The 124,666-nt window shown below is 42.8% G+C and overlaps 2 protein-coding genes across 2 annotated transcripts; both read left to right on the top strand.

Annotated features, from left to right (window-relative positions):
* The first annotated feature begins 4,937 nt into the window (after nucleotides 1–4,937).
* On the top strand, nucleotides 4,938–101,332 carry LOC120844401. The gene is made up of 3 exons (XM_042292703.1): nucleotides 4,938–5,396; nucleotides 97,021–97,225; nucleotides 101,181–101,332. The coding sequence occupies exons 1-3, from the start codon at nucleotides 5,376–5,378 to the stop codon at nucleotides 101,330–101,332; spliced, it is 378 nt and encodes a 125-aa protein (XP_042148637.1). The 5' UTR covers nucleotides 4,938–5,375.
* Nucleotides 101,333–106,720: 5,388 nt separating this feature from the next.
* LOC115317596 lies at nucleotides 106,721–120,800 on the top strand. The gene is made up of 7 exons (XM_040216182.2): nucleotides 106,721–106,753; nucleotides 106,988–107,083; nucleotides 108,662–108,766; nucleotides 109,694–109,756; nucleotides 111,985–112,057; nucleotides 112,706–112,796; nucleotides 117,121–120,800. The coding sequence occupies exons 1-7, from the start codon at nucleotides 106,721–106,723 to the stop codon at nucleotides 117,530–117,532; spliced, it is 873 nt and encodes a 290-aa protein (XP_040072116.1). The 3' UTR covers nucleotides 117,533–120,800.
* The last annotated feature ends 3,866 nt before the right edge of the window (nucleotides 120,801–124,666 follow it).

The following is a 124,666-nucleotide window of genomic DNA, read 5'->3' as shown; positions in this document are numbered from 1 at the left end:
TGATTCCCGCTGCTTCCATCTGTTCTAGCCCCAGCTGGAGCGGCTCTCGCAGAGCATGCGGCACGCGCCTTGCAAACTGAATCACTGGCCGTGCAGCTTCCTTGAGAGTCATCTTATGAACTCGATGCGAACATCGTACTCCTTCAACCGACTTAATGAACTCCTTGGCAGTATGCTGTTTCAGTGTCTGTGCAGTGGAGAGCTCATGCACACATGAGACGAGCCCGAAAGCTTCGCTGGCTTGAAGTCTAGAAGAGCTTTGCCTCTTTTGACAGCAAAAATTGAATTATTTCTCGTTTACCTTGCATTCGTAAAAGCAGAGCCGCCATGCCAAAGTGCTGAATGGCTCTTCCGCCATAGTTTGTCAGCTGCATGTTACACGAGCGCAAGATTTTGTTTTGACTGATTTTGGTGAATAAGGAATTCGAAAGGCAAGTTAGCTTGAGCTCCTGTATCAACCTTGAGATGCACAGAGTGCCCTTCCAACATTCTTTTTACAAACCAATCACTCTGACTCGACACCTCTACTATATTGATGTCTCGAATTTGAAAGTAATCTTCTTGTTCTTCCTCGTCTCTTGAACTTTGGTGTTCCACCTCATGAAATGTTGTCTTTTGTTAACAACATGCGGCGACATGATTTTTTTTCATGCAGATTCTGCAGGTTTTACCCCAGCCTGATCATTTTCTTGACTGTTGGGTGCTGTTGCAGAAACCTCATCGACGAATTTGTCTGCGCTTCTCATCGTTGTGTTGTTAGCCTGGTAGTTTCTTGAGAAAAGGGGCCCACCCGGACACTAGGGTTTCCCCAAGCGTTGTTTTGCGTGGCACCGAATTCTGCGGCTTTGCAGAAGTCGATAGCTTTGTCTAAGGTCAGCTCTTTTTCTCAAAGCAGGTGTTCCCGTATTTTGGTGTCTGCAGTTCCATACAAGAGCCGGTCACGAACCGTGAAATCCTTTAGGTCGCCGAAGTCACACGTCTGAGCCTTGAGCACGACGTCGCGAAGAAATTGTCAAAAAGGCTCTCCTTCCTGCTGATGTCGCGCTTGAAACACGCATCGCCCACACGTTTCGTTTTTCTTCGGAGTGCAGTACTCTTCGAACTTACGCACGATCATATCATAGTCTTCGTGGTCACCAGGTGCGAGCTGAAACGTATTGTAGACGTTAATCGCTTTCTGTGCAACGACGTACAGGAAAATTGCAGCCTTCTGAGCTTCCGTCCGCCCACTTGCTGTTGCTGTTTCTTTGGAAGTTGCATCGAAGTAGAGCTTAATAAGTTTGCCAAAATGTTTTCCGATTCTCGGCCGCTATTTCCGAGAGGCTGCAGGTGCTCTGGAGGGGGCGGGTGTTCCATCATGCAGTAGATTTTCACGTTTAGGCTTTCGGCTCGAACACTTCAGACACCATGTTTCACGTATGAGACGTCGCTGACGTGGATTAAAACAACACCGAAGGAATTTTATTGGATTTTTGTCTTTGTCAGCCTGAACCCAGGCGCGTGACTAGGCCACTGCCGATAGACTCTTAAGGCACTAAATACCTACCAGGTTCATCTACGCAACATTACCTCAAAGAAACACGCAATAAATTTTGTGTTATCGTTGCATTTGCCAGAATATCGCAAAAAGAAGATGAAAGGAACGAATTTGTGTTCATTTTTTTTTCGATCTGAAACTTTTAAGGCATCAATTTAGCGTATATACCTAAGATCAGTAAACAACTAATGTGTAATTCGATTTGCTTCTTTTGACTGCGGCTGAGTATGGTATCGCACAGTAGCTCGGAGCTCGGGCTGCGAAAAATCGCACCTCAGAACTCGGGTCCTGGGTTCGAACACCGCTTGCTGCGGATGAGCACCATATTGTTGTGCGTTTATGTATCACAACTCCTTGATAAACTTTATAGGCTCCTGGCTATCGAAGCCGTACTGCCCTTGCTAAATTTCTCATCTACAGCATTACATTAGGCGCCCTAACGGGGCAGTATAATTTCCAGCCATCTAAATTTTCATGCAACCCACTTTACTCTTATTTCCTCTTCCTGTGTGCTCGGTGACGTCTGAAGGGCTAGGGCTAGCTTTGGTCAACTGGACATTTCATTGCGCTTATAGCTCTAGTTTGACTGGAACATTCAGTGTGGATGAAACATTAAAGGGGCGAAGCAACGATTTTGGTATTTTGCGCAAATACCGCTTAGAACGGATCCCTGACGTAAATGACCTGTGAAATACCCGTTCGTTTTTCACCACACGCAATCGAAGTCGCAGAAAAAAATTCAAGAAAAACGAGCAGAGTTAACCCTTCAACTCGCAGCCAGAACAAGCGGCCACGTGATCGGGAGCCGATTATATGGCGCCAGTGTTGATCATAGCCTCGCGCTGGGGTTGGCAAGGCACAAGACACGCGCTGAGTTTTAGACATTGTTATGGTTCGGTTGTTGTCGTCATTGCAGCGATTGGACACCGGACACTACCCGAATGATTCTCGAGCTATCGATTATCACGAGCCCAAATCGAGCGTCCACGCCATGCTCGGGTCCAATCTATGAGCCGCATTCAAATATCGTCACTGGGCGGTACTCCTACCGCCGAGCTACGTCATCAGGTTTTGCGAAGGAGAGATTGAATGAAAACACTCGGTTTTTTCCTCGAAATTACAGCGCAACAAAGAAGTTTCTTGGTCAGTGGCGTTTCGTGCGAGTATCCTTGAGTCCCACTAGTGCCAGTAAGCTCGTGTAAAGTGAAAAATATTCCAATTGAATATCGTTGCACCGTCCCTTTAAGTTCGGCTTTAGTATGTATAACCGGCTAAATAATGTTCATGAAATAGAGCGTCTGAAACAATTAAAGATGCTTTTTTTTCCACACACACAAAAAAAAAAAAGAGCAAAGCAATAGAGGTGTTCTGAATTTTTAAACGACAAGATTCGATAACATGATGCAGTATGGCTGGAGTTTAATAAAACCTCTGACTAAAAAAATTCGTAGCGAAAATAGGTAATCCGAAAATAAATAAAAAGACCGCACAAGTTCCCTAGGTACCTCTCTTGTATCTTTTGTTTGTTTTTCTTTCGCTCAAAATTTACTATTACGATACTTGGGGAACCTAAAATCAGGCTTGCATAACGGATTAGATGCGACGCAGCGTCTGCTCTTGGCAAAATGCGTGTCTGCGATTTTCTTGTTCCTTTTCACGCGACTTCCTCGTAAGTCGGTCTCGGTCAGCGCTCGCATTTGACCGCACGCTTGTCTGATCGTAGACAAACTTTCTTCGAACCCTGTCATTTTGGGACCTCGAATCGCCGCCCACGCAATCACGAGGGCACGCTCCAAATGCAGACGACGTCGCCACAGCAGACGATAAGTAGCGGACGATGCGGAGAAGCAGACGACAGACAACCGTTGGAGATTAGCAGACAACATTGGATCAGTGTCACGGCTTTTCCCTTCGGCAGTGTAGCGTACAGGGTTCGCAATGCGTGACCTTATTCGCGGTTGTATTTGAGCGTTGGTACAATTGCTTCTTGCTTTTCAGTGTTGCAGTTTCAAAAGGCGTGCATGTCAAAGTCTGGCACGACTGATGTTGATTTTGTAAATAGGCTGAAGCTCTGAGATTACGTCAGAGGGTTAATTATGGAGAGTGCTGATTAAGTCTGCTACTATAGTCAGCGACAACGTAAGAAACACTGGGCGCAGCTTTTTATGATCGCATGGTGCGATTTTGCTTTACGATTCGTTCTTGGGCGTCTTTAGCCTGATTCGCATGGTGCAATTTTACTTGCGATTTCGCAATTGCGACATCACTCGTGTGATAAAGAAAAATAAAGAAACCTCAAGGAAGCTGCGGTGCCCGACGTCGCAACTGCGAATTCGCAAGTAAAATCGCACCATGTGAATCGTACTTCTATTGGCTAAAGGAGAAATCTCATTGGCTGCGGATCAATCATGGTAGCTGGGACTCGCTAAAACCCCGCGTTTTTTAAGGTGTCGTGGATTATAAGATTTCACCCAGTAATATTACAATTGTATTACTAACAAAAAAATTTTTTTTTCATATAGTATGGAGATCCACCCTTACAAAAATGATTAAAGAGTAAAAAAAAAACACATTTGAACTGAATGAAACCTAAAAGAATAACCTTTTTTGACATTTGCTGAGCTTCACACGGCTTTCTACCGGTGAATAAATAAACAAAAAATAAAACTCAGACTGTACAATATACAACTGTTTCCGGCTTTCAGTGTAAGCCTTCGAAGTGCTGAAGCCCCTTCGCTATTCGGATTGGTGTACATGACTAGGACGTAATCGCACCGTCCTGGTGGTCATTTCCACTTATCCTTATACGCAAAAGCCCTCCATACCCTCTAAATATACACAGGTAAAGTTATGCTCACCTTTTGCAACCCATTAACCTTCGTCACTAACGCCCAGCATGCACGCATTCCGGATTTAGTCTCACCAACAAAAACCCAAAGAAAGAAAAAAAAAAAAAAAAAAAAAAAGCACAGGAAGCGTTCACCGTGAAGATGAGCCTGCACTGAGAAGGAAGGAAAAAAAAAACTTGAGGTTACGAGTGTCGAAACTTTTTAGAGATAACCGCGACGGCGACACACGAGTGGATCTCTCAGACGCACCGACGAAGCAGACGACGCAAACACCCGAATCGCGAGAACCATCCTATCTCACGACACAGCGCTACGCTTGAGGCGACTCAGGGGCATGTTTTTCTTGGTAGTTCTTTATGTTTATTTTATTCCGGCGAGCTTTTAGTTTTAGCGCGCCGCATTTTGTATGGATACCCGGAGGCTGTGGTTTGAGCCGGTAGAGTCGGGTCACGTGACGGAACGACCTGAAGGAAGGAGAAGGAGCGAAGAAGCCCGACCCAAAGCCGGCTCCTGGGGCAAGCAAAGCGAGCCAAGTCAAGCCTAGCTGAGCCAAGCCGACCGTCTCTCAAAAATGCGGGCGGAAGCCACCGTGGGACCGCTTGAATGCACAACGGCTCTCTGAGAGGCTTCCCTGTGTTTTTTTTCCTTTTTATTTTTCGTGTTTTATAGCTTGAAAGTCGGTTCCGTTACGGATTTTCGCAAGGGTGGTTGTACGGATCGAGCTGCTCGGCAAACCGCACTCTACTTGGTGACTCGAATGAGACAAGCAACGCCCGTCGGCGACGTCTTCGTCTTCTAAAATAGTGCCGGCGACTCCGACTGAAGTTTCGGCCTTCTTCTAACAAGTTCTCGTCGTCTGCTAGAGTATGCTGCTCGCCGCCTTTTGTTGATCGTCTGCTTTTGGCTGTCTGCGCTTGGTCGACTGTTTTGCGGCGTCTAAAGGACACCACATATTCAGTTTGCAAGACTTGGGGACGGATTCCAATGGGATGCATTTCTGGAATTACATTGTGAGTACAATATATTTTTTTTTATGATCGTCCACATCATCGTTCTTTACGTTTAGAAATTGCATAATGCTGCATTGTGATTTTTGTTATGCGTGGCATGGAACGCAAGTTTTTTTTTTTCTCAAAGTACAATATATTTCATTACAGTCGCGTGTAAACAAAATTCGTTGTGAACATAATTTTACATCTAATTTAAATTTCGAGGGTATAAAAATAGACACAGATCGGATAATACGCAACATCTGCGTGAAAGCATTACAATATTACAATAAAACGAGACCCTCTATCATTGAGGTGACAGTGAGTTTGATAGTTGGAGCCAAGCGCATAAATCTTCTTCCATTGAAAGATGTTCTTAATAAATACCCATTTCGCTGTCATTCGATTTACAGTGACTCGGAAACGCTAACAAATTGTGTGGTTCAGAGCCATTTGAATTCGGGTTGCCACGGTAATAGTAAATAACGAGGTAGAAGACATGCCTTAATTTCACCCAAAAACATTTTCATCCCAAATACGTTGTAAAAATTAATTTTAGACGAACAACTGCAGATATCGTGCAATCCAATAGAATAATTTTAGAGGTAATCAACATACTATTTATTATTAAAAATTAGAGTTCCAGGAACGTGTATCTTTTATTCCTAGGTACGATTGTTTCTCCTGGGCTTTGTGGACGACCTCTGTAATATATTGAAGTTTTGCCCACCTTAATGAAGAGCCGTAATAATCCTGAGGATTGGTATAACATCAAACGTAGAGCACGCATCAAAATAAAAAAAAATATTTCTCGTTAAAAAAGTTTATTCTTCAGAAATAAAAAATAAATTCCCCAAGACCTTGCCCACTTCAGCGACTTGGTGTGATAAATAGCTTGGGAACAACAGAAATCTGCCGAATTATTTTTTATGTAATGTCCGAATCCGCTGGAATTATAATAACTGAAGTCTTGAAGCGTGTTGGGTTGGATGTGGTATTATTATTAGGACAGAGGGTACGTACCGATGTCCGATTTCTTTTTGTCGTTTATGCGGTTTAACCTTTTAAATCAGCATGAACCAACTCGCCGAAACACAAGTTTTAATCCAACATGATTCCGATTTTTTTTAATAAACAATATTAAAAATACAGTTTTTTTTACTTTTTGTACGCATTACTCATACAGGTGCAACCGGTGCCCATGAATGTTTTACATAATTATTCAGGAAGTTCATCTTAAATTTAATTAAAGTGCAGAACTGGAAACCGTTTCTACCTATTTTCATGAGAAAGTAAGTCAGGACCACGTTAAAACAAAATTTTAAACTTTGCTGTTTCTACAGAATCCGGAAAGAGAAGGTTCCCGTTTTAATAGCCTTCGCATAATCAAGTGTCAATCCGCGTTATTTGTTCTTTATGTGTGATGAATATACAACAGCTACGGTCTGTTTTTTTTTTTAAAGCGCGTAGTCAAAAATGTTTGTATGTATATCTCCGTTTTATCTAGAAAAAAAAAGAAGAAAACTAGAAACATTGTAAACAGCACTAATCTAAATTCGATGTTGTTTAAGACGTTGAGACCATGTGTCAAATAAATTGAATATACTTGGGGATGCACAGACGTTTTTTCTTGCCGGTGTTACGTTGTCGGAATAAAGTCCGCTCCTCGTAAAGATGGAACTATATATCCTCCATGTTGCATCTCAGTGGTCACGTATCATCTCGTAATTTCGAAGCGTGACTCCACTTCTTCCGAACAAGCGTTTTTTTTTAACGACGCTATTTTCTTTAAACGACACTTCCAAGAAGCAAGAGAAGCAATCTTCTCGTTTTATACAAGCAAAGTCGAACTTTTTCTCTTTTACCAGGTGAAGCCGATTATGCTAACGTTCTGGATTCCCGGAGAATTCCAGGTTGCGCCACAAATTATTTGTCCAAAACATCGTTACCGACAACAAAAAAAAATCTTACTTGCGACATTTTTTTCTCTGTTTCCGTCTTGGGGTAATATGGCATGCCCGTAAATTCTTGCGTGTTTTTTTCTATCTAAATATAGATTTATTTGTTATTTTTCAGTTTTGTCTACATTTGAAGAACTTGACAGCGTCTACGCTTGCCCAAAGCACCCGGAAGAGCCAATTGCAGAAATTTACGAACAATGACGAAGATATATGTTTCGACCTACAAAAAAAAAAAAAAAAAATCAGTCTGCGCTGTGGCCTTAATGTTCAATGTAACAGCGCAGACTTTTTTGTATACCTATATTCCGTTTGACAATAGAACGTTTTAGGGAACCGTTTTTGCACAAATGATACAATACAATCGGCTCTCCGGAATGGGCTGCGAATGCGCGAAATTACTGTTGCCTTACCGTAGTCCAGTGTCCGAACAGTAAGCTGTGATAGTGTGATCGAAGCGGCTGACATCAGAAGCGTCTCGGCTCGTTTAACTGCTGTTTCGCCGTGGGAAGCGGCTTGCCGAAGCATCAATCATGAATGAAAGCATTCGTGGGTGTGCCTGGAAGATATGTCACGGTGGTGGTGAGAAAAATCAAATCGCATTCACGACAAATAGAACAGAAAACGAACGCAATGTGAACAACACACCAACGCTTTCTTAGAATCATATTGTTCGTTTGGCTGAGTTTGCGGTGAAGTGGTGTAGCTCAGTTGGTTGAAGCGTCGCTCTCCCAATTTGATGAAGGCGCCAACGACACAAGTTCAAACCCTGTCCGATGACCTAGCCGGTAGTGGTAGGGTGTCTGTTATTTGCAGCGCGGAGCGAAGATGGGCTACGTCGACTTTGTGAAAGCAAAGTTGGCGTAGCACATGATTCATTCATCGAACGTTCCTGGTCTCGCCGTCAACGATCCCCTCCTTTTTGGGCTAGCGAAGTCAAATAAAATGACTTTTTTTAAGTTTTCTCTCGTTGAATAATGAAAAATTCAATCTCATCGTCAAAACATTCTAGCACCATGACTGCCGCGTAGATCCTCTAGCAGACGAACTGTTCATTCACGGTGGGGACGCCGCCGCGCTCCCATTATAGCAAAGCGAGACAAAATATGGATAGTTCCACAAATTTGACTCTCAAAATGGAAATGTCTTCGCTTGAGTTCTCTGATATTACCAAACACTATTCTGTTTGGTAATTGTTTAATTATTACGTCGATTGTCTTGAAAGACATGGCGAAACCGGATTTTCTTCAAAAGATAAATTTAAAAGTAAAATGACAGGAGATGAAAAAAAAAAAAAACGGAGAATAAAAAAGAGGATTAACCGTCTATAAAAATACTGTAGAACACTAGGAGGATATTCGGATATTTATCTAAAAAAAGATGTTTTATTGCTCGCAGACGTATTCGAGAACTTCCGAGATGTTTGTCTGGAAACATAAATCAAACCCATGTTAGTACTATACAACTGGAGGTGTAGCATAGGACGCGACGTTAAAATTGACTAAAGTTAAATTTAAAAAGAAATTACATATATGGATATGTTCCTTATGATAGAATACGGAATAGGAGGTAGAATGACCGAAGCAACACACAGATATGCGGAAGCAAATAATGAACATCTACCAGATTACAATCCAACCAAACCATCAAACCACCGAATGTACTTGGACGCAAATAACCTATATGGTAACAGTTCCGCGAGCCGCACTGTTACCATATGATTTCATGTTTATAGATCCTTGTGAGCCCTTATAAAAAGAATATGGTTACATCCTTGAAATCGATCTTAAATATACCGAAGAATTGCACGATAAACATAAGGATTTTCCATCGGCCACGATTAAATCATCGGAAAAACTTCTCTTAACCCTAAAAGATAACCATAAATACGTTGTTCATTACGTGACCTTAAATAGATACATTAAACTTCTAATAAAAGTAACCAAAATACATAGAATTCCTAGATTCAAAGAGAAACCTTTTATCAAGATTACATAGACCTAAACACAAGATGCGAAGCAAAGTAAAATTGAATTTGAAAAATATTTTTTTAAGTTAATAAGCAATGTCGTGTACGAAAAAAAAAGATGAATGTCAGAAACCGACAGCTTATATAATTATTTCAAATTGAGAAAAAAACTTTAAACTTGTAGATAAATTAATTTCAAATTCAGAAAAATATTGAAAGAGGATTTGATTTCTATTCATTTGCACAAAACCGAAATAGTTGGTGAAAAGCCAATATATATTGAAATGTCAGTTCTAGATTTGTCAGACATTAATACACGATTTTCACTATAATGCAATGAAAAAGATACAGTGAGGGGTACGTTAAAGACAAATAGTTTAACCTATGACATTCAAACTGGACATCTACAAAGGCATGAAAGAAATGAGTGTTTTGATACCTCTGATTATCCAAGAGATCATTAAATATTTTCCGAAAATAATAAAGTAATTGATAAGCTTAAAGATTTGTTGAATAGAAATGTCCAAATGGAATTTCTAGCACTTAGACCAAAATGTTATTTATATAAATTTGATGGTACAGGAATATCAAAGAAAGCCAAAGGAGTTAAAAATATGCAGCAAAAAGGATCTATTCTATTCTTTGACGATTATAAAAAAGTATTAGAAGATAAAGATGTAGCCGTAAACCAAAATATGGTAAGATCAAAAGATAATAAAATATACCCCGAGACAGTAACCAAGAAAGCCCTAAACTTTCAGGATGATAAAATAGTTCCCTTAGAAGATGGAATAAGTTCGTTAGCATATGGACATTATTTTCTAAAAAGATTACATTTTTCTATTATAAAATACCAATTATTCAGTGTGATGTTGCCACCCATTATCTTAAAATAAAGTTTAACATTATTAAGAGGCTTGTAAACGATAATTCAATAAAGTTGCTGGATTGGCTTAATATAAGTTTATGTAACCAACAACCTAATTCCAACATACCATACGAATTTGTTTCATGTATGTTTTGGAATTATAAGTTTAACATGATATAAACCATGCTGTTTAAGTCTTATATCTTTGTCATCAAGATTCCCCTTAACTGGTTCAAATGGTATTTTTTTCAGACGCTAGCTCACATATATATATACGGTATACACATTTTTAGTTTTTCATAGTTTTAATTTTTAATGGCTTTCGTTTAAATTATTTAAAATTATTTTTCTGGCTTTCATTTAATTTTTATGGTTATTGTTTAAATTCTAAGTAATATTTTTCAATATTTACCTTATTTTTATTCTCCAAGGTTATAAGATAACAACATCGAGGTTTTCACTGGGGATCTTAACACTTATAAAATTTCTCTTTCATATCATAATTCCCTTGATCATCTAATTGAAATTCAATCCCGGGATCTCTTTTGATTTCTGCGATGTTTGTCTTTAAAACCCGGCATCTCGTTCCAGACATTAATTTAAGTAAAATACTTGTTATTGAAATTTATTTTATCTTTTTCTGTTCTTATTTATATTTTGTGCAGCAAAGAGGAGACCTGCATGGTTGTTTTTGAGCACGTAAAATAAATAAGTAAATAAATACATACTTATAGTTCATCTTATCAATCAGTAGAAATATATTTATGTCGTGTTATATGGGTGTAGACCATTTGAATTTCATCTAATGCAAATTCACGTTTAAGTATTGTCATATCCCTTTTATCTTTCGCCTTTTCCGCTATAAGCCTCCGTCAGATTGGATTGCGGGCACCTCGGCCGGGATTGGAACCTGCCATCTGGGGATCCGTAGGCAGGGGCTTTGTTTCGGAGCCACCGAGGCGGCTTTCCTGACATTGTAAACAAGTCTCAGACTTCTCTGAATTTTTTATCTTGGGTATTTCCGAAATCATCAGTAACTATACGATTTTTTTATTCATCCAAATCATTAATGTCTATTATATCATTTCCATCATCACTAAAAAATGCTACTTCTTCACTTGTCTTTTCGCTCAGCTTCTTATAAATATTCTGAAGGAACTCATATTACCATTCACTTAATATTTTTTCATACACACAGCCTGCTATTATAAACATAATTAAACCGTAACTTAAAACATAATTTGTTTTGCCAGATCCACTTTGACCAGATACTATATTCTGAAGTGGCCATACTAGTACACTCCCATTGATATATCTTGGTTTTGGTACAAACTGCGAATAGTTTCTTATTTAGTATTGTGAAATTTTTGAAGTCTACTAAAAATAATTCAAATATAGACAAGAATTATTAACAATGGATCCTCTAAAGTATGTACACATGTTAAGGGGCATTATAAAGAAAGAGAAAGCCATTAAACATCGAGTGATACACAATAAAAAGCGAAGGAATCATTAAGAAATGATATGAAATTAGTCTTTGAACCTGCTACAAAAGAACTTAAATATCAGACTGAGACGATAAAATATTGGTATGCAAAGGTATTTTATTTTGAACAAATATTAGATCAGCCAAGTTTGCCATACATTATTGAATCCACTCCTAGAATTCTTAATATTGACCTAGAGAGACGAAATTAATAAAAAAATTGGTCAGGATTTGGAAGATGCTTTTAGATATTGAGAGAATATAGCTGAACTTGCACAAATATAATGAATGTCCAAGACTCGCAATCATTAGGAAGTAAAAAAAGACAATTAAGCAGGGAAATAAAAAAGACTGGTCATGAACTGTGGAAAAACGGTTAGAAGTACAATGTAGTGTTGTTGATGGGAAAATATAATTTCTTAAAAATTTCAAGGATAGACTCAGAAACATAACTAATGTTGAAACAATCATTGAAAATGGCATTTATGCAAGTTGATGATCTTATTAATATTATATATTTATATTGAACCTCAAAGAGGTGGAAATTCTGAGAGACTTGTAAATGAATCATGTTCTATAATATATATTTTATTAGGGATTTAAAAGAATAAGAACCGGCATAGACGATTATATGATTAAATGTTTCAGTCTAATAGATAATGATATTCTAATTAACAAAACTCTTATAAATGGTGAAGGTACTGTAACATTTCCTGAGATACTGAAGTTAGATCCAAAAATAAAAAATATTTATTGTAACCAAAGAATGTGCAACACCTTACACATGTGATAATATGTCTGCACGATTCAAAAATAACGTTTTACCATACATTTCATATAAAGGGGAAGCAAAACATTTAAGCATTGACGATGGTAATCATGATTGTGATTCTCTGAATTATCCAATGGTTAAATACTTTAAAATACGTAAAGAGGATATTCAAATTTTCTTTGCAGTACCACCAGGTATTACTAATAGAATATCATAACCTTAAAGAAAGAATGGAGGGTGGATTTTAAAAAATATTCATTTGAGAAAAATACTTGGATTTAAACAAGTAATAATGAGGAAACTGAAGTAATTGGGGATTTTCCAGCGAATGTTGAAAGAGATGTCAGGACAATGTTTATTTATTGTAGTTCAATTAAAAATTCTTATTCAGATGATATGAAATTATGATAGAAATGATTTACTTTACACGTTTGTTCAAAAAAAGAACCCGATTCATGGCTATTATTTAGTCCAAACCTAATGAAGAAGTTTGAGGTATAGTATAGTGATATCATGGAGTTTTCTTTTAAGAATTGCAGATCAAAAGAATAGACAAATTGATTATAACACAAAGAAAAATTCCATTGAGTAGAATATTTCTTCTGAACCTCTCGAAATATTTAATGGTAAACGGTTTTACTTACAAATACTCGTCAACACTTTCGTAAGCATTCAAATAATGTCAATTTTGATATGCAAGATAATGGATTTTTAACGAATTTATTGAAATCTCTTGCAAGGCTTTTAGCATCATCTGGTAAGTCAGTTTTGCATTGAGAGAAACCTAAAGTGATTTCAGTTGCTAAAATACGTTTGCAGATGGTAAGCCGAAATTACAAAACGCAGCGTCCAAACTAGTTGAAAATGATTTAAATAATCCAAAACAAATCAAAGCTAAAGAAATTTACAACGAATTTAAAGAGCAGCTAATTTCAATAACACAACGGAATGTACAAATAACATACCATGAACTTTTATACAGAGGGGGGTTACTAGTAAATAAAAAATGGACAAAAAATCAAAATTTCTTTTTAATGATTTTTTTGCACATGAATTTGTTTATCTTATAAATAGACCACTGGAACTTCCGAGCAACACAATGCCTATTCCAACTGATGAACGTCATGAGTTTGAAAGGGTTAGAAATTCAAATGACACTATAAAATCTCAAAACGAAGTAGAACTCTTGTGTTGCAAAACCAGGGAAGCCTTTAGGTTTTCTATAAGTGTACTTCAATGCAGACTAAAGATTGTTAAAAGTTATAATACAAGTCTCAATGATGCTGATATTCTTACCCTCGTTAATATTATTGGTACGAAAGGATTTTTGGAAATTAAACTAAATTTTAATAATAAAGAAATCGAACGTAATCTTTTTCCTGGAATCAGTTCAAAAATCAAAAAATAAATCACCTACTCAGATGATTTTTCAAGATTTACAGTGACGTCCGAGTTTTCGTAGCCAGACGTCTGAGACATATGGACTAAATAAATATAAAGTCATCATAAATGCCCAGAAGACTGTTTCTGGTGTTAAGCAAGCCCATAATACAACAAGGGATTTGCCAAGAGATATGAAATCATCAAAAGCTCAGGTTGTAGAAGTTTGAAATCAACATAAGAAGCTTATGATTTCAGTTCAGGAAGAAGAAGGTAAAATACGAATTGATCCGAAGGCTAATCCCACATATTCTAGATTCTTGCTTACTTCCAAAACACAGTTAAGAAACAAAAAGACTCAAGAAGGTGTTTTTTTTGCCAATCTTTGGGGCCGTAGCAGCCAGAGCCCCGCCACTTGTTATCAAAGGGGCCTTAACAGGAGCCGCAACGGCTGGAGCTGCGAACGCGGTTAAGAAAATTTCTGGCCAGGGTGTTAGGATAATTGGTAAAAAACTAAAAAAAGTAACCACTAAGTTCTACTAATATTATTAAGATATTAAAACAGAAAGCGAGATTTAGTTTCCCGAGAAGTATGTTGCCTAAACAAATAAAAAAGTTTGGTGTGATACATAATGATAATTTTCCATCCTCTGGAATTCATTGGGTTTTCTATTTTAATGGTCCAAAGTATATTCAATTCTTTGATAGTTTTGGTATACCCCCTGCTAAAGAGATATTAAAGTATCTGAAAACAAATAATAAAAATATACTTTATAAAACAAGTAAAAATATACCCTATAATAAACTCCTTTTTATGTGGTCATTATTGTTTTCAGTGTGTTCTAAATCGTCTAGGGGTAAGACACAATATAATATTATCCAAGAGTTTTCATAAGATCCAGAACTTAATGATAGCCACTTGATTAGGTCTTTCTTATCTTACTAATAAATAGAAGAACTTGAGAAGGAAGTATACGTAGTCAGAAGATCCTGTTATTATTATCAGACTTTAAGTGGATTTTTCGCTTTCACTCCGATTGTCTGTCAACAGGTGGATTAACTGCATTTGTTTTCTTCCCTTAGCCGGTTTGGCGTTAACTATTTTACACTTTGATGCAATTGAATAAACTTTGAATGTACATGGAAGAAAGTAATCATACATACTTTTTTACAAGTTTCATAAAGAGCTTCCGAACCTATACAGAACAAATGAAAATTCTGAAGTAGAGGTTAGGAATAGAGAAAATGATTTCATAAAGTCAATCAAATATCTTGCAAAGGAGAAATATATTAAAAAACACAAACTGAATGGGGATAAATTTACTACTAAATAAATCTCCTTAGAGAATATTTATTGTGATCTGGAAAAAGGGTATTCTGGAATAAATTATCTTCAAAGGAAATTCCAACAAGTAAATTAAACAGGTTTATGACTTTCCCGAGAAACAAGTTGTATATGCAAAACTCTAACCAATTAGAAACAAATCTGAAAGACGTTGAGTAATCGTTCAAGGAATAGATGATCAATGGCAAGCTGATCTTGTTGAAGTCAAAGTCAATACCTCCTAACATGTATAAATGTATTTTCTAAATATGCACGGGTAATACCGTTGAAAAAAAATAAAAGAGGTGAACAAATATGTTAGGCATTCCTTGAAATATTTAAGTCGAAGAGAGTACCCAAAACAATTCAAACATATCAAGGACTAGAGTTTACAAGGGTGAGGTACAGAGATTGTTTGAAGATAAAGGAATTAATCGTTTAGTAGTTATTCAGAAGTTAATGCATCTGTTGTCAAAGTTTTCAACAGGACATTAAAAAATTGAGAAAAGGGGCAGAATCCACGGGTTTTAGATAAAGTCGTTAAAAATATTATACATCCTATCATCGATCTATTAAAATGGCTCCGACCGAAGCCTCGTTAAAAAGAATAAAGAGGTTGCACCGAAAAGTAATAAGAAGCCGAAATTGGAAGTAGGGTGGTACTACTGTGAGATTACGAAAATATAAAGGGGTTTTTGAAAAGGGGTGGAAAAAGAAATATACAACCGAAATCCTTCGAATAAAGGTGGTCTTCAGTGATCCGTATTATCATTTAGTTGACATGAAGGGAGAAGATATACGGGAAACGATTTACGAAAAGGACATTGTGAAATATGTTCCTAGAGGGTGATGTTTGTATATTGTTTTCATGTTATTTCTGAAGGTCATGCTTCAGCGTCGGGGGAATGGGGGATGAACCAGATCTCTCAATTTCTATATTGCAACCGATGCTACGATTCAATGCATCTAATCAAGCAGCGACAAAATTGCGTCGTCGCGGCACTCGTCGTCTTCGTGCGTTCACCTGCTATCACCGGCTAAAGCAATTATGCACAGAAGGAAGCGAAAAAACCCGGCGCGTTCACCGTACGTGATTAAAGAGTTCCAGGGAACCGTTTTTGCAGATCCGGTGGGTACGGTGAATCTTCCGGTACGAACTGCGCATGTAGTACACCAGAAGACTCGCACCTACGAAGTTCGTACCGGAGGGCCCATCGTACCGTACGGGATGTACAAAAAGTGTTCCCTAAAACTTTCAAATATCAAAACGGAGTATTCGCGACTCCAGTGAACTATAGGGGGCGCGCTGGTCAGGCAAAATGGCGGACGAAAAAAGGTCGTTTTCGTCGTTCAGCACGCGGACCACCATAATTTTCTTGCACTGCAGCGTAAAATCGTTGTTACATATGAAAGCAAGGCGACTTTCTGCGGTCGAAACCTTCTTCTCGTCAGTGCATAAGGATGACACGGCGGAAGCATAAATATAATTGCTGGAAACGATGTTTGTTTCTAGGCTGCCTACGAGAACCAAGGAGCGATAGCAGACGACAAAGTCGAAACGACCGCCTCTCCTGAGCATCTCGGCGTTGCCGCTACGCGGCCTCGGTTTCGCTGGAGTCACCAATAGCAGCCTCCTCAGCAGTGTTGTACGGAACGGCGTTCCAAGGAACGGCGTTCCTGGAGCGCGTTCCTTTTAGGAGAAACGAAGGAACGCCGCCGTTCCATTTTGCATCGATGAAACTGGAACGGGAACTTGTTACATTTTTACTGGAACAGAAAAAGGACCGGCGTTCCTTTTTTTTATTCCAGTGGGGTAATTTTTATTTTTTTTTCAATATGGTAATTAAAAAAAAATAACTTTAAAAGCAATCTATTTACGAAGAGCAGGATCTTGTGAAGCTTTTTGGTGCTTAATGTTTATTTTGGGCCAAGGCCCCTCGTTTGGTAACAGTAGGGTACAGGAGAGCTAGTGAGCATTGGTTCTCTTTTGAGTGCCCGACAATATGGTAAAGAAATGAAAACATTTAGTCGAAGCAAAAGACAGAAAAAGGGGCGTCTCAATCTCAGCTACTTCCTTTGCTTCCACGAATCTTCATACACCCAGAAATTTAATGCCGACTGCAGCCACCACTGAACTTCTACAAATAAGCCAGTTGCACCAAAAGAACAGGTTACTAGACATCAAACGCACCCTTGCATTCCAGATATTGGGCAGATGCACAAAAATTAATCTTCATTCCCTCTTTTCTTCTCCCATCTTCAAACTAAAGCACGAATCCAACTTTCACGAGGAGGGACTGGTAGTTTTCAAGACTGACATTCCAAATGCCCTACCTTCTTCTCTTCTTGCTCGTCTTGCGGACACCAGCATCAAGAAGCAACTGTTGTTAAGTTGGAACACGGGACTTTGTTAGATTAAAACGTGTGAGGTTGTTGTAAAACGCTCGTGCAATACATTTGGCTCGTCTGCATAACCCACCACAAACTTGAATATGGCGAAACACTGAGATTTTTAAAAGTGAATATATCAACAAATGAAACTTGCTTCCGCTTGTTTTCTTCTACCGGTGTCCTTTCATCACGGCTTTCAAATTCGTATGTTGCTATTTGGTGCGATAGATAAAAAAAAAGAAAACTTGGTGTGATCTAACTGAATATGGTAATTAGCAAAATACAAATGTAACGTTTATGTAACGATACGTTCCTTTTTTTAACTGTAACGGGAGCGAGTTCCTTTCTCGCAGATGGAACTTGTAACGGGAACGCGTTCCAAAAATCAAGAGGAACGAGGTTCCGTTCCTCTTCTTGAGGAGCGTGTACAACAGTACTCCGCAGTTTGCAGCCATTGGCTCTTCCTCTTGCTTTGCGGGATGTTGTTATGACCGTGACCTATGGATATAGCTTTTTTTTTGTCTTTGGTGTTTATTTTAGAAAGCCTTATTCATAATGTAAGCCGGCTTTTAGCTTACTGAGATCATGAATTACGCCTGGGTCTGGCCTGCGCGTTTAGAGACCTTCAGAATGAACTTTTTTAAAGGGTCGGCGAATCAGTGCACGCCGATAAGCTCAAAACGCGAGTTAATTCGCCGATTCTTTAAAGGAGTTCGTTCTGAATGCCTTTAATGTGCTCGTCTGACCCAGGTATTAGCCAGGTTTTCTGAATCTGCAATTTGTCTGGACGTGGACCCGAAGCACGAAATCAGTGAAGACAATAATCACATATAATCACATAAAAGTGCAAATGGAGGCAAAAAAAAATCAAACAAGTAAAAAATAAGACGAGAAGTTCGGTCGCTTGAGATTTTTTGATCGCACATCATCAGAGTCAGCTAGACTAATACCAGATCTACTACGGTCCACGACCTCTGGATCGTCTACTCTCCCGCCGAACACGGACTTCTATCGGAGGCTAAAGAATGGGATTTTTATCGGGCTGGAGAAAAGAGGCCAAGTTGAGGCTGTCAAGGAAGGAGCAATAAGTCATTTTTGGGTCTCTTGGTGATCGTAGCACGGGGATATCAGCAGCAAACGAGATTAGTCTATCCAGAGGCGTATTATATACGGTTACACCCTGTCTCGATCTTCCTTGTTATCTAGCAGGGAAGCCTTGAACGTGAAACGTGTCTCCAAACTTGTTCTTGAATTCAGAAGAAACTAACCTACAGAAGAAAAAGTCCGGGCTTTTAGTATTACTTTGTTGCTTCCAGTCGACTTGAGAAGCCACGGGCGAGAAAAAATCAGATCTTGATAATGCAGATGTACTCTTGCTTTTTTTTTTCTTTTTCTTGTCGGATTGACCTCGGGTTCTCGACCTTCGGTACTACCGCAATGCTGACCTGGTGGAACCTTTAGGCGACTGCTTCGCGTTACGACTTCGTGGAGTTGTGTGTAGAGCTTTTGCGACGGTCTTTTTTACGGTCAATGTCGAACGTTTTATGAAGTCGCCTTGGGCTCTGTGCGCTCTAGTAGCAACTTGCCATATGTGCTAAGGATTCCCAGAATGTCTGCTTTTGTGGGCGTACCTTAGAAAAGGAAAGAACGAGCTTGGCCTTAACAAAAGTTGTTGCAGTTTATGCATGAAGACGTAAAATAGTCCAACATACCAGCAAAATGCGTTGACATAAAGTTTGCTCTCAAAATATCGAACAAAAATTTAATTGTAATACTAACTTTTTGTTCAGACATCTATAAATTAGTTATTTTTGAAACTAATAAAAATAAACTTGCGGAATAATATAATTTTAGACCAGAATGCATGTAATTTAATATAAGATAATTCTGGAATACAAATATAACACAAATGGAATACAAAGGGCAACAAAAATTTAACAGCGGTTTCATTCGTTTGCTACCATTGCGTTTGGATTCTTAGTTTCGATTTCTTAGCGCGAGTTAGCTCGTTAAGACCTTTCCCTGGATTGCTCAAAACGGAATGATAAAAAAATTTAAAGGCTTGAGGACGGGCAGAGTAGCCCTTACAAAAAATCGAAGTTGTCTCCTCTTCTGCTAGCATATTGTCTCGTTAAACAAACAAAAAACAATATTTTATTATTCGTTAGTTTTGAAGTAGTACACGCGAATTGCCCATCGTCAATGAAACGAGTTATGCCAGTATCAAAATCAACAAAATTGCACATTCTCCTCAGGGTGCATTTAAGAAGATTGTTTCCCCCACTTCTGTCTGAATATTGATCGGTCAGAAGTCGCGACGACGAAGTCAAGCAGTCTCGTCTCTTTTTGGTTGAAAACAATTTTGTTTCCGAGCGTTGTTTTCACTTTTCTCCTCAAGAGAATGGGTTAAACCAACCCATTTTCTATAAATAAATTAATTAAAAAAAAAACCTCCGTGCCCTTGTTTTACTGCAGAACGCACGGAAAGTCAATATCTAAAAACTGAAAGAATCTTGGCGAACGAAGAGACAATAAAAGTTTTTTTTTTCTACCTAAAATTTACGTCTCCGTTGTGAAACCCGAGCACGACAGACAGCTAAAACGCCCTTCACACATATGCAACCGAGTACGACCGAGAGAGCCCAAACCGGTTTTTAAGCCTTTTGCGACGTCTTAGGACTGGATGCGCTGCAGCGGAGCTGGTCCTAAGACGTTGCAAGAGGCTTAAGAACTGGTCTGGTCTCTCTCGGTCTTACTCAGTTGCATATGTGTGAACGGCGCTTTATAAGACACAAAGGGTGTGGCTCATTGTGTTCACGCTTCTTGCTTCCTGATTGGCTCGTCGGCCTTCTTATTGGCTAATGTTTCAACCTGATTGGATGATGAGCGATAATGAGATACTCGGGGCTCGCCACACCCCGCATTTCTTAATCTGTCGCTTACTACAGAGTTAAACGAAACACGCGAACTGTGTCCTGTCACGTGTTAGAGATATCCCGGCGGAAGCTGAGCAACGGCTTCACGACTTAGCGTTCCGGGCCGTTCCATTGAGAGCTGTACATCGCGGAGCCTTTGCGCGGCTGGCGACGGGAGTGCGCATTCGTGTTCCGTGTATAAATTCATAGCAAGCACTGTAGGAAATATTTTTTAGATAAACACGTTAAACACTGGAAGCTGGATGCACGCAAGACGTCTGATATTCCACCGGTACGAGTTATGTCGCACAGTCAGAATGCGTTCCACGGCCCATTAGATAAAGATGGCAGCATGCTGAAGTCGGTTACTGGAATATGGTCTACACTGTAGCGACACGGTCGGTGGGAACTGTGTGGACATGTGTGTACAGTATTCCACAAAATGAAAGACCGATTCGCCGAGAGTTTTTATGCTGCCTTGCTATGCACACCTCGGTCAGGGGCACTTTATTTTTAGAGAAATAATAAGAGCAAAATTAATTGATTTCCTGAAGTCAAGTAATGTGGGCATGACAAAAAATATAATTTAGCACAGTCCCCTAAAACTGCCTGAACTAAAGGGTCTTTGAAATTGTTCGAGACTGCACCTGTTCGCAACTCCAGAGGGGGCGACGCCACCCAGTGGCAAAGACGCGAAGGAGAGAAGTGGGGTAGCCATCACCTGTCCAAGTGTGCAGCGGAACTGGCGCGTCCTGGCTGCCGAAATGTGAAACGAAAGAACAGGCATTAAATGCGCGCTTTCGTTGCCACACGAAGGAGTGTACAGAGTGCGACAATGCGAGCTAGACCAGTGGCATTCAGGCTGGGGCGGCACAAAAAACCTAACAAAAAAGCCCTAATACCCCAAACTGTAAAAAAAAAAAAAAAAAAAAAAAAAAAAGATAGGGGTTGGAATGGACTGCCACACTTCCTATTGTGGCAATGTGTCGTACTCCATTTCACTTTAAATCCAATAATAATGAAAAACAAAAACGAGCGCCGTATCGGTGTTTTTTTCTGTTGCTGCTTGATTGGCGCCATCGGATAGTAGCGCCACTTAAGGTCGGACTTAAAGTGAAACAGAGTATAGTCAGTTTCGTATACTTTAACATGTCGGAGGCTTCACGTGCTGCATTTTACCTCTTTTAGCTATAGCAATAAACTGGGACAGTTCATATTGCCCCTGACTCTACCTCATACAAGTTGGCGTACCGCCAACTTTGCATAAGCAAAGGCGCACGAAAAAGTTTTTGAAGTATACACGCATCGAGGCTAAGTCAGTCACGTGCACGAGGACCTTATCGGTGGCTTTTGCATAAATCAGCAACTGTGCCGCTCTGATTTCCGCGTCACTCGAGCGTACACTCCTCATTTTGGGTACGCCGCGGGGAGGGACCCGCAGGGGGGCGTCATCGGCCGCGCTTCTCCGCGCTGCTGCCCTCTTTATTGCTCAGAGCGGACATCTTTTCGTCTGCCGCGATGAAGCGGCCGATAGCGCCGCGCCGTTTAGAAGTGTGGCAGAATAACCCTTTTTCTTTTTTTTACAACTTGAGCGTCATTGTGCCGGCACTGTTTACGAGTCGCATCTCGCCCGAGGACAACATGTAGCTAGAGTCGCTGCATGTTTCACACGGGTTCATATAGCGAATCTCGTTCTCAACCTGTACCCTAAACGAGTCTGTGAGCTCGTTTTTTTTGGAGAACGCGGAGACAGCTAGCCAATCACGGTGAACAATAGCAGGATCTCGGTGAATAACGGAGCTCGAAATGCGAATAGATGAACGAAATGCGATGGGCGCGTGGACGTTGAGCGCGACGTGTCACTTGCTCATTATCGGCATACACTCTCAGAACTTCCACCATGTTACTATTGTGTCGGAACAGCAATGATCACCTTAGCAAAAAACAGCCCAATAAAAACATGCTCTCTACGCTTCTAGTGTGCTAATAAGCCAGTAGAGTACCAGAATTATATTAAAACTACATTAATATAGTATCTAGCGTTCGAAAGCCACTCTGGGATCGAAGTATACTGACTGAGTATACTTATAGCATGCACAATATTAGTGTATACAAATACATTTTCAACGTATGATGCAATGTCAAAATAATTTAAATCTGTCATTAGTATTATTCGGGATTAGATATACTGTAAACTTCCAGTCTATTATATCTAAGTTTTCCCAAGTCGCCTGAATTAAAGCGTAAGGCATATATACCGAGCGTGTAGTTGCGATCCAGAAAAAAAGAGGCGTACTTTAGTCGGGACGGTGGTCGCCAGACAGCGTTAATTCTTACTGTGAGCATACGTTACGTGCAAATGCAAGTTTTCACGGATTAAGGCTCGTTCACACAGTTGCGTTTGACTGCGTTTGACTTCGTCAAGACTGCTTGCGTCGAGCTGTTGCTATGGCGTTCCTTGTGTCAAGCCAATGGGGAGGCGCGACGCTGCACCACGCAACGCAACGCAATGCGGCCGACACAAATGTGTGAACCAGCTCCTAGTTGTATCGTGTCGTCTTCTTTTTTATTATTTCGGTAGCGAACTTTTAGTGAAAGCGTTTGGTTTTCGGTATGCCCGAAATCAATCCAGGACGACGGTTACGCGGTAGAACGTATTCGCGTTCCTCTTCTAATCAGTCTAACACTACAGCCATCGAAAATAGACGAATGATGTGTCCACAATGATTGTACAGTCTCTGTGACCGGGAAAGCCTTCGGCCTTCTTGACTGTTGATGCTGCTTGGTTACTGGAGGACATGATATTGATTGCTGGTTGAATAGGGGTCCTTCAATACGTTGGTTGAACTTGATATACCAGTTAATAATTGAAGTCATGGTATCTCCTGTCCCTTCGTATTTTTAGCTGATCAAAAATGTTCCGAGTGGCACTGCGAACCTAAGCTGAGGCGCAAATTCGAAATACATTGGCTTTTATGGAAATGTCATTAGTAACTCTTTTATGCAAGAGCAAATTTTCCTTCGGACCACCGTGATTGAAAATCGCGCCTGTTTATTGCGTTTAATGCGTTTAATGAGACCACTAATAAGTTTTGTCGTATTATTTACGAGTAAGTTTGTTTACGCCTTTGGTGGGCATTTTTACCGAAGCAGGATTGTTTTGCTCACCCTTGCTGGGACGGCTCTTAGCTGACCGGAGTTTTATTTTGTGTGTTTGTCTCTTTGTGTGTGTGTATGTGTGTGTGTGTGTGTGTGATTTCACCCGAATTTAATGAAGCCCCTCGATAATTAGTCGGCTTCCACAAATAGGTTTCCCCCGGTTTGAACAGAGTCAAATTGATTGTTATTGCGTAGTTAGCTTCGGTAATGACTTTATTAACCTAGAAAAGTCCATCCGGTCAAACAAATATTGGCATTAGGATATTTGAGAGCGTTTATTTATTTCCTTATTTAACCTTTGCAGGGCTACAGAAGGATACATCTATTCGCATTACAAGCAATAATGCACGTAAAGACACACGGAAAAGCTAAAAATTATCTATGGTACAAAAACACGAAAACAAAATTCTATAAGACTACCTGAGAATGATCGAAAATAACAAAAACAAGGTATAAAAACTGATATGCAATATCATTAAAATATAAACTGCGACATTGCGAAGATGAATGCTTACATGCAAGACAGTCCAAATAACTAGACTGGGTTAACGAGCACAAATACTGTAATTAGACCCCCCCTCATTTACGAGCTTTCTACCTTTGGCAATGCTTCGGCGTCTCGCCAGCTTCGAGCGTGCTCGCGCAGCCATGGCACGACGGGAGGAAACGAGAGCATGGCCTGGCATATATCAAAAAGACGCCCCGTCGTTCTCATCTAGTCAGGGACTATCGATTGCTTAAAAAAGCACAAGTGCAGGAAAAACGTTCACTCAAAAATGCGCCAGCTATATTCGGGTACAAAAACTATAAAGCGCTTCAAAATCTCTACCACGGCGGTTTGACCATATTTGACCTGATAAAAGTATACTGAAGGCGATCAAGGGGTCATATATTTTTAGACAGTGGAACCGTGTAGACGACGAGAGCGAAGCACTTTATCTAGAACAGCGATAAAAGCTGACAAGGTTAGTTTAGGGTAATCCATAAAATTGTTAAGACGTTGGTAGAAAAATGCAAACGAAAATCCGCCGTCTGCGCGCTGGCAGAGATGTAGGGAAGATGTAAAAGTCCCAACAACCGCAGTTAAAAAAAAAAAAAAAAAGAAGTAAAAGCCTGTTAAAGTAACGATCGTATACAGAGGAGTCGAACCAACTCCTTTCGTATATTTTCGAGTTGAAATTTGATCGTGTTTTATTCTAGACACCGGGTTAACATCTGTAATACGAAGAGCGCAGCATCTGGCAATTTGCTCTGACACCGTTTCCAACGGAATGCTTTTGTGTGCCGTGGGGATTTGATGGCTCGATCGAGCGTGGCGACCTCACTCACAGTTCCTCGCTCGGTCCTTCTGCCATCCTGAGACCTACCTTGAGGAACCAAACAGAAAACTCGAAACGTACAAAAAGACGTACGCGGAAAGCTGCACGCCGGAAAGGTCAATCGAATTTGTACTTACATTTTTTTTTCCAGCTAGTTAGCCATTTTTTTTTCTTGCTTGCTTTCCTCGTAGGACAGGCGGTATGCGATGAGTTGAGACAAGCTCCCGCCTGATCAGAGCTGTCAGGTGAGGAAACTATGTTGCTATCGCCCCGCATGACGCCCGTGTTCGTAGAGATCTTCCAAGTTCAGACGTGCTCGGTGTTGCACAATTGCTTGCCTTGCGGCATCCGGAAGGGGCAAGTAGAAGGTTTCGTAAACGCGGAAGCCATAGATTTTTTTTTTCTTATCTTCGTGTCCGCAATCGTATATACAGTATACCTTCGGTCCGCGTTTTTGTTTGGATTGCGCTTGCCTTACCAAAATATGTTATATCAGAAAACGAAAAGAGACTGTTCATATTTTTTCTTGGGAACAATAATCAATGAGGGCTCATGCATGATAGGCCATGTTCTGCGTTTCTTCAGCTCAGCGACTATAAATATTCCTTGTGCGCTTCTTAGAACTAGCGATCGACCTTTGGATCGCGGGCTGAGGTGAGGATGTAGGTTTAATTATTAACATGGCGGTGTAGATCCGGGATCGAACAGAAAGATGCAATAATTTTTTTCCAAAGTACTATTCGTTAGTCCTGTTGATTGTCGATGAAAAATTGCATGTGCGGTATTATGGAACTTTATTCGACCACCGGTTTTGATGGTCTTCCTTTCAGAACTATACATCTGTCAGCTAGTGTGGTGGAATGTAATCATTTGGATCACAAACTTCGGTGATCAAAATCTGCCAATATAAGGTCTTAGCAAAATGCTAATAAAAACGCGGATGTTTTGTTCGTGTTAACAGTGTCGCGCATATCGTACATATGTGTTCGGGGATGCAAATGTTTTTATAAAAAAAAAGTTAGGTTATGGTTAATTTTGTTTGATTTGAGGTATAATTAAGCTACAGATACAATCACGTTCTTAAAAATAAAGCGAATGTGTAAATTGATTAAAAAAAAATCTGGGTGATGATTGCTAGCCAAAAGTTTAGTTCCCAACGCGGACAAAGATGTTAGCACATCTTCATTTTTAATTCAAATCCCTGCTTGCTGCAGATTTTTATTATGTGATAGCACGCGTAGCGCTAGTTTTGAAACTTAGAAAATGTGAATGTGTGCATTTTATAACGTATAACTTTCAGAATGAACTGTAATTTAACCAAGCTACGAAATGCTACCATATGTAACCAAGTTTTGTTTGTTTATTTATATAGACTGATAGCCCTTTGGGTCTGTTACAAGAGTGTAAAGGTACACATGAAAAAAAACAACTTCCTAACACGCTGCATAATTTAAAAAAAAAGACAAACTACATTAAAAGCACACATGAGTGTACAACGAAACAAGTGGAGTAAATACACATAAAAACACGTGCTATATAAGGATGACATACCAAACTTGAATTGCAAGTGCCAAACCTCCTCCACAGAGCGGTTGCCGATACACATAAATAATAAATCATAATAACAGGATTTGTTAACTTCCAATGTGCAGTCTGGCTCAAGCACTTTTTCTACACGTCTATATTGACCCTGTTCACTATTTCTGGAGGTAGAGAGTTCCAATCTAATATTGGTCTTGGCAAGAATAAATACTTAAAGGTATCGTTGCTTGGCTTTTTCTAATATAAATTGGCTTGAATGGTATTTTCTCTGGGGCCTATATAACCGGGGTGTCATGTAGCGGTTCGAGTTGATATTAAGCATGCCATTCTTGATCATAAATAATAACTTTAAACGTGCTATCTTACTATTTTTCGGCGTTAAGAAAGAAGTGGAAGTTTCAACTCTGTAAGCATGTCCTGCAATGATTCTGTTCTGAGATAATGTTATAATATAAACCTAGCGGCCATTTTTTGAACCTTTTCAAGTTTGTTCATCTGATACGCTCTGAAAGGATCCCATATGACGGAGGCATACTCTAAATTTGGTTTGTTAGCGTTTCTTAAGCTGCAAGTCTTGTTTGAATTCAACATTGGGCATCAAGTTTTTCCTAAAAGACCATAAGCCTGAAATGCCCCTTCCTGCGGTCATCAATGAGAGAGGGACATGGCAGAAAGTGGTATCAAAGCTTCTGCGAAAGGGGTAGAATTATACATGCTTAAAAATTCATTATCACTTAGAAATCCAAATGAATTGATTGACACTTTGGCGACTCATCATGGAAGGCGTTGTTCAGTGTTATCGATGGACATTAAGGACTTGTATTATTCCCTAGAAAATACCCGGTTAATGCAGAGAGTGAGGGAGGCATTGGAGCTGAATCTCGTTAAGTTCCAATTGGACTCAGGTATATCGGTAGAAAGTTTCTTAACAATTTTAGAGTTTTATCTGAAGTCAACGGTAGTGGAGTACGAAGGAACAAAGTATGTACAAAAAGAAGGTATTTGTATAGGGCCATCAGTCGCACCGATTTTAGCAGATGTTTATTTAAAATCTTTGGCTCGTGCAGTGCACGATAACCTACAGGGGTTGTCCCCGGGTACGGCAATAGTGAGAAGGTATGCGATGACATCTTAATATGCACGTTTACGGAAGATCTAGCAGAAACCATAGAAAAAAAAAACGTGTTGAAGATATTTGCCATTTTACTGGGATCACTGACAGTATGGCTATTATAATTGACGTAATCTACATTTTCTCGTGATGGTGAGAGATGATACCAAAATGGTTGTGGTGATGACTTCATAAATTCAGGCATAAATGTAGAAAAGTATCTTTCTTTTGCATCCTTTAGTTTGTTTTAAGGGTACGCGATTGTTTCTGAATGCGATTTTTGTTCCGGACTTTTTTTCTTGCGGTAGCGGACTATTCTACATTTGGGGTGAATTATTTCCCGGGTCATCTACGGGTTCTGTCTTGCCACGCGCTTCACCCATTTCGGCACAAACCTTTCTAAACAGAAATAAACTACTGCCTTGAATCGACGCCACAATGCATTCAAATCTTCTAAGTCCTCAAGAAATGATAAACTTAATTCTATATAGTCAAGTATACGAACGTCATCAGCTCTGTTAAAATCGTACACCCACGTAGTCAAGTGCAAAACTAACTTACGGTCTGATGGCCCATGTTCAACACTTATTTAGAAATTTATCGCCGGATCCATGAAAAAAATTAAGTCTTTTATTGAACTAGAGTATGGACGAAATGAATTGAACGCATTTAAATATGACCGCATAAATCAGTTTATTAACTTATCGCGCTGGGATTTACTACAGAGGTGCCTGAAGTTTATGAAAGCTTTCGCTAAAACTGGGAAAAGATTGGCTCACCTGATTAAATCAAGAACAATCAGAAACTATATGTTTGCCTATACTTTGCATGTGCACTAAAAATATTGTGTTATTGTGGCGCTTATTTGGGCCAAATTAAGTTAATAATGGGTAAGCCAATTTTATTTTATTTCTATTTCACAAATTGGTTAATCGTACTAAACGCCAGAATAGCCCTCAACGAGTTTCTGGGAATTTTGAGATAAAAGTCTTAGAGATAATTTTTCACAGAAGGGAATCTGTTTTTTTTTTTATTTTGACTAGAAATGTTTTATGTATTTATACTTTCAATTATTGAATGAATCAGCTTCGACCATCTCTGTAATAAATCCCAGCGCGATAAGCTAGAACCCGATTTATGCGGTCAGTTTAAAGTGCGTTTAATTCATTTCGCCCATGCTGTAGATGATCCGCTTCTGTCGTAAATTCTCGAACTACTTGTGTTAGGCCTTTAGAAAACGCAATATCCTGTAAAAATACACCGTTATGAACATCTGGTTTGTTTTTGGTTTTGGCTTTCAAGTACTTGGCTATTATTTCTTCAAGTGTTATCAAAGGTCCTTGGTTTAACTCAACGTCACCAGAAAGTAGCGGTACTAAATTATCCAAACACTGCAAGGCACAGACAACAAACACTCGCAGTCACGGCAGGATTATGATAAATCGGTTGTCGTCTTTGAAATAACTACCACCGTTTCTACTAACCTGTTGGATGACAAACAGAAGGAGCATGTTAGGCGTCTTGTCGTTCGAAGGGTAGCCGTGTCAACCGCCAGAAGCTGATGCGTGCGCTCCTTGTGTGTTCTCATGACCTTATGCAAAGTTACAGAAATAGTCACTAAAAGTTTCATTGTAACCTGGGAACTATTTTTGAATATTAAAATTGAAGGTAATTTCAGCAACCTTAATACTTTTAATCAGTTACTTTGTAACCCTGCATGTTTTGTTTTTTAATTATTTTATGGCAGTTACCGCAAACCTCTTCACCAAACAGGCTGCTGAAGGTTCATCATAACGACGATAACCCCTTGTTATGTATGCAAGCAGTCATATATTGTTTTACGTGTAATTGCAATTTTATTTATTAAGAACCATCGCTGAGCCACTGTTTTAGTGGCACTTCAGCCGGTCTCATTCGAGTGCCGCCAAAGCTTTCAGTCTTTTAATATTGTTAACGTCCTTGTCAGAAATAAATTGCCTAAGGCACACACAAACACACACACACACACACGCACGCACACACGCACACACGCACGCACACACACACACGCGCACACACATACACACACATACACACACAGACACACACAAACACACACAAATTGATTTAGCAGCAACAAACACTGTCCTTCCGCTGTCGGAACTGTCAACTTTCTTTTGGATTGTGCACTTCTTCCTTGGTTGTAAAGGCCGTCCGCCGCCTGAGCCGCCGAGAAACCATGGAGCAAAATTTAGGAGTTGCTGTCTTGGCGAATATTCACGTGACTCTAGACAGTAAAATATAGCATTGTGGAACGCTTTTTTTATTTTATTTTTATAACCTTTCCGTTTGTTTGCGAGGAGTCATGGACATGAACTTTTATTCGTTTCTAAAAATAGCGGACGATCGAAGGATCGACGGTAATAAAATATCTAAATCGCGGCCTTGCATTGAAGAAAGTAAATGTTTAAAACATACAAAAAATATATATCTTGCAAATACTCTTTCAGAGCTTTAGGAATATATTAAATTGACAACTGTCACTACAAATGTGTTTGAAGCCCAAACGGTTTGAACAGTGTCACGCGCAAATGAAGCACCCCAGACTTTGCTTCCTAAAATAGAAGGTAACGGACGGTTGAGTGGACTGAGCAGTAAGAATAAAATACAAATGTCAAGGGCGTCTGAAATGAACGGTGACCTACAAAAATATTTGTCCATAACAAAAGTTTCTACGAAAACGTGACTAGAAAAAAAAACAAAAAAAACTTGCAATTCTTTTTGTTTTTTCTCACGCACGCATGCTACCTTCCTTGTTATTGGGAACCTAGCAGCGAGTCTACATTAATTATTGTTTGCACGTAAAAGCGTGAGAAACGCTTATTTATCGAGGGATCACAAAAAAAAAATATTTAAAAATACATTTTTTGCTCAGGCTGGAGATGTCACCTCTTCTGTCGCGTGATCACCGACTTTAGGTGTTTGTGATAGGTGCCTTCCAAAGGATATCTGTATTCGTCGACAGGGAGGGAAGGGGTAGACGGAGCGATGACGTAGACAGAGCAGAACAAAAAGCGAAAGAATATCAAGTGAGCTTCCACGCCGTAGTCTGACTCGCTGACGTAAGCGGCTGCCTGTGTCCACAAAATGTTGGTTCACAGTAAAGAACCCGCATAGACGTAAAGGATTAGACGTTCCGCTTTGCTCGTGATTTGTTACATTTTTTGGGAAAAAAAAGCCGCTTTATTTTCCTGTGAACGATAATGAGTAAGGTATGTTGACTTCCTGACCGTGTAACGACCGCTTTGACAGAGAACGAGTAGTGTAATTCAGTGGAATTTTGCAGATACAGCATCGATTGGGTTTTAAGTGAAATTTGTGCTTATTTACGCCGTGGTGTTGAAGCCACGTAAAACAAAAATGCGGTTGAATCTACAGGCACCTCCGAAGCTGGAGAGTGCGACCGAGCTGATTGCTGAACACATATCCAGTCCACCCGAGGTTTGCGCCTGGTAAACATGGAAGCAAGTAAAATCGACTGCATTTATGCAGCTAGTGTTCGAGCAAATTGTTATGATTTCGGCTACCGCATTTGCCACCAGCACCCCAACTTCAAAGGTAGCGAGAAAATTAGCGCGTTATGTTAAGGCTGAAGTAACAAAGTAATTTTTAGTCTAGTTAACCAGTAATTCACTACGTTACTATCGGAACGTATAAGGAGTGACGGTACTTATTTGGTTTAAATTTAGTTGTCGGCGTTGAAAATATTTGAAAGACAACGGTTACGATGAGCCAATCAAATTTAGATACTACTAGTACGTGTATATAAGTTTTGCTTCGGGTGTGTAAGATCAACCCTTGTGACCTGATAAAGACGCCAAATTCCGCGTGGAGGATCGGCGACGTTCTAGAACGGAGAAACGCGCCGTGGACAAGGTCGACTCCTCCCTTCTGAAAGCCTCTCCGAGAACGGCGCTCGGCAAAGACGCCGAAACCCACTGGCGGCAATGGCGAAACGGCTTGGCTTCAGGTCATTGCCGGAGCAACGCTTTTCTCTCTCTCTCTTGCAGTGAACACCAGAAGTAATAAAAAAGCCGTTTTACGAGACCTCTTCTTAGCGTCGGAGCGAAATAAAGCGAGAGAGAAGAAAAACAAAACCTGTAACAAAGGTCACGTGGTTCGGTGGGCAAGCGGGCATAAACCTTCTCACCTGTAAGCGCGTGGCGCGTTCAAGAAAACTGCACCTCCTCACCGCCTGCCTTACCTTCTCTTCGCGGCCCTCGCACAAAAAAATGGCGGACAGGAGGAACAACTTCCGCTACCACAGCCGCCGAAACTAGGTCTCCTGGATGCGTGCCTCCTCTTCGGCACGTGGAGACCGTCCTTGCCGGAATTGACTGGGTATCGGCGGACCGGCTGCGTTGCCAGCCCAGTGGACGTGTTCCAGTTGTTCTCAAGCTCGACCGTATAGTTCGTTTGCTCGTCCGCGGCGCGAGCTAGCCATCCGTGTCGTCTGCTACCGTCCGCGACCATCACCGTCTGCAAACGTGTCTCACTCGTCTGTTAGTGCCGTCGTCTGCTAACGTCTGCTTGAGCTGTTGGTGTGGACGCCTGCAAGCTTTCGTCTCGTCTGCTATGTTTATTGTTGTCGGATGACGGGCCTTTTGTGGAACTCTGACCTGTGATGGTGGTCCTCGGTCGTGCTGTGAGACGTGGTGTGGGCCTTTGGTTTTGGTAGAGTTATGCTCCAGCGTCATGCGTCAGCGTCATATCGTAGTGTGAGTGGGACATTGACCGGATTGTTGGAAACGCAGGACAAGAGAAGCGTACCATGATTTCCATGACAAGCTGCAGCGGGTTTACAGACCTGAAGACAGGGACTATAATTGTCTGCCACTACGCAATGGTGAGCTGGTTGTCTGATTATCTAGCTCATAGGAGGCTGCACTCTGCTCAGAAGCGTGGCGGAGATTAACCGATGGCATGCTTACTGAAGTGAAAAGAGAGGCAGGGTTAAAACAATAACGAACGCTGAACTGCGTTGTACATTACAACTCAGCTTAGAAAATGTATATCTTAAACAACACTTTCTAAAGTGTATCTCTTGCTGACAACTCTCATAATTTTGTATATTATAATTTTCTGTTGTCGAGCGCGGTTCATTCGAGTGATTTTTAGCTTTAAAGGGACGACATGACTAAATTTCTCTTCCATCGTCTCCCAGTGATAAACACCGCCTCCAGTACGCCCTCGCTCCAAACATTTCGTATTGTACACATCCCCTGGAGTACCCCCTCTCCCTTCCTCCTTCCCCTCTCTTTTCTCTTGTAAGTATTTGTAAAAATAAACTTGACTTACGGAGACAAGAAGCGTTTTCAACACCATTGTTGTGTTTCTCATGCAAATTGATATGGTAGCAGCTGGTACTTATTAAATGCAATGCCATATGGTAATAAAGAGTAACACCATCTCCTGGAGATATTGCCTAATACAAAACCACGGAGAGTACGAAGTTCGTTCCAGACGCAATTTGCATGCAAAACACAGTTCCTTCGGTGTTGTATCGATGTCCTTCATTAGCAGATGCTTGTTTTTTACCCAGTTTATTCCAGCTTTTTTTCTTTTCTTTTTCTGATAAGTGTGTCACTGGAAATTCTATTTGGTGGCCTGCTACCCTTTCGTGCTTGAGTGCCCACATAATAATAAGATCATTGTATCCTCTTCATCGATGCGCTGGACCATGTCCAAAAAAAAAAAAAAAAAAGCGAGAAAAATACGTCACAGTGTATGAGCAGTTGCCTCTCGTTAATAACGCGACCCTGAAATAGTTTCTTTTTTTAAAATTAAGTATATTATAACTCGTAAACCATTTGACAATATTATAAAATAATGTGAAATATATTTCTCGCTTTAGAGACCAGGTAATGTTGGGGACTTTATTCAGTATGCCAATCAGATACAGCATGCACGAGATATAAAATAACTTATTTTTTATTATAATATTAAAAAAAAATAGATACTGTTGTACCTTGTCGCGCATATATATATCAACCTTTTAATTCGTTTGCAAACTTTTTTTTTTGTGGTCTAGTGGACCAGCCTTGGGAATCTTAGATAACGAACGGTTATTAACAAGCTAAATATTCTGAAAATAATTTTTGGTTGTTAACAAGAAGCAACTGCATTTGGTTACGGACAACATCTTTTATATATTCAATATTCATCGGGATATTTTTTTTGTTATCTGAACGACAGAATAAACACAATTAATGACAATCGCTCGTTTATTTTAAATAACAGTATGAAAAGTTTTATGAGAAAGCTCTCGGTTACTATCATCCGCAGAGGAACCTTCGTAAGAGCAGTGTTTTCGTCATTATAAACAACGGGCCGAACATTCTAAAGAAAAATATCTCGGTTTTACCAACACAAAATCAAAGCATTCCCAAGGGAAATTTGTGGGTTGTGAACAAATGAAATGTTAAAAAACACGCACTGTCCCAGAATCATCGCCACCATGAGTTGCTCAGACAAAATATGTCCGGTCAAACACTCATTTCGAATGATCAATCAGGGAATTTATGACTGTTTGCGTGTCGACACCTGTTTCAGCACTTCCTAAATGACGATCGGTCCAACGGCATTAGAAAAACACTCGCGACGCCAGTATACCCTAAGCCTCCCCCCCCCCCTTTTTCTTTTTCCTTTCTTCAGCGCTCCAGTTTTTTTTTTTTTGTCTTTTTCTTGTTTGTTCGTGACAAGTGTTCGCCCCTGGGCGTGTCGGCACCCCAGGGGGTGCTCATAATCCGCCCCCTGGGAGGGAGGGGGAGGGAAAGGGGGGGGGGGGGGTCGTGTTTTCGCGTCTCTGAGTCAGAAATCATCTCTCTGAGACTCATTTGAGCGCTTATATTCCGTTCTTTCCTAAGCAGACAGTGCAATAGAATCTACTGGGTCCTTGGATCAGTCATACGCCCTTCCTTCGACAGATCACGCTGCCACCCGTGCTTACGCGCAGAGCCGGGGTTCAGGCGATGAAAAAAAAAGACGATTTATTGGCCCGTCGAGGACGTAGCTCCCATCGCACTGTCAGCTTAGGGGCATAGTCATGTGCATGGAGAAGAGTAGCGTGCCCCTGGCAAAAAACAGCGTGTCGAGAAAAGAAACTTTTCCTCCAGCCGTTTGCCTTTCGGTTGCTCGTTGCGCGTTCGCGGCGGGAACGACGGGGAGCACAGCGGCAGGGGGAGTCGTCTCGGCGACTGTGCTTCCCTTATGTTGCTTTCGTGTTCAGCTACGGGCGCTTTGCGGGCGAACGAGGAAGGACCCGCGGCTGCCGAAGAAAAAGGAGCGGTATCAATTTATCTCGTCGCTCAGTGTGCTTCTTTCGCCTTGATTTCCAGAGTCGAACGTGGTATGCGACCAATGACGCGCCGAGGTACCTCGTGTGACTTCGACGTGCACTGCCAGACGACCCAAATTTGAAGTGTGGGCCTCTCGCTGGTCCGGTCGGGAAGAGAGAGCTTTTGCCGCGGCATTTTTGGGAATTGGATTTTGTTGCTGGCGCATTCGGCTTCTCGGAATGCAAATCTGGAAAATCGGCGGATACGTATCGAATCCAAATGTGTCGCACGAGTCTCTGCGCATTTTTGAACGTATGCACCGCCACGCGTGCTTAGTGTTTCAGACGAGACGGGCAGACATAGAGATATAAGACGAGAAATTATAACGTTGTGTCGCGTTTAAAAATGTAAGTGTAGACACACGATCGGGGGTGGTCGCCGATGTGGCCATCCTACAAGCGAGTGTAACAAGCTTCAGACACTGTCTGCACACTGTCTTTTGTATATGACGTATTTGTGGTGGGACCGCAGCTTTACCCTTTCCTTGACGAAGGTTTACTTACGACTCCTCTCTCCAACTTTTGTGTTTTCATATTGAGGGATACGAAGTCTGGCATTTTTTTTGCTCGTCTGTGTTTGACACAAGAGCGCACACACACATGAGAGCAGATCATATAGGAAGTATTCACTAGACGCCATATTTGTGGGTGCTGTTTAGAGCGCATGCTCAGAACGAGCTCACATCAATAAGCTGCTAAGACCGGCAATTTCGGTGGTGCGGAATGCACCGTGCAAAAGAACTGTGGAAGCTCGCCATCAGCACGCGCTCAGCATTCGCGCACACAGCTATGGACTTCCTATACTAGAGACAACGCAAACTAACAACGGCAGCTGTGAACTGCGCTCGTTCCGCGGGCTCTTTCGTATGGATATAGGTGTCAAAATTAGACGCCAGCATCTTCCGACGAGCCTGTTCACTAGTAAAAGGTTACGCGCTGATGTAGGGGAATCGACTACCTAAGTTATATCTTCGAAGAAATTCGACGTAATATTTATGATGCATTATTGAGTGATACGAAAGTGAGACTATTGAAAGAGGGAGGAGACAAAGGGTTTCAACAGGTGATCTGGTTGGCTTTACACATGGTTCTAAATCGGAGACGGACGGACGACAAGCGGACAAACACACGCGTCTCAAGATGACAAACAGGCGTGTGTTTGTCCCCTTGTCGTCCGTTCGTTTCCGGTTTAGAACCACGGTAAAACGTTAAATACAATTTTTGGGTCTTTACATTTTTCCTCGTTCGCTTGTCACTGGGAGCCATTCTAGCTCTTTTATCGTATTACTGACACCCACGGAATGGCCGTACCGCCCAGGACGAAACGAACGGCACTGCTGGGAATTCTCTCGAATACATCCATGTAATCTTTAAATACTGTAGCATTTTTTTTTCAGTCACCTTCCTACTAAGTTAATAAAAGGCTTCCTTTATCTGAGATTCTGGTCGTCACTTCGAAATGCATGTGCACGGGCGGGAGGGTTTCCGCGTATCGCTTGCATGCTCGGGATAACGAGGGGAAAGATATACGTGCCGTTCTCCTCTGCTCACCGCGCTCATGCGCAAGTCGACGGACGAGGCGCTCACTGGATGCGCCGCAGTGTTCCACAATGCCCCTCATGAGTGCTCGATGTACCAAGGAGACACCGGAGGAGGCAGAGAGAGAGAGAGAGAGAGAGAGACAGAGCGACGTTTGACTAGGAACAGAGAAGCAAGGCGATTTCGTTCTGCTATTAAAAGAAGATGTGCGGACATATTTGATACTTAGTTACTCTATTTTGTCGCACCGAATATAGATTTAATAGAAGACAAGCTATGCTCTAAGATTTCGACGTCTAAACTGCAGTGAAGTTCCGCAGGAACGCAACCCCATTTTTAGAAAAGTATAAGTCAGTGCAAGCATACACAAAAACGGCCGTTCATAGGCAAGGTGGGCATATCCACACGATCAGTTTAACTCTGTATTGTTAACAAGAAGAAGAAAAAAAGAAAAAATGCAAAAATACAGGTTGAAATATCATAACACCAGCTGGATAGGTGGCTCTAAGGACTGAGGGGGAAATAAGTACGAACAAAAAGAAAAACGAACAAACATGACACATTCATTCTCACTTCACATAGAGACCCATCCCCTGAGATGGTTCCCACTCTACTCAAGCACGAATCCATCCTCGTTAAACTTCGCCGCTATTTATATCACTTTACCGCGCGGCTTTTCGAAGGATATATAGGTTGGTGGTTTCACTCGCACAAAGTAACAGGGACGTCTCGGCAGCCAGCGAGCCGCTTGCGCGCATGTGCTGACGCCAACCCTCGCAGAAACCCGAATTCGTGATCCTCGTATGGCGGCGTCTTATACCATTGTACTTGGTCTTACGCGCACCTTTTTTTTCATTTCTCCCCTTCACCCTGACCTTGGCGGGTCTTTTAGCCGGCCTTGCGGTCGCCCTAGAAGACGCCGAGGTCTCGAACGTCGTGTCTTCCTCTTAATGACGACACGGGTCACTACGTACATACACGCAGCGCCTCCTAGTTACATATATATCTCTCTCTGGAGGCAGGCGCGTGGGAGGAAGGATTGTTATACCACACCGTGTCTTCGTTTCGCTTTGTCTGCCGCGCTCCGTATTGTTGGCAGACGGAGCGCGGTGAAGCGTTACGCGATCGACCTGGTCTGGCAACATCGGGTGCGAGACGTTTCGCAAGAAGAAATGAACCAGAAAATTTATGAATGCCTAATGCAAGACATACAAGAGCTGCAGGGGCAGCACGAGGTGATTGTGTTGGGGGACTTTAACGGACATCTGGAGGAGCTAGATGGAAAGATGGACGCCAATGGCAGGCGACTGATGAACCTAGCTAGACGAAACAACCTGGTGGTAAGCAACCTGGAGGAGAAATGTGAGGGAACCGTCACATGGACAGCAAGGGATCAATGCTCAAGCATAGACTATGGTCTACTCTCACCTGGAATATATGACAGGCTGACGAGCATGAAAATAGATGAGGATGGCTTGGGCAACCTGGGGAGCGACCACAACCGCCTCAGGTTGATCTTTGAGACACATGTGGACAGAACAGAAAAAGGGAAACAGGAACATAGAACAGGACACCCAACAGAGAGGGAGATAGAGAAGATAGCAACAGCACTGGAGGGCTTGAACTTACCTCTCAAGGGATATGAAGACATGGAAAATGCAATGAAAAAGGCCCTGAAGGAGCAGATCCGGTCACGACCCCGACGGAAGCGAAGACCGAAAGCTTGGTGGAACCACGAGGTGGACACGGCGGTGAAGAGAAGAAGAGAGGCGAGCCGATACCACCGCGGAATCGTAAAGAGGGGCAGGCGAGAGGAAGTCAACAGAGCCTGGGATCTCTTCAGAAGCTGCAAGCAGAAGGCAGCGGCATGTATCCAGGCCAGTATACAACGGTGTGATCGACGATTTATGGAGGAACTTCGAAGAGCGGGAAAGAGTGCACCACAGCGCTTCTGGAGGAGACTACGGTGGGAGGCCAGGTCAACGAGCCATACCCAGATATTGAAACAGCCGGAAACCGGAGCAGAGAGGTTGGGTATACAATGCATCCCCCTCATAGAAGAATGGTATGGGAACATGATCGGGGCAGAAGAACCAATGTCTGTGGAGGGAGATCAGGAAATCCCTGATGTGGACGATAAGGACCAGGGGCCGCCGGCAGAGCTTAGAGTAAGACCCACAGATGGGGAGCTATCAAGAGCGGCACGGAGGATCGACGCAAAGACTGCAATGGGAAGAGACGAAATCCCCATGTCACTTATTCAGGGTCTGGGACCTAGAATGCGAGCCTTGGTGGCAGAAAACCTCACAGAGATCCTCGCGGATGCCCAAATACCGGAGACATGGAAAGAAACAAGAATGAAGCTCTTGTACAAGGGAAAAGGCGAAAAGGCTGATCTCGGTAACTACCGGCCGATTAGCATCACATCAGTGCTTTACAGAATGTGCACTCAGATTATCAGAACGAGACTGCAGAAATGGGCCGAGGAAACGGAAGTGCTGGGAGAGCTGCAAAACGGTTTTCGAACAGGAAGATGCATAGAAGACAACCTATTTGTGGTAACACAATGCATCGAAGTGGCAGTCCAGGAGGGCAGACCACTTTACGCAGCTTTCCTGGACATTTCCAAGGCATATGACACGGTGGACCGGAACATACTCTGGAGTCGACTTCGAGGGCTAGGAATAAACGAGGCAGATGTGAATCTGCTGCAGGCACTGTATGCTGGGGTCTCAGTGCGGATTGAGTGGGAGGGCCACATGACCAGGCGTCTACCAGTACCCAGGGGCCTGAGGCAAGGATGTCCACTATCCCCCTTGCTATTTATGTTGTATGTGGCACCGTTGGAGAAAGCGCTGGAGCAGTCGGGTGTGGGCTTCGACCTATCATACAGAGTGGAGGGAGCCTGGAAGCGGCAGAGAATACCGGCCCTCATTTACGCCGATGATGTGGTGCTCCTTGCCGGCTCGCCTGAGGACCTCCAGGTGCTTCTGGACATATGCGGGGAGCTCGCCACGCATTTTAGACTCCGTTTCAACCAGAGGAAGAGTGCGGTCCTAGCCTGGGGAGACCGAGATGGACCGAATCGGGAACCAGAGGAACAACGGTGGCACCTGCAGGGAGGGAGGTTGACAAGACAAAACACAGTCAAATACTTGGGAGTGACCCTGACTGCGGAGCCCGACTACCTGAAGGTCCATGAACGAGAGAAGAGATTGGGAGCGATAAGGGGGAAAGGAGTCCTGGCGAAGAAGAGCACCTGGACGTTCAACAGGTTCGAAGTGGTGAGGGGTCTATGGAAGATGGCCATCGTTCCGGGACTCACGTACGCAAATGGCGTACTCGTCCTCTCATCGCAAACAAGAGCCTTCCTGGAGAGAAGACAGAGGGATGCGGGAAGAATGGCCTTGGCAGTTTCAAGAACAGCACCCAACGAGGGTGTCCAGGGGGACTTGGGCTGGTCGTCCTTCGAGGCCAGAGAAGCCAGCGCCAAGGCACTGTACGAGAGGAGAGTGCACAGACTCCCGGATGGGAATTGGGCCCACCGCACCCTGCGCTACATGATATACCAGGGAAGAGGCACCAAATGGATGCACCGCCTCCGAAGGCTGCGGGACCGCTATGGTTTCGAACCGATCTGTCTGGAGTCAGCGGGCGAGAGCCGGGAGGGCCCAGCGGCAATCAGAAAGGGCATCCGAGCAGTGGAGACGGAGAGATGGAGAGCGGGAGCGGCGGCGAAGCCGTCCCTCGCGATGTACTGCGCGGAGAAGGAGGCCATAGGGAAAGAGCCCTGGTACGACAACTCGACAGGCAGTGGACTCCTCGCAGAGGCCCGCATGGGCACATTACGGACCCGGGTGTGGAGGGCCAGGTTCACGGAGGGACAGGAGAGGACGTGCACACTCTGCGGGCAGACCGACGAGACGATGGAGCACCTAGTGCTGCAGGGCCGGCACATTGTACCGGTCCCAAGTACAGAGGTGCTACCTGTAGCACTCGGTTTCCGAATCGGTGCAGAACAAGGAGAGGAAGAACAAAAGAACGTTCGATCGGCGGTTGACGTGACGAAGAGGCGGCTGGAGGTCTGGTGGAGGGAGACGCATCGGCGGAGGGAATGCAACCGATCAGCGGAACATCAAGCGGAAGCGGAAGTCGCGGGAGGCGCGACAGGCTAGATCCAGTACTTGTTGCTGTTGATCACCCGATACAAAGGGAAGAGCCGCAGACTCCAATCCAATCCAATCCAAGACCGCTCGAGACCACGCTGGTCTGCTAAGACTGGGACCCGCTGGATGTCAACTTACTTTGCATATCTATTAGCGGCTGTATAGCTACGTCTAGTTGTTTTTATTAAGACGGCGGCGTTGGTTTTAAGCGGAAACGCACAGTCCCAAACAAAATGTTTATGTGTGTAAACGGATTAGCACGCCCGCACCATGTTTTCATTGGACGGATGCAACTAATGACACACTGTTAGTATGGCTCACGCAAGTTACATTGTAAAATATTCGTTAAATATTCACTTTCATGTTATGTTCTAATACATGTGTTTTTCTAGAACTATAGCTTAATTGTTTCGCAATGAACATATCAGTAATCCTGCTAAGAATTATTTGGTCGACACACGTACTGTTAGCAAAGCAGAAGCAAAAAGAAAGATTTGCACGTACACGATATCCGTCCAAAATTTAGTTTCTACATGACGAGGTTTTGACTGACGGATGCAAATGATCACGTAACTCACTTTTCTACTTTGTCTCGCCCACTTTTACACTTTGTCTCAACCTATTTCTAACTGCATTCGGATCCAGTTAGGATTAGCGTACGCGTGTTTTGAGTCTTGACCCAGTGATGCGCACCTCGAAGCAATATACCGCACAATTTACAACTGACTCGTGGTGGGATATATACTCTATTTTACCTTATAATGTACCGCAGGAAAGGCTACAAGCGCAAGCTCCTTGCACTACGGCGGCGCAAGCTCTCGTGCATTAAAGGTGTCATGAAATGAGTTTTGGGCTGATATAAATGATCTTATATTGGATCGTTAGTAATCGCACATCGTTTAGTGGGCTAAGAGAAAGAGGGCAGAAAGTCATAAGCCAGCTTTTCGGTACGAAAGTTTAAAAAATATAGCGGACTATCTTGTACCATCTTTCCTTCGAAAGCTCTCCGCCTTTTCACTACGATACATCTGCGGTACCCAAAACACGTCAGCCGACTCCAGCTCACTCATTGGACACAAAACTACGTCATGATTCGTACGTACGCGCTCGACAACGATCGATACGTCGACGAATATTTGAATTCGCGTTTGTTGCCAATTAGTGCTGTGATGGCACACATCATCGCTTGCGAATGACAAGTTCTATGGTGTGTTTAGAAAGCACGGTGGAAGCTTGGAGTCATCGCACTGGTGCCCGAGCGTGCCACAACGACGTGATTTTTCAATTCGCTTTTGCGTTGAGGATTAAAGCTAAGGATGAATAAGTTGAAAAACTTGTTCATGGCCCCTTTAAAGGAAGCTGCCAACACTATGAGCTCGCACTTCTAGACTTCGCTGCGGTACAATATTGAGTGAAACGGAGTATTGGCCCCGAGACCCAGATTGAAATTAAGGAAACCGTGCTCTTGTTTACTCATGGCTCTCTATTAGCCACGCGGTGATTCCATCTGTCCACAATGTGGGTGGATACAAAGCATCCAGACTAACAGCATTGAGCATGTGCAAAAGTACCGAGCACGAGTTCTTCGCAGTTTATTCCAGTGCGCGAGCGCTGCATTGGCGCCTCCCATGGCTTCGGCCTCGTGTGCGTAGCATTCTTTTGGCGACGCCCTCGTTTGGTTTCCTTTCGGGACGTCATTACCTCGTGAACAACAAGTTCAATGGTGTTTATAATGGGCAGGTGGAAGCCTGAAATCACAGCGCTCTCAAAGCATCACTGCCAACACCGACAAAATTGAAGTTCTTACATTCCTCTTATTTTCGTCGATGAGACATCCTTTGCTGACGTCATAGTCACCATTCGGCCAATTGTGGTGGGTCAATCACAGCCACGCTTTCGATCGCTCACGTCGCCAATACTCTGTTCACCCTTAAGATGAGAATAGAAGCTCCGCCTTTAGCGCGAGCTTTCTGCCCTTGTTAACGCAAGCGTGAACGCGCAGGCACATGCAACCAAAGCACTGCGGAAGCCAGCGAGTACGCGCTGAAGGCGGAGCTTCTAGTCTCAGCTGAAGGGTGAACAAAGCATAATCTCTAGAGCAATCCATAGTATACACATTTCCCACAAGGGCGCAGCCACCTTCAATGTCGTCCCTTCTGCTATGCGGTAAAACATCGTTTTGATCTCTCCTCGCCACTGGAAGGTGTTCAGGACAAATGCGTGATTGTCACACAGTCTTCTTTTGCCTCACCTATATTTTCTCGCATATTCCAGGTCGAAATGTTTTATTATATTTTCGTCCCGTATACTAGATATGAAACCCACGTGACTAAGAACGACAGCAAACAGAATACGTCTATAGACCTTTCCGATAAAGGGCTCCCGGTCGGTTTCATGTTCAGTGTTCGTGCACATGCCGCGTGATTTGCTCGCTTTTCGCAGCGACGAACATGCTCGTGCAGGGCTGAGGGTATCGCACACTGGGCTGCAAGACTTGTAAGCATTGAGATGGTGTACAGATATTTCCAAAAAAGAGTGAGCGGCCGGTGCCATTTTGAGTGCTCGTGCGTATGGCGCGTGCTGTGCTCGCTTTCCGAAGCGACGAACACGCACGTGCTGGGCTATGAAGATCGCACGGAGGGCTGTGATTTTGTAAACATTAGAAAGGTCTGCAGAGTATCTGGCCGCCGCCATGTCTCAGCTGGCGTAGGCAGCACATGCTTGCACGCATGGGGCACTAAAGAGGCGCCATGCTTGCAATAAACCCTTTTCAAAAGTCAGAGTCACATTGAGGCAGTCCATAAAGCTCCACTATTTCCTCTCTAATGGTGGTGATAGGAGATCATGCTCGGCTAAATCAAGCACCCTCGAAATCATGAATCAAAGGGGACGTAAAAGGACCAACACTTTTTCACCTTTCAGGTTTATGCTCTCAAAGACGTTAGCTTTTTCTGGTCTGGAGAAGCTGTGTTGTGACGGCCTTAGAGCGTCGGGTTTTGCTCCGCACAGGGCAGGTAGACTGACTTTCGGAAAGGGTTCATTGTTTATACATATCATCTCAAGCAATGATACATACGACTTAAAATATGTTTCCCTTTTCCTCGGGGCATAAAATAGTTTCGGTCCTTCTGTTCTTTCCTATCAGCGTACAGAGGAATGAAATCAAAATGATTCACGAAGGTAGTTACTGGCGGGAAGAACTCGGGAAGAAACTTCCTCGAAGTTTTGAAGAAGTGACAGTCGACGTTCCGCTAACAAACTTGACACCTGAAGAAGTCTTTTAGCGGAACGCTGGCCGCCCCTCGGTCTCAGAGCTCCTTTTGATGGAAGTATGAAGACGAACCATCCGATAGTGAGAGTCGCGTGCTCTACCGAACTGGCAGGCCGCCTTCAAAAGGCTCACGCGGACACGGCCATCAAAAGACCCGGCTTCGGACGGCTGAATGCGACGACTTAAAGAGATTTTTTTTTTCTTGTTCTTTAGCTTGCGCGTTTGACCAGCTAGAACACTCCAATGAAAGGTTTTGGGGAAAACGCCATTATCAGCTTCCGGACTTATGCTCGCTTTTCAGGGCGACAAACCTGCGTGTGCTCGACTGTAGTCATTGTGCAGTGAGTTGTACCTGGATGACGGTCGATAAATGACTACGTCTCATTGAAACGGTGCGTTGTCTCATTCTCCAAGCAAGTAGCAGCGAGGGAAACCGAAAACTGGCGCCCAGCGTGGGAGCTGATTTCTTTTGGTCACCTCACGGTGGAGATGACCAGATACGATTTAATGTGCGTGCAACCTGGTCAAACAGTTTGTGCCACCAGTGTGCCCACATGCAACAGAAAATTGAAGAACGTATTAGCGAACAGCGTCATTATACTTCGTCTCACCCTACGATGGACTAAAGGCAGAAGCCACGAACCCCCAGATCCAATCACGAGCCACTTAAACATTGTGTGGTATTCCGCTTCGAAGCACGTATCGGTGCCCGCGCGTCGGATCACCGACGGGAACGGACCGACAGTGGTTCGGATCGAGCAATGAGTGACTCAACGATTTTACATTCCAAAGAAAGCCACGGCTTACTGGCTCCTTGCAGTGTCGAAGCTATAAAAATGACGCAGCGTTTTGGGATTCGGAGCATTCTTCGTCCAAATCTAACCAACGCTAAGCGTGTCTTAATTTAGCGTGGAACGTGATTGGAGCTGGCGGCCCGTGGCTTTGCCCTTTAGTCCATCGTAGGATGAGACGAAGTATAGAGCGAATCGACGTTTTAGCCAATAACGGGGGCGCGCGTTAACCCATCCCCCGCGCTGCGCTTACGCCGTTTCGCGGCGACAGTCTGCGGCGGCTCATTACAAAAATGTGAACCCACTTGGCCCACCCGAAAACGCCGCTTCGCGGCGTCCTACTATTCGCTAAAGTGTCATCCGGCGAAACGTGGGCGTTTGCTAAAACGTCATTCGATCAAGTGAGTTCGTCCCTGTGATGTCAGTACCGATAAGACTTTCGTTACATCGCTCTTCCTTGAATTCGTGTGAATAATAATCAATCAATCAATCAATCAATGTTTTTATTGAAGTGCCCAGGAACAACCTTGCGGTCTTAGTACAGGTGCACTCAGGAAACATGGAAATCAACACTACACACAACAAACAAACAGTAAACAATAAAACACTTAAAAAAGATCACATATGTCACATAAACTCGCTAGGCTATACCACCACGATAGCGAAAGGAAAGGAAAGCGAGAGTATAAAAATTGGTTCTGAAGAACTTAATCAGGTGCAAAAAAAAAAAAAAAAAAAAAATGGGAAGTCAAATTTAGGTGAGGAACTTCAGCGCTCTGATGAACTCCGGTGTGTTATTGTTAAATATATCAATAGAGTCTGTAAAAGAGGAATTGTAGGTGTGCCCAATTCTCGACACGGGGTCGTGAAGATTAGTTACGGGAGCATTGTAGAAGGATGCATTTTGCCTTGTAGTTTTTACGGGAATTTTCAAACGCACATTTGATATCAATGATGTGCAGTCAGTGATGCCATGAATAAGTTTGTACAGAAATAGGATGTCGGCATGTTCTCTCCTACGCCGCAGGGTGGGCAATGCCAAGCTATGTTGGACTGGGACTGCTGGATCATCGTTTGAGGTAGACGCATTGCGCGACGAGAAACGATGTCTGTAGATACATAAGAACTTATTCTGAACACGTTCGATTCTAGCCGAGGTTGTCGCGCAGATTCCATTCCATACAACAGAGGCATACTCGACGTGTGGTCGACATAAAGCACTGTACAGTGTGACAAAAGTACTAGGGTTATTAAACTCTTTAGTAATGCGGCACGTGATACCAAGCGTACGTAAAGCTGAGCTCACAATATGGTCAACATGACTCGAAAAGCGTAATGTACTATCAAATACAACTCCAAGGTTTTTGATTTCATTCACGCGTGTCAAAAGAACTGCCTGAATGTCATAAGAGAATATAATATTATGTGTCTTTCGAGTGTAGGACATGACTTTAGTTTTCGAACTATTTAGTTTTAGGGCATTCTGATTGCACCAGTTTTCAAATGCATATACATCATTTTGTAGCAGAACACAGTCGCGTTCGTCTCGTACCTCTATAAACATCTTAATGTCATCTGCATATTGTAGAACGGAAGAGTGACGGATCACAGCCGAAACATCATTCACAAAAACTGAAAACAGAAGGGGGCCAAGAACGGAACCTTGAGGTACACCCGTCGTAGCCTGATAAGCAGCAGACGAATTACCATTCGAGCTGACAAAACACAGTCTATCACGCAAGTAACTTTTGAGCAATAAAAGTAACGACCTGTGGACATCAAGCCTTGACAGCTTTGCCAGCAACATGTCGTGATTTACAAGATCAAACGCTTTGCTTAGATCAAAGTAGATTACATCAAGTTGGCCTCTATTAGAGACGACCTGAGCAGCAGTTGACATGAAACAAGTGAGGTTAGTCGTGGTTGAGCGACCCGCCATAAAACCATGTTGGCTAGGGATGAGAGAATGTTTGAGCTTAAACGACAATATTTTGTGTAAAGCTGTTTCGAAGAGTTTTGAAAATGTACAAAGAAGAGATATAGGCCTGTAATTTGAGACGCTTGTTCTTGAACCGGACTTATGTACGGGTACAACAAGTGCTGTTTTATAATAATATAATAATATAATAATAATAATAATAATAATAATAATAATAATAATAATAATAATAATAATAATAATAATAATAATAATAATAATAATTTTTTATTCAACATTGCAAATATAACCACTTGAGTCTCGGGTCTGGTCAAAGCAGCAGAGGCTTGTGGGACCAGATCCAGCATTTGGTGTGGCAGACCGTATACTCGCACGGACTCACATTGCCGTGAACATAGGGAAAAAACACACACACACAGACACATTCAATGTTTCATCAGAGTACAGGCGAAAAGTCAGAGTTGGTGTTTTAGTCGTGTTTGTATGTAGCATAAAGATGAGTCATAAAAAAAAAGCACTGGATGGCACACACTTTCGCGCACGAAATTACGCAAAAATGCAACAATAAATATCGTATTGGAGACACGAATGTATCTTGCTGAGTCAGGCAAATTCACTCAGGGTGTGTTCACACAAAAAAACAAAATGCATAGGAACAAATAGAAAATTTCACACAATACATCCACTAATCAAGTTGTGTGTCCAAAAAAAAAGTGCTTTAGTAAAAAAGAAAAGAAAAAAGAATTACACAAGGGAATATGCAATATGTAAGGACTAAGAAACAAGAGTTAAAAGCAGTAAAGTTCACTGTCTATACACGTCGGAGATCGAGCTCCTCAGAAATTTCTTTAATGTCTTGTTTGAAGTAAGGAGAAGCAAAGAATCAGGGACTTCATTAAATATTTTTGGGACATAGAATGAGCGAATACTTTCACCATAATGAGTTCTTATCCGTGGAATTTGAAAACGCGGAGCAGATCTCAGATCACGAAGTGGACTTGACGACACTTTGAACTCACTTCCCCAGAAGTGTCGCCAGATAACAGTTTGGAGAAATAGTGAGTGGAAACAAGGTAACTCGAGAGTGGCAAACAAGTTGTCACAGGATAGAAAGTCTTTGCTATATGCGACACTTTTCAAAATTCCTTTTAGAGTACGATAATAATAATAATAATAATAATAATAATAATAATAATAATAATAATAATAATAATAATAATAATAATAATAATAATAATAATAATAATAATAATAATCAATCAATCAATCAATCAATCAATCTTTATTATACAGTGCCCAGGAACAACCCTGAGGTCTTGGTGCTGGTACACTGGTGGATAAAAAAAACAAAAATAAAAAAAACACACTATACACATCTCCGCAGAAAATAAGATACATTTTTAGCATAATACTAGGCAGTGCACGAGTAATTAGTACAATGAAATAAAAACGAGGCAGTAACAGTAGAGACGGAACACAAGACCGAAGGACAACAACTGCACCACCAGAAAACACGACATGGAGATGACGACATTCAGACATAACAAAGCAATTCAGCAATGCTCATCCTGCACGGGCAAGTTTTTAATAGAAAGGACAAACGTCCTGTAGCAAGGGTTGAAAATATCAAGTTTTTCAGAGTAATGATTCAAACGCTGAGCCATTCTCACAATTGGGTTTACCGGACTAAACATTCTAGAAACATAAAAAGATGACAGAAGACGAGTAGGCACACGTGGGACCCTAAGGCACAGTTCAGATAACAGGCTCGGAGAATTGATGAGTCCATGCAGCGTTTTAAACAAAAATAGTAAGTCCGCGTTCTCCCGACGCCGGTGCAAGCTAAGCAAACCAACACGCTCTAACGCAGACTCATATGTTAAACAGTGAACATCCTCCTTTATGTAGCGATGTTTAAAGATAGAAACAAACTTTTTTTGCACACGTTCGATCTCCAAGGAGTGACTTTTAGAAATTCCATTCCAAACAACTGAGGCATATTCTAACTGTGACCTGGATAGCGAGCAGTATAGCGTGATAAAAGCCGTCGGGTTTTTGAACTCCCTGGTTAAGCGAGAGGCAACACCCAACATTCGCAAAGACGAGTTAACCAGTTTACCAACGTGATCAGAGAAACGCAACCCAGAATCAACCATGACTCCGAGATCTTTCATTACACTTACTCGAGACAAAGTCTCTCCTTGAATATTATATGCAAAAGAGATATTGTGAGTTTTCCGAGAGAGCGTCATGACCTTGGTTTTGGACGGGTTCAAGAGAAGGTCATTTTCAGAGCACCATCGGTAGAAAGAACATGCATCTTCCTGGAGCTTAGCACAATCACGTTCAGTAACTATTTCTCGATAAATTTTTATATCGTCAGCATATTGCAGGAATGAAGAATTTAAAACAGCAAAAGAGACGTCATTTACGAAAATTGTGAACAGAAGGGGTCCTAAAACAGATCCCTGAGGAACGCCAGAGCGAGTCCTGTACAACGAAGAGTTCATGTTGTTAACCCGGACATATGCCTCTCTCTCTGACAAGTAGCTTTTTAACCAGTCATGTACTGAGCCACATACTCCATAGGAGGAAAGTTTGGATAAAAGAATAATGTGATTGACTACGTCAAAAGCCTTACTTAAGTCAAAGTAGACAACGTCCAACTGACCTCTGTTACATATTACACGAGATGCAGCAGACATAAAGCTAACGAGATTGGTAGTTGTTGATCTGCCGGTCATAAAACCATGCTGATTGGGAATTGCTAAGTTTCGAAATTTGAAAGACAGGAATTGATGAACTACCATTTCAAAGAGCTTAGAAAATGGAGAGAGAAGAGAAATAGGTCTATAGTTACAAATATCACCTTTTTTTCCCGACTTTAAGACTGGAACAACAGCAGCGACTTTCCACGTTTCAGGAAAGGTTCCCAACCTTAACGAGTTGTTAAATATAGAGCACAGTACCGGCGTGAATATGTCGTGATACGTTTTGAGAATCGCAGAGGGAATGCCGTCGGGCCCTACTGATAATGTTGCTCTCATTTTCTTAATACAGGATCGTACGGACTCTTCATCAACATTAATGCAACTTAACAAGTCACCAAACCCATCTAAGTGAGGCAGCACAGGTGCAGAACGCTGCGTACTATCCCTGTAGACGGACCTAAAATGCTCAGCAAATAACTCAGGCACGGACTTCAAATCGCTCTCGTGATTATCCAGGACAATCTTCGACTCGATATGCCTCCCAGAACGTGAATTAATGTACTTCCAGAATTTCTTCGGATTATTGACAAGATCTGATTCCACTGAGCAACGATGAGCCTGGCGGTCGCGATCCAGGACCGTCTTACATTGCTTTCTGCAGTTCTTGAATTCCAGCTCCCACTTTAAAAGGCCACTTTTCTTAAACTTCCTGTGAAAGAAGTCCTTTCTTTTCAGTAGTGTTTTTAGCTCACTGGAAAACCAGTTAGGAAAGCGAGATTTAGTAACTGTCCTTAACGGAATAAAAGTATCCATGGCCTTCCGAACAGTTTGCGTGAAGAGCATGACCTGGTCATTCACATCAGGCGACTCCAAGATCAATGCCCAATCAAAACTCGTGAGGTAATGATGCATCCCGACATAGTCCCCTGCCGACAGATTATATGTGGTGTGCGGCGGGGAATCACTAGAATGAGCACGAACAGAAGAATTCTCGAAAGAAAGTACTATATCAAGTGCAGGATGATATGTATCCTGAGGAACTAATGGCAGTTCACCCCGTGCTACACGCACACTGTCCATATTTGAGAAGCATAAATCTAGAGCATTAAATTGGTGATTCAAAACATTATTGTGTTGTTTGAGATTTAAGAAAGAAGAAAAGTTTAAGAGCTGGGTGCCTTTCTGCCTGCAGTAAAAGTTGTCCGTAAAAACATCAAGCTGCGGCCAGTTGACTCCAGGAGCATTAAAATCCCCCAAGATTAAGACTTCGCATCCCTGTAAGTCATTCACTGTATTCTCTATGCCAACAAGACAACTATGAAATTCATCTGGCGGTGTCTGGGGAGGGAGGTAAAATAAACCGATTAAAACGCGTACTCCCTTTGCAGCCTCAATCTCGACCCATACGCTCTCGGGAAATGTCTCTTAAGTCTTCGCGTCTCCTAGAGCGGTAGCGCCTGTCGACTGCGACCAACACTCCACCTCCCGTTCTGTTCCGCGGGGTAGAATCACGATCGCGACGGTGCACCTCAAAACAAGGAGGGAAGTAATCGGAGGAGCCGATGCTAGAACACAACCATGTTTCAGTTAAACAAAATATAGAGCAATTGGATAAGGTAACGTTAGAGAAAAAGCAATCGACTTTTGTACGCAGGCCGCGAACGTTTTGGTAAAATAAATCAATGTGACTCATCCTTGGTCTATCCAACGTTCAAAGGGGAGGCGGCTGCCTCGGATGCATGGAGCAGGTCTTCGCGAAGGGCGCCTCGAAAAGCCTTAAAGAGGCATGATTTGGGCCACACGGTAGGATCGGAAAGCTTTTCGAAGTCTTTTGCAGCCACAGACACATGGAAGGAGGCGTAGGAGTCGTAGCGCGTCTTCAGTTTCCGGCACTCCACTTCCTCAACTCCGATGGAAGAGAGGTGAGAACTGATGTCTACGCAGCTGGTGTCCGGGTTCAGCTTGGTGACGAACAGGGCTCTTCGTCGAGTTGATGGAGGCGCAACGATCAACTTGCAGGTTTCCGACGCCCCGAAAAGCGCCGGGGTCCTAGCTTTTGGTCGTGCAGAGTTGATGCCACTGGGAGGGATGTCGTCTTTCGGCGGAGCATTATTCTGGCCATCCGAAGGGAGGGCTGCCGCCACAATTTTCGTAAGAGAAGCTTGGGGGAGAGAGCTGTGTAGAGCGGCAGCATAAGAGTCTTTTCCCAAAGACCCCCCCGCAGCCCCATCCACGGGCTGCCGCCGGCGATCGGGCGCGTCCGGCTTTCGTCGCTGGCCGAGTGCGTCACGCAGACCCCGGACCTCAGTACGTAGTAAGGCCATGGCACCCGCCTGTAGCTCGGCGTCGCGCTTTTGCTCGTGTCGGAGGCGTGCGTTTTCGTCCCTGAGAGCGGCGACCTCGTCAGTCAGGAACGAAATTCCCTCCATAGCATCGAGGAGCAGGCCCCGAAGGGACTCGACGCCGGCGCCAAGGTCAAAGGGAGGAGAGGAGGCGGGTGGCCCCGCGGGAAGTTGTCGAGCCGGAGAGAGGGCCGCAGGGGTACGGGAAGAGTCCGCAGCGCTGCTGTCGTGATTGCCGACGACGCCATCGCTGTTAGGCCTCGCAGCACCGCCGACAATCGCACAGCTCTCACAGAGAAAGGAGCTTACCCCAGACTGAAGGAATGTCTCCACGTTGTCCGGCCAGCACACACACTTTGTGTGCACACGAAGATTGCATTCAGAACATCGGAGAAACTTCTGTCTTCCGTAGAAGACACGGGAGCAGATTGTGCATGCGTCCGTACTAGGCGGCATCTCAGCAGCGAATGCTGCGGAGATGCCGCCTAGTACGCCTAGCCGCCTAGTAATAATAATAATAATAATAAATTTATTTAATAAAACTAGCATGTCCACGTCACAAGTCAGGTTCGTCAAAGCCATCCAGGGCTTGTATGACTGAACCTATCTGCAGTGGCCTCAAAAATAACTATGCCACCTACTAAAAAAAAGTTTGAATCAGTTCCAATAACATTTGTGACACTTATTACACTTAGACTCAAGGGAAAACACGTATACACACACCTACACATATGCACAAACACGCAAGCCGGTCATTGTCACCATTGAAGAAGGTCTTGATAGATGTTATGTTCTTGGTGTTGTGGTTCTTGAAGCAGAGAGACTGGGTGTTGTAGCAGAGAGACTGGGTGTTGTAAGTCGTGTTGATTTGCTCAAGCATAAACCAAATAAAATAAAAATAATAAAATCTGGTGTTCAACATTCTTTATAGAACTGAAAAGGAATTGTGAAATACAATTGTGACGGATTACAGGGCCTCGTTGGTAGATAAAAGATGGCGAAGCGCTTTTTTGAGTTTCTTTTTGGATGTGAAGTCGAAGAATTCTGAAGGTAAAGAATCGAATATCTGAAGGACATAAAAAGATCGCAGGTTCTTGCCATAGCGGGTGTAATATACTGGAACAAGAAACCGTGAAACCGTTCTCAGTTCTCGTGAATTAGGTCGAGGTGCTCTAAAATCCTTTGTCCAATAGTGACTTAGTATAACTGATTCCGAAAACAGTGATTCGAAGGTGGGCATAGATAAGGCCTGAAAAAGATTCACGTTTGAGGTTGAAGGTTTGTTATTAACCTCTCGTACAATACTTTTTAAGATATTATTTACTTTCTTATGCCATAATCCAGAACATTGGCCGAAAACTGTAATGCCATACCGAAGTATACTATATCCTAAAGAGTAGGCTAAGAGCTTGCGAATTCCGAATGGTAAAAACGTCTTAATCGTGTAGAGTAAGCATAGGACGCTTCTTGGTTTTGAACATACTATTGTCAGATGGGAATTCCATGAAAGGTCCGAATCAAAGTGGATGCCTAAGTATTTTACCGTCTCTGAGTAAGGAATTGGACTGCAATGACATCCTACACAGTGTGATGTGTGAAGAAGAAAAGGAACATTTAGAACCACAACTTTTAAAGGATTGCGAAAGCAGACAAGCTTTGTTTTCGAGATATTTATGTTTATAAGATTAATTTCAAACCATTTCATGAGTTTATGTGTACATTCCTGAAGCATTTGTATTGCTGTATGATAAGACCGATGACTTGTTAGTAGGAGTGTATCATCCGCATATTGAAAAAGGGTACAGTTTGATACCATGCTAGACATATCATTCACATATATATTAAATAGAAGAGGAGAAAGAACTGAACCTTGAGGAACACCCGCTTTTAAGAAAACTTTGGCACTGTATACACCGTCGATCGAAACCACTTGGGATCGATCTTGCAGAAAATTTTGTAATAGACACAGGAAGGGTCCCCGGAAACCAACAGAAGAAAGTTTTTGTACCAAAATCGAATGGCTCACAGTGTCGAACGCCTTCGCAACGTCGAGGAACCATGCACAGCTAAACAGGTTGTGTTCAAAACCTAAATTTAGGTTGTCAGAGAGTTTTTCTAGCAGTGCTTGTGTACCCCGTCCTGGAATAAAACCATATTGAGAAGAAGCTATTATGTTATATTTATCAACGAAAGAAGCCATGGTTCTATAAATAAATTTTTCCAATATTTGAACTAGGCATGATAGAATAGATATTGGTCGATAATTTTCTACTTTATCTCGTTGCCCTCCCTTGTAAAGCGGTTTTACAATGGCAGTTTTCATTTCATTTGGAATAGACCCAGTCTCGATTATTTCGTTAAACATAAGAAGAAGTGTGTCCTGTATGTACCTTAAATTTCTGCGAAGATCAATAAGACATATATTATCGTGACCTGGAGCTTTATTAGGTTTAAGCCCTAATATGATCGACTCCAAGTCATTAATGGACATTTTAGGGAGAAATGCGGAGGTTGAATTCGAATTTGGAAAAGATGACGGTGTGGCGTTTGAGCGTGCTCTGGCCGAGAAGGAGGCGAAGAAGTTGTTAAAGATATTGGCCGTAGCTTGCGCACTATGTCCAAGAACACCATTGAAATTGTTTGCTTTTAAACGAGGCGATGTAGCTCCGCGCAATTCGTTAATTAAAGACCAGGTTTTAATTGAGTTGGATCGAGAGTCAGTGAATTGCTTCTGAAAATAGAGCCGCTTCGCAGATCTAATAAGCGCACTCACTCTGTTCCGTAATGTTCTGAAGTCATCACGTAGGCTGGTGTTATGAGGCGAGCGGCGACATCTTTTCCAGGCCAATTCCTTAAGTTTTATAGCAGATAGTATTTCGGTATTTAGCCAGCGGATATATGTTTTCCTTTGCTTTAGCATAACAACCCTTTTTGAAGCTTGCGAGAACTCCTTGATTAGTAGCACAAAGGATGAGTAGATGTCAGATTGAGCTACAGATCGTTGAAAAGTATACCAATCATGTGTAGATATTAAGTGATCGAATTTTTTTTTATCTACAAGTTCAAGACGACGAAGCTTTTTGGGGATTGGTTCTGAAGCGCAAACTGAAAATTCCAAGTGGCAGGCTACAAAGTAATGGTCCGCTAGTTTGTGTGATATAACTGCCGCATTTGTTGTAGTGGATGAAGATCTTACATTGATATGGTCAATTGCCGAAATCACTAACTTATCTCCCAAGATTTCTTCCCTTGTGGGTGCAAGTATCAGAGGTTCAATACCGTGATCGGCCAAAAGAGTAAGATATTCACAAACCAAAGATTTGGAAGGTTTCAAAAGGTCGATGTTAAAATCGCCTACAAGGCAGAGCGATGCATGATTCGGCAAAGTTTGTAGGCCTTTATGCAGGTCAGAGATAAATTCGGAAATTTTCCCAGAAGGCGGTCTATAAAAGGCAAGTAAGTAGATTTCAAAGACAGAAGTAAAGATACGCAGTGCTATTGTCTCCGCTGTGTTGAACGATAACTGTACATCCGAAGAAAACAACGCGTTTTTTAAGAACACCGCAATTCCACCACCGCGTTTCTTGTCTCGTGTGTAGAATATGCTTTTAAAACCAGGCAAGGAGAATTGGTTTACATTTTTGCTGTGAATATTAACTTCCGTAAGGACGAAGACGTCAGCTATGGGAAGTACGGACTTAACAGCGATAAGAAATTCATCCCAGTGCTTATTAATGCTTCGGATATTTACATGAAATAAATTGAAGGAACAACTTGAGTTAGGGTTGAAGATTTCTAAGCAAGATTGAAGGTCTTTAGCTGAAAGAAACTAGTCATCAAAACCTAGTTGATTAGATCCAGTGCATCACTGTCAGCGATGCGAAGGACTGTTGAGCTTTGATTTTGTTTTGCATAAATTTTGCCATGCCGAGTCCATATGTATTTGAAGCCTTTCTCCTTTCCTCTTGTGCGTGCCATCCAGAAGAGCTTCCTATTAGTGTCAGTAAGATTGTCGTTGAAGTATATTCGAGGATGGGACTCCTCAAGGGGGATGGATCTTAAGCTTCCCCGAGTGGACATCCAAGTTTCTTTTAATGGGGCTGAGGAGAAACGAATCAGGATTGGAGGTATTGATCCTGTTTTGGCCGGCAGACGTTGAGCAGACATCATATGTGCAGGTTGAAAATCGATCTTCAACTTTCCTGCCAGGTCAGTCATAATATCTGCAACTTTCTCATTCGACTTTAATGGAATCCCATGTATTTCCAAGTTCGGGAGGCGATTGGCTTGATCTGTGTCATTCTGGTTGGACTTGAGCTGTTGAATTTCCTTTGCTTGCTCTGCCAAGACAGAACGCAATGTACTCATTTCGGTTTGAAGTTCCTTGATGACGTTGTCGTGAGATTTGGATGACTCCACAAGAGAGTCGTATTCTGATGAAAAAAAATTCAGTGACTTGTGCATCTCACTCAGGCTAACTCTCAAAGTATCTACAGTCTGCGTCAAAAGCAGCAGAGTATCGACCTTCGGGAGTAGCTCATGAAGAGCACCAACTGAGTCTTTCCAAGAAAGAAGTAGGTCTAGTTTCTCATTAACTTCTGTGAGCTGTGCTGAGACGGCACTAGTGTTGGTTGGAGTGGATGGAATATCAAGGCTTTCCAAGTTAGCCTTTGACTGCCTTCCGCGGCATGCAGGGCAGCGCCATTTGTCTACCTTCGATGCGCTCATTCCCTTAAATGTGCTTTCAGAGATACCTGAGCATTTTTTTCCTAGGTGGTAGACCTTGGCGCATTCATCGCACTTCAGGTAGCGGCCGTCATTCGGCATGGAGTCTGAGCACAGTGCACAGAGTTCAGAAGTAGCCATGATAGTCGATTTCAGTTGAGGAAAAATGAGGAAGGTTATTGCCACCGAGGTTATGAATAAACAAAAGGAAAGCAGAATGTATAGATCCAGGCTCACCCGTGAAATAAAAGGTGTCAGTTGGCTAAGGCTACGTTAGTTTTGGGCTGATGGTGGCTCTTGAGCGATGATGTACTCGGGCCCGGCACTGAGGAAACCGTGAAAGCTGTAGCGCACGAACAACACCACACCAGATCCAGACGACACCGATGATCTTGTTCGGATGCCAGTAGTGACCAGGTGTTGCCGGCAAGACGCAGCACATGAAGCCACGGAAATGCCGGTGGGAGCAGCCGTGTCGAGGTCTTGGGCTCGTTGTGAAGATGTAGGCGTGTTATAAGCAAGATGGTCGGCGGTTAGGCATAGTGGTGATTGATAAAACCTTCAATGATGTCGGAGTGAGGCAAGCGCAGGCCACAAAAGGGACCCTCACCTCGGGCTCGCGAAGAATCGCCGCTGAGGACAGCCTTCATAAGTCAGATAAAGAATTGTGGGTTTGGGTTTCTTGTTTAAATTCTTGGAGTGAGGCCAACGAACACCTTAAACCCGTGGCTTCTTCTTCTATTATTATTATATTACTATAATAATAATAATAATAATAATAATAATAATAATAATAATAATAATAATAATAATAATAATAATCTTTATTTACGCGTGTAGTTCACTTCATAGTGAGGCGGGTCTGTCAAAGCCAGACAAAAGGCTTGTTGGACAAGACCCTACAGTTTGTGATTAAAAAGCGTCCCCACACACGTAAGCTTCCAAGCTCAACATACATCACAATATAAACGATTATGGTCACACAAACACATGCACATACACAGCACAGTTAAAAACTTGCACTTTTAGATCGGAGCATTTGCTTCAGTTTGTTTAGTGAGTCCACAGTGTAAACATCGTCCGGTAGGCTATTAAATATATAGGGAACATAAAAATTCCGAATTCTTTTTCCGTAGTTTGTCACAACAAAAGGCATTTCATAGCGCTCGGTATGTCGAAGTGATCTAGATACGACATGAGGTACTCTGAAATTATCGCACCAAAAGTGTTTCAATATAACGGTCTGAACCATAATAATATAATATATTATATTATAATAATTATAATAATAATTATTATAAGAATTATAATAATTATTATAAGAATTATTAAGAATTATAATAATAATAACAATAATAATCAATCAATCAATCAATCAATCAATCAATGTTTATTAAAGTGTCCAGGAACAACCAATCGGTCTTAGTGCTGGCACACTAAAAAAAAAAATGAGCAAAAACACACACATACAAACACGCATACACACGAGTGCAGAAGGAGAACGTAGTTCTCCAGTCTGAGAATAAAAATATTAACAAGTATGAAAAACACTCAGATTAACAAGGGAAATCAAAAGCACAAAACAGAGACATCACCAGGTGTGAGAGCAAAAAGCAAATACTACATCAGCGCTTCAACTGATCAGCCCTTTTCCTGCAAGAGGAAGATTTGAACAGCATTTCCGAACTTGCTCCCGCATGAGTTAAAAATATCAATTGTGTCAGAGTAGCGATTATAACACTCCGCCGATCTTTGGATCGGGTTTAGGTTGCTAAAATGTCGAGCTATATAAAAAGATGATTGGAGCCGTGTAGGCACACGTGGAACTCTGAGGCTCACTTCGGACAGAAGGCTGGGAGAGTTAATCGAGCCGTGCAGGGTCTTAAACAAAAACAACAAATCTGCCTTCACCCGACGCTGCTGGAGGCTCAACAAGTTGACAAGTTGCGAGTTACACACACCGTTCAGACAAGGATCACCATTCTCAAGGTAACGATATTTAAAGATAGAAATAAATTTGTTTTGGACTCGCTCGACAGATGAACTGTTAGTTTTGGAAATGCCGTTCCAAACAACCGAGGCGTACTCTAGCTGGGATCTAACTAAGGAACAATACAGCGTAAAAAAAGCGGACGGGCTTTTGAACTCCTTCGTTATGCGAGACACGGCACCTAACGTGCGCAAGGCCGATTGAACCACTTTGATGACGTGAGTGTCAAATCTCAAGGTTGAATCAAAGACAACTCCAAGGTCCCTCAGTTCACTTACACGTGACAGCAGTTCGCCATGATAACTATATGGAAAGAATATATCATGGGTCTTGCGAGAATATGTCATTATTTTTGTTTTAGAATGATTCAAACGGAGGTCATTGTCTAAACACCAACGACCGAAGGAATATGCGTCATTCTGAAGCGCGATGCAATCCTCTAAGGTCGATATTTTTTTGTAAAGTTTTATATCATCAGCGTACTGCAGAAATGAAGAATTTAATATAACTCGAGAGACATCATTTACAAAAATATTAAAAAGGAGGGGGCCCAAGACAGATCCCTGAGGCACTCCAGAGCTTGCCTTGTACAAGGACGAGGTAGTATTGTTGACGCGGACGTAGGCATGCCTATCAGACAAATAGCTTTTTAACAAATTGTATACCGAACCACATACTCCGTACGAAGAAAGCTTGTATAAGAGGATGTTGTGGTTGACTACGTCGAATGCCTTACTCAGGTCGAAATAAAAAACGTCAAGCTGACCTCTATTACAAACTACTTCAGAGGCAGCAGACATAAAAGATACGAGATTGGTGGATGTCGATCTGCCGGACATGAAACCATGCTGATTAGGAATGACTATACTACGAAACTTGAAGGAGAGAAATTGATGGATTACCATTTCAAAGAGTTTGGAAAAAGAAGAGAGAAGAGAAATCGGTCTGTAATTAAGAACATCACCACTATTTCCAGATTTCAGTACCGGAACAACCACTGCCAGTTTCCAGTCGTCAGGGAATATCCCTGACGTCAAGGAGTTATTGAAAATTGTGCACAGTATAGGCGTAAGTAATTCATGATAAGCCTTAACAATTGCAGCGGGTATCCCGTCATGACCTGCAGACAATGTGGGTTTCATTTTCTTAATACATAGCCTAACACATTCCTCATCGACAACCACAGAACCTAATGAGTCGCCAAAAACGTTCGAGTGAGGCAAAATAGATGAGGAGCAGTTATTATTATTAATGTAAACTGACGCAAAGTGATCAGCAAACAACTCAGACATGCCCTTCGCACTGTCGCTATGCTGATTCAAGACGATTTCGGACTCAATATTCTTCCCCAAGCGCGATTTAGCGTACCTCCAAAATTTCTTGGGATTTTTAACAAGATCTGATTCCACCGAGTCAGAATGCGCCTGGCGATCACGGTTTAAAATTTTCTTACATCGCTTTCTGCAAATTTTAAATTCAACTTCCCACTTTGGAAGACCACTTTTCTTAAACCTCCTGTGCAAAAAATCTTTCCGTTTTAAAAGCGTTCTGAGTTCACGAGAGAACCATATAGGGAAGCGAGATTTTTTAGACGTTTTAAGAGGGATATACATGTCCATAGCCTCCTGAACAACAGTTGTGAGGAGATATACTTGGCCGTTGATATCAGACGACTCCAGGATAGAAGCCCAGTCAACACCCGAAAGATGGTGATACATTCCAGTGTAGTCCCCCGCTGAATACTTATATGATGTGTGTGGGGAAGGACCATTAGAGGGACTGAGGACCGGAGGATCAAAAATAGAAAGAACTACATCAAGAGCAGGGTGATAGCTATCCTCAGGAACCATAGAAAGTTCACTTCGAGCCACATGTATACCGTCCGTGTTTGAAAAGCATAAATCTAAAGCATTACCTTGGTCGTTTAGAATGTTATTGTGCTGTCTAAGATCTAAAAAGGAAGTAAAGTTGAGGAGATAGTTGCACTTTTGTTTACAATAAAAGTTGCCAGTAAGGACATTGAATTGTGTCCAGTTAATCCCTGGAGCGTTAAAATCCCCCAAGATTAAGATATTGCTCCCCTGTGAATCATTAATAGTATTTTCAATGTCAGCAAGACATCTTTGGAAATCATCTGGTGTCGTCTGAGGAGGAAGGTAAAACAGACCTATTAAAATACGTTCTCTGCTAGAACACTCAATTTCAACCCACAGAGACTCAGGAAATCTCTCCAGATCCTCACGCCTTCGTGAACTATATTGTTTGTTAACCGCGACCAATACACCGCCTCCTACTCGGCCCCGGGAAGAGAAATCACGATCATGACGGTAGACTTCAAAACAAGGCGGAAAGTAGTCGGAGGAACTAACACTAGGACATAACCAAGTTTCCGTTAAGCAAACAATTGAGTAATTAGATAGAGTAATGTTGGCAAAGAAACATTCAGCTTTCGTCCGCAGGCCACGGACATCCTGGTAAAACACAATAATAATAATAATAATAATAATAATAATAATAATAATAATAATAATAATAATAATAATAATAATAATAATAATAATAATAATAATAATAATAATAATAATAATAATAATAATAATAATAATAATAATAATAATAATAATGCTTCTATTTTCCATCCGAGCGATGTGGGAGGTAGGGGGAAAAAAGCTAAAGAAATAAGCTTAGCGTGCTCCCTCCTCGTGTCAGAAACGAAAAACTTCAAATTCTTTTTTGAGGAAGATTCTAGTTGCATATTTCTATTATGACAGAAATTGGGAAATTCTGGAAGTTTTCGTTTCATCATCTGCTCCTCATAACTCGTTTTACACGAATGAATGTTTCATATGTCAATTCTATGTGTGGGATATGTGATTGTTCTTTAACATAAGCAAGCTAACTGAGTGAGAAAGTTCGTGTTGTTGATTGCTTCTTATTCATAGATTATACTTAAACGAAAAGCATACATGCTATGTTTGTTCATTATGCCATGTTTTTGAAAAAGCGGTGCAGTAGGGTGATCATACGGAACGTTATCTATATTTCTTAGCATTTTCCTCTGCAGTAAGTAAATCTGCAAAATTTCGAGGATCGTGTTTCCCCACACTAGATGATAGTAATTTATATGCGAATAGAATAATGTGTTGTGTACGAGAAGTTTGACTCTAGTAGGTAAAATCTGTCGATGAATATAATTTAACCCGCGATACTCGATAGTTTCGACGCCACGTAGTTTGTATGTTCTTCCCAAGTCATCCGTTCCGTGAAGAATACGCCAAGGTTTTTGAAGGCGCTGACTAATTATATTCTTGAATCGACCAAATTAATATCTTCATAAACGCATATATGTTTTTTCTTTGGGGGGGGGGGGGGGGGGGGCGAAGTAGGACGGCTTTAGCTGTACTTGTATTTATTTTTGCGCGTTACTGATGGTCCATCTTTCCAATTTTGCAAGGGTAGCATTCGCTCAGGAAATTAGTTCAGAGGGACATTTCGCGGAGAACAAAAATGTAGTATCATCTGCTAAAATAACAAATTTCGCAACGTTATCAATATTTACTATATCGTTCAATTCTATGTTGAATGAAAACGGACCCAGGATACTCCTTCCTTGCGGTACACCTGATAAAATTGGTTTTATATCGGAGGAGTGACCATTCAGTTGTACAAACTGCTTTTTACTACGTAGATGCGATGTTAAGAGCGACAAACCGGTTCCGCGAAAACCATAAATCTGCAGCTTTTTTAATAGCAAGTCGTGATTCAAATAATCGAAGGCTTTTGTAAAATCGACAAAAAATTGCAAGCAATGATGTTTTGTCCTCGGAACAATTTATAATGAATTCTTTCTGTTCAAAAATGGCGAGTTCTGTAGGCCGATGTTTTCTGAAACCGAATTGCGCGTGATTCAATATAAAATGCTCATCGTAAAAATGAGACATTTTAGATAAAGTAATATTTCCCAGTCCCTTCGATAAAATAGGAAATATCGATATAGACCGATAGTTCCCCATATCGTTTTTGTTCCCTTTTTTGTACAAGACGGTGACTCTTGCTGTTTGCATTCGTTTAGGAAAGACGCCTTCTATACTTTGTTTCCCCTTAGGTCCGAGCGTGGCCGATATTATGAGCCGAAGGGCCAATCTAACGGCGGAAAAGGCGCACCGTCATGGCGTGCTCTCCGCAGTTGATAGGACAAGCGGTTTTCACCGTCTTTCAGTGCATGCTGCTCCGCCGGCTCGTCCTATCAAGAGCGGAGAACGCCATGACGTTGCGCTTTTTGCGCTCTTTGACTGGACCTTCGGCTCATAACAACGGCCACGCTCGGAATTAAGCTGAAACCAAGTATAGTAGGTAAATGCTAAACATGTAAGCTAGATGTGGCGATACCAAATCTCAAACATATTTTACGGGCCTAACTTTGATACCATCTCCATCTGCATCGCTGCTGCCATTGTTATTTGCTTCTAGAAATACAGATGTCACCCCAGTTTTTTTATAGTGCTTAAAAATAAGGGCTTGCCATTTGTTTCTTTTATATAATTTAAAGCATTAGTGTCTAAATTGCCTCGGTCGAGGTTGACAAAGATGTCCTGGTTAGCGTTTATTAACTCTAAAAGTAAAAAAAAAAGTTGATTTATTTTAATTTTAAATGTTTATAATGAAGCGAAAGAGTGCATATAATTCATGTCCGTTGCTTTTCAGGGAAATGTATTGTGATATCAGTTTTTGATTTCCTTTCCATTTCAACTGTCCCTTCACGCGTACCTCAAATGTGGTTGTTAGGCCTATGTAGCGTGTAAAACCGGACAACTTAATTCAACTTAGTGACAGATGGGAGATGCCAACGAATCTTGGTTTAATGACAGAATTAAGAATGCCAGTGTAACTAGGGTATAACACTGCTCGCATCTACAGTGATGTGACTGACCCGATTAATTTTCTAGCGCTTTTTGGAGCAGCAAAAAGTAAATTATGGAGCAGCAAGAATTACTTTTAGAGCAAAAACACACACTTAAGTTTTGTTCATACCACTGTGAATATTATATGTAAAGATTTGTGCGTCGGCCTATCCAACTAAAAAACGTGCATGCTTTGCCTTCGCACTTCTGGGCAACGGCAGCTTTCATTTTCTTACACACAGAACTAGCCGTTTAGCTGCATATGGAAGCACTAGGCTTGGTAGCAATATGCTGATTGATGAAGGACAGTATGGGCTGCTGCGAATCGTCATTTTAGGTACAAAATGAAATGTAAACCAAATAGTATATTCCACTAAATAATGTTAGAAAGATCTTGAGCACACAAATTCAAGTTTCATTCAACTTCTAAAGGTTGTAATAAAAGATAACTTTTTAATTCAGATTAAAAAAATACTTTTGTCATTAAATAATGAAAATAATAACATTTTGTATTTAGAAGCTCATAATATCAGAGATTTGCTTGTGAACGATATCTATGCCTTCTTAAAACAATCCAGCCTAACTTGTTCAGGTTGTTCCCAAGCTTACTTCTACTGCTTTACCTAATTTACTTTTAGTTTATTTTACTGACGGTACATTCAGCGAAAAAGACATATATAAAGGTGAAAACTAAAAGACGAAGTAAAAATAAATATAAACCTATATAGAGCAGTTCATATAAATTTTCTTGCAAGTACCCTAGCTAAATCACGAATTTGAAAAACAAATTGCTAGGATACTTCAATCTATCTTAAGTAATAGCCACATTATAATTCAGAAATTTGTATTACAACTTAGGGCTGTACATTAATACTCACTGAGTTTCTTTTTTTTTTTTTTAAATGTATCCGATGGTTGCGTGGTTAACCTCGCGCTCTGGGGCAATGCTTTCCCTTTAGCACTCGGGTGCACTGCGGCGAAGCAAGATAAGCAAAATTGCGATGTTTACTTTGCGGTGGTGAGAAGAGCACACAGCAAAGATTCCTTACATGCCGGAGCAGACTAGGAACGTAACAGGTATTGCAAAAATTCTGGGTACTGTCAGTATTCGACACTGATAGAAAGATAAAAAGGATAGCACGTTATTTCTGGTGAAATGTTGGCGGAAGTTCCTCTCATTTGTGCTCAATGTAGCGGGATCATTCGAACCGGCGCGGTTTGGCACAAAGGGCGCAGCAATCACATCACTATATATATTATGAATTCTAAAATATACCTCAATAGAAACTACATTTATGTTTCCCCATCTCCCCCCCCCCCCCCCCCTTCCCCCCTCTTTCGCCCGGAAAGCACAGCAGCTACAACAGAAGCAACAAGCCAACAAAACAAACAACAACAAATATGTTGCCAAGCCGGTGTTGCTGCAGAAGATTTTGTTTGGTAGCGACTCACTTAATTTTTCTTTCGTCGTAGAACAAAAATTGCTATCCGCCGTACCGGTGATGTAGTACATGACAAAAACAACAGAGCTTTGCGCAGAAGTGAAATAGGGATGTCGTGAACCTGAAGTAGTTCAAGAAGTTGAATTTTCAAGTGCGACAAAACTTCTTGTCAAGCGCGGCTCTTGCGTGCACGCGCTTTAGTGAAAAAACAAGCTGCCAATACCTTTTGGAGGGGTGGTGCGGTATTTTTATTAACAAGCTTGATTATTTGAAATCTCACATGTTTGCTTTTATACTGCGTGATACAAAAGCAAGCAACTTTATAAAGCACCTTCTTTTAATATTTTCTATTCTAGCAGTCGGGCAACATTGTCCGAAAAGTCGAACTTGGTCGAACTTTTGCTTAAAGGTCGATGGTTCGCCGAACTAGTCGAAGTTCAGGTTAGAAAAAGTTCGCGGAAAGTCTAAACAGAAGTGTGACCCCTACAAATGCGGCATGCCAGTGAACAGCACGAATTTTGTTTTTGCCTCCGCGAGTTCGAAGCGATCACGGTCAACGCGGGTACGCGACGTCTCTTGAGGTAAAGTGGGTTGTTTCCGTTTCAATCGCGGGTGACGGCAGGTTTCCCGAAATACGTTTTGGCACGTGCTTGCGATGCACGGATCGTATGCAGGGTTCACTGCCCGCGCTGACCGATTATCAGATCGAGAGGGAACGCGTTCGGGCTGGAAGAGGAGTGGGATATTTGGCTTGAATTGGCTTTGTCCTTATGCCCATTATAAGAAAAAAAAAGTGAGAGAGAGAGGAATGAAAAGATGAGGAGATAGAGGGATAAAGAAACATAGAGAGAGGGGGAGAGAGTAAGAGGCGAAGAACAGTGGAGTGAGCCATCTATACTTGAGATCTAAGGGGTCGTATTATTTCCGAATAATTAAAACGCCATGTGAAGTGAAAATGCTACACCTGATTTGAAGAACAAAATCAATATGTTGTCCAAAGTTTTTCAACTTCAAACTATTTCGCTTTTATTTATTTTTTTTACTCCCACAGAGGTCACCGACATTTCTGGTGACAAAATTTATTAGGGAGTAAAGCGCCCAAGTTGTCAGACTTCTAGGTTGTTTATCTCAGAACGTTTATACTAGAAACCGAGGGAGAGGGGGAGACGAGAGATTGGCGGCGACTTCAGAACGCCGAGCTCTGGTTCCGATGATTAGAGGGTAGACCTGAAGCCAGTGTTGTACACGTTCCTCAAAAAAAGGAACGAAAGCTCGTTCCTCGTTCCTTCTGATTTTTGGAACGCGTTCCCGTTACAAGTTCCGTCTGTGAGGAAGGAACTCGTTCCCGTTACAGTTTAAAAAAATGGAACGCGTCGTTCCATATACGTTACATTTCTATTTTTTGCTAATTATCATGTTTAGTTAAATCAAGCAGAGTTTTCTTACTTTTTTTTCTATCCCGTTAATAGTCAACATACGAGTTTGTTTGTCGTGATGGAAGGGCACCCGCAGAAGAAAACACGCGGAAGCAGGGTTTCATTTGTTGATATATTCATGTTAAAAATCTCAGCTATTAACCATGTCCATGCTTGTAGTGCACAATTCAGACGAGCCAAATGTACTTTTACCCAAGATTGCACGAGCGTTTTACAACCTCACACGTTTCATTTAACGACTCCCCTGTTAGAACTTAACAACAGTTGCTTCTCGATGTTGCTGTTTGCAAGACAAGCAAGTAAAGGAGAGGGTAGGGCTTTCGGAAAGTCAGTCTTGAAAGCTACAAATACTTCGTTGTGAAGGTTAGATTTGCTGTTCAGTTTGAAGGTGGGGGACAAGAGAAGGAATAAAGGTTATTTTTTGTTCATCTTTTAAGTGACCAATGTTCGCGATACAAGGGTAAGTCCGATAACTGGCAATCTGTGATCTTGTAATTGTAGGTCTCGTTATTGAACTTCAGAAATTGCTTTAGTCGCAATACGATTTCTGGGTGTATAAGGATTCGTGGAACCAAAGAAAGTAACTGAGTTGAAAACAACCCTCCTTCTTTGTCTTTTCCTACTACTAAAAGTTTTGCGTTTTGTACCGCAGTTTCGGGCACTCAAAAAAGAATCAATGCTCACCAGCTCTCCTGCACCCTTAACTGTTAGCAAGCTAGGACCACACAAAATAATTTATAAGATTAGTAGCCAAAAAGTTAACGAGATCCTGCACTTCGTAAAGATAATGTTTTTGTACTTTCCTACTTTCCCTGTTAGAAATAAAATAAAAATGACCCCACTGGACGAAAAAAAGGAACGCCGTTCCTCTTTCCGTTCCAGTAAAAATGTAACGCGTTCCCGTTCCAGTTCCAGCGATGCAAAATGGAACGGCGGCGTTCCTTCGTTCCTCCTAAAAGGAACGCGTTCCAGGAACGCCGTTCCTTGGAACGCCGTTCCGTACAACACTGCCTGAAGCTAGCTGCTTTGGTCTGCACTACACTCGTCCAACGCGTTAGAACGCGGAACTCCGGCGTCCGGCGTTTGAATCTCGCATTCGAACGCCTTGGACGAGTGCAGTGGAGACAAAGGCAGCTTGCTTTAGGTCTACCCTCTAATCATTCGAATCAGAACTCGGCGTTCTGACGACTCTTCCCCAGTGTCTCCGGCGTATATTTTTCTACACATCATTGGCCCCCAAACATCGTGACGGGTTTAGTGGGAGACTGGTCGTCCGCTGCCCAGCTAAAAATTCAACGCCCACGCACGAAACGTTTTTTCCCGGTCGCCGTGGACAGCAGTCGGTCAGTGCGGCGGAAAGACCCGCCCAGTAGCACTTTTTCCCGTCAGCGACAAACAGCGCGTGACGAAAACGACGTTTCGGACCGGCGAGACGCGTGCGCTTCGCTAGGTTTGTGTTTTCGTCGCCAGACAGAAGTCACTGGGCAGCGGGACGCTCATACACGCTCGCATTGTTCGTTGTTCTCGTAGAAAAAGGTCAGAGAAAAAAAAATAATTTGGGTTGTGTGTCTGTTTGTACAGCCTCAACAGTTTGCCTATATATCAGAAATTCAGCCAGTGTGGTACAACCGCTAGTCTGGGGTCTTTAACGTGCACCACGCAGTAGTGATGCACGACCGCACGCCGGTACGATGCTCATCCAGATCGAAACGGGCAGGGGTGGGGATTGAACTCTGCAACGATATAATCAATGACGCTTTTGTGCGTTCATGGCAATGTTACTAGATTACATCAGTTGTGCAACGTACTCCCGCGGATAGGGAGCCCGCCCTCACGCCCTTCACTCCGCCTCTCGTCGTTTCAAGCGCCATCTATATTTTCGTTTCAAAACTGTGTGCGTCAAAGGCTAGAACTCCTGTATTCGCGACTCTAGCGACCTATAGGGGGCGCCACCGCCAAACAAACATGGCAGCTGGGTCCAGGTCGCGTCGGCTCGGCCGGGCCGCCTGAACGGGTGGCGCATTCAATTTAACAAATTTTCTTTTGTTTAATGCCCAATTTTATGGGCATTTGAACTGAGACGGTTAAGTGTAGCCGGTGCACATAAACTTGCCAAACATAATTTTGTTTTGCCGGTGTTTTTTTTTTTTTTTTTTGTTCTTTTCATGTCAAACTTTCGTTTCGGAGACTTCGTTCAAAACCGAAACTATGGGCTCCGGAGAAACAGTAATAGACTCTAATTAGTTTTTTTCATCTAAGGAAAGCGGCGATGGCTACAGAATTGTTGCACCGAGAGTAATTTTTAGCTAACTCGCAAGCCTCGACCATGCGACTTACATGCCCGAGAAATCGAGCTTTTGTGCTTATCTGCGTTTAAGAAACAGCTCCAGTCGTCTGCTCGGTCAACAACACAGGCTGCAGGAAAATTACGAAAATTAAGCACGCGCTTCTTGAGCCAAGGAGCATGTTAATTCGCTGGCGCTTCACGAAGAAGCTGATACTCGTATTTCAATTCAGGTTTTAGTAGCAATCGAGAAGTCATTTTGACGAGCGGGTTATGTATTTTATTACATACTATGGTCCCACTAAAGCGATATTAGTATATTCTTCGGGCTGAAATATGAACTTAGTTGACTAGCTATCAGGTGACCTGCTGAATAAAAGTATATTTGACAGACAGAGAGATACTATGCTTAAACTTAGCCAAATGGTTCTAGCCGGTAGCACGGAGACGAATGCGGACAAACTGAAGAGAGTCTTCATCGGAGATTCGCTCAGAACCTCTCTGCATTGAACTTGACTTCGAATCCTGAACGAATAAAATTAGTATTTTTTTTTTTTTTTTTTTTTTGTGGCCGGTCAACTTGAGCAACGTAGACGTATATTGCTGTGGCTTCGACGCGGGTATAATATAAATATTGGAGGCGCGATAGATCCTAATGCCATGGCAGCTTCTAGCTTTGCGAAACGGCGTCCCCCACCTTTTGAAAGCAGATACTTTCTTCATTAATCATAGGCAGTGAGCAGGTTTTCCTAAATAAAGTAATTGCGACATTCGCCCAACTCCTTCAGTGTGGTCCAAAGGCTTCTTCGGCGAAAAGCTGGCAAGATGAATGGGCAACGAACCGGCCGGCGTGGGTGGCTTAAACTTGAAGCTAATCGAGCACAACCAAACTTTAGAAAAGCAGCTATTGTACCTTCCCATTCAATTGACTGCAACATTGGTGTTCCCCTCCAATGAAACACCTCGTCTGTCGTCCTTAGTCCACTGTTCTACATCCTTATAAAGAAACCACTTATCAGTTACCAAGTAGTGGTCACTTTGAATGTGATTCAAGACAGACAAGAAATCAAAACGTTTTTCCGTGATTCCTTCCCACCCAAGAAATTGAAAGCACGCGACCGTGTGTTGTGGAGTAAACGGGCTTTCAAACACGTGATGGAAGGAAGCAAACTACTGAGGCTTCACCACACTAATAAACACTAAGAAAACCTTAAAAAGAGAGAAAAAAAATCGGATTTTCGTTAATTTACCTTGTTCGCCACCGCGCCGACAACAGGTGTCCGCGAAAGCCACCAGAGACGCGGAGAGGCGCGGAGCGACCTGGACCGGCTGGTTCCCGGTTTTCCCGCTTGGCGGCGTCCGTTTTGCTGGAGTCGCGAATAAGCTCCCTGTGGGAGCCAGAGTTGCGCGTTCAGCCGATTTGAAACCCTAAGTGATGTGGGGAAGCCACTGCTCGCACGTGTAAGAGCACTGCTCCGTCGGTTATGGCTAGGTCACGTGACTGAGTTCGGCGAATAACGGCTCCGTGTGCGCCGCCGCGCATGAAAAACAGGAAAGGAGGAGAAGGAGGTAAAAACAGGAAAACCTACGCCGGGGCGCGTGCAACGTCGGCCAAGCGACCGTAACGGTAGCTTTCCTGCATGGCATAGGATTCTTTGCTCCTCATCTGATCGATCTTGGCGAATAGCGGCGCGGCGACACGTAGGGAACAGACGCGCAACTTTGGCTCCCGTAGAGAGCCTATACGGGAACTCCATAACAGGGTACGGTGAAACGCCACCGAGACGCTGTCGTTCGAAACATGCGCAAAATACGCTACAGTTATAATATGAGCTGTTCCCCAATAACGGTGGCGCGTGGAACGACGGGAGGCGAGCCGGGGGGGGGGGGGGGGGGGGGGGAGGGGGGGGGATACTGTTTGTGCAAGAAGCGTGCATGGGTAGTTCGGAAAGTTTCTGACAACGACGTGATGCTTTGTTTCCAAGGTGATATCGGTACGATGACATCGGTTGAAACCACCAAGAGCGTTCTTTTGCCGGTATTTAACATTTAATGTGACTTGCTGGCGTCTTGTAACATGGTCTGTTACCCCTGCAGGCTGTTTTCAGCGCAGGTACGTCAACTGACCTCGTTGGACTTTATTCACCGCGCGTTTTGAGTTTGAAACGTTCGATCGTTTTTAGATTATAAAAATGCAGCGTCTTCTTTATTTGCAACTTTCAGCGATGGTGGTACCGCGTTGTGAGACTCGCGCATTCTAGCTCCTGGATGATTGGCCTGATGATAAATGGGCTTGCCTACACCTTCCTGGCGTGAAAAAATAACGTAAGGTTCTAATACTGCTCGTATATAGCAAAACTAGAATTACTTACGCGTCGCAGATTCAGCCTCGTACCGCTGTTCTACGACGATCATCCAGATGACAGCCATTTTGATAGGCACCAGTGCGCCCCCTATAGGTCTTGAAAGTTGCACTTGGTGAGTTAATTTGAATTAGAAAGAGTGCTGAAGATTCGCGATGCATGTCATGCGAATCGATTTCACGTGTGCGCGAAATCACTAATGAATACATCGGCTTCGAAATGCCCCTAAAGCCTGCGCCTTTGACACCTTACAGAACCGACCGCCAGAACTGGGAGAGGGAGAGCGACAGTACATGGCAGCTAGAAAGAGGATGAAGGGGTGTGGCGCCCCTCAGAGATAAGCGGGCACTTCACAAAAGTCTCTATTTTATGCCTTTTATTTTTTGAAACACTAAAAAGTATTTTGTTTTCTGTAAAGAAACGCATTTTTTTTTTTTGTTGGGAAAGACGACGTATACTTAGTTTTCCAGTCCATTACGATGTACCCTCCACTTACGACGTGCCCTCATTTCCCAGTACCTCGGTGCATCCTTGTACTTCCACTAAAAAAAGAAAATACACCGGGAACTTTTTGCTTTTTTTTTTTCTCCCGGAATATACGAAAAAGAAAAGAGGAGTGGTTCGCCTTACAACACCTGTGTGGCGCTGCCTTCGAAATGCTCGCTTGCCGCTCCCCCCCTTTCGTAGCAACATGGCTGTCTTTTGTTCCGGCGCCGGCAACGCAAGCTTTTCCCCTATATAGAAGGTTATGCACTAACATTATACTACGAAATATGAGACGTTTACCATTCTCTGCAATGCAGAATTAGAGCGCTGCTCTTGAGGGGGGAGGAGGGAGGGTACGGGAAGGAGAGTACGCCCCTCGTCCCCCTTCCGTCCTCCTCTTTTGCTCCCCTCCCATGTAGCGGGGAATTTCTTCAGTTAAAATTTTTCTAGCTAAATTTAGCGGGAAGCTTTCCCCGCTAAATTTAGCGGAAAAGTTTCACCACAAAACCTAGCGGGAAAAATTCCCCACTACATTGAGTGGGAAAACATTCCCGCTAAATCTAGCGGGAAAATTTTCTCGCTAAATTTAGCGGGGAAATATTCCCGCTAAATTTAGGCGCTGTGTGACATCATACTCGTGACGTCACACGTGACGTCACGCGTGACGTCATTATGGGAAACATTCTATAATATAACGCGCGGTTACGCCAACGGCGTCGGCGCTCAATTTAGGTGCTGTGTGACATCACATTCGTGACGTCACACGTGACGTCACCTGTGACGTTATTATGGGAAGCATTCCATAATATAACGCGCGGTTACGCCGACGGCAACGGCGATGGCGCTCAAGCCGGAAACGGGCGCCTATAGCTGCCCTCTAAAAAAATTGTTTGGATTATGTGTGGGCTTGGAGGCGTTCAACCTGATCAGTGCTTGATCTGCTGTATCCACTATACTCGTAATCACCTCATGAACCGCAGTAAGAAAAAGTCCGGCACCTCGCGAAACGTTACTGGTTTCCCCTTTTCTGTGTTGAATTAAGATATTTAGGTGCATTTTAGTTTAGTTGTGAAGTTGTCGTTTATTATACGTTATTTCTTGGCACGCTGCTGGTATCGCTGTGCTGATGTTCGGACGTCCTTTTCTTGGTCGTTGACGTGATGACTGTGACTTTTGGGTAAAATAACTCATCCATTATCTCCTCTTCTTGTGGAGTGCCGTTCACTCTCACCCTCTATCCTCGTCTCGTGGATGTGGTTCAGATCACCGTTGTGCAGTAAGCCCGGGTGAAGTTCTCTCGTCACTACATTTTGACATTTTCAGTTGATCGCCCAGCTCTCACGCAAAAGTCACTCACCTCGTCTTCTTCAATACTCCCGAACGCGCCTCGGTACCCCCGCTCGGCCGCCATGTTCATTCCCATGCCCACTGTTTTATGACATTAGGTTTATGTTTTTGTATCAAGTCGAACACGTTTCAAACACCGAAATCATTGCTTTTTCCAAATCTTGTAAGAACTATTTCGGGTAGCGCCAGAATAATGCGCAGAATGTTTTTTTTTTTTTCTTGATCCGACACCGAGTATGATATGCACCATTGCAAAGCTACCTCTGTGCGCATCACGTACGGGCGGTAGCTTTGAAAAGCTCACACCTCGTACGACTACACGAGAGAAGAGAGGCATGAGGGCGACCGGGACGCCGATTGTAAATAAGAGACCTTCTCGCTGATATTTCAGTAGTACATCTGCTAGCCCATGGTTAGCGTCGCGGAGTTCCTTCTGTGCTTAACTGTTTAAAAGGGACCATAAAATACATTTTGGGCTGGAATAAGTCTGTATTTTACTAATCGCAGATCGTTTAGTGCGCCAAAAAGATAACTAGTACACGAGGGTAGAAAGCCAGAAGCCTGCTTCTCGGTGCAAACATTCGAAAATATAGCGAACTATTTCTTCCCTCTTTTCCTCCGCAAGCTCTCCTCCTTTTCGCTGTAATGCATTCGCGGTGCCCAAGTACGTCAGCCGAACTATGGTGACTGCAGCGAGTCTCCGATTGGTGCCTTCCTGTTCCGCCCATACCTCCAAAAGTGGTCCCCAAGTGACGTCACAGAAGCCGAAGTGTTAGGCTGTCGGATGTCGCGATCCTGGCGGTTGCTCGTAGAACTTCTGGCGTAAAGGATGAACGAACGGTGGTGTCGCTGCCGTCGCGGTGTCCCAACTCCTGGTTGCTGAAGCTACAGTAAACTGTCAAACTGGAGATCGTCCTGCAACAGTACAGGCGTCTGTCACAGGAAGTGTCGCGGCGGGCCACCGCTCCAGGTGCCGCAGACCCTAGTGACGCCCCTGGCCAGGCCCACCATCACTGCTGGGACACCGCCAGTATCGCGACCGGCGAGAGCGTGACACTTTTATGACGCGACCAGGCGGAAATCGAGGGACAACTTTTTTGGACGTGGTAAAGAGACCAGTCGGTGGAGCGTTCCAAACACCATAGTTGAACCCAGTTTATGCATTGGACGCGAGCTCTGTGTTACTCGGACGTATGGAGACTTCAACGATCAATTCGTAAGCGAATATTTGGATTCGCTTTCGTGGCCAGTGAGTGCCATGAAGACGCTTATTATCCTTTGCAAATACCAAATTTCACAAACTCTCTGTGAAATTTGGAATCACTCCCAAATAAACTTGCTTTAGTTTTTCTTTCTTGCCTCACTATTTTCTTTCTTTTTGAGGGAACATTTGATTTCAAACCTTATTATCAACAATGAGCGCTGATTGTGTTCAGCTTAGTTGGAATGCACCGTATGTCTTAGGGGAGTGTGCGTTGATTCAATGTGCTCTTGCTTTGTAAAGCGCTGTTTGTTTTGTGTGATGATTTTTCATTTATGTTATGAATTTGTAATATTTCATTGTTTAATTCCTTTGGTGCTTGCTTTGCGACTGCTTGTTTGGGGTGGCTAGGGGCCAGTCAAGCTGCTTTTACAGCTTTTTTGCACCTGTCACCTTTCAACTCTTTGTTGGAAAAATAAATGAATTATTACTATATTATTATAATTATTATAATTATTATTTATTGATATTAAGCAATGGCAGTCGGCGAATAAATTTGATAAATAACAGCATTGTTCATCCCCTCAACATAGACTCAACTTGGAGCCACAACAAGCGGCCACGTGGCCTGGTGCCAATCCTATGCCGCCAACGTTAATCATGGCCACGCGCCGAGGTCGGCACATTAAAAAAAAAGCGTGCTGGGCTCAAGGCATTTTTCGAATTCGGCTATTCTCTCATCTCTGTCGTTGGACAAGAGCCACTACCCAAGTGTCCGCCGAGGCGTTGATTGTTACGAGCTGAAGTCGAGTGCTCGCGCGGTTCTCGTGTCCAATCCATGAGCCGCGCTCGACTGTTGTCAGGCGTGTGGTTTCGATCCCACAATTACGTCATCAAGCTTTGCGAAGGCGAGACTGAAAGAAATAGTTCCTTTTCATCCTTTCACGGTTACCCCGACCAAGAAGCTTCTGAATAAGTGGCGGTCCATGCGAGTATACTTGGGCCAGACTAGGACCCCTACGCGTTTCTAAAGTCATGAACATTTCAACCCGATGTGGTTTCATGACCCATTTAAAGCCTGGAGTCATCGCCCCGGTGCCCAAGCACGTCACGACCACGTGATTTCTCATTTTGTTTTTGAGCTGAGGAGGGAACAGAGGAAGAAGTTGAACAATCATTTCATGGACCCTAGAGCTTCTAAAGAAGCTACGCTTCAGAGTAATGACACTTCAGCCATCTTGGTGGTTAAAATCATGGTTGCCAGTTATTTGAAGCTTTATCTGAAATCGCAGGAAACGTTTTTCCGTCCTCCAGAAATGTTAGAACAGTCCGCGACAAAGCAAAGCAACATCACCTGAGGTTTAAAACACCCTATCTGAAGCTGAGGAAGTAGCATTTTTGAATTGTGGCGATCGAAAGTTGCGTCTGCACTGCACTAAGCATCAAGATGGCGGCGCCCGTTAGCAAATCGAGGAACGGAGTGCCGATGCTATAACCGTAGCTCGTTTACTGGCTCTAATGGCACCCCGAAGAAGCGCAAGGTGTGCAACTTCCGAGCTTCTTCTTATTGTGCCGCGGACAATGAAATTGATTGCGAGATTCTCAGATGAGAACGCTAAAGAAAGAATCACGATGCAAAAGACGTGAACATGAGCCAGCATGTTTGAAGCGAACATGCTTCAAAACATGCTTGAGTCTTGTCCGGAGACACTTCTCTCATCATGGGGTATGTTCGATTCGGTCAGTAAGTTCTGAACTAGTTCTGTCCGAGGTCAGAGGAGTGCAGGAGTTGTGCAGCAGCGGTGCAGAACCAGCGCAGCCACCGCGTTAGGACTGGGGCGCTTTGATCGGCTTCCGGAGCGGAATCGCAGGCTGTCGTCCGAATCTGTTAGCCCTCCTTTTTCACGCCACGTGGTATGCTACATTGAATTATTCGCGGTTTAATGAGCTCGGTGGCGTTTCTTTAGGTTTAAAGTATATAAACAAACTCCTCTCCGTTATGTTTTTTTATTCGATTGCGCTAAACACGTTTTGCACGAAATGCATTTTTGACTGCATTTTTAACTGTTACGGTCACCTTCTTATTGTTTCCATAAGAGTTTGTGTCCTCCAACAGCGTACGCCGCGATAGAATTTACATTTAATTCTAAGATGAAATGTAAATTATATTAATTCCGAGTCTCTTGAGTTTCGCATTTCGACGATGGGTTCGCGGCATTAGGATGATTTCGCGTCGGGAGTTACTGGCGGTAGCGCACGGTAGTGGTGAATTCGAAGACGAATACCTGACGAAAGCGCTGCCTTGGCCAAAACAGTTATCGATCGTCACTTCGATGTCTAAGTGAAAGCGTTTATTTTGATGCTCAACAAAGATCCTCGTGCAACTATCAAGCCAATGCCGATTCTCGGTGTTTTTTCGCAGTCCCGTTAGTGGGCGGCCACAGATACCAGCGGACAAAGCATGCTGTATTATGCTCAGCTACGGGGTGTATGCGAGTGCCAATGCACTAAATCTCAAACCTCTGCAATGCACCGGAGTCGTCAGTCTGCTGCAAAAGCTACTGAAGGCGGAGGCCATCAAGATTGTAATACTTGTGTCTTTTGGGAAGAATAACACGATACTACATCGTAGCATCAGAACGAAACAAAAAATACATCATTCAATCTTTTAACACTTTCTACAGGGAACCGAACTTGCGCGAGAAGGTGCGTAAGACGCATTCAGAAGATCATATTTAAGCTAATTCTTACCCTGCGTTAGGACCTTGCTTCCGTGTCCACCGCTTAAGTGCGAAACACATGTACGACAAAACCTTCCGATCCGACGTGCGGACTGCCGGAATGAGCTTGGGGGGCGAGGGTTTTCGTAGCATCGGAGAGCATTGAAAACCCTCGCTTCCGACCGTCGTATTGCGTGGTCGGACGTCGGATCGGACGGTTTCGTCGTACATGTGTTTCGCGCTTTACGCGACCACATTATTCGCATCACTGAGAGAAAATGTAACCTCCGTGTTGACGTTATTGTTTAACGTGGCAGGCATTTGAGCAAGAGCTCCAAGAAATGGTACCGCGAGCGTCGTCTGCTCTCGTCGTCTGCTTCTGCATGGACGCTGAACTGACTTCTCAACCAGTGCAAGGTTTCGAGGAACTGGGTCTGAACTCGTTCGGAACTGGGATGAATCGATCGCGTCAGTGCAGCGGCCATGCAACTCTCGGTTGAATCGAATGCGCCCGTTCCCGGCACCGCTGAACTAGTTAAGACAGTTCAGGCGAATCGAACATACTTTATGTCCGCCGCGAAAGACATAGGGTCTTCTGTATGGTGTATGAGCAGTGTGACTCAAGCTGTCACCGACTATATCCCACCAATAGATCGTTCAAGGTCCGTTACATCCAGCCACTGTCGGGCCGGTGTGTAAAGAAAGCAGTAGAAAGATAAATCGCCACCGTCGTTCGTTTGCATTTGGCGGGAGCTCGGCCGCGACGTCGTCCGGGAACTCGGAGGATTCGCCCTCGTGATTCCGGACCTGCCGTTCCGCGGCATTCACTGCGCGTCAGGGAACGGCCGGCCTTTCACGGTTAACCGACAATGGTAAGCCCGATTTTCCGACCGGCTGAACTTTACCCAACCAAACTCGTTCCCTGGGCAACTAATTTAGTCGAGAGTTTATCACTAAAAGACTGTCCTAATGGCCCTTGAAAGATTCAAACTTGCAACAGTAGAAGTTAAAAAAGAAGAAAAAAAAAACACAAACACAGGATAGTTTGTAGGTTAGTGTAGGGTGGTTTGATTGGAAACACTGTTTTTTTTTTCTCTCTTGAATTACTCAACATCTTTCTTACTATTGCCACTGACAGTTTAAAAAACAAAAGACGTGGTTTATTATGTTTCCAACTTCTTTATTGGTTCTTTGGCGTTCTTATCGGCTAGTGCCGCAGTCTGATTGGCAGCGTGGCGATAATGAGATTCACGGGACTCGCCACGCCCTCCACTTCTGAGGATGTCAGTGACCATTGTCAAATATATTGAATTCCGTGGCGTTGTAATATACATCGGAAAGTTCTCAGTACAGAGTTGCAATAATGTACGCTAGAGGTTCAAGTGGCGCTACTCTATATGCGACTTCCGGGACGCAAATCGAAGCAGACAGCAACCGGTCCACTTTTGCGGTGCGCGTGTGCATTCCTATGGGAAAACGCGCGTGCATTTTGTCACTTCGCCAGATAATAACGTGGAACACGTTTGTTATTTGGGTCGTACCGAAAAGTATGTACCTTTATTAACATTGTAAAAGTATAATTGCTTTGGTTGGGACATTTTTTCATCAGTGAACGATGTTTAACTTCGCTATATTTCAAGCCAAAACCTGTGTTCCGCAGCAGGTGTGCAAAAAACAAGAACGATTCTATGCAAAATAACAATCAAAAAGCATATAGAGCGTGTTCAAGGTTCGCCAACATTCCGGTGACGCTTGTATATTGCTAATATGCCAGTCATGCCACTTTACAAAAATGACATCGTCTTGCACCTTAACGAGCGGTTAAAACATTCAACACGTAAATAATAAAGTACGTGGGCTATGAAGGGTGTCTCTTTTTATTATTTTCTATGCCGGGCAGCTTTTATCGAATCCCTTAGAAAAGCTCACCGGAGAAAAGCTCACCGGAGAAAAGCTCACGGAGATAAGCTCACCGCAAAACCAGCGGATGCGGAGAAAAGCTCACCGGCCATTGAGCGTATGTGCAGAAAAGCTCACCGATATTTTTTCTTCTTTTTATGTGGAGGCTGTTGGATCGTGCGTAACATATATCAATTTATTATTATTAAAATTCCTCAGCTTTGTAAAAAATAAAATGTCCTCTTTTGTAATATTTGTTAAGCTTAATGGGTATATTGCTTCCAAATTAATAATCGCGGGCCAGTGTTTTTTGTGGCTTACTCTCTAGGCAACGAAAGCTTAACTAAAATCTTTATGAACTTGAAGAACAGGAAAAAGTTAAAGAAAGGTAATGATGACTGCCTAAAACCTAAAAATCAAAGGTGTAAATGGCGAAAATTAAAAAGTGCACGCGATACACCGCGGTGCCTGAAATTCTCTTTGAAGCTGTTGTTAACATTTGAAAACAGGATAAAACAGTCAATTGGATATCGAGGCTTCTTTCTCCCACGGACATGCACGCTTTCTAACCGTTCGTGCTGGTGTTTCCACATGTTCCTTTTGTGTGATAGTGTCCTTCTACGGTGCGCCAGCCATGACCTTCAGAAGTGCACACTGTCTCCGTTGTTATTCGTGAGCTATATAAGAACTAGTCATTTGTAAGGTAGGTAGCGAATTGGGCGAGTTGGTAAACGTATACATGATAAAAACCGCTCAAACGACGACGACGGAGTGAAGACAAAAAACACGACACGACGAAGCTGTTCTCGCAACTAAAGTTTTGTTAGTGAAATTAGCAAAAAGAAAACAGCGTAGCCGACACTGATTACATCCACAGACGCCTACTTATCGATTAGGCACTACACGATATTTGGACCTCAAGCGATTCGCACACCGCTATTCATATTAGCTCGCAAAAAACAAATTTCTTCAGCTGAGAGAGCTACCGACGGCGCACCCTCAGCTGTCAATAAATTGTTGTCTTTTTTACCGGTGTACGATGTTCTCATTTTTTACTTGCGACTTCATTAATTTACAGAATGGGTGATTACTAATTTAGGAGGAATTAGTAAATATGCCCAATGAACCTCGAGAATATTACAAAAACGAGGACATATTTTTAATGAAGTGACGAATGCGAATAGTGTTGAATTGCCACGTTTTACGGAGAATCAAGCTAAGCTAAAAAAATATCGGTGAGCTTTTCTCCGCATCTGCCGGTTTTGCGGTGAGCTTTTCTCCGGTGAGCTTATCTCCGGTGAGCTTTTCTCCAGTGAGCTTTTCTCCGGTGAGCTTTTCTCCGCTGCCCGCTTTGATCAGGCACTTGGTCACAAAGATTTCGAGCGTGATGATGATCTTTTGAACGTAGATCAAGCATCTTTGCACAGAGCAGAAAGAATAAAGCGGTACTTACTTATTGAAAATCGGGCCATATTACGTGTCCTTCAATTTATTTTGATCGTACATGCACGGGGATTTATCGATCCAGTGTTACTGCGTAGTTCTTGCCGTCCTTCTTGGTTTTCCAGATGTACTTCGTTCGCTTGGCACGTATATCCCCCATGCTGAAAAGCGCCGACGCCGTGTTCACGCTAACGGTGCGCGACAGTGCACATAAATACATGAGGAGCCGTTTTAACAATGCATAAATTTGAGGAAAAAAACCGCTGGAACTGATCAATAATTTCGTCTGCCTGACTGAGAAATGTTCCAAGCTACCTAGAATGTACGAATTATTCGGGATATTTGCTCTAATATTCAAGCGCAGGGAGAAAATGCGCTGACTTTTTCCTATAGAAATGCATTACCGGATGTCAGTTTTTGACTCGTTGCTCTCTGCTTCAATTCGCGACAGCACACTAGCGCCGGTTGAACCTCAAGTGCACTATCACGATCAATATGAGTGCGAACACCGCTCCGCGTGGCGCGCGGTACTATCAGTGCCCCTTGGCGATTGCTCTTTGAAGCATCAGTGCACCTTGCGGTCGAGACATATCGTCTTTAGCAATCGCCGCACCACTCTGCACTTCCGGGTCGTCTGCTAGCGAAAAAAAGCAGCGCGAAAAAAACTACGAGGACGTCCCGTGTGGGTCTTCGTCCTCGTAGTTCTTAGCTCTCTGTTTTCTATGATGAAGGGTATCACCCACGTTCGCACCGCGCAAACTTCTTGCCTGTGCGCATTGGTGGTCTTTGCACTCGCAAAACTCACACGAAGTAAATAATAGGCAGTCTTATACCCATGCCATACGGGCAGCTGGAATGCCATTTACAACGAATGACATTTGTGTGATCGGCGAATCAGAGCTCGCAATCTGTCTCGCGTGGAATGCGCCACGCCCGGAGTGTCGCGCGATGATTGGCCGTCCGCTCAAATGCCATTCTTGGCAAATGGCATTCGAGTTGCCCGTGTTGCACGGGTATTAGTTGATCGTTTTGATACCTCCGATAACAATATGATGCATGCTTAAAGGCAACGGCGAAGTATCGGGTATTGTTATCGGAGTCATCAGAATAATCTATTAAAACTTCATAATAAAAAAATGACGCTAAAAATATTTATGCAGGTAATTTCTCCTGGCGCACATTGCTAGCGAAACATGCGCTCCTTCATTGGTGAACATTTTCGTGGTTTCGCCGACCGTTTTTCGCTAGCAGACGACCCGGAAGTGCAGAGTGGTGCGGCGATCGCTAGAGATAATATGCCTTTACCGCAAGGTGCATTTGTTCTTAAAAGTGCAATCGCCAGGTTGCACTGATAGTACCGCGGGCCACGCGGAACGGTGTTCGCACTTATATTGATCGTGATAGTACATCATAATAACTCCATGGTTTTCAGAACAGCGGGTATACGTAAGACTGGTGTCGTGCTTTTAGATTAGCCTCGTGTTTCTTCTTTTTTTTCCCGCGTCATGTAAGCTCGGCTTTCAAACTGTTTGTCACCAGATATTTTTGTCTTTCTTGCTTCCGTTTATGGATTGACTTTGCCGGTGATAAACGTCGGAAGAAATTTGACCCTTTCCAAAACTGTAGTGTAGTGAAAGGTACTTGTTATTAACTGAACGGGGCGGGGGAAATATCAAATGAAGCCACACACACACTCACACACACACACACACACACACACCCACACTCGCACACACACACACACACACACACACACACACACATACATACACACACACGCACGCACACGCGCGCACACACACGCACACATACACACATACACACACATACACACACATACATACACACACACACACGCACACGCACACACGCACACGCACACGCACACGCACACGCACGGTCACACACACACACACACACATATATATAGATTTCGGCCAAGAAAATAAAACCAGTTTTTTTTTTTTTTTTGCACCGGATAAATAAACTACGCATCGTAGGAAGCTGAAACCCCGTGAGAGTGTGACTCTATAGTGGTGATGATAAAATGCAGAAGTTTAAGCACACGGCGTTACCTGAATCAAAAGATACAAGGGAAAATCGAAATTTCTTTATGATCCGACGTCCACCTAAGGCTGATTTTTATCAAATCAATATTTGAAATTTGGGGTGCCTGCAGCTTTATGTCAATAAAAAAAGTCGCCAGCATAAAAAAAAGAGAAAAAGAAAACAAGTGTTTCTTTAAGGGATCAATTTTTTTCACTGAAATAAAGGCTGGAGGCACCCACGATTTCGTTTTTCTTTTGTATCTTTTGATATAGGTAACATCATGTGGTCAAGCTTTCATACTTTATTACCATCGCTCGCGTCATATTATCGCAGAGTTTCAGCTTTCTTTAATAATAATACTCTTTATTTTATGTGTCCTCAAACAGCGCAGGGTCTTTTGTGTGGTGCACAGCAAATGCCGACTAGATAGAAGTATAAGCACTGATAAAACATAGCTAAACAAAGAAAGCAGTCATAAAACAAACGTAGAACACATAGCGACATCTGACAAGCAAGATAAGGTAAAAAAAGAACAGACACTAAAAATAGAAATACAACAACCCTAAAAAAGCCACAGCAAAAAAAGAAAACGCTCAAAATTGCAAATTACTGGGATCATGAAAACAATATACTCTCTATATTACGCCGGAAAGTTGACTTGGCACTGAATATTTCTAGGAGCGAACAATCCAACTTATTAAAATCATGCTGCATTCGTATTAGGGGAGACGTGTGGAAAAACGTGGATGAATGAAAAAAGTTGCGATTATGGCTCGAACGTGGTGGGGCGTGAAAACATACAGCGCCTGACAATACAGGACAGTCGACAAGCCCATTGACAAGTTTGTGTAAAAACAAGATATCCCGCCAACGCCGTCTGTCAAACAGAGTACATAAACCGAGTGTCTTGAATAGCCGATCGTAATTATAATAAAACTTGCGTAAAAAAAAAAAAAGTAAGATCGAAAACGATGCGAATAAAACGTTTCTGTACACGATTGATAGAGCAAGATGTTGTATCATTTATAAAATTCCACACTATAGATGCAAACCCGAGTTTCAGTGAATTAGACAACAGGAATAAACGAACCATATATGCTTAGGAAGAAAACTGTCTTGTGAAATGCGAAACTTTTCCCAATGTTCTAAGTGATGCGTTGCATGCGACCAACACGTGATGGTTAAAATTGAACGCCTTATCTATAAAGACTCTAGGATTACGAGCAACACCCACTCGTTTGATGACGACGCCCTCTAAGACATAATTGAACGCAACGGGCTTTCGCCTTCTACAGAGACCTATAGTCTGTCTTATGCTCATTAAGCAGGAGATTATTATTAAACCACCACCTAGCAATGTTATCCATATCACTTCAAAGAAGTGTACATTCAGAATGCGAACTAACATGACGAAACAACTTTATATCGTCGGAAAATAAGAGCACTTTAGAATTTTTTACTGAAAATGCAATGTCATTTACAAAGAATAAAAACAAAAGTGGACCCAAGTTGCTCCCCTGAGGCACCCGTGACGACAAAATAAAAGTTTTGGACATAAATCCCGATACACGAACACAGCTTGTACGATCGTTAAGGTAGCTCCTAAACCAATTACAAAACATTGAACAGGCCGTAGTCATCTAGTTTACGCAGGAACCGACCATAATTCACTCTGTCGAGCGCCTTCGACGTGTCAAAGTAGATGACGTCTACTTGCTGATGGCCATGAACAAATGGCACAGCCTAATCTAAGAATGTGCACAAATTTGTTTCAACCGACTTTCCCTTCAAGAATCCGTGTTGCTGAGGACAAATTTTTGACGGAAGTATTTGTAAAGACGATTATGCGTGGTTTATTTTTTCGGGCCTGAAAAGCGGGTTTCATATTCTCGGTCTACCTTGGTAGCCTAAAATCCCACTGTCCGCGCAAAAAAAAAAAAAAAAAAAAAAAAAGAAAAGTGCTTCACATGTGTTCTTTAGTGTCTCAAAATCCTTAAAAAATAGTCGTTAGATGAATGAGCCTTTGAAACTCGTCCATCAAACGGCGCACTGTCTTTCTCTTCGTCAATTAGCCTAACAAACAATAAGGTTTTAACGACTACAAAATAAAATCACTTAACTATCACTTTTCTACAAGCATGTTCATTTGTTTTGATTTGTGGTGACATCCAAATATATATATAAAAATGGCCCTAATAGGGTGTATTTTATATCTATGCAATACATGCTTCTGTTTTGTTTTACTATTTGCCTCGAGACCCAAATTGAATGTAGGGGAAGCGTGCTTTTGTTTATCCATGGTTCTCTATGAGCCACGTGGTGATTCCCTCTGTCTACAATACGGATGGAGGCAAAGCATCCATACTAACTGCACAGAGCATGGGCAAGGGTACAGAGCACAAGCTCTTAGCAGTTGATTCCAGTGCTTTCGGCCTCGCGTCCTAGCATTCATGTTGCTCCAAATCTGTGTAAAAGGAAAACAGAGTTCAGCTTTTCACCACATGAGCCGTTCCGATCTAATCTCGAGGTCGGCACAAACACAACCACGTTTTTTACACTCTTGCTCAACTATCCCGTACCCCGGTACTCGATCGGAATTTCGGGGGCAGATAAGCGACTTCCGGCACAATAATACCGAACCCAGTCGACACCGCGACCGTCAACCTGAAGACCGACGTGTGCTGGGTGCAAAGTCGCCGCCGCTATGCCGGTGGTGGTGGCGGCGGGACCGCTGATTGGGCAAGACGGCGCTGGTCCTTTCCTGGACCCAGTTTTCGGCACAGTCCACTGCTCTTGGCCCCCCTTCCTCCGGTCCTCACGGCGTCTGCCACTTCCCCCAAGCGTGAGTGAGGTCGAGCGCGCCGTTCAACCGGTCGACGTACGGACGTTCTCGATCGGTGGCTTCCTTCCCGTTCTCGCTCACGGGCGAGCTGCTGCGTTCCCGGCACGTCAAATAGTCGCGGCTCTCCTGGCTGTCTCGACGACCTTGCCCTAGTCTTCCGGCCTGGATGTTCTTTGCTTGTTTGTCGTCTGTCCGGCCGATTCGGCGTGTCCAGTGTTGGAGCCCTCTGGGGAAGTGAACCGCGGCTGTGGGTGCTAAATAGTGCGGAAGTCGGCCAAGATCTGCTGCTTTTGTTTCCGGTCCACCAGCACGTGATTGCGTCCTCCAGGTGACAGAGCTTTTATCGCGTTCCGTTCATACGACGGATACCACTGACGCTGCTACATTTGATGCTGCTATTATAGATACTTAACTGGTGAGATCTTGTCGCAAAGGAACTGTCTAAGACCTTAAAGTCTTTCATTTATAGCAACTGCTGGCTGACGTGAGAACTTCTCTGGAGCTTCAAGATCATTCACGTGCTGTAACGGCGTTGCCTTTAGAACGCATCAAGATATACCAGTCAAGCTGCAAAATCTTCGACTAATACCAAGGGTGCTCAACGGCCATTTTATATAGGCATCAACGCCAGGCCCGCTAGTCACTGGTTTATTCCTTGAAACCCGTTGGCACTACTGGTTCTCTCCAAGGGTTCACGGAAGCTGCACTATTTCTAACGTACTGACTTTCATCTCCGGAGTGTCATTTCGTGCAAAGTGCCACGTTTTCTGCACATAGCTGACCCATTATTGCCGAGTCTAGCTACACTTCGGGATGTCTTCAGGATACCATCTACAACGTTAATCCACATGTTGCTCTTTGGAGCTCCGGAAGACTATGCTCGAGTTGGTGCCAAATGTTCTAATCACTTGAGCGTCAAAAACAAAGACCGCGACGCTGAGCAGTTTATATTCACAAGCAAGACAACAGCTGTGTTACTTCTTAATTTGGTAATGATTATGACCTGCTTCTATTGACTATAGACGAAATCTACACATACAAATTCGGAAAGAGCCGGCTGGCATTTCATCCTCGAAAGGATAGGGATTGAAAATAAGCCGCTCTGAAGAGGATTCTGCTGACATCTTGATTGCGCTTGGACTTATGCTGGGACTTTGATTTTTCTTCATACAACGATATGGGGAAATTTATTCGGCGTAACAAGCCCACTCGTTGATTTATGATGAATGTTTTAGTCAAACGTTTGTTATTCACTGCGCCGCGCCAAAGTTAATCGGAGTTCATGTCGAGAAGGGGCGTTTGTGCAATCTGCCTTTCAAATTGTCTCTTCCTCGATGTACAAGAATCACAGCGAAGCACCTTCGTCGTCTTGTTTGTCGGTCAGGCCAAACCGAGTTCGTAAAGAACTTGTTCTTCCGGCTTCTCTTGGGGCATAAAGTCGCGGCACCGACAAACGTTTACGTCACAATCAAAGCTCATCTAGACAGTGTCTAATTTTTATACAGTGAAATCTCCCAAGGTCCAAGGCGGATGAACGGTCGGCTATCAAGAATAATGTGGTTGTGAACACGGAGCCATTTTTTTTAAGTACTGGTTCGTGGTGCTTAACAGACACAAACATCAAAATGCCGTGAATTTAGAAGAAAATCCAAGTTGGAGATAGCGAAGGAATAAGCGCTACAAGTTCCAGATGTCCACTTCGTCTTCGAGACAGCAGGAACCACCAGGAGTTTATATTCCACTGGTAAGTACCGCGATGATCAGCAGCTTGATCGTTTAGCGGGTAATAATTATGTAGCGTTAACGTGTTATTTCTGGGGTTGTTGTTTAGGTTGTTTTGACAAAGTTAGAGCTTTTATCGCTGGAAATATGCATGTTTAGGGAGAACGTTTCGTATGCTTTACTAAACCCTTTGCAATGGGCGTAGATGTTTTGGGTTCATGCTTCTTCTCACACCACGCTCGACTATAGTCAAAGCTATGGAAAACCAGGTTCAGTCAGAAGACAATTTGAACACACGTCGTATATGAATCGGGCGCTTGTATCGTAGAAGTAATTTTCCACGTGGTTGGAGGTGATTTTGATTGTAGTCCATTTAAGGATGAGACAAAATATAGACTTACTTCAACTTGAACGGTTTTGAAATCTGAAGTTGACAATTTCTTTTCTTAATATTTTCAATAATGACAGATGTGACCGATGCAAGGGTCTAACATATGGCTAAGTTGAAAATATTACCTGCTTGCCTCCTTTAAATTCTATATGACTTGGTGAAAAGTGAGAACTTTCATTCGTGGAAAGGAAAGACAAAAATGGTGTGTTTTTCTATATGAAAGTATATCATTTTGTGTATCTTTAATTTAGTGAATGGTGAATATTTGCTCAAAATGAGTAATTGAACAATTAAGAAAACACCCTTCATAGTTAAAATAAAATGTGCAATTATTTTTTTCCGCGGAAATGGTCAGCAATTGCAGCACACGTCGACGTAAACGGGTATTTTAAAAGTAATTGGAACGTAACTTTTTGTTTTTGTTTTGCGCGGTTAACTGTAACTAAATGCATTTGCAAAAAAAAAAAAAGGAATTAGATTTCTAACTTAAATACAATCAAGCTCCAAAAACTGTAAAGACATCGTCACAGATACAGAGCAGCACTAATCCAGTGCTAATTCAGCGCTGTGATCAGTGCTGGCCTTAGCGCTGATGAAACACTGCTAATACAGTGCTGAGATAACAGAGGTAAATGCTCTCACTGGCTGTCTCGTGTTTCGTATATAAGAGGTTGCACGGTTTTGTCAGTGTTTACAATTTCTGTGACTGAGCTCCCTTTTGAGATGCAACCCCCGTTCAATGCCGTACGAAAGAAACACCACTAAAACGCCGAGCTTGCCTCAATTCAGCAAAGTTTGTCTTTCGGACAACATGGCATCTCACTCCGCGACAGCAGACTTAATCAAACTCGGCACCAATAACCGCCTCTCGCGGTATTGCGAGTTGTGAAGAAAAAACTTTGGCGGTGAGAGGAGAAAAATACAGCGCTAAAACAGTACCGAACACGCGTCGCTACTAAAACGCAAATTCAGCGATGCGCTGCATGTGCGAATCGTCCTTAACGAAGCAATTAGTTCGTAAGAGTTGCGTTTACGTAGTTCTCTTGATGCCGGTGTAAGTTCTCCCTTATCACCTTTGTGTCTCGGTCGGCTCGAATACACGTACACAGTGCGTTCCAGATACTTGCTGATGTTGTCGCGCGTGCGCGTACCAATCCTGTGGGAACGCGGCACCGACTGAGCCGCGGCGCCTCATCGAAAGAAGCTGCGCACGTTCGTTGTCCCCCTCCGTAAGCCCCCGAGTTCCCATTTGTTTGCGTCTAATCTGCGTCTAAGGGTGCAACCCCCCCCCCCCCCCTCCCCCCTCCCAATCTCGTCTAAGCGCGGTCGGGAAGCTCTAGGTTGCGAGGCCGCGTGGGAAATTTACAACGGGCCAACCCTGCCGCGCTGCCGCACTGCCGAGCAAACAGCAAGAGGAACGCCCTGCCAGACTCTCCTAATCTTTGCGGTCTTTGTTGCGCGTTCCACCTATAGACTTCCGTCCGTGCCGTCTGGGGTTGACACTTTTCGGCGAAAGTTTCCCCCGGGGATGCTGTGCCCGCAATTCGTGGAGACCTTGTGGTGGCGAATCGAACGCCGTCTAGTTTGTCTTTATACGTTGTACGCGCTGGGGTACGCGGTCAGACCAAGCAAAGACAGCACTCTGTTCTGCGTGTGTGTTCGCTCATGTATCTTTTTTTTGCCCAACAAGTTTATGTGCGTTGGCGGTTATCGATGGTCCGCTTTAGGTTCGTTCATCTGACCTGCTTTTTTTTTTTTTTCTGTCAATTTTTATTTATAGTTTTAGCGAAATTTGTCGGCTGAAATGTTTTAACAATTCAGAAATTGCAAATAAGAACCAGTATGTCAGCTCGGCACGCTTCTGTACTTGCAAGAGGAATAGGGGCTGCATTAAGATGGGCTGTTGAGGCTGCGGGTACATTTCAATGATATTAAAGCGCCCTAAAACACGGATATAGGCACGAGGCAAAAAGAAAAAGCGCGTAATAATATTAGAGCGCCTGAGAAAAGAAACACAGAAAGAAGACGAACATAATTAGGTTTGCCTTCTTTCCGTGTCTGTGCTCTAATATTATTAAGCGTTCTGTTCTTCTTTCTGTGTCGGTGTCCCTTGGCCCTTTAAAATTACCGAATACACCCAGGGGTCAAGTTGTTTGCGGTGTCATCGAAAATAAGGGCAAGAAAGTTGCTCTTTAGAACGCTCTTTTATTTTTTTTTGCATGGACATGCACGCAGGTACGCCGATTTCTAAAACTACGCGCATGCTCCTTGTGCCTCTCACACCTCTCTACACATATCTGGCACGTGTTCTAGAGACGTCCCTGTGTGGCTCACGGTAGTCATATGCTAAACAGTTGGAGCATTCATTAGAGTATTAAAAGTGCGATGCAACAATTTTTGTACTTTGCGCAAATACTGCTTAGCACGAATCCCCGACGTTAATAACCTATGAAACACGCGTTCGTTTTTCACCCCACGCAATAAAAGTCACAGCAAAAAGTGAAGAAAAACGAGTAGCGTTCTCTCCCTCAACTAGCAGCCGGAACAGGCGGAAACGTGATCTGGAGCCGATCAGATGCCGGCAGTGTTGATCATTGCAACGCGCTGGGGTTTCCAAAGCAGAGGAGACGCGCTGAGTTCCAGATATTTTTGGGGTTTGGCGATTGTCGTCATTGCAGCGACTGGACACGGGCCACTACCGGAATGCTTGTCGAGCTATTGATTATCACGAGCCCAAGTTGAGTGCTCACGCAGTTCTCGGGTTCAATCTATGAGTTGGGCTGCATTGAAGTATCGTCACTGGGGGTACTGCGACAGCCCAGCTACGACATCATGTCTTGCGAAGGAGAGACTGAAAGAAAAAGCTCGCTTTTTTCCTTGAAATTGGACCGCAACAAAGGAGTTCTTTGGTCAGTGGCGTTCCGTGCGAGTATACTTGGGTCCCACTAATGCTTGTAAGCTCTTGTGAAGTGAAAAAAACATTCCAAGCGAATATTGTTGCACGGCTTCTGTAAGGAAAATGCAACGTCCCTAATACTGTCATTACTTTCCGGTGTGCATGGGGCTAAATCGTCGTATTTATGAATATATTACTGAACGATGATAAGCTCACTATTAAAACTGGTGCATTCTTTCATAACAAATCGAAGATTTTTTTTGTTCAATAAACTCTGCTTAAAAGCCAGCTATATTCACACTAAAACGTTCTACACCCTGAATGTCAGACGCGAAAGACATAAAAAAGCATTCCCAATAGTCTGGAGCATCTTTCTAAGTAGTGTCTGTTAGTGGCCGTCAGAGAGACTTAGAAGCCTTTTTTTTATGGCGGTGATGAAACAAATGAATTACTCAAATTACGCACCCTCAATGCTGTGAACTGAAGATGACGTATATAGTTAGGAACTGGGATTGTGATAGCACCACTGATTTGATCGGTTCAGCTTTGGAATGAATGGATAAAGGGCCTTTCGAGAAAAAAAAAAGTGTCTCACACTTGGTAAAGATAAAAAAGAATATCACCTACATTATGCAGGTAGAGATATACGTATTAGAGAGGTTGGAGAGCTAATTTTGATGTGCACACTTCATTTTCACGAGCCTACGTTTTCAGTTCTAAGACTGGTTCAGATATTTGCGTCCATTGCGTCTGCAGTGATTAAAGCGACAGCAGGAACAGAATCACCAGGACGGCTTGGAATGAGGTATGGCAACCCATGTATATTCTAGATGGGCAGGTCTCATTGGTTTGCGACAGACCAGTTACGGATAAACAATAATAGAAGAGCGCGTGTGCGCTCTTAAATAAATTGTGCGCCTTGGAAGCTAGATGAAGTCACGCGTCACTATAAATTTGACAGTGTTGCACGCTTCGTATGAAACAAGGTATAGATTGGTTGCCATAAGACATATAACGACTTTTTTTTTGTTTTTTTTTCAGTTGCTGGGAACAAAAGCAACGTGTATGCACTAAGAGTCAGTGTCAAGGAGTCTGTTCTCGCGCGCGTATCACACTGCCAAAGATATACATAAAAAAATTGAGACGACGATTACTCAAATCTCTACCGCAACAGCGCAGACGTACCTCAAAAAATGCATTCGAGGAACACGAGTGGTGTGGATTCTCCGCTCACGCGAAAAAAAAAACGACTCCCGGTAACTTTTTCTTTTTTCTTTTTTTTACGCGAGCATCGGTCTAGTTCGTGTTCTTCGTCTCCGTGCTTTCGTGGGCCCGTGATGATATATGAGACGGGCTTCGTGTGGTTTACTGCATTCAGTTACAATACGTGTAGTCTCCGCTGGCGCAGTACAATGAGCACCGCGTGCTCACAACGTTTATTATGACCCTCACCCCCTTTCCTCTTGGTTTGTTGTCTTTCAACAGTTGATGCGATGCATAGAGTGGCAATAAAAGACGCGTTGTAGGTTAGGCGACGAACCATACTAGGTCAGCCACGGTCAACTTATGTGGTAGTTATTTAGGCGCGTCTGAACCACTCCAGAATTATGTTCTTACTTTAATTTGTTTATGTAGTAATTTAAAAAGAAAACTGGTTTGTTCCCGGTTGGTTGTGTACATCTAAACTGAAGAATGTACGGCTCTAAACACCCATATTCACGGATTGCTGGCCAACAGCGATGGAATTATTTTGAAGCCTTTTTTTTTTTAACGTAGATTATGGTATTGTGCTGGATATGTAGGCCAGGACCGACACAAAAAAGCGACGCAAAATTGTGACCGACATGGAAGTAACGTCCCCAGCGTCACGTGACCTGGTCACGTGGTCATGTATTTGGCCCAAAATCTTCAGAAGGTCTTAATGCTTTACTTTTCAATTGATCTGAAATAAAAACAGCCGCGCAGGCATTGTTTTTGAGTGTGATGCGATCCCAGCATAATTGTACAAAGTGTAAAAAAAAAAAAAAACATTTTTTTTTTGTTTTATTGCAAAAATAAACTAGGTATAGCCGAACGCTCATTTTCCGCCCAAAGGTAGCGCTATATGGCCACAAAAAGATGCAAAAGATTCAGCCCGATCCGATACCTTATTCAAAAGTTATGTGACTTTCTTAAAAGTTCAATAAGAAAATGGCGGCCGAATACTTGGGGCTCTATGGGCACCAGAAACCGAAAACGGGCAAAAATGGGCTCCATTTTTCTCATTGAAAGTTTCAGAAAATCACATAACTTTTGAATAAGGTGTCCGTTCGGGCTGAAACTTTGGCATCTGGTTGTGGCCATAGCGCTGCTTTTGGGCGGAGAATAAGCGTTCGGCAATGCCTAACTTATTTTTGCAGTAAAAAAAAAAAATCTTTAATTTTTTTTTGGTGACACCTTTTATTTTATTGTCACAATCTGACTTTGGCCTGCGGTTGGCGTCGCGTTGGATATTGTTCTTCCGGCCTTGTTTCCCCTCGTCTAAACTGTCTCGTTTTGTCGTGTGGTGCAAGTTCATTGCTGTTTGTCCGTTTCACACCAGCGTCTCATGGCTATGTGAAGGTCCCAGCGGGCAAGTTTTTGACACACTCAGTGTGGTCTATGATTTTCGTAAACAGTTTAAAGGCCACACCCTAACCAAAAAAAGGTCTTCTGGGTGGTGCCATCTTTAGAACTCGTACGCATAGAGTTATTACAATAAACGCTAGAGGCTCAGGTGGCACTAGTGTGCTGTTGCATTTTGAAGCAGACAGCAGCCAGTCTAAATTTGACTTCCGATAATGCACCCCTATGGCGAAACGCAAATGCGTTTTCTCTTCGCGCTCCATTGTAAGAGCACATATTGCTTAGTGTTGTGACAGAATAAAAAGTTTCGAACTTTCTGCAATCGAATGTACACAACTGCGTGTCAGTTAGAGTGTTTATCTTTAGAATTCATTTCGTCGAAAACTGCGCTAAAATAGCCCAATGCATATGTATAATACGTGATGACGTCGCAGACTGTTATTATAGGGCGCGCATTTACACATATAGTCAATGCTGTGAAGCACACAGAGTGAATCAGCTTGACAAAACACCAAAAGGGTGCTAATATATGCCAAGTCAAACGATCAAAACAGACGACGAGAAGAACGCATGAAGTTATGGAACGAAGAACACGTACTTGAATAGTAACAAACTGTGCATAAATAATCATAATAAATCAGTTTTTTTTTTGCTCTTTGTTTTTGCTAGAATGTTGCACAGCATATTGACATATGCTGTACAACATTTACCTGAGCCTCAGTAATTAAAAAAAAACATTGACTATATAAATTACACTTTTATAATCTGAATAAAGCTGCATAGTACCCGTTCCGAGTAAAGAAACTACGCTGATTTATATTATTCCCTGGCGGAGAGAAAATATCACGTCAGTTTTCCCATACGAATACACAGGAAGACTGGAAAAGTTGACTGATTGCTGTCTGCTTTAATCTGCAACCAAAAGACCCATAGATACTAGCGCCAGCGGAGCCTCTAGCGTTTATTGTAATAACTCTATGCTCGCACGTATGGCGCGTGCTTTGATCGCCTCCTGAAGCGGCGAACGTACGCGCGCTGGGCTGTGAGTTAGCAAGCGTATTTTGTGATTTGTTTTGTAAAAACTGATATGGCGAGCATACGATTTTCAGCATGAGCGCATCCATGGCAAGCATTCTCTCTTTTTTTTTTATTCCGTTCGCTTTACTTCACCGCTGTAATCGCGTGACAGGTAATTATCCTTTTAGAAGCCACAGTGTTGTTTTTGATGCAAATGTTTTTATTGGATGATTAGGTTGTGACACGGTAGTCGACGTCAAGTCAACCACAGTGTTAGTATCCTCAGGGCAAGTTCAGTGTAAATTTGTCATTACATATTTAATTTGCCGGGTTGTTGAGGCAACACCAGGTCAGAAATGGAGGCTCAAATCTAGCGCGCGAAAAAAAAGGTCTATAGGGTGTGTATGTAGTCTGGCCTTCGGGAAGGTGTGGCTGGATAGCAGCTCGGTGAGTTGTTTTATTTTTAGTCGAGTTCTCGTTTAAAAAAAAAAAATAAAAAAAAATAAATTAGGCGGGAGTTGGGCGGCTACTCTAACATATCACTGACAACGCGGGTGTCACATGAATATTGTTTTTATATCTTGACGGCCAAGGGTCATTATTTTATTTTTAAAGCCCGCGCATGAAATACGAAACCTCGACTTTGCTTTAAGAAAGGAAGAGTTGTTGTTTGAAATAAGTTTACACGGAGCCTGTTACTGCTTCAGTAGGTTTATTACTTAAATTATTGTCGTTTCCATTCTCTTTCCACAATTACCGATATGTGGCGCACGCTGGGTATACCGGACGTCGTGCTGGAACACTGGTTACTCGGAGTAGAGAAATGTCAAGTTCTAATTTAACAATACTAGTCCTGTTTCAGGTCATTTATTTATGCTGAAGGGCGATGTTAAAAAGGTCTCAGCATTCGGACGCGGGGACGAGGTATTATATTTGCTTAGCTTTTGTATAAATCTACATTGTATGTGAAACACTGGGACTTATTCTAAATAAATATTGAGACAGTATCGCGTTTTAGAGAGAAAAAGAAAAAAAGAAGAAAATACTACGTACAAGTGGCATTTCAATGCGCACACACACACAAACACGGACGCAAAAATAGGCGCGTGCGCGCGCGCACACACACACACACACACACACACACACACACACACACACACACACACACACACACACACACACACACACACACACACACACACACACACACACACACACACAATTACACCCAGGGTTCATTAGGTAGTCCTGAAAATGAAATGAAGTTCAAAAGCAAGGAGCTGAACGTCAAATCACATTGAAATCTTCGCACACTTCTCATTCGTCTGTCGCTACGACAGCACTCACGTGCAACTACTCTTCTACCTCACATTTCTGGACTTCGCGCTTCCACCTAGCCTTCGGAAAGTTACACCCACTGCGAACGAGACAGGGCGTTGTTTGTTTAAGAAAGTACAAGCGCCGCGTTGGGAGCCCCACTGAAAATGGCGGTCGCGTGTTCTGCCACTGGCAGCAGCTGTGTCTAAGATTGATAGTCGTCGGGTAATTATTGCCACACCTCTTTAGCACGTGGCCACCACCACCGGGGAAACAACAATAAGCACTTTACGTGGCCTGTCGGAGAACGTTTGACGACCCGAAAATTATCGGCAGAGAAAAATTGCGCCACGCCTTGTTCGGCCTGGTTTGACATTTTTTTTTTATTTTTCAGATTTAAGTTAACAAACAACAAGAAAGAGGTAGGACCAACCGCGGTCAAACTGCTTTTATAATGCTCGTTTATTACATGCAATATTTACAGAGAAATACGCACACACACAAACAAACGTGTTAACTAATTAGCGTGCAACTTATAAACTGTTTATTTTATTTGTTTGGCGCGTAAAAACCAACTGAAAACCAACTGTAGTTTTGCTTAGTACTGCGCTCTAAGAAATGCCTGCGCGTGTACTTACCCGCAAAACACTCATAGAGCCAATCCCTGCGATCTGCGAAATCAGCTCGGCGAATGATGAGGCGGAACATCCGTTTAGACCTAAAAATGATGTCTGCGCTGTGGCATTACGCAATGCAAAGCGTCATGGTTGCATTGCGTAATGCCACAGCGCAGACTTCATTTTGAGGTCTAAACGGATGTTCCGCCTCATCATTCGCTGAGCTGATTTCGTAGCTCGCAGAGATTGGCTTTTCGAGCGTTTTGCGGAGAAGTAGACGCGCAGGCATTTTTTAGAGTATGTATACTTGAAACACGCTTACAAATACCATTCAAAAAAGGTTTTAGAATTTCCCAATATTTACAATCTCACACGCTTTTTAATTTGTACTGCTCCAGGATTCACGGGAAACATTAATCGTTGAGTTTGTTTTAATCAGCACAGCCAGTCAGAAGGACGACCGGGATCCGAATTCATTAACGACGTATTTCCACTGGCGAAAAGGGGACACTTTTTTGCCCTTGAAACTACAATACAAACGAAGGATGCATGGTTCAGATCGCACTTCTCACTGGCTTCAAATGTTTAAATGAAAGGCGAATGATCCTTCAGGGTTAATTTCAGTGCACATACACACTCAGGGAATACTGAGCGCGTAGTGGATTGGTGCAAGAGGTCGTATTACTAGATCTTCTACATCACCACGCCCGTATGAACGTGACTTTGATTGGACGGGACTGCTGCGTCAGAGTTCGGCTGGGATTTCGTGTCCAATCAGTGATGGCACGAATCCCAGCTGAACGCTGACACTGCACTCGCGTCCAATCAACGCCCCGAGTCGGCATCAGGTAGGTGAGGCATAGAAAGTCCAGCCTTGCTACCAAGGAGGTGCTGACTGGTGTAGTAGGTTCATTTACCTCACCTGCTCATTTCGATCGTGATGCACGTTAAGGACCCCAAACTGGCAGTGGTACTACACTTGCTGTCTCTACAGCGGACAAACCATACGCCCGTTGAGGCTAACTTCCCGCTGTCTAAACAAAACACCAACTAGAAAATAGAACAAAAAAAAATTGTACAAGCTTGATCATGCTGCAAAAGACTGGTAAGGACGGAATGTGTGATAGGCTTTCCAGGGAAGGAAAGAAGAACGTCTGACCGGCACCGCCTACAAAAGATTCGCTCTCATTGTTGGGCACACGCCGTGAGATGGCGCAGCAAAAGAGGAAAGGCCGCTAAGCGCGCGACCGCGTCTTTGCGCGCAGCACCAATAAATTAGTTTTGCGTGCTCCGACCACCGACACTGAATAGCTCAGTCGGCAGTAAAGAAAAAAAATAAAGAATATTTTAGTCGGCAAAGCACATGTCTCACGATATCCAGGTGTTGAGTTCAACTCCTGCCGGGTGACAGAAGACTCTATAATGGTTTTCCTATAGGCGTAACGCTTTTCAGTCTATTTTTTTACTACGGCCGGCTATTACAGCCAAACGTGAAAGAACTCCATGAAAATCAGCTCATAAAACATATTCCTGGTTAAAAAGATGGTGTAGCAGGGATGACGCGACGATTTATTGTTACGGTTGCTTGACAAGACGTGCTCAGCTGTGCCTCGGCGTCCTTGCAGGGGCTGTCCTTCCTGGCGCTCATTCTGCTGTCGGGGCGGCTCTATGAGGCGAGCAAGGAGATCTCGTTCCTGCGGCTGGTCCTTGCGTCATGGATGCCCTCGGACGCGGACCTGCTGGGCGAAGACACCAAGGCCGGCTCCGTTCTCAGCGAGAGGAGTCGGCAGACCATCACGAACCTCAAGGTGGACCTCGAGTCTTTCCTGCGTGAGTGGCCATCTGTTGCTTGTCTTGGGGAATGCAGAGTGCCATTTCTGGATGTCCTTTGCCCTGTTTAGTTGTGGGGTGATAGTAGAGGTGAAAAGTCATGCAACGGTTAATTGTTTGTGGACAATGGAATGCCATCGACCAAACGAAAGTCGAGGTGACTGTTCACTAACACGTCTTCTGGTCAATCACGAGTCCAGATAAATTCTTGCGTGATTGGTAAAAGGGCTGCAAGTCCCAAATAGTTACTTCAAATTAACGTTGCACCGAAGTAAAAGGGTATAGCTCTTCTTGACTGGAAAGGCTGCTCATATCTACCTTTCACTGACAGTCAATAGAGAAACGAACTAAAGCGTCGTGCACCTGCCAGCCTTCTCGTATAGCCTGTTTAATGTTTTTTTTTCCTACTTGTAAAAGAGTAACCTAGTGCATGAATCACTTGAAGTTTACATTATAGCCGCGTGAAAATAAGCGGCACCGGTGGTGACATGGGCACTGTTGTTACTACGCCTTGGCCAAACTTCCTTGAAATAAATAAAATATATATTGTTGTAGTACAGTTCACACGGATATTATGTTGCTTCACGTAGAAATAGTAAAGAGGATATGAGATGGTGCACTTTCATGATTGTGGCACACGGAGCAAGGGAAAACACGAAGAGACAAAATTCAGCAGCGAGCAAGCTGAGTTTGGGATATCTTATGTTCCTGTATGTGCTTCTTAGGCTTTGGTTTCCATAAGAATGATTAATGTATCGAGTTTGATGAGATGCTTGCTCGGACGTCAACGTTATTCCTCCGCTTACTTCGAGATTTCTGTGATCATAAGAACACGCATTATTGTACTTCGCGCATCGGTGACTAAACGCTGTATCTGTAGCCAATATGTACACTCTTAAAAACGAAGAAGATTAAAAACGTAGAAGACGTGCACGGATGACCACACCCGTATATATATATATTTGATGTCTAAGCTTTCCTTTTCTGAGAAACGACGATGTACTTCTCATCAACCCTTTTCTCGTCATGTAAAAAGCTCTTGTAACTGGCTTACCTTGCCATTTTTTATAGAACATTCGCAAAAAGTAATTGTTCTGCTAATTCTGCCACAATTCTCCAAAATCATCAGGTGCGCCAATACTTTACTTCTTTGATAATACGAAAACTAATAACTCTCCCCTGCCGAATTGTTACAGTATAGCTAATGAGAAATTCAAAAACACAAAGTTCTCGATTTTAACAATGTATCATTGGGTTCGACTTTGCTATCGAACGTTACACGAAGTTTAGCAATATTTCTTTTTATACCGGTATGGCCGACACCCCCTAGAATAATTGAATTCTGTGCACTAGAACTTTGACCCCATCACACTTCGATCGAGCGAAGCCACAGATTGGGCTGCCTCAGTGCTTGGCTAAGCCTCGTGACCAGTCAACGCGTCGAAGGTCGTCAGGCGTCGGGTTCAGGTCCAATGGGTGAGTTGGCGCCACCCGACTGTGATGACGTTGCATGAAGAAAGAGGAGGTCGTTTCCAGGCCTTGATGAGCCTAGGTGGTGTCGGTATGGTCCGGTTAGTTGGCTACGTTGGGAGAACTTCTCATCGGGCGTTACACTCTAAAAAAAAGTCTCTGCGTCTACTTTCCCGCACAACACTCGGAGAGCCAATCAGCGCAACTTACGGAGGCAACTCAGCGAATGACAATGCCGAAACATATGCTTAGACTAAAAAACGCAGTCTGAGTTGCGACATTAAGCAATGCAAAACGTCACGCTTTCATTGCTTAATGTCACAACTCAGACTGCGTTTTTTGGTCTAAACAGATCTTTCGGCATGGTCATTCGCTCAGCTGCCTCCATAAGTTGCGCTGATTGGTTCTCCGAGTGTTGTGCGTGAAAGTACACGCACAGACTTTTTTTAGAGTGTAGTGCAGTGCGAAAGAGCAACATCCGCGAGGTGGACATTCTGATTTTACTGATCTCACTTCGTTGCAGAACAACCGATTGCATAAATATAGAGGGAAAAAAAGGCCAACGGTACCGGATGATATACCGTAGACACACACGCTTCTGGTGTTTTAAGAAAAGTAGTACCTTGGTGAATGTTGATGAGACAACTCTACACTGAAGTTGAAGCATCAACATAAAACTGCAGTTGTTATGCAAATATGTAGGTTAGACTGCCGTGCCTCGACAAGCCGCGTCCGCCATCTGTGGTGATTGACCTTAATTTGAGACATAAATAAAATATTTGGGTGTGGATAGGTGATCTATACATCCTCTCGACTAGGTTTAAGTGAATATCTCTTTAGGTTTAACCTTCGTGCCAAATAATGTGTGTACTTACCGAAGCTATGCAGAGATTCTACTTCACTGTTAACGGGCGCATTAAAACATAAATTTTGTTAAAATTAAGCCAGCTTAAGCAGTAGGCAAATAGAAGTTTTGGAATAGCCTACAAGATCAGATGCATTTTTCTTTAAAAAAAATATTATTTGTTGTTCGCACATGTAAAATGCCGCTGACGGAACCCTTACATGACGAAAGCTTTGCTTTCAGTGCGCAGCTCTTAGGCGCTCGTTCTCGTGTTTTGCGGTGTCGGCGTCGCCGTCGCCGTCGGAGCAACCGGAGGAGGAAGAGGGAACGGTATGGAGAAGGATGAAGGAAGGGTACAGAGGAGATGGGGAGGGTATGGAGGAGGAGGCTAGGCTACGCAGGAAGAGGACAGGAGGATACGGAGGAGGAGGGTACGCAGGAGGAGGAGAGGGTATGGAGGAGGTAATGTAAAGGAGCAGGGGAGGGTGCGGCAGAAGAGGAGGGGAGGGTACAAAGGAGGGAGAGTGGAGGGTACGGAGGAGGAGCGGAAAGTGCAAAGGAAAGGGAGGGTGCAGAGGAGGGGAGGCTACGCAGGAGGGGGAAACGCTCCGTACCCTCCTCCTTTGCCTCCACCTCCTCTTCCATACCCTCCCCTCCTCCTGGGTACGGAGGAGGAGGAGGGGTGCGTACAATGAAGAAGGGGGAGGAGAAGGAGGAGGACACGGAAAAGGTGGAGGGAACGACATGGAGGAAGAGGAGGGGAGGGTGCGGATAAAGAGGGAAGGGTATGGAGTACCTTTCTTCCTTTTCTGTACCCTCCCTTCCTCCTTCTGCATGCCCTCCCCTCCGAACAATCCCCTCCTTCTCAAGAGCTGGGCTCTAGTTTCGCATTATAAAGATTTGTAAACGTCTTGCATTTTTTTCCTGAATTATTTTGTAAATGTTTTGAACAATTTTTTTGTGGTATATTTGGTTTGCATTTGTTTTCATGTAAGAAATTAATCTTTGCAGAAGATCATGCCATATACTTCATTAAAAAACACGTGACAAAAAGTGCGCTACAAAATGCAAAAGCTTTTTTTTTTCTTTTCTTTAACAAAAATGACAGCCCTTTCACATTTTTGTGGCGTCTTTGATGATTGTAAACACAATTACCTAACTAGTCGAGTGTCTGGAAAGGTAAATTGCCGGTCTTAACTCGACACAGAAAAAATTAAACAACCCCGGGAGAAGGAACGACGGGCATGATTTTTCAATCTTTCAACGCACCATCAACATTTCAACATAGCTTTCAACGTATCGTTCTTTTGAAAGATATGTTCGTCGTCCCTTCTCCCGATAATCCTTTGTTTTTTCTGTGTTACTTCCACGTTACCAACACGCTCTACTGCTAATTATAAATTTCAGATAGTAACAGAAGGCTAATGACCGGTTTGACAGAAGTGTGAAAGCAAAGAGGGCATTGTCTTCATTTGGGTAGGTTAGTGGATGAATATTAACGCAATATTCACAGTGTAATAGATAAAAACAATTATTGTTTGCGTTAAAAAAGGAATTTTGTTGCTTTAAGCTTAAAATTATTCGGATTAATTGCGTCACTGCAATTGACGTCTTACGTGTCGTGGTTGTGTCCTTTTCCAGTCGAACTGAACTCAGCCCGGACAACATTGGCCTTGAGCGTGGTCTTCGTCATCATCTACATCCTCAGCTGGTGGTGGATGGCATTTGCGCTTAAGCAGGCCAAGGATGACGTAAGCTCTTGTCTTCTATTTATGGACTACTTTTATGACTGACTGGATTGTTTCTTAGTCCGCTTCAATATATTTACGACGCCTTCTGGAAGCCGACTTGGTTTCTCCGGGTGGAAGCGCCGGCCTAAGGATCCACAGTTGGAAAGGTCGACTCTCGACCGAGATGTCCGCAATCTGACGGAGACTTATTGCGGGGAAGCAATAAGTCTCCGTCAGATTGCGGAGACTTATTGCTTCAATAAATCTTTTGGCGCGCAACCGAGAAACTGGCTGCGCGCCAAAAGATCAGAGGGTTGTCCAAATAAATTCTCCATCCTCCTCTTGGGCGCGCCAAATGCACTTCTTTAATTAGATGTGTAAAATATAACCGAATTTTTCTTATGACAGATATGGATGCTGGTATGATCCCCATGGCTAGATCTGTTGCGCCAAACCGAAATAAAGCGGTCGCGTTTTTTTTAGTGGGCTCGTGATAGAGCATTTCAGTGTTAGCTGGATACGACCAACAGAATTTGTCAAAGGACGAAGAGCGTTGAAATAAATGAAAAACAACAACAACAAAAACTGCGGAACGGCGATTTAACTTGATGACATGTGTAGCATGTTATAACTTCATAACTGCGAAGCAGGCCACGATGGCGAGTCCACAGAGAAAAATGATGACATTTAGCCTCTCAGCCCAAACGCGCAAATTTTTTCTGGGTCATGGAAAGAAAGGAGCACTCCTCGGCTTTTATGTTTTTATAAACAAAGCTCCGCCTCTTGCCAAATGAGGATCGGAGCATTAGGAATTACACGTATGCAATATAAGTATGATGGTAGTATGCGACAGCATGACAAGGATCGATACACGTGTGGTGCTACAGTTCTGAGATGTTTGTAGGCTTGTTTATAAAATGACTTTGCGGATCAAAACTGGGAGTTCTTTTCCCAGACTTTCAAGCGGCCAGTTGTTTGTTCTTTCTTGAGATCGCACGCCAAGGAGTGGGGCGATGCGAAAATAATGCTAACTGAAACAAGGTCATATTCAAGACAGGAAGTAAATAGGCTAAAAAGTTATGAATTCTTAATTTAAATAAAACTTTGATACAAGGAGGTGTATGTATACATATTCAAAGATATTATAAATGCTTTGTGGTCAGTGATTTTACGGTAGTCCTTAGTGACTGCGAGGTACTCACTTTACAGCAGAATGAATCTGTATTTTCCAACATGGCAACTCAGGAGCGGGGGAATACATGACGGACAAACACAAGGTTTCGTTGTCTATCGACCACCTAGACGGAGCTTGACTAATTTCTTTGAATTTTTTTTACGTTTCTGAGGTTCATTTGTTAAAAAAATCCTTCTTTTTTGGTGGCAATATTTACATAGAAATGTTTACTTCGTCTTCACGTCAACCAGAGTTTCTCTCGTTATATCAATCATACGGTTTGTTAAATGTAATTTCAATCTATTCGTGTTACACCTTATCATGAAGCGTTGCTGGATCCATTTTTAACAAATGTGTGCAAATCATGCGTAATCTCAGGTGTGGAGGGAGAGACCATCAGTGACCCCTTACCAATCTAAATGCTTGTCAATACCGCGGGTTCAATAGGGAGAAAACTTCGTATACAAGGGAAAAAAGTATTTGAGAATTATCAGCGCAAAAAAAAAAAGAATACTTTTGAGCAACAAATTATCTCTAAAGGGTGGAGTGAAGTACTGTCTAGTGCGTCCGCTAAAAAACCTTTAGATTTTTTCTCGAAAGGTTTATTATGACACAGGTTGCTCTTCATACTAAGTTAAAAAAAGTACCCTAAATATTGCAAACCTTGGGATACTGTACCCCTGAAATATCACAAATGATAAATTAAAAATAGTTGTCTATCACAAATTTGTACATAGACAAGACGACACTATTTTGTCGTGTTTTAGAGTGCAAATAAATTTGTTAACTAAGACCCTAAGACAGGCGAAACACGCATATTTCAACAACTTGTTTCAAGGGGGATAAACGAACGGATGTTTATGGACGAAATTAAATAGCTTATTTAAAATTGATTTTCAATGACAAGATTACTGAAATAAAAAAGATGGTGTTGACATAAATGGAGTGACATTAGCAAATCAATTTAATCAATATTTTGCTAAACCTCTAAAAAGGGTATGTTGTGAGGAAGCTTCCAGATATATGCTGAGCGTAAATGGCACTGTTTTTTTCCATCCGACGAGAACAATGTTTTCTCAGTTTTTCAACATTTGAAAAAATAGCAAACGTAGTGATATTTATAAGCTTCAGGAATTAAGCCAATTAAACATATACTGTAAACGACTTAAATTTCGCGGGCTCAAATTTTCGCGAATTGGGCCAAAGCTGAAAATTCGAAATTATTCTGGGGTTCTAATTTACGCGTATCGAGTGTAGCTTCCGTAGCGTTCACATATTGCCCGAATTGTTCGCGGAACGTATTTTTCGCGAATTGTAGGCGATTCGCCAAATTCGAGAAAATTAGGTCCTCGCGAAAATTTAGTCCTTTACAGTATTACGATCTATCCTTCCATGCCTGACGCATAGTTTTAATTTAGCATCAAAGGAGAGAATTCTTCCTAACAAAATGCAAGTAGCAAAAGTTTCAATTTTATATAAATCAGGGGATAAGAACACAGCTTTGAAAATTATCGACCTATTTTCCTTTAACCAACCAATATTTACTAAATGTCTAGATAGATATATACGTAAAAAAAGTACACAGTTTATGTTAAAAAAATTTGTATTGTTAAGTCCAGTTCGCATGGATTAGGAAAAGGTCATTTGATGGAGCTTGCATAACTGAAGCAATAAGAGTTAATTTTAAATCTATGGAGAATGATAACACTTGATGTGCTTATATTGAATTTTTCTAAAGCTTTCGGGCACCTTAATCACGACACGTTAATTCAAAAGCTATGCAGCTTGGGTGTTCGCGGTTTAGCACAGTCAAATTCCTTCGACTTCGTGGGGGGGGGGGGGGGGGGGGGTGGAGGGGGCCTCTTGGTTCGGATGGTGACGACCGATGATTGTGTCCGCCCGATAATAACCCCCGGGAAGTTGAAAAAAAAAACAAAAAAAAACTGAAAGTTGTTCGATCCCGTAGAACACTTTGCGACGTTGTTGGCTCTATAGTGGTCAGCGTGGCCACGTTCATTATGAAAAAAAAAAAAAAAAAAAAAAAAAAAAAAAAACTTTACGGTGAGTTAAAACCCCGAAATTAAACACCGTACTTTTGTCCCCAGTCTCTAAAATCGAATCGAAGCCAAATCTCCGAGAATCCTCTTGGCAGTCCGTTTGTAGACTCGCAGAGGCCTCCTTTGCCCCTTCCAACTCCACCACTCCCACGAGGTACATTGATACCGAATGGTCGGCGAGCTGTCAGCCTGGCGCTCCAACTGCCAAAACCAAATTCCTTCTAGAGCCGTTCCTTGCATTTTTCGCAGTCTGGCTGGCGCCACCAGCTAAATTATTACATCGGGTAAAAAGCGACAATTTGACACTAAGCGGCGAAACCCTCTATTCACAGGCACATTCGATTAAAAGCCACAAGCAGCTTCAAGCGCGGGTTCTCCCCGTACCGCCTCCCGAAACCCGAGACGTTTCTTAACGACTGCGGGGGAAGCTCTCCTACCTCGGCCGCGATGCCCCCTCAAATGCTCCCTCATAAACGCCAACTCCAACATAAAAAGCTCAAAAAAAAAAAAAAATGCCGACGCAATTTTGGAACGATCGACGTTTCTAACAAAAATCAGCTTAATTAATAAGCCGGATTTCTAGATACTTAACAAGCACTAAATATGATCAAAAGTTATCTTAAAGCAGTTATCAGTGCGTAGAAATTAATAATAAACGATCAGATTTAAGCCACTCACAGCTAGTGTACTGCAAGGTGGTATACTGGGACCACTTCTTTTTAACCTACATATAAACGACATTGTAAATATTGATTATAATGTAAATTATAAAGACATTGCAGATGACACCAAAGTAATTTTTTTTCAGTGATGCTGATCAAATTATGCGTAGGGTTAATCAATTCTTAAAAATATGAATGCTTGGACGATATCTAATTATTTGCAAATCAATGTCGATAAAACAAAGGCAGTTTTATTCAGACCACGAAATACAAACTGTACGTATTCATCCAACATTTCTCTCGGTATAAATGATCTAGACGGTAGATAGCATAAACGTGCTAAGTATGATATTTATCAGTAGATGGTCTGTGACGAAACTGTGCAACAATATGTAACAAACTGTCGAGGGTTGTGGGCATTGTATATAAATATCGGTGTATGCTCCCAACCTCTCTTATGCTTCTTTTATACAAAGTTTTTTTTCTGCTCGCACTGCAACCATTGCTTCTTAGTCTAAGGAAATACAACCTCTACAAATGTTAGACAAATATATACTCTGCGGAAAAAGTAATTCGTACTATATGTGACGCAACATACGATAGTCGTGTACAGCCGTTGCTTAATAGGTTCAATATTGTAGAAATACCAAATTAATGTAATGACAAGCTTGATATATCCTATAAAAGATATTTGAGACAGTATGAATATGTTTGCCAAACAGTTTTTTTAACAGGAAGCCAGAGAATCAGGGAATCAGTTTATAAAACTCGCGGTGCCGAAACGTGGGGGCTATGTTCGACAAATGTTTCGTTTCCTCGAAAAAGAAACGGAAGTGACGCAAGTGACGCTATCGCGTCTGATTGGTTAGAGGCTCAAATTACGAAACGTTTCCTTTTTCGTCATTTGAGCCTCTAGCCAATCGGACACGATATCAACACTTCCGTCGCTTTTTAGGAGAAACAAAACATTTGTCGAACCTAGCCCCCTTGGCTAGTGCCGCACTCCAGAACCAACTGTGGTAATCAGATGTTAACATCTACTCTGCCCCGGTTTCTAAATTGTTTTTGTGGACTTAACACAAATATATTGAGTGAGTAGCCGAAGAAGTCATCTTCATTATTTCTCTAAAGGTTTTTCTCACAGGTGCCGTAAATAGTTGATTTATGAATAGATTGAATATGTTTCATGTATTTTTCTACATTGTAATATACCGCTTTTCCTGTGTTGCTTTCAAAATGTGCCACACGTTCGTGTTTATCTTATGATGTGTCTTTCTGTTTTGCTACCGTGGGGGGGGGGGGGGGGGGGGGCGAGTTGCGGAGGCTCGTGAAGCAACAAATAACTTGATTTTTTCTCTACCATTCTTTTTTCTAAAATGGTGACAATTGAAACAAAATAATTTTAATTTGAATAATGTCGACCGAATTTGAATGGCAGCAAGAAGAACCCTCAAAGAGGTAAATTAGGTGGGCGGGTTTTTGCCAAAAAGACTACGTGCGGGACTTTAAATAAAATTCATCACGCAATATAAAATGACTCAAATAGAAAAAAAGAACAATGAACAGAAGAAAAAAGGCAAAAACTGAACAGGTTAGTGTCAGTGTGCGTAAATATATTTTACTACAGCAGTCTGGCACCCAATGGAGAGTAACAAAAAAACATTCGATGTTCTGTTCAGGTGCTTGCAGATATTTGGTGTGTAGTGATGAATGTTCTTGAGCTTTATTAGAGTCTCATATCTGTAAATCCATAGATAGACATATTCATGCAAGTACCGACCGAGTTTTTGATTTGTTTTATGTTTGTATACTTTTCTTTTTGCAGGGAAACGTCTCACTGCGTACAGTGCTTCTGCTCTCGGTGTTCGCGGCCGTCGACATAGCCGCCAGCACGGGTTTTGTGCTTCTTAGGATCATCATGGTAAGGATACGAAACCGCCAGTTACCCTGCCAGGGTTTTCTTTCCCTGTATAGCGTGAAAACTAGGAACATACACCGATAGTCAAAGGCCTGTCGTTAAATACTGTTTATAAGCAATTCTTGATAACCAAAAAATGTTATATAAGTCATATTTTTCGTTTTAGGTTTACGTAACTGCTGTTACATAGAACGCAGCAAAACTTCAAGAAGTTTTAACCTTACCAAATCGTGACAAGAATAATGTGTTTGGCATTCGCCACAGCCGCTTGCACCGGTTGGCAACGCCAATGCATGAACTATCTGTGGATATTGTTATGCCGCGAATTTGCGAGGACAGGAAACCGTGTTTTTCTCACCTTCAAAAAAATCATATATGAGACGTCGTGCGCCTTGCCTCTCCACAAACACAGTACTAGCGTTTGGGACCAGATGCCAAGCTTTCAGAGCTTACCCTTATTTATTTGAAAAGTTGCAAGCGATTTTAATCATCTTTTTTTATAAGAAATGGCGACCAACGGAGCCTGCGAGTACAAGGAGATGAATGGATATAGCTACCAGGAGCGCGCCCCTATTATCTCATTGAACATTTCCCCAAAGTTGTAAACAACGTTTGAAATAAATGTAGGATATTAATATTAAACTTTGACATCTGGTCCGGACTACTAGTGCTGGTTTTAGACAGAAACTGAGTGTACGACGATGCCTAGTTTACTTTCGCGGTGAGAAAAAACCAAGTTGTCTTCTCTCAAAAACACCCTGGAGTTCGGAAATTTCCGTTTCCCAGAATAAGAGACTACGATCGCGAACCCAAATATTCACTGACGAGCAGATTGTTTGGTATCAAAAGCAGCCCGGTGACGCGCGTTCTTGTCTAATTTGTGAACCATTCCTCTTTCGTTGTCAGGAGAGTCGCTTAAAAGGGTTTTTCAGAATATCACATCTAATTTCCCCTCGCCACCGGTTGTCTCGCTGGCTCATATCGACAAGGTCAAAATTTGGTCCATTTTAATCTGGTTACTTATCAAGGAAATACTGAAATGTGCGCAGCGTCCAATTCAATTCACAACACAGCACATGGCCGCGGCGTTTTCTCGCATGCAACGTTAGAGCGTTAAAACGCACGAATATAACCGAGCTACTTCTAAATATGCTGCGAAAGTCTTCTGCTTGAACTAGACGGCTAGTTCAAACAGAAGACTATTGAAAGCACATTTTGTGTTCCGTTGAAAGAACGAGACACCCTTACTGCGTCGTCGTCTTACAGAAAAAAATTTCCGAGACCACTCATTGTTAACCTAATGATTTCTAGGGAGCGCAGCATCCTGGTAACATCTTAAAGTGACTCTTCTTCACCTGACAACTGCGTCTCGCTTGATATGCTCGCGTTTCAGGCTTCTTTTTTTTCGTACTAATTAATAACAGCTACGGCCTTAATCCCCCTGGACGTGGAGCGACATTAATATACTCTAGAAGAACCCTGCTCAGCGCTCCTTAAACCGACTGTGACTACAGCTAACCTACGTGCAAATGATAAACCTGCTTGTGTTTCTGATTCGTTATGTTTTTGTTATTTCTCCAGTACGTGATGCGCGACAGACTGTACCCGATGACGATGCGCACACCGTACATCACCGAAGCCGAACAGTTCGCGGCTTTCACGGCGTTGCGGCTAACCACGCTCAAGGTGAGGGCGCTCTGATGGTGCCTGGAATATTGCTTGGTGTATAGGTTGTCGAACATGCTCGAAAGTCGCCGACTGCGCGTCGGTTCCCATTCATGTGGCGTTAAATCGAGCTAAACGTTGCCTCGCGTTTTTTGTTTTTTTTTTCATTTTTGTCGTATCGAAGGGTCGAACTCCACGGAGCGAATATGCGGCGAACAACGGGCGAACTTCGCCGCATATTCGTTAGCATGAGAGCTTTGCAACTACCGCTGATCGAGCTCCACACGGAAAGCGAACGTCGCCGGGCGAAATTCGCCGCTTTTTTGCTCCACAAATTCCGGCCTAGTCGTTTAGATGTTTTTTTCTTTAGTTACAATGCAAGAGCGTTACTTCTCAAAATGGATAGCGTAAAGCAATTGAGGCACTTTTTAACTGAGTAACTAAAAAAATACTTAGTTTTTTTTTTAAGAGTTGGGCATCTATTTTCATTGCTAGCGTCACAATTTTAAAGCGCGAAAACGAAGAAGAAACATAAATAATGAGTACAATAATATATAACGTTGCATAGTATGTCAGCGCTTATTCCCTGTGTACGTCAAATTTGTCAGACTTCCGTAATAATCTCGCCACTGCACTCCCGGGAGCCAGTAAAAGCAACGAGGTTTTTCACCCAGCAGTTAAGGAAACGCCCTACGGGTCGTAGGACACGAAGGAAAGCAACTCCAAGGTCCCGATCTCAAAAAGTCCAGGCCCGACGCGGGCCGTTTCGTTATGCATGTGCCTGACGCTTTCATAGCACTTGGAAAGTAGGGAGAAAAACAATAAGCTACTTCTCAGGGTGAAATAAAGCGTTACATTGGTGACTCAGTAAGAAGTAACGTATAGTTACTATTTCAGCGAGGGACGGATATACTTGCGACCCAGTAACGCGAACTTGTATGCTTACAGTCCAGCTGTGGTACCACCGACGTGTTGGTGTCCATCGTGGTCGGGTTCCTCACGGGACTCCGGGTGAGTGCATCATCTCGTCACCGTACGCAATGCCGCTTCGCGTTCATGCGTCTAAGGTGACGCAAAAGTAAATTTAGATTTTTGTTTTCAGTTATCTGTGACTCTCAGTTGATGGTGTTATCGCAGAGAGGCTGACAGAGCTGTTCGTCCGATGCCTCCTGTCGGTGGCTACGACCCGCTAAAAACTAAAATAGTCATGAAAACTGCCATGGCGAAGCTGTTGAAATCTAAAGGAAAAAACATTCCGATTCCTTGCGTGTCCTGCGACTGAACTGCGACGACAAATGTGACGCTGCACATTGCACTCTAAGCTCGACATTACATTGGCTACATACAGGCATATATGGCCGCTACATATCAAAGTCATGTGACACTGTGATGCCCTGTGTCACTCCGACGTCACGTACCATGACGACCCAACACTAATCACACACGGAAATGTGCCGCGAAACCTCGCATATAACAAATGTTGGCATAAAAAAAAAATGCTATGATAGGTGTTTTGGGAAGCACGCGCTGACTCGTGGCCCCTGTTCTCCAAGAATAATTTTCAAAACCGTATAAATTTGCGAAAAAAAAAAGAAGGGACTTCTGGTTTTTTAATAATCGGCCAAAGCGTAATTAAAAAAGAATACATATATATATATTCAAAATGCAATCTTTTTGCATATAGTGTCGTGCGTAAGAACTTACTTGAGTTGGCAAGTTTACAAGATGAACTTACGCGTTCCTCTTATAAGGTAGGATCTGCCTGTAGGTGTAACGTGCAAGACATCTTAATGTGACATACGTACCCTTCCTCATTGCACAGCTTAACTTGAACTGTCGGTGAAGAACTTCGGGAAAAGAGCAGTGTTTGCTTATGCTCGACACATACAAAATAACTAGGGTTCCGCATTTTCGCTATTCATTTTTATTCAACTTTGGGAGTTATTCATCGGTGTTTATTTTGTTTACTTTTGAATCGGTGTTGTCTGGTGTCTAATTTCAATACCGACAAAAAATCGGTGTTTATTGGGCTTGTGCTGTAAGGCGGCTGTATAATTACGAGTACAAATATTATAATTTTAATTTCTAAATTATAGTATTTTCTCCAGTAATGCTGGTAAAAATAAGGGAAGGGAACGGGGCAAGAACTGTTACTTCGATAGAAAGAAAGAACTCTAATGACAGTCATTGCGGCTGCGTTTCGTGTCAACGAGGAAAAAATAAAGTAGGGTAGAAAATTTCTTCCCGTGAAACTTCCGTTCTTTTTTTCTTTTTTTTTTCTTTGGGAACAGCTCAAATTCGGGGTTTTCCGGTTTTCACCGATTTAAAGAAAATCACCTCGGTGTTTAATTTTCGGTGTTTATCGGTACATAGCGAAAACATGGAACACCTACAAGTAACCCAACTTTCAACCCACAGAAGGAACCCGATTGCCTCAAAGAAAGAAAACAAAACGAGTTTCTAAAAAAATAATTACTGCGGCATTACGTATCCTTTCCGCTTATAAACTTGGGGGAGTGTTGCTTACGGTGGATGAACCCGACACCACCCTACATTCTAAAAGAAACATTCGCGGGTACAGTTGTCTCCTGGACATTTGTGGAGCCAATCACCTCGAACAACAGAAAAATCTAAGTGAATGACAGGGCTCAGAATACGATTAGGCCCTGATATGCGGGAAGGGGAGGGGGGATGAAGGGAGGGTCTCGCAGGGACAGTAAGCATGCCGTTTAACTTGCTCGTTGCCTCACGCATATCCTTTTTTTTACTACTTTGTATCCTGAGGTTCGCCATCCCCTGGGGATCCTTCTGTCGTTTCCCGTGTTGGTTGTCTTCGTGTTCTGCAGGGAGGTGCTCACACACTTTTTTTAGTGTGTAATATACCGAATATGCAGCTAGATCTTCATGCACCAGTTCCACAAACTAACTCATCCTTCCCTCCTACACAAAAGCAAAAGAAAAAAAAAAAGAAAAAAGCTGACTTATACGACCGAGGCAATAAAAATGGCATTGACGCTCTCGTGTTTGTTATGGTGCCATAAAGCAAGGGTGGTGTGGGGTTTTATCGTCGTGTCACTAGTATAGCCAGACGCTTTTTTTTAAATTTTACCGTTGATTTTTACGGGCAGTGGGTGAATGTGTGTAACGACCGATGGTCCGTTGTGGTAGCAGTTTGCGGCAAATTATTGATTGGTCCGATGCTCTTCTTTTTCCTTCTCTTTTTTTTTTGTTTTCTACAGATATATAGTGTTGCCTGCGTCATTTCATTCTACAAGAAGGCCAAGAATGGGGCACTAAGTGCATTTCAAAAAGGCGAGTGATTACTCCTACCCCCGTTCGTTCCGCGAGTATAGACGCCTGCGAAAATACGGCCTTTGGGCGCCGCCATCTTGCTCAGTGGGGTGCGCTTGGGCGCGGCCATAATCCGATCACGACGCCTTAGCAAGGCTTTGTAATCGGATTATGGCGCGTCCTAGCGCACCCCAACCCAGCAAGATGGCAGCGACTTGAAGTCAGACTTGCAAACGTGTATATAAAGGGACTTCAATTTTGGTTCCTCTTCTAGAGTATAAAATAATTTGAGATTTGAGAACCCTAAATAGGCGAATCTGGCATCGGCTGCGGCTGGCTTCCTTTGGGTCATTCACTCTCAGGAGCTGCTGCATGTATGCTGTCCCGCCGTACACTCAAAGCACCAATCATTTTTTCTTCTTCTTTCAGCTGAGTTAATGAGGAGGGTGATCGGCATTATGCTCCAACAACCATGAAGACTGGGGGAGCAATACTGTTCGCACTTCTCTTTGTCTAACCAGATTCAGGAATACCAATAATTTGCCTTTGGAGTGCATAGCGGGACGGTACACGCGCGAAAACTTCTCACTGTCAACCAGTACTTGTCGTTGAAAGAGATCCTTGAACTTGTAGCTGGTGTATGACGCTTTTTATTCGTCTGTCTTGCAGAGTTTTCGAACAACGCCGACTATTTTTCCGAGCGACTGGAGAGGTTGAAGGACGTCGAGGATTACGTGCCCAAGCCCATGGTGCCTCCTATGTAAGTATATGACGCCCCTCATAAGCCACAGAATTGATGAAACCTCTACTATACTTCTAGGGCTTTCAAAATGCCGAGAAACTTCATTTTTATTGTTCGTTACACACAATAAAATTCCCTCGCGTTTATCTCCCGCGGAAAACATGAAAGTACAAGCTCTTCAATTTGCTGAAAAAGACTGCAATTAAGGACATTGAAAAAAAAAGTGTTTTTTAAATTGCTCAGTAAATTTTCGTTGTGACATATGAGTATGATGTTGTACGTGGTTATTTTGTGTTCTGTGCCAAGGGGCATACTACATTACTACATCGGAAAGTTTTTTCTATACGAACGTAGATTCAGAGTATCTGGCGAATGAGTAAAAAAAAAAAAAAAAAAAAAAAACGTTACGGATAGCATTTTTAGACATTAACGACAATGTGAGTCAGAAAAACTCTGGGTACAGCTTAGAGAGTATAATTTAGATGCACATGCGATTGGGCTTTTACGACAGGTGTGCAAAAAAATGATTGTTATAACATGGAAAACAGAAATAACATAACCGACAGAAAAAAAAAAAAAAAGGACTGAGGCAGGGTTGCGTCCTATCGCCTCTGCTTTTTATGATATATCCGAGTAGATTGAAAAAGAAATGAGAAGAGTGCAATTTGGGTTTTGATGTGTCATATGTGGAGAGAGGGGAAAAAGTAAATCAAGTTATACCAGGAATGTTTTACGGAGACGGCACTGTACTGTTAGCAGATAGCCGAAATAGGTTAGAGGAGCTTATTAAGAGCTGTGCAGAGGAACGAGACCCTCTGGGCTTCAAGTTCAGTAAAAAAAAGAGAGAGCGACAAGTAGGGAATGGTTTATAACGATGAGACGGGGGACCTGTTCAAAATTCAAAACATGTTAGGAGAATACGTACAGAATTTAATACCTGGGAGTATGGCTGAATGAGGGAAAACAAAACTTAGAGGAACAGAAATAAATTATGCTAAAGAAAGGGAAAAAAGGAATGCAGAAATTACGAAGCATAGGGCGATATAGAATTAAAATAGAAATGAAGTTGTTAGGGAAATATAGAAAGTAGTCATGGAGCCGGGTTGTCCTTTGGCAGTGCGGTATCATTCATGAAATCTCAGGTGCAGTCGAGTTTAGAGACCCGACACAGGAGTGTGGGCAGACTGGCACTGGGGGTCGCATGGGAATACACGAAAAGAAGGAGTGCAGGGAGACATGGGCTGGGCACCTTTCGATGTTAGAGAGGCGATCAGTAAGTTGAAATTTGAGCAAAGGCTAGACACAACTAAGGATACACGATAGGTGAGAAAGGTATATAAGCATCTATATATGAAAAGTCAACACTAAATGGAGAAACCGAACCTGAAAACTGAAATTCAAATACCAAAAGTCAAGTGCTGGGCCAGAGCAGACCATCTCCGTGAAAAATAAAATAAAACCAGCCGAGACGAAAATGGGGAAGGAAACAATGCAGGAGAAATCAGCTTTAACTATGTATAAGGGACTAAAACAGAAAATAAGGGAGGAACATTGGTATGATTATTCACGAAGGAGCTCCTTGTTATTTGAGGCTAGAACAGGAGTATTGAGGGCTAGGACATACAGGACAAAACATGAGGAAATGGATACGCGGTGTGCCGTATGCCAAGGGGATGACGAGACAATAGAACATGTGGTGTTGAGGTGCACAGGGCTTGCTCCCGCCCTTTCGGAAGGGGCGACCGATTTGGCCGGAGCGCTGGGGTTTGCGGACCAGAATGGAAGGACGATAAATGTATATTAAGAACAAAGAGGAGACCAGAAGACTGGTGGAAGTTATTTGGGAAGAAATCAATGACGTACAACAAACACAGCTGGGAACAGGCGGGACAGAGGAAAACTGGGACTCTCTCCCGAATGGTTCAAATGTCAACCTTTTCTCCGAGCGGGCCCGGTGCTGAGGTAAAGCCGACAAGGTTTGACCACAGGGAAATTGGTGACTCCCTCACTAGGGAAAGGAGGCCGGGGGGATGTTTCTAGTTTTTTTTCCCCAATCCCCTAAAGGTCATCCCGGTGATATCCCACACCGCCTGGTGATAGTTACGGAATTTCAGAGGGGAAGCAAATGGGCTTAAAAGGGTGAAGGAAGCAATCATACTTTTGGTTTTTAATATCTAGGCTAGATGGCGCAAGCTATCTAGCCCAGAAATTATAAAGGGTACAGCCGTTAGCATCCATCCATGCATCCATCTTTCCAATCTTCAGGAAAACTCACGTATAAATTTATGTGTTCAAAATAAATCAACGCTGCGATTGCACTAACAACAACCCGTAACTGCTGCAGAAACGAAAAAAAAAAAAAGGATTAAACATCGCGTGATTTTTCTTTTCCCTGTACCGCACTCTCGGTCAAGAAATAATAGTACTTAATTCGTTTGAGATTTCTATGCTATAAAATTGTTGTTACGCAACGGAAAAAAAGAAAAGAAAAGCCATATGCGGTTTGTAAGGTGAAACACAGCGACAGCTTGGGTGTAATTTCGGAGCAGATGGAGTGAATTAACGCCAAATGTGCGAACGCGCGCCATGGAGTCCGCATAGACGTTTCGTATTAAACCGAGATACACACCGGACGAAAAATTCATAATGTTTTGGAACCAATAAGGGTGTATTAAGCAGAAAAGAGAGCATTTCAGCCGTCTCCGTAAAAGGGGATCGTGTTTTTGTACGTCACTTTGGTAAAAATAGTCTCCCGTGCCAAACAAAAGCGCCGAATAAAGAGGGACAAGAAAGGGGTCGAGACGAAGTTCTCTCTCAACTGAAGGTATAGTGAAACAAAAACGCACTATTAATATCATCTTTCTGGCTATTTGTTTAGAAAATAAAACTGTCTTTCTCAGGTGCATTGACCGGGCTATAAAGCACTTGCGTACCCCTTGCTTTCTGATACAGAGTGCATCGTAAAACTCTTAAGGGAGTTCTATCTTTTTTTTACTCATGAGAATTGTTGTTTGTGCTAATTCTGAGTCACATGAACCCCTATCCCAGTGCATGTGCATTGCCACATTGCCCGGCGGGGACTGTTTTACTGACCTTGCATGTTATCGTGCCACCATGCATAATCAAGCATGATATCTTACTTACTTGTTATAAGCGGCCCGTGGAATGATTTTTTTGTTTTTGTCTTTTTAGGAGTGCCGGAAATGGCCCTTGTGGCCATGGAGCGCGGTCGACAACGCGAAACCGCGAAATGTCCTACTACAGCTAACGCTGTTAAAAAGAGAGAAAAAAAAAACAGAGTTTGATTTAGCAGTACGGTTTTAAGCAACGTAAGCAAAGCGCTTCACGTTGTACAACACACCGTTTCATTATCAGTGCACGCCAGGTGCAAAAGGGTAAGCCTTAAACCTTGAGGTCGTCTTGAGGTGCACGCGCTATCAAATTTTACAGGGAAATATGACAGCGCGCTATAAGTGCAACGGAATAGACATATTGTTAGAGCCGAGTGTAAGCAGTTGAGTGCCTGTAGGCAGCGAGTTTCTACCATCTTTATTTCACATATCTGTTGCTGCTTTTGAGGGATGGCAAGTTACTTTATTCACAGCTCCTCTATGACCGCACGCGAACGCCAAGACCTCGCGGAGCGCTGTGTGAAAGACGTCCTTAAATTGTGATTGCCTTCTTTGAGCGAGCGCTCATGTGATAATGAACTGAGTTCAGACATCTGAAACTTGAACAGCGTTTGAGCCAACTTGGCTGTCACATGCAATGTTGACTAGACACATGCACGCAATAAACAACAACGTCTGATGGGTTGTACGACACATCGGAAAGACGATCGAATCCGACGAGATGCCGACCGATTACGGCATCAGGTCGGATGCGGCCATCTTTCCGACGCATCGTACGACCTGTCAGACGTTTCTTCGCGCATTCGTCTGGCGCTTAAGACTTGCACGATTTATGGTCTCGCTTTTACGGCAGATGTCCTGTATGGTATGTCTTCCTATTAGTCAGAACGTATTACTGTCTTAAGAGAGGGGTCATCAATTGTTTTCTCCAAATATCTTTATTATCTCTGGCATGCTCAGGAAATGCGTTTTACCCAACATCATCGTTCTCCAGGGGTTGGCGTGTTTGAGGAATGGCATCCTCCAAAAGAAAATGCTGCATGAGAGACATTCCATTTCAAGAAGCGCCCTCTAGGGAGTCCCTTTTTTTCTTCTTTCTATTGCCACACATTACTTTTTCGCGAAGTATGTAAGTCAAGACAAACAGGTTAGTCGTTTTCATCCTTGTAAGTAACCGCCATTTCTGTCATCTTGCTTTGTGCCCTACACAGGCAACAAGTTCGAAAGTCTTCCTTCTATGTCAATGGACGTCCTCCGGGATCCGAGCGTGGCGGCATCTTGGGCGGCGGCGTCGGAGCTGCCCGGCTCACCTGCCTGAGCCCCACGGCGTCGACCATCTGCGGCGGCGGCGGCGACGACTGCCCCGAGGTCAAGATCCAGGCGGCCGACATGCCGCAGGAGATGCAGAGGGCCGCCGTCGAGTCCGCCAACCAGGCGGTCAAACTCTACTCGACCGAGAAGCACGTGGCCGAGAGTATCAAGCAGGACTTCGACCAAATGTTCCAGCCCACGTGGCACTGCGTCGTCGGTCGCAACTGGGGAAGCTGCGTCACACATTCCAAGCAGTGCTACGTGCGCATGGCCTACAGGGACATGACAATCCTGCTGTACAGGTCCATCTGAGTTATCGGTTGTTGTTTGTCCAAGACTACGGGAAAGTCGTCCTCGTTAAAGCTGCCTACACCCGTGGGCCCTTAGCCCCCATGTTGGTGTGCGGAAGGTATAAAGCTGCATCGACTTCTATAAAGTCAGTTTACTTTTACCCTAGGGCAGGATCGCCTGTATTAAGGTCGGTTAATCCGCGCCTTTAGTCTCAAGCCTCAGAACGGTATGCTGGGGGGTTCGAAGGGACTGCATTCATCAACCTCTATACGGTAAACGAAAACGATCAAAGTCATCTTTCTTTAAATCGAGTTATTTGTGCCTTTATTATCATGCTTTATCAAATTGTGTGGTAGGTTCGACGGAACAACTGGCGTCAACGACCGTAGGTTCATTCGAACAGTGTTCCTCAGGGACCACAAAAGTATTCGTCCGGAATGTTGTCGGAGCGAACCGCTGGACGGCTGTGCTAATCTGTTCTTCTTGGAGTTGTTCGCGTAAGTGTTTACCATCGGCTGGAACTGCGCGGAAATCAAAGGTACTATATATCTCGACGTCTAAGAGATCAATGAACCGATTACGACACAAAGCCTTTCAGAGTTGACATGTTATATGCTTCAAGGATGGACGAATGTAATCTTGGTTTTTGAAATCATTAATCTAAGTCTTAGGTTTTAACGATCTACATTTCTCGCGGTAATCTCAGTGAGACGGCATTTGGTTCACCACCACCAAAAGAACAAAATACATTTTGTGAAATTCTTGAAATCTAATGCAGCATGCTGGTCTTGTAGTTACATGCTCTGCACATGGTTATTTTGGCGAAAAGTAAAATATTTAAGGAAAAATCTAAAAATAGCACTCTGTGCGGGTATCCCACGTCGCTTTATTTTAGTATTTTACTTCAAATATTTTTTAAAGATGGTACCAATACATTCTGCGCGTGTACCTATAAACCCAGCATGTTCCTTTATGTTCCAATCACTTAGTAAAAAAATTCTTCGAATAAATGTGCATCCTAATTGTCTGTCAGATATTTTATGTTGTTCTTGTATAGAGTATTTGAATTGATCATCGGTATTTGTGAACATATAGTACTGAGGGTTTGACTAGAGTACGTGTACTGTGCAGGAGGAAGCTATGAGGTTGGAGCGCTTTGCTCAGCCTGGCGAAATGGGCGAACACAGCTGGCATCTAACTAGCACCGCCCTTGTTCAGTGTTTTGTTTTTTGTTATTTTTTTCATCTCACACAATTTTCCTCGCAACGTCGTGCAACTACCCCAGAGCTTGTGGCAGTAAATCGTACGCACGTCCAAGTAATTTTTTCTTCTTTTTTGTTTTAGTTTTTTTACGCGTCAATTTTCTGTTCGACAGACTTTGATAAACGCTCAAATCTCAATGTATGCGTGTACTGTAGAGAGAGAAAGAAAAAGTGTTCTGACAAAAATGACGTATGACAGATCATCGTTATCTTGAGATTGCAGACATAACTTGCACAGCTAGGCTATATAGAAATCATTACTGACAGTTCACTAAAGCGCCGAGTTTGAGTGCCTTAAATATACAGCGACAGTACCGTCACCTTTCTCGTGTACTTGCAAACAGGCGTGCGCTCGATTATATCGCATAAATTCGCAGATAGCAGCTATCAAGGAGACTGTTCTCACTGTTTGTTCAGCAACGTCTAGCACTGAACAAGAATGCCCCATAGTACTGACTAGCAAAGCCGCCCTTTTTTATATCCGCTTATGGGGGCAAAATGGCACTCTAAAACGCGCCGTCAAAACGACTGTGTAACTCATACTAGATACAAATTGATGACAGCGACGGCCCCTCTTCTCGAACGCGCTTCCCCAAAGCCTCTCATTTAGGCATCTGGACTCGATCATATCATTGTTCGTGCAACCTCTAGTATAGGAGTATTATTAGTAAATCCAGAATGTCTTGTAAGGTTTTTGTAAGCTCGGCTGGTTGGTAAACGCTCCGTATATTCATCATATACAAGAACATCCCTCATAACACGAAAGGCCTATTTCACGGATCACCAGTACGAAGCACCTTAACATCGATCGTTCCCTACAGCGTAGAAGGTCGCTAAATCACGCATCCTTCCAACGTCTGGCTGTATCAAGGACGGCTTTTCAAAATGTTTGCGTCAATTCGCACTTGTTCGCACTTTTACTTTCAACTCAAACTTCGAGTCACAATTATAATACTAAGAGAAAGTTTCCTGCCGTGTAGCTGAAAGGCTCGTGCAGGCTGCTGTGGGTATACGAATAAAAACAAAAATTAATAAGGCACACGAACTTGGTTGAGAGAAGTTGGAAAGGGACCTCTTCAAAGACTCCCAGAGGCCTCGATGTTCTGTTAATAGAGGTTTTTGAATGCATGGAGTCATTCCATTTTTCGAGGTGTAGGTCACCACAACGAGATTTGTAGAAGTTTTTCCTCTCAAGTGCGTACAGATGCTTATTTATTGACATTTTACATACAATTTAATAAAACTCCTGCTATGTTAAAATAAGAAAGAGATAAAAAAAACTATTGTGTAGTGCGGAATTCTAAAACAAATAACTTCAGGTGGTGATTGTTTCGTGTCTTTTCAGGATGCTGTATGAAAACACTGTTGAGCATTGCCGTTGAAGGTTAATTGTTTTTTAAGCTCGTAAACTGTCGTGCCACCATTCACATATGCGTCCAAGGGAAGTTACAAAGCTTCACAACCAATACTGATGAGGCCTGTAACTGCAAAAGTTTGGAGCTCACCCCGATGCCTTGAACGTGGAATTTTTTACTAGATAAACTATTGAAGCCTTCGAACTTGCACTATTTTATTTATTCCACCGACTTCGTTTTTTTTTTATTTCTACCAAGTTTCTAAACGCCCGCTAGTAGTCGCATAAACTAGAAAACGTCCACTGTGGTCTCGTTAACACTCTTCTTTCTCCAGTTGAGGAGACGGACGATATGTTGTACAATAGTTTGTGACTCGAGTTTTCGCACTTATTTATTACGATTCATTAACTAACGTAAGTGATGTGTGTATGCATTGTCAACCGTGTTATTTAAGTGAAACGAGAAGACAAAATAAAATACCGCTGTCAAAAAAAAAAAGGGTTGTTAAGTGCATATGTGAAACGAGTGTGTGTAATAACGCGCGACTGCAAAGCGAGTGCGAATATGAGATTCTTTAGGTGTGGAGTGAATGTTGACTAATTACCGGGGAGCAAGCTTTCGCACTTTGCCGGGTTTGTGCTGTAAACAAATCTAAGAAATAAAAATGATCCAAGTTTGCTTCGTAGTTATCGTTCTTAGTTTCGTCTAACACCGGTTTGGCGGGGGGGGGGGGGGGGGGGGTCTGGTTTGCCCCCTCACTCAAAACCACGTTGGTACGCCACTGTGTATAAGGTCACGTGACATCAATTTTTCTGTTACTTCGAATTTCGCGAGTATAGGTCATGTGACTTCAGATCACGTGGCAACAAACGGGCAATTTAATTTCAAGTTTGAAGAAAAAACAACATAATGTTTCAAAGAGTATCAATTAACAGATTTGTTCAAAAAAAGCCGTGAAAGTTACACTAATGCGGTTTGTGCAGGTGAGTTATACGGTCAAGGGGACAGAGTAGTGGGCTAGCCATAGCGATCAGTCGGCTGATTAATTAAGATTTGTTAATTAACGTTTCAAATAATGAGAATAGACGTGTGGTTCCAATTAGAAACTTGTTCAGCATCCTCGAAAACCCAAGAATCAACTTTTTTTAGAAGGATATAACGCAAGGGCAGTATGTTACGGTGCTCCGTAAAAACGCTCAATTAAGCCGCGTTTTTAGGTTTCAATTTTTCATCGGAGCGCATCTCTGCGCCCGCGGTCCTGCTCCCCAGTGGTCTCAGCCACTGGGGAGAAGGTGGCAGGTGACGGGAGACGTCGAAGATGTTGGAAAGGGTGAAACGGTGTAAAAGACAAAACAAACACGAACAGCATTCTCCTGCCCGGGAGAAGAAAAAAAAAAAAAAACACGATGGAAGGCGACGGAGAGCCTACTCAGCGTTGTCTTACTTGATCTTTGTCTTTCGTATATTTGTACATGCCTTGCGCGTTTTTCTAGTGATTGTAATGACCGGTCATACAAAAAATTTTGCTTGTTTTTAAGCTATTCTCCCCTTCCTGATGTTTTCTATTTTGTATAACTTGCTCGTTTTATGCTGCTGGATGTTCTGCTAGTATTGCTCCAGTTACTGTATTATGCTCATATTTTTTTAAAACGTAACGAGTAATTAGGTTAATTCGTTACCAAAATTTTTGTGACGAAATTACTTTACAAATTACTTCCGAAAAAAAGTAACGTGGCAATTACAAAAGTACTTGAAAAAGTAACATATTACATGTAATCCGTTACTTGTAACGGATTACTTCTTAAGTCTGCTCTTTACACGGCCTTCAGAACTACGTTAAAATCACAAATATTCATAAAGGTTTTTTGTGGTTTTATTTGTTTTTTACAACATCTAAAGCGCAATCATGGTTTCTAATCTGGAACCTGGCTCATTTTACGATAATTTACAAGGTTTGAATGACGATAACTTCTGTAACAATCAATATTATGACATAAATTATATGTCAAATAAAGATTAAACAAATACGTATTTACCATGCACAATATCGTTATAATCAAATAAAGTTATTTTGGCGAAAAAGGCTTTTGAATGCAAAAGGAAACTCTAAAAGAACAAATTTCAACGTCAATTTTTGTTAAAAAAACATTTTAAAATAATTTTATGTTTTCTTTTTGTACGAAGAGCCATCAATATGGTCTAGAACTTCCAATAAAAATGTAATATATGCTTTTAACATATAGATCCGTATTTTTAGAAAAAAGACCATGTTTCAACTTCTATTTGAAGGTGCGAATCGTTGTCGTCGTCACTTATATGCCTATTAATTAATTATCAGAATCTTGTTAGAGTATTCGCTGGCTTCGATTTATATATATTTAAATAAAGTAAGGCTGATCCGTAAACGAGATGTTATGTTTAATATATGAGGATACTCCTACACATGTCCGATTTATTAACATACAATTTATTAACATAAAAAATATCTGAAATGAAAATTAAATTAATTTCTTCTACTCTCTCGTGCAAATGAAAAGCTCATAGATATTTCTCAAAGTTTTGTGCGGAATGATAGAGTATTTTGGTGAAACAGCATATTTCAATCTGCCAACAGCCCCAGCATGAAATTTAGGTTTATCTAACTCTTAATTTTCTATGCACACAAATCCATGTAAGGAGGTAGGGTTGTTTGAACCTAGTGATATTAATTTCTCATTTTGCTTTTTAGAAAGAGAAAGTTTGCAAGGACCGGCGGGGAAGAAGATACAATTACGCAAAATATCTTGCGACTAAACTTCACGAGAACGTTTAATATGTCTGAAAAGCACCGTTAAAACGAGTCACAACATTATTCTAGATCAGGGGTGCACAACCTACGGCTGCGGGCCGCATGCGGCTCAAGCACGACTTTATAAGGGCCTGCGGCCCTTATAAACTCGTGCCCGGCTCGGTGCAGAAAGTTGCTACTCAATTCTACTCAATTCCTCGAGCGCCCGCTCCGCTTGGCAAGCAGCAGTGAAAACCTCGGACTTACTTTTCTCAGTCTTCGGCAAAGGATACACGAATTCTCAGTACATTTTTTTTTCTCTTTAGTAATCCCGCTGTCAACAATAAAACAGCGTGTGCAGCCGTCCATGTCTATGGTGCGGTTGTGTCTCAACATGTATCTACAACGCGAAAACTTCTTGCTTTGTCTCAGCAGATTCCCTTCCCTCTTTCACCACGGAGGCTATTAGCCCTCTGCCTTTCTGTTGGGATAGTTAGGGGGAAAATCGGCTTAGGAGGGCTGGAGGAATCATATGTTTGCGCAGTCGACAGGATTCGAAGCTGTGCGGGGAGACCCCAATGGATTTCTAGTCCATCGCCTTAACCACTCGGCCACGACTTTGGGATGAGTAGGGGATCTGAAATGTGGTAGTAACTCAAGAGCTGGGGATGTCATAGATGAGACGTTGCATGTAGCCGCTCAACGTCTATACAGGAGAGGGCACTGTGATCAAATGTGTATATAACCGCGTTAAACTTTGCATCCATTGGCTCAACGTTTATAGACGAGAGGGCGCTGCGATCAAATATTCAGATGCGTATATAACCACGTTCTGTACCACACATTTTCTTTCTTACATGGACCGTTGACTTAAACAGTGGAGATGCTTTCTCACGGCTTCTAGCGGATCCAAGCTGATTGGCTGGAAGAACCACTGGCTCTGCATTTCACCGACCATAAAGCAGTAATAATGAAATCAAAACGCAACCGGAACTCAGCACTACCTAAGAGCAATAAAAAAATCAGCACCATCAGTACTACCTATGAACAAGATCAGTATCATCAGCACCACCACAGCTTCGCCCCAATCAACATCATTCACCACGTGAAGATACGGTCATTTTTTAGACATAGGCTTGGTGGCGCAAGCTACCGCCCGTTTGAAAGGGTATAGCCATTAACATCCATCCATCTATCCATCCACACGAACAATGCCAGTACAATGCAAAAAAGAAAAAAACAAATACCAGTTGGGTCCCTGCGTTCGTGGAAAGACGCTTGTTGCTCATGGAATATGAGTTTTCTTCCAAAGAAGAGGAAAATCGGTCCGGAGGGCCGGAAGATCAATCACGAGTAGACATAGAGGTACTTCTTTATTGAGAATGCATCGAAGTGCATTTGCCTTGTGTGTCGCGAGTCCCTCGCTGTGCCTAAAGAGTACAACGTCCGTCGCCACGGCTACCACAGACCGCAGCAGAAATATGCAACACGTTGCACTAGGTGCGGCCCCGCGCAGTTTTCTATAAACGTAAATTTTAGCGCCCCTATTTATTTTAGATTGTTAAAATAAATTATTAATAATTATTCTAGGTAAAACCAGTTTTGGGACATGTGGTTGGCGTGAAGCCATGAATAGCTGGTGTATTATTTTTGTTGATATTTGTTAAAATATTTGCTCGAGTCGTAATAATATAATAATAATAATAGTCTTTATTTTATGTGTCCAAAGACAGCACAGGGCCTTTTGTGTGCTTCACAGCAAATGCTAACA

The sequence above is a fragment of the Ixodes scapularis genome, unplaced genomic scaffold (assembly GCF_016920785.2).
Source record: "Ixodes scapularis isolate PalLabHiFi unplaced genomic scaffold, ASM1692078v2 PGA_scaffold3__209_contigs__length_174095766, whole genome shotgun sequence".
Classification (NCBI taxonomy): domain Eukaryota; kingdom Metazoa; phylum Arthropoda; class Arachnida; order Ixodida; family Ixodidae; genus Ixodes; species Ixodes scapularis.
Note: the sequence above shows the minus strand (reverse complement) of the source record. Positions and strands in the feature narration are given on the sequence as shown.

Excerpts from the sequence above, each read along its gene's own strand:
- LOC120844401 (XM_042292703.1), top strand. The coding sequence starts at position 5,376 with ATGCATTTCTGGAATTACATT. Across the intron at positions 5,397-97,020 it reads TGCATTTCTGGAATTACATT|GGGCTGTCCTTCCTGGCGCT; the intron begins GTGAGTACAATA and ends GCGTCCTTGCAG. Across the intron at positions 97,226-101,180 it reads GGACCTCGAGTCTTTCCTGC|TCGAACTGAACTCAGCCCGG; the intron begins GTGAGTGGCCAT and ends GTCCTTTTCCAG.
- LOC115317596 (XM_040216182.2), top strand. The coding sequence starts at position 106,721 with ATGAACAGAAGAAAAAAGGCAAAAACTGAACAG. Across the intron at positions 107,084-108,661 it reads TGCTTCTTAGGATCATCATG|TACGTGATGCGCGACAGACT; the intron begins GTAAGGATACGA and ends TTATTTCTCCAG. Across the intron at positions 109,757-111,984 it reads GGTTCCTCACGGGACTCCGG|ATATATAGTGTTGCCTGCGT; the intron begins GTGAGTGCATCA and ends TGTTTTCTACAG.